Source organism: Rattus norvegicus, chromosome X (assembly GCF_021556685.1).
Source record: "Rattus norvegicus strain SHRSP/BbbUtx chromosome X, alternate assembly SHRSP_T2T, whole genome shotgun sequence".
NCBI lineage: Eukaryota > Metazoa > Chordata > Mammalia > Rodentia > Muridae > Rattus > Rattus norvegicus.
Window position 1 is genome coordinate 85596545 of NC_141554.1, and position 121896 is coordinate 85718440.

Consider the following 121896-nt stretch of genomic DNA (forward strand, 5'->3'; position numbering starts at 1 on the left):
CACCAGCTGCAAAACAAACATTTATTTATGAGCCTATGTGGGTCATTCTCATTCAAATTACCACAGCTAATATTTCATTTCTTTCATGACATAGGCTTATTGGGAACCACATTATATTTTCTCATCCCTGAAGAGGTCTTTTTATCCTTGATTTTGAGGAATTTTACTAAGGGATTTGGTAACCAAAATTAGGCCCATAGAAGCTGTCAAAAGGTTGAAATCAAATGTAGGTTTCACTTATTCCTTTCCCCAGGTTCTTCACAACCACACTTTCCTTATTCTTGTACACTATCCATTCTTTATAGTCATATCTGTGAGGCCAAACATGTCCTATCACCCTAGATATCCACAGTATTTTCTCTATTATCGTATAATATACTGGATTATTACTTCAACTGTGCTTATTATGTAACAGATATTAATACCATTATACATGGGACTTATTTTTTCATATATCACAGAGAGTTACTTCATGTAATTTTAAGCCTAACACTGCTAAAAATTGTATGTGCATTATCTCAATCATTATAGTAAGCATTTGTTAGATGTACTGTTTTGATGTTGTCAATAATCTAAAACTTAGGGTAATTAACTGATTTACACGAGTCTAGTATATGTTAGAATGAGGCTAGGGTTCAAGGCTAATTTTATTAATGGGAGAGTTCAAATAAAACTAAGAGTCTAGTCATCATTAAGCTTCTGCTGGTACCTAAAGATCCTGCTTTTTGGTTTGGGAAGTTAGTGAAGTCAGTAAAGAACCATGAGGAGCCCAATGCACATTAGATATACATACATTACTGATATTACTTTTTTCTTACTATCTTTATAATGTAAATAGGAACTCATATGAAACATATTTCTTGTGCTTTCAGGCACAGCTACACTATATTGTCAAAATCCAATATGTAGCCAATATTAGTATCTGCACTGTTAGGGTAACAAAGTTAAGATTCAGAGATATTAAATAACTTGACGTATGTTATACAGCTAAAAGTAAAAATAAAATAAAAATATCTAGTTACCTTAGTTATTTTTTTAATTACAGAACTATATAAGTGGTTTTGTTGTTTGTTTTACAAAATGAAAACATTTATGCAACTTCTTATATACATGGATGACATATGGATTCTTCTTATTATTTTGCTTATATGATGTTTCTATTTGATATCTTTATGGGTAAGATTAAAATACAATTTGGTGATAGACAAATAGTTTGAGAGTTTATTGGATATTGGGTTTACATAATTTGAAGATATTTTAGTTGTTACCTTCGTTTTTTTTTTCTTAGAAAAGCATTGAAATTGAGTTCTGTGCAACTGAATACAATTTAAAGGGATGCATATAGATGTACTCACACAAGGTTGCTTAGTGCAATTTATGCCACCTCATAAATACTGAATTATATTGTATCGGAGGGACTCAGACAGAACTGTTAGGGAAACACCATTAGGTGAAAAGCAGTTTTTTAGAGTGCTTAAAGGAAAGCTGCTATATCCAGTCTTTGCCACAAGGTGACAGTATTGTCCAGTTTAAGAAACAAAATCTATATGCTTTTATCTTACGTGGTTAAAGTTCGAGCTCTTGATTTATATATAGATTCTGAAAATCTCGAAATGTCTAATTGTAATCTTTTTTATTTATTAGCCTAGTTATTTATTTTTATATATTAGCCTAATAAATAGTATGTACAAATACATTATGATTAACAAAATGTTTCTCATACTTTACACATTAATTTTAAATCTTAATTTCTAAAAGATACATTTTATGTGTATGTTTCTCTGGCATACATCTGTGTGTCATGTGAGTGATGTATCCACAGATGTCAGAAGAGAGTGAGATCTCCTGGAACTTGCTGTGAGCCATCATATGTGTGCTGGTGATCAAACCTAGGTCTTCTGCAAGAATGACAAGTGCTCAAAAGAACCGATCCATCTCTCCAGCCTCCAAATTTAATTTTTATTAATCCTTTGAGAGTTTCATACATTTTATTTTGATTTAGATCCATAGTTCCCTTCTCTATCCACTTGTACTGGCTGGTTTTGTGTGTCAACTTGACACAAGCTGGAGTTATCACAGAGAAAGGCGCCTCAGTTGAGGAAGTGTCTCCATAAGACCCAGCTGTAAGGCATTTTCTCAACTAGTGATCAAGGTAGGAGGACCCAGCCCATTGTGGGTGGTGCCGTCCCTGGGCTGGTAGTCTTGGGTTCTATAAGAGAGCCAGCTGAGCAAGCCAGGGGAAGCAAGCCAGTAAGAAACATCCCTCCATGGCCTCTGCATCAGCTCCTGCTTCCTGAACTGCTTGAGTTCCAGTCCTGACTTCCTTTGGTGATGAACAGCAATGTGGATGTATAAGCTGACTAAACGCTTTCCTCCCCAACTTGCTTCTTGGTCATGATGTTTTGTGAAGCAGTAGAAACCCTGACTAAGATACCACTCAATTTGTATCTCATTTTTTTCACCTATCAATTTAATTAGTGATAGGAAGATATTTTTAGATATGGCCTTCTCCTGGAGTGGGTCCAATTACCAAGGGCAATGCTCTTTCTAAAAAAGAAAAGAGGGGGCTGGGGATTTAGCTCAGTGGTAGAGCGCTTACCTAGGAAGCGCAAGGCCCTGGGTTCGGTCCCCAGCTCCGAAAAAAAAAGAACCCCCCCCCCAAAAAAAAGAAAAGAAAAGAAAGTGTCAAAAAAGAGAGATAGAGAAAACCAATTAAGAGCTGCTATTAATTAACTACTATTAGCTTCTCAAATCAGTCTTCCTTGGTTGTGAATCCTGTGAAGTACAGTAGCAACTGGACAATAACTGGAGTTGGTTCATGAACCAGAGTCTAGAAAAGTGATTCCCCTAGAAAAAGAGAGCAGATAAAGAGAGCAAGTTGTACTGTTACCTGGGGTGCAAATGCAAGGCATTTTGTTCCTGAAAGGATTACTTAAGAATGAATTGACTAAAAATGAAAAATTGTTTAGAATATTGTCTAGACATAACTATTCTTTATATTTAAAAGACTATTCCTTTATTCCTTTCCTTTTGAATACATAGAATTTTAAGTTAAATTGGTGCCAAACTAACTACCTTTATCATTTAATAATATATTGTATTCTTAAAAATAGTCAGGAGATTAGAAGCAAATGTGTTCCTAGCACAAAACAAGTGCATGAGATTAAACTTATGGTTAAAAACTTCAATTTAGCTACTCTGCAAGGTGTACATATTTTAAAGGAGTGTATATCACTGGCAAGCATGCTCTGCCATTTCCCAAGGCCTCCTCCTCACTCAACTAACAACATACTTTGCTTTACAAAACCTTGTTAAATTCCATAAGACACCACTTGTCAATTGTCAGCCTTACTTCTTGAGTAAAAAGAATCCTCTTTAGAAAGTCCTTATTTATGCTTATGTCTTGAAGTGATGTTCCTGTTTTTAACTTGACAGTTTCAGAGTTTTAAGTCTTATATTAAGGTCTTTGCTCTATTTGGAGTCGATTGTTTCTACAAGCTGAGAGATAATGATTTTTGTTTCATTCATTTTCATGTACCTATCTGTTATTTCTAACATTATTAGAGAGGCTGCCTTTTGCCATTGAGTGTTTTTGACACTTTTGTGATTTTCAAAAGTCAAGTGACTGTAACTGCATGGATTTATAGCTGGATCTTTTATTCTGTTACAGTGACCTATATGCCTGTTTTGTGCTAGTATCATAATGTTTTTGTCAATATGCCTTCCTACTATAATGTGAGGCCTGGGATGGTGATACCTTCAAGTATTATTGTTTACTATTACTAAAATTAATAATTTGGATAGCTGAGGTTTTGTGTACTTCTACATATATTTTAAATATTTTTATATTTATGAGAAGAAACGTCCTGACATTTGATTGATATTGTATTGAATCTGTAGATTTTGTTAGCACAACTATTTTCCCAATATTGATTCTTCTAATCCATAAATGTTGAAAACATTTTCCGTTTTCCAGTTTTTTCTTCAATTTATTTCTTGACTATTTTCAAGTTTCAATTATATAATTCTTTTATTTCCATACTTAGGTATATTCCAAGGTATTTTACATTGTTGTTCTTCCTATGGGGTTGCAAAACCCCTCAGCTTCCTCAGTTCTTTCTCTAAATCCTCCATTGGGGACTCCATACTCAGCTCAATAGTTGTCTGTAATCATCCACCTCTGTATTTGTCATGCTCTGGCAGAGCCTCTCAGGAGACAGCTATATTAGGCACCTGTCTGCATGCACCTTTTGGCATCGACAATAGTGACTGGGTTTGATGACTGCATGTGTTATGGATTCCCATGTGTTGCAGTCTTTGGATGGCCTTTCCTTCACTCTCTGCTGCACATTTTGTCTCCATATTTCCTCCTGTGAGTATTTTGCTCCCATTTCTAACAAGGTCTGAAGCATCCACACTTTGGTCTTCCTGCACTGGGGGTCCAACCTTGGCAGGACCAAGGGCTTCCCTGGTGCCCCAACAAATCTATTCTCTGCTACATATGCAGTTGGAGTTCAGGGTCAGTCCATGTATAGTCTTTGGGTAGTGGTTTAGTCCCTGGAAGCCCTGGTTGGTTGGCATTGTTGTTCTTATGGGTTTGCAAGCTCCAACTCTTTCAATCCTTTCTCTGATTCCTTCAACGGGGGTCCTGTACTCAGTTCGGTGGTTTGCTGCCAGCATTGACCTCTGTATTGGACATGCTCTGGATGTGTCTCTCAGGAGAGACCTATATCCAGTCCCTTTCAGCATGAACTCTTTAGCTTCATAAATCTTATCTAGTTTTGGTGGATATATATATATATATATATATATATATATATATATATATATATATATATATATGTCACATGGGCCACATGTGGGTCAGGCCCTGAATGGCTGTTCCTTCAGTCGCTGCTCTAAACTTTGCTTCCATATCCCCTCCTATGGGTATTTATTTCCCCTTTTAAGAAGGAGTGGGAGGATCCGAATTTTGGTCATCCTTCTTCTTGATTTTCCTGTGATCTGTGGATTGCATCTTGGGTAATTCGAGCTTTTGGGCTTATATCCACTTATCAATGAGGGCATACCATGTGTGTTTTTCTGTGATTGGATTACTTCACTCAGGATGATATTTTCTAGTTCATTCCATTTGCCTATGAATTTCATGAAGTCATTTTTCATAGCTGAGTAGTACCATATTTTCTGTATCCATCTGGGTTCTTTCCAGCTTCTGGCTATTATAAATAAGGCTGCTATGAACATAGTGGAGCACGTGTCTTTGTTGTATGTTAGAACATCTTTTGGGTATATGTCCAAGAGAGGTATAGCTGGGTCCTCAGGTAGTGCAATGTCCAATATTCTGAGGAACTTCCAGACTGATTTCCAGAATGGTTGTACCAGTCTGCAATCCCAACAATGGAGGAGTGTTCCTCTTTCTCCACATTCTCACCAGCATCTGCTGTCACCTGAGTTTTTGTTCTTAGCCATTCTGACTGATGTGAGGTGGAATCTCAGGGCTGTTTTGACTTGCAGTTCCTTGATGACTAAGGATGTTGAACATTTCTTTAGGTGCTTTTCGGCCATTCTATATTCCTCAGCTGAGAATGTTTTGTTTAGCTCTGTACCCCATTTTTAATAAGGTTATTTGACTCTCTGGAGTCTAAATTCTTGAGTTCTTTGTATATTTTGGATATTAGCCCAAAAGTAGTTGTTTGATTGGTAAAGATCTTTTCTCAATCTGTTGTTTGCCATTTTGTGCTAATGACAGTGTATTTTGCCTTACAGAAGCTTTGAAGTTTTACGAGGTACCATTTGTTGATTCTTGATCTTAGAGCATAAGCCATTGGGGTTTTGTACAGGAAATTTTCCTCAGTGCCCGTGTTCGAGACTCTTCCCCATGTTTTCTTCTATTAGTTTGAGTGTATCTAGTTTGATGTGGAGGTCCTTGATCCACTTGGACTTAAGTTTTGTACAGGGTGATAAGAATGGATCGATCTGCATTCTTCTACATGCTGACCTCTAGTTGAACCAGCACCATTTGTTGAAAATGCTATCTTTTTTCCATTGGATGGTTTTAGCTCCTTTGTCAAAGATCAGGTGCCTATAGGTGTGTGGGTTCATTTCTGTGTCTTCAATTCTCTTCCACTGATCTACCTGCCTATCTCTGTACCAATACCATACAGATTTTATCACTATTACTCTGTAATATAGCTGGAGGTAAGGGATAATAATTCCCCCAGAAGTTCTTTTATTCTTGAGGATAGTTTTGGCTTTCTTGGGTTTTTTGTTATTCCAAATGAATTTGCAAATTGCTCCTTCTGACTCTATGAAGAATTGAGTTGGGATTTTGATGGGGATTGCATTGAATCTGTAGATTGCTTTTGGCACAATGGCTGTTTTTACTATATTAATCCTGCCAATTCATGACCATGGGAGATCTTTCCATCTTCTGAGATCTTCCTCAATTTCTTTCTTCATAGACTTGAAGTTCTAGTCATACAGATCTTTCACTTGCTTGGTCACAGAAAGATATTTTACATTATTTGTGACTATTGTGAAGGGTGTAATTTCCCTAATTTCTTTCTTAGCCGGTTTATCCTTTGAGTAGAGGAAGGCTACTGATTTTGTTTTGAGTTAATTTTATACCCCAGCACTCTGCTAAAGTTGTTTATCAGGTTTAGTAGTTCTCTGGTGGAACTTTTGCGATCACTTAAGTATACTATCATATTATCTGCAAATAGCGATATTTTGATTTCTTCCCTTCCAATTTGTATCCCTTTGACCTCCTTTTGTTGTCTGATTGGTCTGGCTAGGACTTTGAGTACTATATTGAATAAGTAGGGAGACAGTGGTCAGCCTTGTCTAGTCCCTGATTTTAGTGGTATTGTTTCAAGTTTCTCTCCATTTAGTCCTGATCTTTCCAGGACTTTTATCATGAAGGTGTGTTGAATTTTGTCAAATGCTTTCTCAGCATCTAATGAGATGATATGTGTGTTTTTTTCTCCTTGAATCTGTTTATATAGTGGATTATGTTGATGGATTTCCTGATATTGAACCATTTCGCCATTCCTTGAATGATGACTACTTGATCATGATGGATGATCTTTTTGATGTGTTCTTGCATCCTGTTTGTGAGAATTTTATTGTGTAGTTTTGCATGGTTAGTCATAGGGAAATTGGTCTAAAGTTTTCTTTTTGGGAGGGGTCTCGTGAGGTTTAGGTATAAGTGTACTTGTGGCTTCATAGAACCAATTGGGTAGTGTTCCCTCTGTTTCTATTTTGTGACATAGTTTGAAGAGTATTGGTATTAGGTCTTTTTTAAGAGGCTAATAGTATTCTGTACTAATCCCATCTGTTCCTGGGCATTCTTTGGTTGGGAAACATTTTATGACTGCTTCTATTTCTTTTGGAGTTATGGAACTGTTTAGATGGTTTATCTGATCCTGATTTACTTTGGTACCTGGTATCTGTCTAAAAAATTGTCCATTTCATCCAGATTTTCCAGTTTTTATATATAGTTTTTGTATTAGGATCTGATGATATTTTTAATTTCCTCAGATTCCTCTGTTATTATGCCTCCCTTTTCATTTCTGATTTTGTTAATTTGGATTCAGTGTCTGTGCCCTCTAGGAAGTCTGGCTAAGTGTTTATCGATCTTGTTGATTTTCTCAAAGATCCAACTCCTGCTTTTGTTAATTCTTTGTATAGCTCTTTTTATTTCTACGTGGTTGATTTCAGCCCTGAGTTTGGTTATTTCTTGCCATCTACTCCTTTTTGGTGTATTTGCTTCTTTTTTGTCTAGAGCTTTCAGGTGTGCTGTCAAGCTGCTAGTGTATACTCTTTCCGGTTTCTGTTTGGAGGAACGAAGTGCTATTGAGTTTTCCTCTTAGCACTGCTTTCATTGTGTCCCATAAGTTTTGGTATGCTATGCCTTGTTTTTCATTAAATCCAAAAAAGTCTTTAATTTCTTTCTTTAATTCTTTTTTAAACAAGTTATCCATGAGTGCATTGTTCAGCTTTCAAGTGTATGTGGGCTTTCTCTTGTGTTGTTGTTGTTGTTGTTGTTGTTGTTTTTTAATTGAAGACCAGCCTTAGTCTGTGGTGATCTGACAGGATTCATGGGATTATTTCTATCTTCTTGTATCTTGTGAGGCCTCTTTTATGGCCAATTATATGGTCAGTTTTGGAGAAAATACCATGAGGTGCTGAGAAGAAGGTATATTCTTTTGTTTTAGGATAAAATGTTATATGGATATCTGTTAAATCCATTTGATTCATAACTTCTGTTAATTTCATTGTATATGTGTTTATTTTCTGTTTCCATGATCTGTCCCTCGATGAGAGTGGGATGTTAAAGTCTCCCACTAGTATTATATGAGGTGCAATGTGTGCTTTGAGCTTTACTAAGGTTTCTTTTATGAATGTGGGTGCCCTTGCATTTGGAGCAGAGATATTCAGAATCGAGAGTTCATTGTGGTAGACTTTTCCTTTGATGAATATAAAGTTTCCTTCCTTATCTTTTTCAATAACTTTTGGTTGATTGTCTATTTTATTCAATATTATACTGGCCATTCCAGCTTGTTTTTTGGGATCATTTGATTGGAAATTTTTTTCCAGCCATTTACTCTGACGTCATGTCTGTCTTTTCACTGAGGTGCATTTCCTGTAGGCAGACAAATGCCAGGTCTTGTTTATGTATCTAGTCAGTTAATCTATGTCATTTTATTGGGGAATTGAATTCATTGATATTGAGAGATATTAAGGAATAGTGATTGTTGCTTCCTTTTATTTTTGCTGTTAGAGGTGGAATTATGTTTGTGTGTCTCTCTTCTTTTGGTTTCTTTGCAAGGAGATTACTTTCTTGCTATTTCTAGGGTGTACTTTTTCTCCTTGTGTTGGAGTTTTCCATCTATTATCCTTTGTAGGGCTGGATTTGTATGAAGATATTGTGTACATTTGGTTTTGTTATGGAATATCTTGGTATCTCAATTTATGTTAATTCAGAGTTTTGCTAGATATAGTAGCCTGGGCTGGCATTTGTGTTCTCTTAGGGTCTGTATGACATCTCCTCAGGATCTTCTGACTTTCATAGGCTCTGTTGAGAAGTGTGGTATAATTCTGATATGTTTGCTTTTTTGCTTTACTTGACTGTTTTCCCTTACTGCTTTTAATATTCTTTCTTTGTTTTGTGCATTTGGTGTTTTGATTATTATGTGATAGGAAGAGTTTCTTTTCTGGTCCAGTCTCTTTAGAGATCTGTAGGCTTTTGTGTGTTCATGGGCATCTCTTTCTTTAGGTTAGGGAAGTTTTTATCTATACTTTTGTTGAAGATATTTACTGGTCCTTTAAGTTGGGAATCTTCACTCTCTTCTATACCTATTTTCCTTAGGTTTGATTGTCTCATTGTGTCCTGGAATTACTGAATGTTTTTGGTAAGGACATTTTGAATTTCACATTTTCTTTGACTCTTGTCTCAATGGATTCTATGTTATCTTCTACCCCTAAGATTCTCTCTTCTATCGCTTGTATTCTCTTTGTGATGCTTGCATGTATGACTCCTGCTCTTTTTCCTAGGTCTTCTATCTCCAGGGTTGTCTCCCTTTGATTTCTTTATTGTTTCTATTTTCATTTTTAGATCCTGGATGGTCCTGTTCAATCACTTCACCTCTTTGGCTGTGTTTTCCTGTAATTCTTTAATAATATATATGGCTTTTCATATTATTTTTTCTTTTTCCTTTTCTTTTATTGAATATTTTTATTTACATTTCAAATGCTATTCCCTTTCCCGATTTCCCATCCATAAACTCCCAACCCCCCCTTCTTCTAAAAGGGTGTTCCCCCCCCAACCACTCCCCCTACCCACCTCCTTGCCCTGACATTCCCCTACACTGGGGAGTCAAGCCTGGGTGGGAGCAAGGACTTCTCCCCCTGTTGGTGCCAAACAAAGTCATTTTAAAAGGGATTTTTGTGTTTTTTCTTTAAGGGTTTCTACCTGTTTACCTGTGTTCTGTATTTCTTTAAGGGAGTTATTTACGTCCTTTCTAAAGTCCTCTATCATCATCATGAGATGCGATTTTCAATCAAAATCTTGCTTTTCTGTTGTGATGGGGTATCCAGGACTTTGTGTAGTGGGAGAACTGGGTTCTGATGATGCCAAGTAGCCCTGGTTTCTATTGCTTATATTCTTGTGCTTGGCTATCACCATCTGGTTATCTCTAGTGCTACCTACCCGTGCTGTCTCTGACTGGAACCTGTCCCTCCTGTGATCTTGCTTGTGTCAGAACTCCTCAGAGTCCAGCTATCTTTGTGATCCTATGATTCTGTGATCCCGTGATCCTGACACCCTGGGTATGTCAGAGCTCTTGGGAGTCAAGCTCCTCTGAGATCCTGAAATCCTCCTGTGAGCAAGCTCCTGAAATCCTGCTGTGTTAGAGCTCCCAGGAGTCAAGTTTTCTCATAGTGTTGCAGGAGTGGGCGGGGAGCCAGAGCCCTGGGTCTGCTTCAGGCACAGGTGCAAGCTGGAAGGAACCTATGCCTCTGACCGGTGGGCTTTGGGTTTCCCTGGTTCCTGTGGGGGTCCCAGTTAAGCTGGGAGTTAGGAAAGGATGTTCTGGCCTCAACTATGTTCTTGACTGTGTCGGAGGTTCAGTGCTCCTGGTTCTGTCTGATCCCCCAGAAGTCGAACTTCCTCTTTGATCCTGTGATCCTGTGATCCTGGGCATCTCAGAGCATTTCTGATCCTGGGCATGTAAGAGTGCCTAGGAGTCATGCTTCATCTTGGTGTTGTGTGACTGGGTGCAGAGCCAGTGCCCAGGGTCTCTTTAGGGCACCCGTTCAGACCATAAGGAACCCGTGGCCCTAGCTGGGTAGGGGTTTCTGTGTCCCTGGATCCAAGGGGTCCCAGTTACTCTGGGTGTTGGGGCAGTTGTTGTGGGCTCGTCATCTGTGATCTTTGGTGTGTTAGAGCAACTGGGAATCAGCTTTCTCTGGGTGTTGTGGGAGTGGGTGCAATGCCAGCGCCCTACATCTGATCAGGGTATTGGTCCAGACCGGCTGAGTTAGAATTTTTATCTTTATATTTTCCCTCTTTCCTGTACTGAGAGTAGTTCTGTGTTTGTCCTGCTTATCATGTTATTCTCAGTGCCTGACAAATGATAAGCATTCATTTCATGTTGGAAGGAAAAATGAATAAATGAAGGAAGGCAAGAGAACGGATGGGAGGTAATGTAATAGGAGGAGATGGAGTGGACAGAAGAGTGATAGAAAGAAAAGACAAGAAGAGAAAGAAGAAAAGAAAAGGGAAGAGAAGAAGGGGAAAGACAAATATTTCTAAAGTGAGTAGCACCATATGTAGAGCTCTTTGACTCCTACATATAAGCAGACATGCTCTAAGAACACAAAAACGGGAGAACCTGTAGAGATCATATCCAGAGGTTAGGCACAGCCCTCTCCCCAGTTGAGTGATGGGGCCACCTACCCATCTCAAAAATATTGTTGTTACTGTCTAAAGGAAATGCAGGGACAAAGCAGAGCAGAGACAGAAGGAAAGGCCATTCAGAGATTGCCCCACCTGGGGATCCAGCCCATATAAAGTGACCAAACCCAGACAATATTGCTGATGCCAAGAAGTGCATGCTGACAGGAGTTTGATATAGCTGTCTCCTGAGAGGCTCTGCCAGAGCCTGACAAATACAGATGTTGATGCTTGCAGCTAACCATCTGACTGAGCAGAGGACTGCAATGGAGGAGTTAGGGGAAGGACTGAAGAAGCTGAATGGGTTTGTGACCCCCTAGGAAGAACCACATTATCAATGAACCAGACTTCCCAGAGCTACCAGGTACTAAACCATCAACCAAAGTGTACACAAGGAGGGACCAATGGCTCCAGATGCATATGTAGGAGAGGATGGCCTTATCTGGCATCAATGGGAAGGGAAGGCCCCTGGTCCTGTGGAGGCTTGATACCCCAGCATAGGGGAATACTAGGGAGGTGAGACGGGAGTGGGTCGGTGGGTGGGGGAGCACCCTCATAGAAGCAGGGAGAGGGGTATAGGATAGGGGGTTTGCAGAGGGGAAACCAGGAAGTGGGATAACATTTGAAATAAATAAATGTAAATAAGTAAGTTAACATATATATGTATATATGCTTCTGAGTTTACTGTTGTAAATACTGATAACTACGATTTTGCAATTTTTTGATAGAAATTGACATTTTCAGAATTAATTTAAAAAATTATACACAATATATAAATCTTTACCTCTGCTTATCCAATTTTGAACTGTTTCACTATATTTCATTTCTTTCGGTTATAACAAAGTCACATTGAGCAGGTACTGAGACAATAAGCAGAGCAAATACAAACCAACCAATTAACAGTCCTCAATTCAAATTCAGGCACAGTCATTTAATAGATGAGTTTCCTCATTTTTACAGTGGCTAATGAGACCACCTTCCTGGAATTGTTGTAAAGAATGTGTTAAATGTCTGTCATGGTGACAAATGTCAAATGAATGCCAGTTTATTTCGCTTTGTTAGTTATGCAAACATGTACTATCCACCGAAACACTATATAGAAGATTTATGAATAGCCAAATTAAAGGAAACCCTCCCACTGCCTACAGAATAGAAAAGATCACCACTGTACCAGCTATCATGAATATGAGGGCAAAAATCCTACTTACTATATTTGAACTACAGTTTTATCAATTGTCTGAATCGAGTGAGACAGAACATACTCTCATGTAGATAGTTCTATGAATAAGGCTTATTGTTTACCGATGTACAGCAAGGTACAAAAGAAGTTTAAGATGTACTTGGTACAGGCTTTTGAAGGTCATGGGCACCCTATGGTGGGTGCTCTCTTCACTGTTCATGCCCCACTTATACAAAAACACCATAAGCTTTATACTTGAGGTTAATACAATTCATTTAGCAAAATTTTAAGAGATGTCCTGCTTCCAGTGAGAAAGTACAAAATCTGATTTATCCTGTACCATACTCTCCTATACCTGTAACTCTCATGCTGTTACCTTTCCTGGGAGTAGCAGGAACAAGGCACAGGCTCTTTGGGGGAGTTTTTCCTTATCTGAGAATATTGTTCCTACAATACTGTACAGTTTCTTTCTTAGAGCTACAGGCAGTAAGAACAGGAAGAGGCTGGGCAAAGCAAGGCTATGTGGAAAGTGTTTAGCTCGTGGCACACACTGCTTTCTCAACTGGTGATGTATGTACAAAATCAATATGGCAACTGTACTTAAGAGCCACCAGTGGAATGAGGAAGACAGATAAATCACACTTAGATTCTACCCAGTGCAAAGGTCTGTTAGATACAGTGGAGAACAATGAAATATGAAGAGAAAGTATAAGAGAACTCTTTTATTCGGTTTTGGTTTTGCTTTAATGTGTCAAAGTGGATATTCTCCTTAAGGAATAGCAAGTTGGCTAGGCAGAATATAAAAATGAAAGCAAAACAATAACAAAAAAACCCACTTCAATTTTACACACCAATGTGTGTGTGTGTGTGTGTGTGTGTGTGTGAGAGAGAGAGAGAGAGAGAGAGAGAGAGAGAGAAGGAATTGAGTGCTGTGTTTAGTGTACTCGTATCACCTCTGAACTCTGAACACACAAGAACATATCTCAAAGTCAATCTGTAGTAACGCCATGAGAATTTGCTTACCCAAGTAGTTCCAGTATCATAAAACTCACTGGAGAGATTTCAGATGGATAAGAATGTGTCTTTATACAAACACCAAACACATACATGAAAAAAAAATGATTGAGTGTGCAAGTGCTTTTAAACCCTTTTTGTTAGCAAATTATTTATTCTTTGGGATATATCAGTTATGAAATTTAAAATAGTAAAATTGTCTTCAACTATCCATTCAATTCATTCTCAAATTATTACCAATTTGAGATTCACTGTTAATAATATTTTGATTTCCAATTTACAAATGTGAACTATTTGTTGAAATACTTTGTAGCCGTGAGATGTAAAGGATTGATTTTCCAGTGATTTCTCTATCCCTTATAACTCCTTACATAAGATTAGGCACTTAATAACTTGACAAACATAGAAAAGAGCTTCCAATCAAAAACAATGACTTTATGAAATTCATAGGCAAATGGATGGAACTGGAAAATATCATCCTGAGTGAGGTAACCCAATCACAGAAAAACACACATGGTATGCACTCATTGATAAGTGGCTATTAGCCCAAATGCTTGAATTACCCTAGATGCACAGTACACGTGAAACTCAAGACGAATGATCAAAATGCGAATGCTTCACTCCTTTAAAAGGGGAACAAGAATACCCTTGGGAGGGAATAGGGAGGCAAAGTTTAAAACAGAGGCTGAAGGAACGCCCATTCAGAGCCTGCCCCACATGTGGCCCATGCATATACAGCCACCCAATTAGACAAGATGGATGAAGCAAAGAAGTGCAGATCGACAGGAGCCGGATGTAGATCGCTCCTGAGAGACACAGCCAGAATACAGCAAATACAGAGGCGAATGCCAGCAGCAAACCACTGAACTGAGAATAGGACCCCCGTTGAAGGAATCAGAGAAAGAACTGGAAAGAGCTTGAAGGGGCTCAAGACCCCATATGAACAACAATGCCAACCAACTAGAGCTTCCAGGGACTAAGCCACTCCCCAAAGACTATACATGGACTGACTCTGGGCTCCAACCTCATAAGTAGCAATGAATAGCCTAGTAAGAGCACCAGTGGAAGGGGAAGCACTTGGTCCTGCCAAGACTGAACCCCCAGTGAACATGATTGTTGTGGGGAGGGCGGTAATGGGGGGGAGGATGGGGAGGGGAACACCGGTAGAGAAGGGGAGGGGTTGGGGATGTTGGCCCGGAAACCGGGAAAGGGAATAACAATCGAAATGTAAATAAGAAATACTCAAGTTAATAAAGATTAAAAAAAAAAAAGAGCTTCCAGAGGAGGAAATACTGAACAGTGACCTTTATCTCTTTGATAACTAGTTCGCCTTCCTGTTTTAGTTAGGCCAATATATGTCATTGCAAAAACCTTATCATTTACTGCAATTAAAATGACTCAGTAATCAAAGGTCAACAGTATTTTGAATCATTAGATAACTGACCTGGGGAATACTTTTATTTATCCTGTCAACTTGCTCAAAATTTTCCATTATATAATTTCTAAGATTTATTTTGAAAAAAGAGAATAAAAATAAAATATAAAATTATATTTCTGTTTGTAAGTTGATGACTTGAATTTCTAGGCAATGTGTTGCTATTTAGTACAGAAATGGAGAGTTAAAATTCTTGAATTAGATTTCTAGATCTAACATACTTCAGATCAAATTAATTACTTATGTAATGTCTCTTGGCTGCCATCCTCCTCTCTCTTATACTTCTGTTTTCTTCTGTCTGTAAAATTGGGAACAGTATTTGGCTCCTGCAAAGATAATTTTCATAATCAAATAAGAATGTGTCTATTTAAAAGAGCTACACAAACATAGGCATTATTACACATAATATCAAATCTGAGAACCAAAAAATGCTGCTTAAGATTTTCTCTACAAATTTTACGGTTTCATTGTTTTTAACAGCTGAATAGTATTCCATTGTGTAAATTTACAACGTTTTTTTTACACATTCTTTGGTTGAGGGACATTTAGGTTGTTTCCAGTTTCTCGTTATTATGAATTTAACCACAATGAACATAGTTCAGCAAATGTCTTTATGGTAGGATGGGACATCCTTTGGGTTTATGCTCAAGAGTGGTATGGTGTAGTTGTGTCTTGAGGTATATAGATTCCTAATTTTCTGAGAAACTTCCATACTTATTTCCATACTGACTGTACAAGTTTATTCTCCTACCAACAATGAAGTATTCCCCTTGCTTCACATCCATATTAACATTTTATCTGTCCCGTGTGTTTTTATCTTAGCCATGCTGACCAGTGTAAGACAGAATGTCAAAGTCTGAAACTAGAAAAAAATAATCCTCAGTGAGGTAACCCAGACCGGGAAAGACAAGCATGGTTATGTTCTCACTTACAAGTGGGTATTAGCTATAAAGTAAAGGAAAATCCTACTATAACCCATAGACCCAGAGAGGCTAAGTAATGATCAGTGTTTAAGGGGGAACTTAAGAATTTCCCAAGGAAGCACAAATAGAATAGATTTTGAGAGTGGGCTGGGGGGCAGGTGGATTGGGAACAGGACGGATCAGGCTGGGGGAAAGGGAGGGAGAAATTATGGGGAGAGAGAGAGGAAGGGCTGGAATTGGGAGGCATTTGGGGGTCAAGGTAGAAACACAGTCCAGTGGAAACTCCATGGAATCTACAAGAGTAACCCCAGCAAAGACTTCTAATAATGAGGGATAGGGAGACTGAACTAGCCATCTTCTGTAACCAGATAACACCTCAAGTGGAGGGTTTGGGACATCAATCCAACCACAAAATCTTTGACCTAGAGTTTTCCTGCCTTCAGAGTATTCTTGGACTTGGGCCTAGTAAAATCATCAGAGACCAGAAAATTTTCATGCAGCAACTGATGGGAGCAGATGCCAAATCCCACAGCCAAACATAAGGCAGAAATTGGGGTGTCTTGCAGAGCAAGAGGAGGAAGGATCAGAAGAAACAGAGGGGTCAGGAATACCAGAAGAACATGGCCCATAAAATCAACTGATGGGGACTTGTAGAGATCAGGGATCATATATAGGTCTGACCTAAGTCCTCTGCATGTATATTATGGCTTGGTATTCTTGGTGTTCTTGTGAAACACTGAACAGTGGGAAGTGGCATATCCCCTGAGTTGGGAGACAATGAGTTCAATTCTTTTGCCTGCTTTTTTGAACTTTTTTTCTCCTACTGGGTTGTACTATCCAGCTATGATGTGATATGTGCCTGGTCTTACTAAAGCTTATTTTGCTTTGTTTGGTTGATGTCCCTGGGAGGCCTGCTCTTTTCTAAGGGGAGACGAAGCCAGAGTGATCTGGTAGAGAAGGGAGGTGGTAGTGGAGAGCCTAAAGAAAGAAGGGAGGGGAAATTGCAGTTGGGATGAAATATATGAGAAAAGAATAAAAATTAATCCTCTAATCCATAATTTGTCATCTAGGTGAAGATTTTGACTTCTTCAAACCTTATTCTATTCAAGTGTAACACCTTGTATGTTTGAAATTTTATCATCTAATGATTTTAATTTCTTCTGTACACTGATATCAAATAGCAAAAATTGTGATAAAATCTATATTTTTAATTAAAATTATTTTATACTTTGCCTTGTATACTACATAGTACTTGTCTGATTTTGTTATAGGAATAATTAATTTAAATTCCTTCTGTTTACTCTAATAAAAAACCTCTATGGTCATACCACTTTGAATGTGTGCCCTATTTCATCAATAGTAAATGATGACATGTCAAATGTTGCATGCAAATTTTCATATATGGAAAGTATAATTACTTTCTTTTCACTGCTCAAAGCTCAACAAAAATAAATCCCGGTTTAGGGAATGGTGGAAATAAACAAAAAGAATTTTTGCACAGGTGTTAGAATATTGCCTCTCTGTTCAGAATTAAAACATCAACACACACACACACACACACACACACACACACACACACATACACACACACACAAAGTGAAATTTCATTCATTTACAATAATAACATAAATACTCTACAAACATACAAAATATCCACACCTTTAAATTTTTTCAATAGAAAAACTCAAGGTAGGAGTCTTTAAAACACATTAAAACAAAAAGTGATATTTATGTGATTCATGAGAAAGAGAAGGTATGTATAAGTGGGTAATATAGAAATTTGGAGTCAATCCTAAGAAAGTAAAAAAAAAAAAAAAGACACGTTTGTTCAATTAGGCTTTCAGTAAAGAAAATATATCACTTGCCTCCTCTGTGTGATGTAGGTATTATATCAGGTTCTTTGGAGATGGACAAACAGATAAATCTCTGTTCTTGATGGTTTCAGTGTTGTTGAAGAGAAAGCCATGAGCTGAATTTAAAGTATGAAACTACAGTTATTCATTGTAGAGAATAGGATGTGTTGTAGGTAGTCAAAGTTGTTTATGAAAGCAAAGAGGATTCTGGAGGTTGGTTAAGTGGATCCAATGTCTAGAATGTTAGGGAAGAAATAGCAATCAATATAACCAAAGGCATAGGTAGAAACTGTGAAAAGACAATGTTCTTTGCTAAAAATTCTGACTTGAAGTGACTAAAACCATGAAAGGAATTTAAGCAAAACAATTTCATGATAACTTGTGTGCTTTAGATAGGTAAATGAAATAAAAAGAAAAACCTGCGTGATTACCAATAGCCAGTCAACGATGCAAATGTATGTAGTCCCAGATTCTCAAGTGGCTGAGGCAGGAGGATCACTTGAGCCCAAGAATTCAAGGCCTGCCTGGGAAACATAGCAAGACTCCAAGAACAAGGAAGAATTCTGTCTTCAAGTAAAGTGGTAGGCAAAAAGAAGAAAAAGGATGCATTCAATGATTTAGGAAGGATAGGTAAGTGAGGAGACTTGATGACTGGACATGATGACAATGTGGGTAGAAGGAAGTGGGGAAGTGCATTTTTACAGAGTAATTTGATGAAAATGTCATATAGGAGAAGGAACAGATATAGATGCAACATTATGGCTTTAAATTGTTACATCAAATTTGATGGTGTTAACATTTCCAATGGCAGATATCTGGGCTGAATACAGACAAGCTTTTAGAGAGGTGGTAGATGAGGGCAATGACAATGAGATACCCAACAGGGAGTTCCAGAAGTGGCATCAGAATGAAGAGATAGCACCGTTTCTGCACTAAATAGAAGAAGACCCATGGGAGGCAGGAAAATTGTTCATAGAAATATGGGCAAAGTAGAAAAGATTGCCTTTTTCATAGAAGACAAAGGAATTGAGCTTACAGAAGGGAATACTTTTTTTAGAATGCTGTAAACATTGAGTGAAGATAAAGATGTGGAATTACCCAATGGATTTAATAACTAGTAAGTCATACAGAACTTCGGTGAGCACTGTTTCAATTTCAGTGAAGTAAAGTGAATGGAATCACACTGCAGTAGGCCAAGTATTAAACCAGAAGTGAAATAGCTCAGAAATATCCCCCTTCCCAACCTAAAAATTATCAGGAGGTTTTTTAATATATTTTATTGAGAACACATATCCTCATTGCATATAATTTATAATGGTAGAAGTTATTAAAGGTGTTTCAGGAAAAAATGAAGAAGCACACACAAAGAGTGAATATTATTCTTTCAACTATCTGTAGATACTCCCTTATTCTCTACTCATCCTCTGTTGTTATATGGACTGTAGTTTGCTTATTGAAGGGTTAACGTCTGGCATCTACATGTAAACAAGTACACAATAGAATTTGCCTTTCTCACTCTGTGTTACCTGACTCAGGATGATTTTTTCTAGTTACATTCATTTATCTGCAACCCTCATTATTTAATTATTTAATGTTCAAGTAATATTCCACTGTATAAATATATCACATTTCTACTAATTTGTTGATGGATATCTAGGTTGTTTCCAATTTCTGTGTTTTGATGTCTTTCTCTCTGTTTTTTCATTAATTTGGTTAAGGCCTTCTCAATCTTACTGATTTTCTCAAATATCTATCTTTTTATTTCATTGATCTTTGTATTATTTTGTTGTTGTTTGTTTCTCTTTTATTGTTATCAGCCAGGAGTTTGATTATTTCTTGCCAGACACTCCTCATAGATATTTTTTCTTTTTGTTCAAGCACATTAAGGTGTGACATGTTAATATGAGATTTCTCTAATTTTTGAATATAGGCACTTAGTGCTATGAACTTGTCTCTTAGAACTGCCATCATGTATCCCATAGGTTTGAGGGTGTTGTGTGTTCATTTTCATTCAACTCTTAGGAAGGTTTAAATTTCTTTTCTAATTTTCATCCTGACCCAATTTTTATTCAGTAGTGATCCTTTAAGTTTCCATGAATTTGTAAGTTTTCAGTTGTTTCTGTTGTTGGTACTCAGCTTTAACTGGTGATGGTCAGCTAGAATGCAGGATCTTATCTCAATTTTTTTTTTATTTATTGAGACTAAATTTGTGGGTGATATGTGGCCAATTTTGGAGAAAGTTCTATGAGATGCTGACAAGGTAAATTCTTTTGTGTCTCTGTGAAATGTTCTATCAATATCTGTTAGGTGTATTTGGTTTATGTTATCAGCTAGCTCCAGAATTTCTCTGTTTAGTTTTTGTTTTTGACCTATCTATTGGTGAGAGTGGGGTACTGGTATTTCTCAATATCTATGTGTAAGGGTCAATATCTGAATTTAGCTATAATGAAGTTTCTTTTACAAAAGGGGGTGTCTTTGTGTGTGGTAGATAGGTTTAGAATTGAAATGTCATCATGATGATTTTTTTTTCTTTGATGAGTATGCAGTCTTCTCTGTCTCTTCTGATTAATTTTTATTTGATATCTAATTTTTCAGATATTAAGTTGTCACACTGCCTTGCATCTTCAGTCCATTTGTTTGGAATATCTTTTTCCACACTATTACCCTAAGATGATATCTATCTTTGATGTTAATGTGTATTTCCTCGATGCAGCAGAAGGATGGATCCTGTTTTTGTATCCAATCTTTCAGTCTGTGACTGTCGCTTGGGGAAATTGAAACCACTGATATTAAGAGTTATCTATGAGGGGTGTTTATTAATTCCTGTTAGTTTGTTGTTATGGTGTAGAGTCCCCCTCTTTTGATTTGATCACCTGAGATTACATAATCTTTATATTTTCTTGGGTGTGATTACCTCCTCAGATTGAAGTAGTCCTTGTAGAATTCTCTGTAAAGCTGGATTTGTAGCTAGATGCTGCTTAAATTGGATTTAGCATGCAATGTTTTACTTCTCCATTTATTGTGATTGAATGTTTTCCTGGGTGTTTGGGCTGGCATCTATGGTCTTTTGTAAGGTTTGCATAACATCCATCCAGGACCTTCCAGCCTTTTGATTGTTCATTGAGAAGTCAGGTATTATTCTATATGTGTCTGCCTATATGGGTTTGTTGGTCTTTCTCCTTCCATCTTTTAACATTCTTTCTTTGTTATGTATGTTTACTGTATTGATTATTATGTTTCTTTGGGAATTTTCTTTTCTAGTCCATTCTAATTGATGTTCTATGATAGGTTCCTCCTTCTTTAGGTTAGGGACATTCTGATTTCGTTGAAAATAATTTCTCTGCCTTTGACCTTGGTTTCTTCTCCTTCCATTCTCATTATTTGTAGATTTGGTCTTTCCATAGTGTCTCAGATTTCCTGGATGATTTATGGCTGGATAGTTTATGTTCAATATTTTCTTTGACATGGGTATATATTTCTTCTACTTTCTTCAATGCCTGAGATTGTCTCTTTTGTGTTTTGCACTCTGTTGGTGAGGTTTACCTCTGAGGTTTCTGTTTGACTTCCTACATTTTTCATTTCCAATTTTATCTCAGTTTGGGTTTTCTTTAGTGGTTTTGTTTTTCCTTTTGTTTCTTGAAAGATTTTATTTCATTCTACTGATTGTGTTTTCACAAATTTCATTAAGAGGTTTATTCATATCCTCTTTAAGGTCCCTTAATAGCTATTTTGAAGTCCTTATCTTGTGCTTCAGCTATATTGCATTTCTCAGGGAAATTGGGTTGTGGGCTGAAAGAGTTCATAGGGAGAAGAAAATTTTGATCTGCCACAAGGTTTGAGGGAGTCTCCAGGGAGTGGAGTTAGAGAGGGAGGACAGGTTGCTGCAAATGATCTGCTATAGGGTTGAGGATAATATTCATTGCTTTTTCTCTCTTTGGCTTATTTCGCTTAACATTATGTCCCCTGTGGATGTAAACAGCAGGATTCCATTTACTTTTTCTGGACAAAGACTATAATTTTATTTATACAGATGACAGTTCATCAGTTTATTAAGAAATAACTATATTTGTTTAGATTTCAGGCTGTTAGGAATGAAAAAGGGGTGAACACATCTCTAAAATATTCCGTTTCTACACATGGTATGCACTCATTGATAAGTGGCTATTAGCCCAAATGCTTGAATTACCCTAGATGCATAGAACAAATGAAACTCAAGACAGAATATCAAAATGTGAATGCTTCACTCCTTCTTTAAAAGGGGAACAAGAATACCCTTGGCAGGGAATAGAGAGGCAAAGATTAAAACAGAGACTGAAGGAACACCCATTCAGAGCCTGCCCCACATGTGGCCCATACATATACAGCCATCCAATTAGACAAGATAGATGAAGCAAAGAAGTGCAGGCTGACAGGAGCCGGATGTAGATCGCTCCTGAGAGACACAGCCAGAATACAGCAAACACAGAGGCGAATGCCAGCAGCAAACCACTGAACTGAGAATAGGACCCCCGTTGAAGGAATCAGAAAAAAACTGGAAGAGCTTAAAGGGGCTCGAGACCCCATATGAACAACAATGCCAAGCAACCAGAGCTTCCAGGGACTAAGCCACTACCCAAAGACTATACATGGACTGACCCTGGACTCTGACCTCATAGGTAGCAATGAATATCCTAGTAAGAGCACCAGTGGAAGGGGAAGCCCTGGGTCCTGCTAAGACTGAACCCCCAGTGAACTAGATTGCTGGGGGGAGGGCGGCAATGGGGGGAGGATGGGGAGGGGAACACCCATAAGGAAGGGGAGGGGGGAGGGGGATGTTTGCCCGGAAACCGGGAAAGGGAATAACACTCGAAATGTATACAAGAAATACTCAAGTTAATAAAAAAAAATATTCCGTTTCTTATTCTTTTTGTAAATTTGCCTAACAATAGAACTGTTGTACGATATGGGAGTTCTATCTTTTTTACTGTCTTTTATCGTGACTACTGTTTCATTTCTAAAAGATAAAGCCTTTTTCTATTTTGTCACTAAAATGTTTTGTCTTTTTAATGGTATTTTTGCAGGTAAGAAGGAATAGTATTTGATTATGGTTTTTATTTAAATTTCAAATTCAAAACTGTTTCAAATGTGTTAACTGAGCAGTCCTTGAGCTTCCACCAAGCCAGAAGCTAAGGGAGTCATCAAATAAAACTAAGAATATCAGGTTTTTCCACCTTGCTGTAACCTGCCTAACCCATGCTTCAATCAATTTAGAAAATTTAAAAATACATTAATTGGTCATTTGTGCTGCTTCTTTTGTGAAGTATCTATTCAGAAAAATTGTCAGTCAGATATTTTGTTGTTATTGTTGTTTTTTTAAATGTATGACTTTCACTTTTGTTACATTTATGTTTAATTTATGTATGCATGCATGTGTGTGTGTTTGTGTGTATATGACAGAGAAAGAGAAAGAGAGAGAGAGAGAGAGAGAGAGAGAGAGAGAGAGAGAGAGAGAGAGAGAGATATCAAGTATGTACCATGGTACTCATGCACAGGTTAGAGGACAACTTGTGGGAATTGGTTTATCTCCCTTCCAACATGTGGGCCACAGAAATGACCTTTACCCACTGAGAAATCTTATGGCCTCTAACTTCCATTTATAGTCTGGAAGTTAGTACCTTACCAGATGAATATTCTGCCAATATTTTTGCCATCATCTAGGCTATCTGTCCACAGCTAATAGTTTCCTTCATTATATAGGAACATTTAAGTTTGTCTATCTTCTATTTTGTTACCTGTGTTTTTGGATTTAATCCAAAGAAGTTATTGCCTATACTGTCAATGGAAGTTCCCAGGAAGAAACTTTGCTTTTTATCTTTCCGTAATGTTGATGGAGTGACTAATTCGTTGATCAAGCTTGTTGATCAAGCTTGAGGAAAGGCTGGGGTACTGCAGGCCCAGAGCCTAGTTACAATCTTGTGCTATCTTCAGTACTCTTGTTTGTCATTCTTATTTTCCCTTGTGTCTGACCTAATATCTTTGTAAGTATCAGGTAAAACTGTTTCAAATGTGTAAACTTAGTAGACCTTGAGCTTCCAATAGGCCAGAAGCTAAGAGTGTCATCAAGTAGAATGTAAGAATAACAGATTTTCCCACTTGGCTGTAACCTGCCTGACCCATGCTTCAATCAATGTATTTGAAATTTGTCTTTATTTATGACAACTTTTGTTCTGTTACTAGAAAAACTGTAAGAGATATATTTCATGTTGGAACATGAATTTTGAGGTAACCTGACTTTCTTTGGGTTTTACTTCTATGAACACACACCATGACCAAGGCAACTCTTATGAAAGACATTTAATTGGGGCTGGCTTACAGGTTCAGAGGTTCAGTCCATTGTCATCAAGGCAGGACACATGTTATTGTCTAGGTAGGCATAGCACTGGGGGATGTGAGAGTTCTATATCTTCATTCAAAGGTAGCCAGGAGCAGACCAACTTCCAGGCAGCTAGGAGGAGGGTCTCAAATCCCATGCCCACAGTGACAAACTTCCTCCAACAAGGCCACAGCTCCTAATAGTGCCACTCCCTGGGCCAAGCATATTCAAAACCACCACCTAACCTAAATGTGATCCTGGTACATGCTCACTCATATTTGGTCCCCGGAAAAACTATCTCCTTTGAAGTAAGAGTTGTGTTTTGGGGGGTTGGAAATATCCATGTTCTGAGTGACTTTGCATGTATTTTTCTAGTACTTTTAATTTTTATCATATAATTACTTTTCATAAATTCTGAAATTATATTACATTTTATTCCTTTTAGAAGGGTAATGTGAGCACATCTGTACATGTGAAGACCAGGGGACAATTTGCAGAACTCTATTCTTTCTTCCACCGTATGGTTCCAGGGAAAAACCTCATATCATCGGAACTTTACCCACTGAGCCATCTTTCTGGCACTTTGGTATATTTTGAATTGACAGATTTTGAACTGATAAAAGAAATAGGTTAATTTCATTCTTTCTCTTTCAGATATCATTTTCCTTACACCATTTATTATACATATTGTCCTTTCTGTAATGTATGTCATTTAAAACTTTGTTGGTTAGATATGAGCTAGTTATATGTATATACATTTATTTCTGGGTTCTCAATTCTATTCTATAGATCTATTATTTCATGAGTTAAGAATATTGAACCCAGGGTCTGGTACATGCTAGGCAAGCATGCTCTCACTGAGATATATTCTCACTTATGTGTTTGATTTTTGTGGCAGTCATGCTATTTTGATTACTATCATTTTGAAGACATATACTGTAACATTAGCAGGTATCTTGTTTTTCTTTGGAGTACTTTACTATTTTAGAATGTTTTGTATTGTGAAACATGTCTTAATATTTTGATGGAGAATATCAATTTTTTACTTTGGGAGGTACAACGATTAAAGCAATATTAATTCTTTAAATATAAATTATTGTCAATATTTGAAGAATGTTAATCCTTCTAACACATGAACCTAGTTCAAGTTATATAGATCTTCCACCTCAATATATTTTTACTTCTCTAATGGCCATATCACCATATTCACCCTTCCATAATTTACCACTTCCTTTTAAAAGAGCATTACCCTGTGCTAACTCTAGTGATTTATCCTCTTGAAAACTATCATCTGACTATGATTTACTTTGTGATAGCAATGTAGTGAAGAGAAAGTTTGATTGAAATACAATGAATACTTGTTTGAAAAAGTTATAGTGAAACCCATTATTTTGTATGAATAACATCATAGTAACAAAAAACAAAATGGGAGCAATATTAGAACTAGAATTCATTTGTTTTTCACACAATCTTATATAAAACTGTATTGCTGATATTTGGGGGGGTTCACAATAGTTTTGGCATCAGAATACAGGTGTTCTGAAATATTTGGTGTCACAGCCAATTTGACAACAAATGAGAAAGGAAAAGACTCATAATATTGTCATCATCAAACACATAGATTTGGGCAAGTCCACCATTACTGGCCATCTACTCTACAAGTGTGGAATCTACAAATGTTCCATCAAAAAGTTTGAAAAGGTAGTGACCACATTAGGAAAAGGCTTCTTCAAGTATTCTTTGGTCATGAACAGCTGAAAGCTGAATATGAATGTAGTATCACAATTGCTATCTATCTCCCTGTGAAAATGTAAGACCAGTAAATATTATGTGACTGTCACTGATGCTCCAGGACACAGAGACTTTAGCAAAGCATGGTTGCAGGCAAGTGTCAGGTTGGCTGTCCTATCCTGAGTGCTGTTGCAGACTTCTGAGCATTCTACAGTTGCTTACACACTAGATGTGAAAAAGCTAATTGTTGGTATCAACAAAGTAGGTTCCTCTGAGCCAATCTACACCCAGAGGGGATATGAGGAAATTGTTAAGAAAGTTAGCACCTACATTAAGAAAATTAGCTAAACCATCATCCAGAGTGTACACATGGACAGACCCATGCTCCAGCTGCATATGTAGCAGAGGATGGCCTTGTTGGGCACCAATGGGAGGAGAAGACCTTGGTCCTGCCAAGGCTAGACCCCCAAGTGTAGGGGAATGTCAGGGCAGGGAGGTAGAAAGGGGTGGGTGGATGGGTGGGGGAACACCCTCATAGAATAGGGTTTATGGATTGGAAACCAGGAAAGGGGATAACATTTGAAATGTAAATTTAAAAATATCCAATAAAAAGGAAAAGGACAAAATTTAAAAAAAAAAAAAAAGAAAATTGGCTACAATATTGAGACAGTAGCATTTGTGCCAATTTCTGGTTGGGATGATAAAAACATGCTAGAACAAAGTGCCAAAATATGCCTTGATTCAAGGGATGAAGAGTCACCTACAAGGATGGCAGTGTCAGTGGGACTACAATGTTGGAAAGTTTGAACTGTATCCGGCCAACTTATTCAGTGGGAAATATTTTATGACTGCCTCTCCAGTATGCCTGTAAAATTGGTGGTCTTGGTACTGTCCCTGTGGGCCAACTGAAAATTGTTCTCAAACCTGGCACAGGTTATCTTTGTTTCAGTCCATGTCACAACAAAAGAAAAGTCTGTTAAAATGCATTATGAGGCTTTGACTGAAACTGCCTGGTAACAATATGGGCTTTCTATGTAAAGAATGGGTCTGTCAAAGGTGTTAGATATGGCAATGCTGTTGGTGACAGAAAAAAAATAAGCCACCACTGAAAGTGTCATTGATCAGGTGAGTTTACTGAATGATCTAGACCAAATTATTGCTATAAATGTGCCTGTACTATATTGTCATACAACTCACATAGCTTGCAAATTTTCTGAACTTATTGGAAAGATCGATCATTGTTATAGTGAGAAGCTAGAATATGGGTCAAAATTCTGGAAATTCAGTGACATAACTATTGTTTACATGGTTGCATATAAGCCAGTATTGGTTGCAATCTTCTCTGACTACCCTGTGCTGTTCATAACATGAGGCAGATAGTTGTATCATCAAAGCTCTGGACAAGAAAGCTGCTGGAAAGACACCAAATTTGCCCAGAAAAACTCAGAAGCCCATATAATATTACATCTTACTTTTGTCACCCCAGTCTTAATCAGTGACATAAGGTCACAAAACTGTTTCAATTGGCCATTAAAATTTAATAATAAACAACTGGTTAATGGTAACAGCAAATCATAAAGCTTTCAGACGGGAATGAGACTGTTCTGTGGATAATTCTCTCTCTCTCTCTCTCTCTGTCTCTGTCTCTGTCTCTGTCTCTCTCTCTCTCTCTCTCTCTCTCTCTCTCGTGTGTGTGTGTGTGTGTGTGTGTGTGTGTGTGTGTATGTGTGTGAGCTTTATGTTATTAGTTTTTAAAATCAGTGCTTGACCCCAAATCTGTCACAGAATTTTGAGACCAATTAAAGTAAGTTTAATGAGATAACACTTTGTATGGCTTATTGTCAGTTTTTTTTTAATTTCAGAAAGCATAACTAAGATAAAAGAATGGAGTCTGAATCCTAGAAAAAATATGAATCTTTTAGTGTTTAAGAGAAAGTTTCAATGGGGGAGGGGCTATAAAGCATAGGTAATATTTACCTTGCACTGAATATTTGCCAGGTTCTAAATAATATATGTATAGCTATAAATATACATATTTATATAAACAGACACAGGTAAGAAATTTTATCATTACAATAATTCAACAAGGAAAATGGTATGTATAATCACTCCTATTTTATTGAATGGTAAATTGACATTTATTCCTAGTATCAAGGGAACCAAAACATGATACCAGAGCAGTATGGAGACAGAAGATTGGACAGGAAAGTGGGGTCTATACACTTTCCACTATCAGTCTTGCCTACTTTTGAGTAGGGATTCACTAAATACCCTGGTGATCATTTCACACTATGCTGAACATTGTTAAATCTCTAAAGAGAAAATGAAAGCTAAAGTTCCTTATTATAGTCTTGGCCTATTTTCATAAATCGTTTATGAAAGGTTTCATAAATATTTTAAAAAGACTTAAATGACCCATGCCCTCTTATGATTTATTTATTGATTTTCTTGTTAATATATAAATAAAATGAAAATTAAAACTATATTTATATCCTTAACCTTGTACAAAGATCAACTCAAAGTGCATCACAAGGCCTTAATAAAATACTCAAGACTGTGGAATAGTTAGAGGAATGACTTACTGGATAGGACTCTATTAGCACTGGAAATAATCCCAATAATTGATAAATGGGCTACATAAAATTAAAAGTCTTTTGTCCCTGCACAGCAAGGAAAAGAACAGAAGAAAGAAAAATCTAGTTAACACACACACACACACACACACACACACACACACACACACACATACATATATACATATATGACATAAGCTAAATAGAACCTTTTTAGATAAATTATAATTGGGGGTGGAGATATTAACACACCTAAATTTAAGTAATATTATATATCTATGGTAATAGAACAGCATAGTACCAATGAACAAACAAGCATGTAGATCAGTGGATCAGAATAAATGATTGAGATACTAACTTCTGTAGTTTGAGTCACATGAGTTTTGACTAAGTTGCTAAGAAAACCCCACACCTTAGTGAAAAAACATCTTATTCAATATATGCTATTGGGAAAAGTAGATATTGCTTCATTGAAAAAACAAACTAGATGGTTTTTCTCATAATAGCAGACCTGAAAATCTGTAGTTGTTAGAGGAAAAGTAGACAGCAAACTTCAAGAGACAGAAGTAGATTTAGACTTCCTGAATAAGAGACCTGCAGCTCAGAAGTAAGACCAACAATTGAAATTTGAAAGTGAAACACATCAGAGGAGATAGAAGTCATGAGATAGTTTATAGGATAAGATAAAATCTTTACCAATTAACTTATCTCTGGCAGAAGATTGCTATCTTGAATATAAAATAAAATAAAAAACTAAAACAGAAAAACCCATGGCACTCAGAAGAACAGGTGACTGAGCCTCCTGTCAGTGGAACTGCCCCACTCTGGATTCGACTTTCAAAGACAAATTCCAGCACTCCTTCTCAACCCACTGGCACTCGACCCTGCTCCCAATTCTAAAAGATTACAATTGCTCAAGTGCCAGCCACACCCATCAGAAACACAGGTTCAGCCACACCAGTCATAAGAACACAGGAACTTGATCAACCAAAGGGCAAGCTGGCTGTGAGAAGTCCAGACCCCAACCTGGATAGAGACTACTCTACTTGATCAGAGGTCATGCCAACCACCAGAAATCCAGGCCACAAAGACCAGAAGACCAAAGAAGGAACAGAAAACAAGGAACAAAAACGTATTCATCAAGAACAAATTTAGATATCAGCACCTAAACCTATAATCTTCCCAAACCAGAATGCCTAAATGTTAGTATAAGAATGTAATCCACAAACGAAACTCAAGACGGATGATCAAAATGTGAATGCTTCACTCCTTCTTTAAATGAGGAAAAAGAATACCCTTGGCAGGGAAGGGAGAGGCAAAGATTAAAACAGAGACTGAAGGAACACCCATTCAGAGCCTGCCCCACATGTGGCCCATACATATACAGCCACCCAATTAGACAAGATGGATGAAGCAAAGAAGTGCAGACCGACAGGAGCCGGATGTAGATCGCTCCTGAGAGACACAGCCAGAATACAGCAAATACAGAGGCGAATGCCAGCAGCAAACCACTGAACTGAGAATAGGACCCCTGTTGAAGGAATCAGAGAAAGAACTGGAAGAGCTTGAAGGGGCTCGAGACCCCATATGTACAACAATGCCAAGCAACCAGAGCTTCCAGGGACTAAGCCACTACCTAAAGACTATACATGGACTGACCCTGCACTCTGACCTCATAGGTAGCAATGAATGTCCTAGTAAGAGCACCAGTGGAAGGGGAAGCCCTGGGTCCTGCTAAGACTGAACCCCCAGTGAACTAGACTATGGGGGGGAGGGCGGCAATGGGGGGAGGGTTGGGAGGGGAACACCCATAAGGAAGGGGAGGGGGGAGGGGGATGTTTGCTGGGATACCGGGAAAGGGAATAACACTCGAAATGTATATAAGAAATACTCAAGTTAATAAAAAAAAAAGAGATAGAGGTACTGGAGGACTATGAGGAAACAGTGTCTTCTGTAGACAGTAGGAAGGCTGCACATACGGACATACAGCAGTCACAGCAGCATGGAAAGACTTAGGCAAGCCCAAGTGAGACCAAATCGTAGCTTGAAAAAAGCAGTTAAAGCTAATATCCCACCCCTAGTTATGGAACTATTGGCACTTGTTAATTACTTGGAGAGAGAATCCGTTTTACCTGAGAATGTAGGCCCTGGTAAATTGCCAGTGCTCCACTGGGACACCTTATATCCAAGAATATTACAGCCTTGCAAATTGGTATCAATGGAGCTTTTAAAAAACCAAGTTGTCCCTGATTTTAGTAGAATTGGTTTAAGTTTCTCTCCATTTAATTTGATGCTGGCTAACTTGCTGTATGTTGCCTGTATTATGTTTATGTATGTGCCTTGTAGCCCTGATCTCTCCAAGACTTTTAACATGAAGCAGTATTAAATTTTGTCAAAGGTCAAAAAAAAAAAAAAAAAGAATGTAATCCACAAAAGCCGGGACAATGTGGAATAACCAGAGTCTAGCTACCTATGACAACAAGACCTCAATGTTCCAATGCAGCAGAAACACAAGAAAACAACCTTAAAACAAACTTTACAAGAATGATTGATAATTTTTCCAATCTGTTGGTTACCATTTTGTCCTACAGTGTCCTTTGCCTTAAAGAAGCTTTGCAATTTTATAGGGTCCCATTTGTCTATCCTTGATCTTAGAGCATAAGCCATTGGTGTTCTGTTCAGGAAAATTTCCCCAGTGCCCATGTGTTCAAGGCACTTCCCCACTGTCTCATCTATTAGTTTGAGCGTATCTGGTTTTATGTGTAGGTCCTTGATCCACTTGGACTTGAGCTTTGTACAGAGCAATAAGAATGCATCAATTTGCATTCTTCTACATGCTGAACTCCAGTTGAACCAGCACCATTTGTTGAAAATTCTCTTTTTTCCACTGGATAGTTTTAGCTCCTTTGTCGAAGATCAAGTGATCATAGGTGTGTGGGTTCATTTCTGAGTCTTCAATTCTATTCCACTGATCTATCTGCCTGTCTCTGTACCAATACCATACAGTTTTTATCACTATTGCTCTGTAATACTGCTTGAGTTCAGGGATGGAAATTCCCCCAGAAGTTCTTTTATTGTTGAGAATAGTTTTCACTATCCTTTTATTTGTTATTCCAAATGAATTTGCAAATTGTTCTTTCTAACTCTATGAAGAATTGAGTTGGAATATGGATGGACATTGCATTGAATCTGTAGATTGCTTTCAGCAAGATAGCCATTTTTTATTATGTTAATCCTGATAATCCATGAGTATTGGAGATCTTTCTATCTTCTGAGATCTTCAATTTCTTTTTTCAGAGACTTGAGAGCTCTTGTCATATAGATCTTTCATTTGCTTGGTTACCAAGATATTTCATATTATTTGTGACTACTGTGAATGGTGTCTTTTCCATAATTTCATTCTCAGCCTGTTTATCCTTTGAGTAGAGGAAGGCTACTTATTTGTATGAGTTAATTTTATATACAGCTACTTTGTTGAAGTTGTTTTTCAGGTTTAGGAGTTCTCTGGTAAAATTTTTGGGGTCACTGAAGTATACTATCATATCTGAAAACAGTGATATTTTGACTTCTTCCATTCCAATTTGTATCTCTTTGATATCCTTTTGTTTTCTGATTGTTCTGGCTAGGACTTCATTACTACATTGAATAGGTAGAGAGAGAGAATGGGTAGCTTTGTCTACTCCCTGATTTTAGTGGAATTGCTTCAAGTTTCTCTCCATTTATTTTGATATTGTCTACTGGTTTGGTGCATATTACATTTATTATGTTTAAGTATGGGCCTTGAATTCCTGATCTTTGCATAGGTATGGGCCTTGAATTCCTGATCTTTGCAAGACTTTTAACATAAAGGGGTGCTGAATTTTGTCAAATGCTTTCTCAGCATCTAATGAGATGATCATCTAATATATACAAAGAACTCAAGAAGTTAGATTCCAGAGAACCAAATAATCCTATTTAAAATGGGGTACTGAACTAAAAAAGTTCTCAACTGAGGAATGCTGAATGGCTGAGAAGCACCGAAAGAAATATTCAACATCCTTAGTCATCATGGAAATGCAAATCAAAACAATCCAGAGATTCCAATTCACACCAGTCAGAATGGCTAAAATGAAAAACTCAGGTGAGAGCAGATACTGGTGAGGATGTGGAGAAAGAGGAACACTCTTCCATTGTTGGTGGGACTGCAAGCTGGTACAACTCTGGAAATCATTCTGGAGGTTCTTTAGAAAATTGGACATAGTGTTAACTGAGGACCCAGCTATACCACTCCCTGTTATATACCCCAAAGCTGTTCCAACATATCACAAGGACACATGTTCTACTACACTTGTAGCAGCCTTATTTATAATAGCCAGAAGCCCGAAAGAATCCAGATGCCCTTCAACAGAGAAATGGATACACCTATTAAAACAATGACTTCATGAAATTCTTAGGCAAATGGATATAACTAGAAAATATCATACTGAGTGATGTAACCCAGTCACAAAAGAAGACACATGATATGCCCTCACCGATAGATGGATATTAGCCCAAAAACTTGGAATACCCAAGATAGAATTCACAGACCATATGTAGCTCAAGATCAAATGTGAATGCATCAGTCCTTCTTAAAAGGCTGAACCAAATACTCAGGAGAAGAAATACAGTGACAAACAGTGGAGTAGAGACTGAAGGAAAGGCCCACCTAGGGATCCAGCCCATATTTATACAGCCACCAAACCCAGACACTATTGCTGATGCAAAGAAGCGCATACTGACAGGAGCCTGATATAGGTGTCTCCTGAGAGGCTTTGCCAGAGCATGACAAATACAGAGGCAAATGCTTGAAGTCAACCATTGAACTTAGGTTCTACACTGGAAGAGTTAGAGAAAGGATTGAAGAAGCTGAAGTGGTTTTCCACCCTATAACAAAAACAATACCAACCAAACAGAGCTCCCAGGGACTAAACCACCATCCAAAGAGTACACATGGACAGACCCATGGCTCAAGCTGCATATATAGCAGAGTATGGCCTTGTTGGGCACCACTGGGAGGAGAAACCCTTGGGCCTGACAAGGCTCCATTCTGCAGTGTACTGGAATGTCAGGGCGGAGAGGCCGGAGGAGTGAATAGGTGGATGGGGAATACCTTCATAGAAGCAGAGGGATGGGGAACAGCCTACCAAAAGCAATTTAAAGATTTAGTGCAATCCCCCACACAATTCTTATAGACTTGAAAGGAAAATTATCAACTTTATATGGAAAAACAAAACTCCCAAGATAGCTAAAATAATCCTGTACAATTAAGGAAGTGCTGGAGGCATCACCATCTCTGATTTCAAGCTTAGAAAAAGCAAAAAACAAAATCCATATGCATGTTATTGGCATAAAAACAGACACATCAATCTATGGAGTCAAGTTGAAGATCCCAACATAAATTTGTACAACTTTGGACTCCTGATTTATTTAAGAATAAACTAGAAATACACCTTGTAAAAAGACAGCATCTTCAACAAATGGTGCTGATGAAACTGGATTTCTACATGTAGAAGAATGCAAATAAATTCATACTTATCATCCAGCATAAAATTCAAGTCCAAGTGGATCAAAGACCTCAGCAGAAAAACAGATACACTGGATGTGATAGAAGAAAATATGGGGAATAACCTTGAACACATTGGCCCAGGAGATGACTTTCTGAACAGAACACCAATATTTCAGGCACTAAGGTCAACAGTAGTAAATGGACCTCATGAAACTGAAAAGGTTCTTTAATGCTAAGGACCTCATCAATTGGATAAATTGGCAGCCTACAGAAAGAAAAGATTTTCCCCAACTCTACATCCAATAGAGGACTAATATCAAAACTATATAAAGAACTTAAACTTAAGAAACTGGAGTAGAGACCTAAGCAGAATTATCAATAGAGGAAACTCAAATGGCTGAGAAACACTTAATGTTCTATATCCTTAGCCACCAGGGAAAGGCAAGTCAAAGCTACTTTAAGATTCCATCTCAGTAGCACAAGTGACAGTTCAGGCTGGTGAGGATGTAGAGCATGGGGAACACTACCCCATTACTGGTGGAATTGCATACTTTACAGCCACCATGAAAACCAGTATGATATTTCCTCACAAAATTGGGAATCTACCTACCTCCAAGCTCAACTATACCACTTTGGGTATATTCCTGAAGTACACTCCATCTTACCAAAAGGACACTTATTAAATTATGCTCATAGCAGCTATATTCATAATAGTTAGAAACTAGAAACTATGCAGATGTCCCTCAACTGAAGAGTGAATAAAGAAAACATGGTACATTTACACAGTTGAGTACTAATCATTTTTTTAAAATTATATCATGAAAATTGCAGGCAAATGGATGGAATTAGAAAAAAATCAGGCTGAGTGATGTAACCCAAATACAAAACAACAAATATGATATGTATTTACTTATAAGTAGATATTAGCCATTAAGTAAATGATGGCCAAGGTACAATCCATAGATCCAGAGATGTTCTGAAAAGAGGAGGGCTCTATCTAGCAAGGAAGCATGAATTTCCCAGTTAAAGAGAAATAGATTTTTCAGGTATACCAGGGTTGGGGACGGTTGTATGAGGGATCATTTTGGGAGATAGTATAGGGAGAAAGAATGCAGGGATAGATGGATGGAATTGTGGAGCCTCTGGGGGACTTCTGGAATCCTAGTGAAGTAGAAGCTTCCTATCTATGGGTATGACCCTAGTCAGAACCTAGTAATGGGTGGTATGGATTCTAAATTGGCCATTGCTTGCAGTCAGGCAAGGTTCCCAGTGGAGGTACTTGGTTGTATTTGGTTGAGTTGTTGGCTAAAGGGGTCCTGTGGAGATGATCTTCCAACAATTCAGGTTGCTGCTATAACATAAGACTGCTCTCTACAAACTGTTAGCGGAGCCCCATTCCCAAGGGCAAGATGCAAACAGCTCATTGAATGTGAAGGGATTGAGCTGATGCCTTCATGGAGCCTTCATCCCTACATTCTTGTCTCTGTGGTGTGAGAAGGCGCTTTGCAGTGCCTCAAGATAAGCAAATACCAATCCAGCCACAAAGCCTTTGATGATAATCTGCTGTGTCTGCAAGAAGTGCTACAGCAATGGTGGAACAGAATTTTTAAGTGGCCAAGTAAAGTCCTTTTTAATTTGAGGTCCCTTTACTAGATGGATCCCATGCCTGTCACTGCTTGAATGGTGAGGAACTAACAACTGGATAGCCAGAGATCTAGGGTAGAACCAAACATGACTGGTCAAAAAAATCAATGGAATGATTCCTAAAGACATTCCGTTATACTCATAGATGGCAGTCTTGTTAAATTGTCATCAAGGAGACATCCTCTGGCTACAGATTGGAGTGGGTGCAGAGACCCAGGTCATGAAGAAGAGGGAGTCTAATTTGAATGTCTCCATTGGGTCCCTTCCCTTAGAGACTGGTGATTCCTGTGGAAGAGGGAGGGGAAAGATTGTAAGAGTCAGAAGGGATGGAGGACACCAGGAAAACATGGCCCACTAAATCAACTAAGTTGGGAGCATATGAGCTCTCAGAGACTGAAGCCATAAGCATAGGGTCTGCATCAGGCTCTCTGCTTATATATATTGTAGCTGTTAGCTTGGTGGTATCATGGGACTAACTGTATGAGTAAGTATGTCTTTGACTTGTATGCCTGTTCTTGGGAATCTTTGCCTCCTCTTGGGTTGCCTTGTCCAGCCACAGTGTAAGGGCTTTTGCCTTGTCTGATTTTGTTTTTTCAAGTTCTGTTGTTGTTTCCTGGTGGCCTGCTCTTTTTCTGAAGGGATGTGGAGAGGGAATGGGCCCACTGTGGGAGCTTGGAGGAGTAGAGGGAGGAGAAACTGTTATCAGTATATATTGTATCAGAGAAGAATCTATTTTCAATAAATGTAAGAGGAGAAATGTAATTGCTATTATACTAATTAATTACATTATCAAAGTACTGAGGAGTTAATTTTCCAAATAAAATGCAGAACTTTGAATGGAGTGCGATTCATGGTGTACACTATTCTTTACTATATGGCATATTGCACCATTTAACAAGAATTATTTCGTTTAATAATTCAAGAAAAATAGACTTATAAAAACATTATTGGAATGCCAATATTGTGATGGGTTCAAGTGAAATGCTTATAAAACAATCTTGTCCTTGAAAAAATCATTAGAACACTAACAGTCACTTCCACAAATACTTCTGTGATGATTATTTTTAGTTATTTTCTGTGGGCTTGATTTTGATCTCTACTATAAAAATAGATTTCTTTCCATTTTTCTTGTCAGTCCTTCAGACACCACTATATTCTTCACATTCTCTTATCATTAATCATTTGAACATTTTTCATTGTCTCCTAGTCTCTTAGATTTCTTCATATTTCATCATCATTCTTCTACCTTAATCGCTTGCTTGCAGCTAAATGCCAGTAAGGTTTACTCCAAAGGATGCTACATCAAGAACTATCCTCGCATAATAAAAGTAATAAAGGAGAAATAAGAATTGTACTAGGAAAACAGATTTTTCTTAGCTGCACAACCCTGTGTGTCTTAGGGTTTCTACTGCTGCCCTGAAACACCATTCAAAGAAGCAAGTTGAGGAGAAAAGGGTTTATTTGGCTTACACTTCCACATTGCTCTTCACCAGTGAAGGAAATCAGGACGGGAACTCAGACAGGGCTGACACCAGGAGGCAGAGCTGATGCAGAGGCCATGGGGAGGTGCTGCTTATAGATTTCCAATGACTTGCTCAGTCTGTGTACTTTTAGAACCCAGGACCACATGTCCAAGGATGGCACCGCCCATAAAGGGATGGGCCCCCATTCATCAATCATTAATTAAGAAAATGCTTTACAGTAGTTGGGTCTTATGGTTCCCTCCTTTCAGATGATTCTAGTTATGTCAAGTTGACATAAGGCTGGCTATAGTGCTGTGTAAACACTAACCCACTCTCCTCAACCATTCTGTATAGTTTGCAGCAAAATCAAACAGACAAAAGATTTACTAAGATGAAGGTGAGTCCTGTCTAAGAACTCCTGCAGAGTCTTCAAGTTCTTTCTTTCAGTGCATCTGCATGTCTTTATTTTCTTCGGGGTTAGTTCCTCTTCTGAGATAACACTTACATAAATGAATTTGAGGCATATTGCTTTATTGTTAAACATTCCTGTCCATATTCCCATCAATGTTCTGTAGAGGATCTCATGCTAAGGATAAATACAAATATGAATAAAATCAAATCCCAAAGCACAATGATCTTGTAGTAATACATGAAAAGAAAGGAACTATACAAAGTTTAGAGTCAATATCAATTTGGAGGTTCCTCCGAAAATTGGAAGTACACCTACCTAAAGATCCAGAAATACCACTCTTGGGAATATACCGAAAAGATACCCCACCATGCCACAGGGGTACACGTTCCACCATGTTCATAGCAGTCTTATTTGTGGTAGCCAGAAGCTGGAAACAACCCAGATATCTCACAACAGAAAAATGGATCCAGAAAATGTGGTTCATTTACACAATTGAATACTACTAAGCTATTAAGAACAAGGATGTCCTGAGTTTTGCAGGCAAATGGATGGAACTAGAAATTATCATCTTGAGTGAGGTAACTCAGACCTAAAATTATATGCACGGTATGTTCTCACTAATAAGTGGATATTAGTCAATAAAAGTACAGAATACCCAAGATACAGTCCACAGAACTAAAGAGATCAACAAGCTGAAGGGCCCAAATGAGGACGCCTCAGTTCCACTTGGAAGAGAGAAGAAAGCAGCCAGAGCAGGGAGGGAGGGAGGATGGATAGGGGAGAAAAAGGGGATGGGATGGGGGGAGAGGGGAGCATGATCTGGTATTACCAACCAGGCAGCATACACCAGCTGATATGAGGTCTCCAACACATATACAGCAGAGGACTCCTGGGTATGGGTTCAGTCAGAGAAGACTTACTTAATCCTCAAGAGATTGGAGGCCCCAAGAAGTTTAGAGGTCTGGTGCAGTGGGTGGGGTGGGGGGACATCCTCGTGGAGACTGAATGTGGGAAGTGGGAGGTAGGTATGGGATGTGGAACAGTAGGAGGGTGGACCAGGAGGGAACTACAATCTGAAGTGTAAAAATACATAAACAATATATAAAATATCCAGGAAAAATAAAATTATTAAAGATATTAAAATATTAAATGAATAAATAAACAAATAAAAGAAAATAGGAACCATAAAAGATATGTATTTTAAAACCCTCAAAAAAACTCACAAAGCTTAGAGTAATAGGAGTACCATGCTAAAGATCTTCAGGGATTACAGAAATAGATGTGAGTTCACTTCTTCAGTGAAAGGTATTCAAGATTTTTATTGAAGAAAACACCAACATGATTGATGATACTTTCTGTTCCTTATATCAACTCACTAACTTATATTTGTAGAACAGTATACATGATAAATTAAATATACTTATTTTATGCTCACTACATATATATTGGGTGAATAATATGAAGTTTTACCATCATTGCTTTAAGTACTACCAAAAAAATAAAAGAGAAAGAAACAATGATATTAAGTGACTTCTCAAGAGCATACAAGAAGTTTAGGACAGGGTCAGAACTTGAGCCCAGCTGTGTGAGCTTTCGCACTCCTAATTCAATACAGGGATAAACATCAAATCATCAAAAATGGATCAGAAAACTAAACAGAAAGTTCTCTAGAGGTTAAATACAAATAGCTGAGAAACATTTTAATATATTTTTCAGTGCCCTTAGACTTTAGGAAAATTCAAATTAAAACTTTGAGATTTTTATCTCATCTTATTCAGAATGTCTAAGTTACAAAAAGTAATGACATAATAGAGATATGGGTGCAAGGGAAATGGTACAAGTTTAAACTGGAAATTGTGTGGAGGCCCCTCAAAATGCTAAAAATAGATCTACCATACAATCAAGTTATATCATTCCTGGGCATAGACTCAAAGGACTCCCATCCTCTAGAGCTATCTGCTCATCTATGTTCATTACCGTTCTACTCACAATATCCAGGAAATAAAAATAGCCTAGAAGTCCATTAACTGAATGAATAGCTATTGAAAATGTGGTTTTCAGAAAAATGAAATTCTCTGAGGGAGGTAACCCAGACCCAGAAAGGCAAACATAACATTTTTTCTCATCTGTAGATGTTATCTTTGAATCTGTGAATATGTACATTTCATTTGGGATACTCATAGAGGTCAGGAAATTAAGAAGTGGCAATAGAGAGAGAGTTTGGATGGAGGGAAGATAGAATGCACTGGTATAAAGGTTAAAAAGGGAATATATGATTAGAAATGGTTAAAGTGGATTGGGGAGCACAGAGTGGAGCAGAAGAGGGAGTATGAGGAGGCATAAATAACACAAAGAAGCTTTCAAAAAAGATGTATAGAAACTTCTTAATACATAGTATTTGTGTATGTGTGTGTGTGTGTGTGTGTGTCTGTGTGTGTTGAGTCAAATAAAAATACCCTATAAGGAGCATTAATAACTCTACTGCATACACCAGGGCTTATCAAGAAAAATCCCAGTGCCAGAAATTGTTTATTTCTTTAGGAGTTGTCCAGTGACAACACATAGACTCCCAAACATTACTCTCTATTGCCACTGCCCTTTGGCTACCCTCCAGAACTTGATTATAAACCCTTTTGCTGAAGGAACCATATACTCGATTCATAGAATATAACAAAGTCAAGCTGGCACATACCTGATACCTTCATCCCTACTGAGTAGTTTTCATAGTATTAAAATGGTGCTATGATAGCTACCGGAGGGGAAAAAAAAAGCAATCATCAGTCATACTCAGCTATAAACCATCTGAGCTATAATGATTGGCCATCATTTTTGGGCCGAAAACATCTGGCTAAACAGGAGTACCACTGTGGTTTTGCTAAATGGATATAGTATTAAACCAACTCCTTATGACTTATTATATACTTAGATCAATGCATCTCTAAATACCCATCTGAGAAGCTTCAATTTGTAGTAGATGGTGATTAACACAGTGACTCACAACTGGCCAAGGTGCAGAGATGAGAGATGACAATATGCCAAGCCTTAAATGGAATATATATATATATATATATATATATATATATATATATATATATATATATATATATATATATACCAACCCTCTCATCCAAAGTCTCATGGGTTTGGAAAATGTGAAGGAATGAATAGAAGAAATAGAGAAGAATGCCTACAAGAAAACATTATAATTTTGGGAAGGCAATGCAACTGTGCCTATGAATTCCCAATGATTGTAACAGTATGCACAAAACCTGTGTAGTGATAACTTAACTTCCTCCCTTCCAATTTGTATCCCTTTGATTTTTTTTGTTGTCTAATTGCACTGGCTAGTACTTTGAGTACTATATTGAATAAGTGAGAGTAGGCAGCCTTGTCTAGTTCCTGATTTTAGTGGGATGGCTTCAGGTTTCACTCCATTTAGTTTGATGTTGCTATTGGTTTGCTGTATATTGCTCTTCCTATGTTTAGGTATGGGCCTTGAATTCCTGATCTCTCCACTACTTTTAACATAAATGGGTGCTGTATTTTGTCAACAGCTTTTTCTGTATATAATGAGATGATCATATGTTTTTTTTTCCTTTGAGTTTGTTGAGAAAGTGGGGAAGAGCCTTGGATACTTGGGCACAGGGAAAAACTTCCTGAACAGAACAGAGATTGCCTATGCTTTAAAATCAAAAATCAACAAATGGGATCACAGAAAATTGAAATGCTTCTGTAAAGCAAAGGACACTATCAATAGAATAAAGCAGCAACCCACAGATTGGGAAAAGATCTTTACCTATCTACATCTGAAAGAAGGCTAATATCCAAAATATACAAAGAAATCAAGAGGGTAGATTCCAGAGAACCAAATAACCCTATTAAAAAGTGGAGTACAGAGCTAAATAGAAAGTTCTCAACTGAGGAATCTTGAATGGTTGAGAAACACTTAAAGAAATGTTCAACATCCTTAGTCATCAGGGAAACACAAATCTAAACAACACTGAAATTACACCTCACACCAGTTAGAATGGCTAAGATCAAAAACACAGGTGACAGCACATGTTGGCAAGTATGTGGAGAAAGAGGAACAATCCTCAATTGTGGTGGGACTACAAGCTAGTAAAAACACTTTAGAAGTCAGTCTGGTGGTTCCTGAGAAAATTGGAAATAGTGCTACCTGAAGACCCAGCTATACTGCTCCTGGGCATATACCCAAAAGATGCTCTATCATAGAACAAGGACACATACTCCCCTATGTTCATAGCAACTTTATTTATAATAGTCAGAAACTGGAAACAACCCAGATGTCCCTCAACAGAAGAATGGGTACAGAAAATATGGTACATTTACACAATGAAGTACTACACAGTGATTAAAAACAATGACCATGAATTTCTTAGGCAAATGGATGGAACTAGAAAATATGAGTGAAGTAACCCAGACACAAAACAGCATACATGGCATGTACTCACTAGTAAGTAGATATTAGCCAAAAAAGCTCACAATGCCCATGATACAACGTATAGATCATATGGAACATAAGAAGAAGGATGACCAGGGGTGGATGCTTCAGTCTTGCATTGAGGAGGGAACAGGACAATTGTGGGAGGTGGAAGGAAAGGGTGACAAGGGAGGGAGAAAGGAGGGGAGGAAATAAGGGTAGCAGTATCAGAAATTGGAGAAGTGAGAAAGGTACAGACAGTCATGAAATCAAACAAAAAAAGGTAGCAGTGGTGGGGGTGGTGGTGAGAAACTAGGGATAGCCACTGGAGGGTCCCATACACCAGATAAACATGAAGCTCTCTGGACCCTACAGGATTGATTTTAGCCATAATGCACAGAGAAGGGGGAAACCACCACCAGTGGATAAGCACAACCCCTGGGTGAGGAATGGGGCCACCCATCCATCTCAAATTTTTTTAACTCCAAAATGTTCATGTCCAAAGGAAGAACAGGGAAAAAAGTGGAACACAGATGGAAAAAGGGTCAACTGAGGACAGCCCCACCTAAGGATACAGACAACAAACCCAATACTGTTGCTGTGGTCAAGAGGTGCTGGCTGACAGGAACCTAGTGCGGTGGTTCCTTGGGAGGTCAGACCAGCAACTGACCAATGCAGATGTGTAAGCTTGGAGCCAAGCAACACAATAACCTGCTTGGGGAGCTGGCAGAAGAACAGGAGGAACAGAGGGGAATTGCAACCCCATTGGAAGAACAGCATAGACTGACCTGACCACCCAGTTTTCCCAGAGACTAGACCTCCAACCAAGGAGTGTACTTACAGGGATCCATGGCTCCAAATACATATGTAACAGAGGATGGACTTGCTTGACAGCAACATGAGGAGAGGTCCTTGGTCCCAGGGAGGTTTGATGCCTCAGAGTTGGGGGATGCTGGAGTGTATGGTAGAGTGTGGGTGGGTGGGGCACCCTGATACAGGCAAGGGGAGAGAGGAGGGCAGATGTGGGATGGGGGTAGGTGGAGGGGTAACCAGGAAGTAGGATATCATGGGATGGGGGGGCTGGTGGAGGAGGTAACCGGGGAGTGGGATATCATTTGAGATGTAAATGAATGGAATGGTCAATTAAAAAAAAATCCATAGGTTAGCAACAATTGTTTTTGGTGTGACACCATATATGAGATCTTGATGAAAAGACTCAATGATTAAAGGCACTTACTATTCAGCCTGATGAGTGAGTTTGATCCCCGAGATTACATGGGAGGAAAAAATTGCCTTTTTCAAGCTGTCTTCTGTCCTCCACAAGCATAGCATAGTATCATTCAGGAGTACATGTACGCAAGATTATACTCATACAAATAAGAAAATAAATGTTTAGAAAACTTATTAGACTATAGGATATTGACCTCTTCTTCCTAGAAGTTTTTTTAAAAGGCACCCATTGCACTGAAGTTGAGGACCCCTGTAGCTGAATTAGGGAAAGGCTGGAAGAAGCTGAGGAGGAGGGTGACCCCATAGAAAGACCAGCAGCCTCAGCTAACCTGGACCCTAGGTCTCTTAGACACTGAGCCACCAACCAGGCAGCATACACCAGCTGATATGAAGCCACCACCAAATACACAACAGAGGATTGCTGGGTGTGGGTTCAGTGGGAGAAGACCTGTCTAACCCTCTAGAGACTTGAGGCCCCAAGAAGTCAGGAGTCCTGGCAGGGGTCCACCCTCTTGGAGACATGGGGGTGGAGGGGAAATGGGATGAGGAAATGTGAGAGGGGCATACTGAGAAGGAGCAATGACTGGGCTGTAAAATATAAAAGCAATAATAAAAAAGCATTTTTGTTAGTCCATGCTATTGTCTACTTTTTAATTATATCAACTACAGTTCTTTTCTTCTACAAATTCCTGTTCAGAACACATAGCTAAAGCTAGTTTAATCTTCTTGGCACATAACTTTAATTCCAGTTGTTGGTGGGCAGAGACAAGCAGGTCTCTGTGAGCTTCTAACAAGCACCATTTGCACAGTGAGTTTCCAGCTAGGCAGAGTTACACAGTAGGACTCTCTCTCAAGAACAAACCAGCAAACAAACAACAAAAACATAGTTTAAACAACAGAAGTTTATTAGTAAATTTTACATGTTAAGGAGTCTGAAACTAGGCAATCTCAGGGTCAATCCAGCCACACAAACATATTTTTGTTCACCTTTTTATTCTGCAAAACCCAGGGTTTTAAGGTGGCCAGATACGTTTATAAAGTTCCGTCATTATAGCCACACCAAAATATAGGCAATGTGGAATAGAAGGGGCCAAAAGAGACAGCAGCCTTATCTTTACTGGGAGAAAATCTTCTGAGAATCCTTATCAAATTTGCTGTTTGTCTGTTATTTTTCTAGATTTTTCATATGACCCCTCTTAGCTGCAAAATGTTCTACAAGAGAAATAGCTGGAAATTCTTGTTTCTATGTAGCATGAAAGGTGTTTATTAGCTTACTGAGGAGAAATTTGTTGCTGTACATGTATCTACTATTGTGTGCTTACTATACAAAATTAAAAACAAATGATAGTGTCTTAAAATGATAGAGGAACCAGTTATTAACTGTATCTATATTGAATTGACTATGTGAGCTCTAAACTTTTCCTTCTCAAGACTTATACTAGAACTTTCGAAATGAATCATAATCAACATGTTCCTTACTAACTGGAAGTTTCAGGAAAGTGGATATTGATTTAATAGGGAAAATGTTCCTGAGGGAACTGCAAGAAGACTGCTTGTAGAAGGCCTCACTTATCTGTCACTAGACTATATAAGCAGAATTCTTGAATGACACCAATAATTTAAAAGTTCTGAGCCAAGGAGCACTGATATTTGTCTTAAAGTTCACTTGAAAATAGGTGTGGTGACATATCCTAACACTTAGTAAGGGTTGTTGAGTGGATCACCACTGAGTCTAAGGTCAAGTTGGACCATATAGTGTTGATCTCAAAATGAATGCAGTGGATATTGTAGAGGAAAGTCACATAACAGAAAAAGAATTCAATTCTGTATTTATAACATGTCTAATTTTACTATGTATATACAAGACCTTGGCTTTAACCATAATAGATCCAAGTAAATAAAATTGCTTATACTCAAAATGAGTATTTATATTTTATAATAGCATACCAATACCATAAAGTACACATTTAATTGCCATGGTTTATAAAATAAATAGCTTGCTCTTAAAATATTAAACAAAACTGTTCAGAATAAATTATATTGAATCAGGGTACACCAAATAAAGGATGCTTTTATTGGATATCATGTTTTTATTCATGGCAACAAAAAGTTTCAACCTGGAGCTCATAGTATCATTATTTTATTGGTAGCTGGAAAGCAGAGATTGAGAATAAAGTAAACAACAGATAAATTCCAAACAGGAAATAATACATAAAATATTCTCTAAAGCAATGGCTGAAGAAATAAATACTGCAATTATATCTGCCCATAAAATAAATCCTAAAATGCTTTCCAAATCAGAAACTATATTCCCTTTTGTAAGTATTGCCTGTGAACTTGGAAGCTGTGCCCCAACTATTTTAAACTGTGTTTGCTGACTGGGTATTACTTCCCCCTTCATTGCTTTATTTTCCCTTCCTCGCAGCTTTACTTATCTGCTTCTGCATCTATTCCTTTTTCTAATTTCTCTTTTTCTATTTGCGATGCCACACAGTTGTGTGTTCTGATCCTTGCTTAGCAGTCCCAGTGGCCATGAAGTCAGAGAACTCTTACTCTAAGCAGTGTCGAAAACTGTATTCATAGAAATACGTTCCAAGTAAAGATTCTTCTTTGGCAATGGAAAAACATTATTACACCAAGTAGAAAGATAAACAAATGGTTTTAGGAAATGGCACGGACTTGAGAATAAACACAAGCAGTATACAGTTCATAAACAAATCACTTGTGTTCTGAGAAGCAGGAACTGTGGGTACAGGCAATCAATACATCTACAATGAAAAGTTAATTAGCAGTTTACACAGGCTGGAAGGGAAAAGTTCAAAATCCATCTTCACATACGGCGTATATAAGCCACTCACAATCTTTCCTCACCAGCTGGCTTTCGGAACGACAGGAGACCTAAGTTCAGTTGCTAACGCTGCTTAGGGTTCGGCTTTACTCTCATAATGGCAGATTGCACATTTATGCTGACTCAAATTCTGTTCATCTCCTGGTTTTTGATGGCGCATTGCTCACAACGTAAGAAAATCTTGTTTTATTTCTATAGGTTGAAGACATAATGAATTAAGTGGGTTTCAGTGTCCAAACCTAAGGAATTAACCAGCATTCTAGGCAAGAGCTCTGTTGTTGAAGTTATGCAAATTTTGAAAGAATCTTCTTTATTTGAGTTGTTTACTTTCTGAAGGGTTTTTTTTTCTTCTGAAGATAACATGTTCATTTCTGATCTCTTAGGTAAAAATTCTCTTAGGTTAAAAAATTCTGTGGGAAAATAATTAAAAATTTTATTTTCAGGATGCTGGTAATTAGTTTGGACCACTTACACTTAATAATTTGTTTCTCAGAATGTCTTAACGTTGTAATTTATTTTTAAGAAAAATTTCAATCTGCAATATATTCAGTTATGTATTTCTCTGATATAATCAAATCACATGGATTACTTTAAAGTGGTGGCTAAATAAATAGATTAAGTAATCATGTCTGTCTATAAATTAAAGCCTTAAATTTTTACCAAGAAAAGAACTATATTTCTTTTTCTAAACATTGCCTGGTAAAAACAGAAGTGGTCAAAGTTTAGCTAAGCAACAATATTTGCCCCAGTAATTGTGGTGGGGATTTCTATAATGTGAAGTCAGAGGGAATATTTTGGCCAGTTGAAGTTGTTTTTCATATTAGAAAAGAAAAGCACGAATCAAACTTTCCAAGTATTCAATTGATTTTTTTTAAGTTTTGCTTACAAATGCTATCATATTTTGTGATATTCTGTTTTGTTCTTTTAGTAATATATTTAAATAATAAAATCATGAAAAATAGGCTGTACAAATGTTATTAGCCTCCTATTGAATTCTAAATTACACACATCTTCTATGCTAAAGAGATACCAGGATTCAGACATTTCTGAAATCTCACTCTATAAACTGTTTTTTTTTTTAAATCTGTGCTGGTGAAGGATAAAATGATTCACCATTTTCTGGGATTAAGATTTTTGTGCTTTATGCATCCTGTGATTTGTAACAAGCGCTTTTCACTTGCTTTTAGACTAGTGTTTTCCTCAGTTCTTATTGGGGTGTTACTGCAGCCATATCTTTGGCAGAAAAAGTGTCTATGGAAACTTTGGGGGGGAAAACGGTATGCATTGATGCTGAAGTACTTGTTGTGTTACTCTCTGTGGCTTACTAGTTGGGGATTATTATTATTATTATTATTATTATTATTATTACTATTGAAAATAGATTATTCTCTCATACAATATATCCCACTCACAGCTTCTCCTCCCGCCACTCCTCCCAGCTCCTACCCACCTCCCCTCTCTCTAGACTGAGTCACCTCCATTTCCCTTCAGAAAAGAGAAGGCCTCCTAAAAACAGCAACCAAACATGATAAAACAAGATACAATTAGATAAGGCAAAACCCTTATATCGAGGATGGACAAGACAGCTCAAAAGAAGGAAATGAATTCTGAGAGCAAGAAAAAGAGTCAGAGACACAGCCAATGGATTATTTAATCTACCTTCGTAAATCAGTGTCCTTTTCTTAAAAAAAATATTTCACTTGTTTACATTTCAAATGTTTCTGTTCCAGTTCTCCCTTCCATTAACCCTCCACTCCATGCCCCTTCCCTTTGCCTCTAAGAGAGTGCTCCCCCACCCACTCATCCACTCCTTCCTGAACCCAGTAGCATCTTCCTTCTCTGGGGCATCAAGCATTCACAGGACCAAGCACCTTCCCTCCCACTGATGCCTGATAAGGCAGTGCTCTGCTACATATATATGTAGTAGGAGCCATGGACTGGCCATGTATACTCTTTGTTTGGTGGTTTAGTCCCTGGAAGCTCTGAGGGCTCTGGTTAGTTGACACTGTTGTTTATCTTATGGAGTTGCAATCTCCTTAAGCTTCTTCAGTCCCCCTAACTCTCACATTGGGGTCCCCATGCTCTATCAGATGGTTGGCTGAGAGCATCCACATCTGTATTTGTCAGGTTCTGGAAAAGCCTTTCAGGGGACAGCCATGCAAGGCGTCTATCAGCAAGCACTTCTTGGCATCAGCAATTGTGTCTAGGTTTGGTGTCTGCAGATAGGATGGATCCCTAGGTAGGGTAGTCTTGGGTGGCCTTTCCTTCAGTTTCTGCACCATGTTTGTTCCTGCATTTTCTTTAAACAGGAAAAATTCTGGGTTGAAAATTTTGAGATGGGTGGTGGCCCCATCCCTCAACTGGGGAGGCCATGCCTATCCACTGGATATGGTCTCCTCAGGTTCTATCTTTCCGCTGTTGGGAATTTTGGCTAGTGTTATCCCCTTTGGGTCCTGGAAGCCTCTAACATCCCTAACATTCAGGACTTTCTAGTGGTTCCCCTAACTATTCCCTACTCCCCACTGCTACATATCTCTCTTTATTCTCCTGGTCCTCTGAACTTATGTCTTGTCTCTTTAAAGGGACGGGGATGCAGTTGTTTTTCTAGGAAAGCAAGAGTAAATTGAGGGTAGGCATGCCAGTTGTACACTGCCTCTACCATGAGAGCTGCTGGTTTTCTTTCTTATCCAGAAGATAATGCTCTAATTTGCTCTGAGAGAGCATTAGATGTCCTTTTATCCACAATGCTATGGATCTTCATAAAGTCATATTTTCAAAGTAAACAGAATAAAATAGTATGAGGAAATGATGTTTGGATAGTCCCCATGAAATCTGAAGCCTAATCCTTATCAGTATGATGTTTGGAAAATCTTAAAGTAGCAAAACTTATTTTCGTTTTTTATTTAAAAATTTTTTTCTTGAATGAAAAGATAATGTCATTCTTTGCACTCTTCATGTGTGTTCCTACCTTCTCCTTCACACATGAACACTTTTCTTAATGTTTAGAACTTTGCATGTGATATGTGTATATATATATATATATATTTGAAACATTATTTTCTGTTGTTAAGATGATTTTTGAATTTTACTGTTTATAGCCAACTGTGCATCTGTGGAAGACTTTAAAGATTGCCTAGGAAACACAACAGGTTTCTGCCCAAAGTCTATTGCTTGTGCATGCAAGGATGGCAAGCCTTTCTGCAAGTAAGTAGTAGTTTACTGTAAAAAAAGAAAACATTGTATATTGTAAGTAATTACATCTGTTTTTGTTTCTCTCTCTCTCTCTCTCTCTCTCTCTCTCTCTCTCTCTCTCTCTCTCTCTCCCTCTCTCTCCCTCTCTCTCTCTCTCTCTTGTATATGCAATGATGTAAAATAATAATGTAATAAGAAACAGCTCTTATGCACATAGGACAATGAATGTGTTTTTCTAAAGTATTATAAAAATTATACTGAAATTTAAAAAAATTAAAACAGATGGTTTCTTTTGACTTTATGAGATTAATAGCATTCACATTTGCTTTCTGCACATAGACGTTTTACACCTAGATTTTATATATATATATATTCATTAGTAAACTGTTTTATTACTCTCTCAAGCAAGAAAATTAGGTGTGCATCATTTTATTCAATAATGAATAATGATCTTTTATTTGTAAATCAAAATATGCTTTAGACATGCTATGACAGTCATTAAAACATTAAAAAATTTAAACAGATTTTCTATTTTCCTAACCCTAAAAATGAGAGTGATTGGAGGAAAACATACCATATAAATAAGAAAGCTTGCCTCGTTGACTAAAGAGAGTATAGCCAGCAAGGAGCCAACAATTAAAATGGACAATAGCATGACCATGTATAGGCTAGGGCTCTGAGGTTTGAAAAATTATACAGTTGGACAAATGCAGATAGACTATGCTCTAGACATTCTGAACAAATGTCCTTTCACTTCTATACATGTACTATTTTATCTTTCCTCTTTATAAGGGTTTATTCAATGAACCAATCACTGAATAGGAGTACTTACATAGTCCTACAAAAAACTGGACTCATACTAAAAACAATGAAAAGTGATTTTAAACAGTAAGGCATTGAAGCTAGCCTTGATGGCATGTATATGTTTTCTCAGCTTTTCTCGAGGTAGGGAACAGGAAGAACAGATTGCTGGTCAAATTGTTTTTTTCTGGTTTGGTGCTTATGTTTACCTTTCAGTAACCTGCAGAGTACCTTCCCATACCAAAGAGACTAGAAAGTAAGGAGGAAGGATCCATGTAGGCACCAGTTTGACTTCTCCATGTTCAATGACTTGTGTGGGTGTTGTCCTTGGCAATGGGAACCTATTGTCAATTTGCAGATAGCAACCAATTCTTTGGCTTAGCAACAGCCTGAGCAGTTTGGAGATTTCCATGTGACTCCCTTAGGCAACAGCTCAGCTGAATGCAACTCAGTCCCACCATTAGAAGCCTTGCCTGGCTATAAGAGATGGCCAGTTCAGACTAGTATACCCCATTACTAGGAATCTTTATTGGATAATTTTCATATTTTCCAGGAAATTTCTACAGCACTAGGCTTCCACACCACCTCCCAAAGACTCCTCCACATTCCAGCTGTCTCTTCCCTTACTCCTTCCCTCTATCTCATTTCCCCTCACCTGATCCCTAGCTCCCATTTCAACACTCACCCCTAGTCTATTCCCACTCCAAGGAGATCCATGTGTCTCCCCTAGAAGCCTCCTCTTTATCTAACCCCTCTAGGTCTATGGATTGTAGCTCTGTTAACATTTATATGATGGCTAATGTGCACTTAAAATTAATACATATTTATGTTTCTGTGTCTGGGTTACCTCATTCAGAGTGATTTTTTAATTCCATCTATTTGCCTGCAAATTTCATGATGTCATTTTTTTAAAGATTTATTTATTAACTTTATATACATATACTGTAGCTGTCCTCAGACACACCAGAAGAGGGTATCAGATCTCATTACAGGTGGTCATGTGCCACCATGTGGTTGCTGGGATTTGAACTCAGGACCTCTGGAAGAGCAGTCAGTGCTCTTAACCACTGAGCCACCTCTCCAGCCCCCTCATGATGTCATTTTTAACAGCAGAGTAGTACTCCACTGTGTAAATGCATTACATTTCTCTATCCACTCTTTGCATAAGGAATATCTAGGTTGTTTCTAGTTTTTTGCTGTTATGAATAAAACTGCATTGAATATGATGGAGTGAGTGTCTTTGTGATAGAGTGGAACATCCTTTGGGTATATGCCCAAGAGGTATAGCTAGATTTTGAGGTAGATAGATTTCCAAGTTTGCACTCCCACCAACAATGGAGGAGTGTTACTTGTGTTACTGATCTTAGCCATTCTGACATGTGTGATGGAATATCACAGTAGTTTTGATTTTGATTTGCATTAACCTGATACTAAGGATATTGAACACTTTTTGAAAGTGTTTAGCAGCCATTGGAGATTGTTCTATTGAGAATTCTCTGTTTAGGTCTCTACCCCATTTTTTATTTGGATTATTTGTTTATTTATATATATATGTGTGTGTATATATGTGATATATATTTGGTAATATATATTTAATTTATATATAGTTGAACATATATTTAATTTATAGATAGTTGAATATATATATATATATATATATGTTTGAAGTGTATACTCAGAAAAGACAGCAGTTGTGGTAATTAAAAACAATCAGTTTTTTCCCACCAAAAGCCATAGGAACAAAATCAGTGTCTTAGCATTTCCTGAATAGGAGAAATATTTGTTGATAAAAAAATCTCCCAGGGAGAGACACAATCTCCCTACACCCAAAGTCCTGATGTCAAACTAAGGTACAATTTCACCAAAGTTTACTGTGGAGAACCAATGAGTTTATTGGTCTTTCTTATGGGGCATAGATGAGGGGTTACTTACAGGAGTGTAGATGCTTTCCCTCAAGAGGATGTACTTGGAAAGCCTTTCCCAAGAGCAAAGAGAGCTTCCCTGTAGCCACATAGCTAGGGCTTCTCTCCCCTAGTTTTCCATGGCTTCTATACTGAAGCTCTTTATGGAGCCATCATTTATGTAGCCATAAACACTCAGGTGAGAGTCTTGTGACATTCTGTGAGAGGAAGGCAGCAGTTAACAATCCCTTGTAAGGGAATGTAATTGCTTGGATCAGAGGCAATATCTAATAACGTATTAAGATTCCACAGGCTATAGAGATAACAGCAAAATAGCACTATTTTAGCTATGTGTAGAACAGTAAATATTTAGTAGTAAGTTGTAAAGGCAAATGTATGCCATCCTGTGTACATTTAGGCAACCCTGTGGCATAATTCCAGTTAGATAACATATTGGCAGGGGTGGTAGAATATATGCTAGCCAACAAGATGGGGGCCTGTGAATGGTACCTAAAATTGAATATAAAATGTTGTATCAAGATTACGAGGGCAGTTATAGTATTCCATTATATTTTCTTTGATACACTCAGTGTGCAAACTTTGACAAGAACTCTGAAGTCCAACAAGATAAACAGAAAACATGAAGGCAGGGAATTCTTCACACTGTGGCAAAACTTCGGTGACCAATGCAAGAAATATAATGAACATAATGCTTTGTGTGTTATGAGCGGAAACATTTGCCCATTTGTCAACTCTGCTGTATAACACTTGCATATATAGCTTGGACTCAGGTTTTTGTATCAAAAGTCAAAACCCACAACTACCTATAAGGAGCAGGCATAGTGGTTACATGAAAATTTAACTTTGTTAGTAGTAATTCAAGGAATTAAGTTCAGCTGAACAAGATGAATTTAATCAATGGGAGCTATATATTTGTTTTCTTAATGATTTATTTTTATTATATAATCATTGGTGTTATACATATACATATATATATATATATATATATATATATATATATATATATATGATACTCTGTTACAGATAGTTGTGACATGCCATGTGGGTGCTGGGAATTAAACCTGAATCCTCTGGAATAAAAGTCAGTATTTATAACTGCTGAGTCATCTTTCCAACCCGATATTCGTGTTTTTTTTTAGACTTATTTTTTACTGTATGTATATGAATATTTTTGTTGCATGTATGTAAATCCAACATGTATGTAGAGCCTAGAAAAGCCAAAATATGAAGTTGGAACTGGAATGGCAGATGGATGTGAGCTGCCATTAGGTGCCAAGAACTGAACCCCAGTCGTCTTCAAGAAAAGCAAGTGTTCTTAACTGCTGTGTCACCTCTTCAGCTCCATATGTTTTCAGTTAAGAAGCCTGTTTGATTTTTTTATTCTAGATCTGCTTTCTGAAAATTACATAGTAGATAAAAGTGCCCCAGCACAATATTGGTTACTGTGCCCAACATAATAAATACCCAGTCCATTTACAAATAACCAGTGCCCCAGGCCCTTGCAGTACTAGCAGTTATGCTACCCTGGCCATACAACTCTGGCCATTACCTGTTCTGCTTTACAAATTTACTCTTAATATGGGTAGCATCAATAGTGATTTGTACTACAGTGTAAGTCCAGATATTTTGCTACCCATTGTTCAAACTTCTGTACAGCAAATACTTCCTGGTTTACAGGTCAACTCCTCTTAAACTTTTCAGACCATAGGTGCTATGGAAACCACTAGAGGCAGTGTGGGGGTGAAATAGTTTCACAGGAAACAGCTGCATCTTGGGAGTCGGTAACTATTGAAAATGACACAAAAGGCCTGTTATGGATATTGACTCCAACTTACAGGTTACATTATAGCATATTGGAAGTGATGAAATGAGGCATTTTCCCACCCATTGTATGAATTGGATGGTTCACACTGTGGCTAATAAAGTCTCAGTGGCTCTATTTGTAGTGGGCACTCTTACAAATTTCAGTTCTTAGAGGGTGCATCTAGTCTCAGTTCCTTTTCTCAGCTGTTACTAAAAAGCCAAGTGTACCTCTTGTTTTTACCCTTACTGCAAAGCCATACAGATGACCTCTAACTGTATTGGCACACCTGGCAATTCTCAAAGCTTGGTATTGCTTAGTGTTCTTGGCAAGAAAAATTTGAAGACCATATATAGCCTAGGAGCATTCAAACGCCTGTAAAATTCATAGCATCCTGGTATTTGAAAGGTTTATATATAATGTTACATGTTGCCTGAAATTAAACCGGTTATAACTAATGAAGCTACCATACCTAAGAATTGTGTAGATAGCCCAAGACCTTGAATCTTGAAGTAGATAACCTATTACTTTATATGTAAGTAAGTGAATGATCATTCATTAAGAATTAATGACAAACTATATAAATAATCCCTGAAAGGATATATATATATATATATATATATATATATATATATAGTGTGTGTGTGTACGTGTTTGTGTAAAGTTTATACTCTGTCATAATACATAATACATTTGTCATATATATAATATATATACATATATTTTGTGTGTGCTTATGTATGTAATGGAATCAGATGATATCACTTAGTAATATGCATTCTTTCTTCCCAAATGAAGGTAGCTCACTATTATGCATTTAATTCAAAGGAATGCTGAAAAAGCTAAGGGAGGGAATTATTTCCCCAGCACTGGAGAAATGTTAGGTACTGTAACAGAAATAAAAAACACTTAGTTCCCAGTAGTCAATCATTAGTCTCAACATTGCAGTCATCTTTCTCACTGGTAATTCAAGACTCTGGAAGATAATGTGGGCAATTTATTACACTCCACCGTACTCCATTTTATGGCCTCTCCTTCTGAGCTATCCACCGGAAAGCGTCTGCTCCCTGGTTGCTGGGGTTGCTATACTTTCTCTCACAATGCCAGAACTTGCTTTGCAATCCTTGTGTCTAAATTCCCCTACAGAAGTTTGTAATGCCCTCCTTTACAGATTACACATCCTAGTTCTCAAGGACTGAAGAGGTTTAATTACAATCATGTAAATCCTTTGCTTACTCCCTGCAGGCATTGATTTTAAGCAGCCATGGCCCCACTTTTAAGCATGTCAATTCAGGAAAAAACAGGCTCATCATACAGCAGTACTGGAATATGGAAGCCTGTCTTCCTCTATGGGGAACAATTTTTTGTAATTGTTATTTGGACCTAAATTAATTCCATAAAATTACCAAGTTTGCATTTAAGGCTGACAGAAGAAAATAAATCATAACACATCTACTTTCTTGTTATCTTAACTGGCCTTTACCCCTCTCCCCACTTCTATTCTTATTTGCTTCTTTTTCTTATCAAGTCTTGTGACAAGTCACACCCTCTCCTGGCCAGATTTGCTATTTCCGAGGCCCACAGTAGACATGCCCACACAATAAACACACTAGCCTAGTATCAGGGAAAAGAGAGAAGAAGAAAACAGATTACAAATTATCAAGGAGCATTTTGTAACATTTATTTTTCATTGTGGCTATAAAGAATGGCTTTATCACAGCCTTGAAAAACTTGAGTACAAATTGCCATTGAATGCTTAATTCTTGCAGAATATCCTCCCTTCTTCTATACTTTCCCACGGGAATTATCCTTGTACTGGAAGATCCTGCTCAGTTGGTCATGCCTCCCTCCTTCTCAAGATGACCCATTAAATAAGGGTAATATTTCCTTAGATATGACAGCAATTATGAACATGATGCCTAGGGATGGATGCACAATAATATTACTGTTTTCTCTGCTTCATTTCTTTTAAAGAAGTGCCATTTTCTTCCTTGTTTCAAAGACCCATCATCCAGTTATTCAGATTTTCATGGAGCTAAATGTTTAGTGTTTGTAGTATCTAACGTTTCTGGAGAGTATAGACTTGACCAGGTGTAGTTTTTTGATCATGAAGGCCTTTTACTATATTTTCATGTGTTATATCTTTTCTTTGTCTTTGTTTAGTTGGCATGGAGAAAAAGCAAAGTGTGTGTGTGTGTGTGTGTGTGTGTGTGTGTGTGTGTGTGTGTTTCACTTCAGTCTCATGTTCCTTCTCATTCTTCTCTTCTCATATATCCCAAGCCCCTGCATGCTATTCTGGTCATAAGAAAAGAGACAGCGCCCATTTTCTTTTCTCATACTTTCCCTCAACTAAAAAATATGGAATTTACATTTTGGCTACTTAATTCACTATTTTCTTGGTCATTTAAGAAACTGAGGGAGGGGAAATCCTTTATTTCAGTGTTTGGGAAAAAATCTAGCTATATATTCCAGATTAGCCTTGAGCTTGTGACCTGTTGTCTCTGCATCCAGAGTGCTGGGATTACAGGCATGTACTATCATGTTTTGAGATGGTCTACTTCAAATTATACTTCATTCTCTAATTTTCTTATTCTTTCATCTGTAGCCAGGGGGATGTTAAGAGCCAAATAAACTGCAAAGAAAAGGCCATTATCAGCCTACACAGTAGAAAACAAAACCAAATCATCATCATGACCACCACCACCACCACCACTAACAACAACAACAACAACAACAAAACATGCTCACCATCTATACATTAGCTAGAAGATTAGTGTCAAAAATTTATATGAACTGAAAGTCTCAATGCCAAAAATAAAACCAATCGGAATTAAAAGTAGAATATAGAACTGAACAAATTCACAGATGAAATGCAAACAGCTAAGAAACATTTTAAAAACTATTTGTCTTTGGAGTCTAGATTACCTCACCTAGGATAGTTTTTTCTAGCTCCATCCATTCTATCTGCAATATTTTTTCTTAACAGCAGAATAGTATTCAATTGCATAAATATAGCACATTTTCTTTTTCTATTCATTTGTTGATGGATGGCTAACCTTTTTCCAATTTCTAGCTACTATGAATAGAGCAGCAATAAACATGGATGAACAAGTCCCTCCAAGTATGCTGTAGAGTTTGTTGAGTATGTGCACATGAGTGGTCTTAATAAAGAATGATTTCTAGCCTTCTGAGAAATCACCACCCTCATTTGATAAGTACACGTTTCCATTCCCACTAGCAAGGAATAAGTGTCCTCCTTCCCTTTCCTCCTTGCCATCATGTACTGCTCTTCATTCTATTGTTCTTGGCTATTGTGACTGGGATAAGATGAAATCTCAAAGTAGTTTCAATTTGCATATTCTAGATAGTTGTGGATGCTGAATATTTCTTCAAGTATTTTTTTTCTTTTTTTTCTTTTTTTTCTAATAACTTGAGTATTTCTTATATACATTTTGAGTGTTATTCCCTTTCCCGGTTTCCAGGCAAACATCCCCTCCCCCCTCCCCTTCTTTATGGGTGTTCCCCTCCCCATCTTCCCTCCATTGCCGCCCTCCCCTCAACAATCTAGTTCACTGGGGGTTCAGTCTTAGCAGGACCAAGGGCTTCCCCTTCCACTGGTGCTCTTACTAGGATATTCATTGCTACATATGAGGTCAGAGTCCAGGGTCAGTCCATGAATAGTCTTTAGGTAGTGGCTTAGTCCCTGGAAGCTCTGGTTGCTTGGCATTGTTGTTCATATGGTGTCTCGAGCCCCTTCAAGCTCTTCCAGTTCTTTCTCTGATTCCTTCAATGGGGGTCCTATTCTCAGTTCAGTGGTTTGCTGCTGGCATTCGCCTCTGTGTTTGCTGTATTCTGGCTGTGTCTCTCAGGAGCGATCTACATCCGGCTCCTGTCGGTCTGCACTTCTTTGCTTCATCCATCTTGTCTAATTGGGTGGCTGTATATGTATGGGCCACATGTGGGGCAGGCTCTGAATGGGTGTTCCTTCTGTCTCTGTTTTAATCTTTGCCTCTCTCTTCCCTGCCAAGGGTATTCTTGTTCCCCTTTTAAAGAAGGAGTGAAGCATTCACATTTTGATCTTCCGTCTTGAGTTTCATTTGTTCTAGGCATCTAGGGTAATTCAAGCATTAGTGCTAATAGTCACTTATCAATGAGTGCATACCATGTGTGTTTTTCTGTGATTGGGTTACCTCACTCAGGATGATATTTTCCAGTTCCAGCCATTTGCCTACGAATTTCATAAAGTCATTGTTTTTGATAGCTGAGTAATATTCCATTGTGTAGATGTACCATATTTTCTGTATCCATTCCTCTATTGAAGGGAATCTGGGTTCTTTCCAGCTTCTGGCTATTATCTTGCTTCTTCTAGGGTATAGCTTGCCTCCTTATGTTGGGCTTTACCATTTATTATCCTTTGTAGTGCTGGATTTGTAGAAAGATATTGTGCAAATTTGGTTTTGTCATGGAATATCTTGGTTTCTCCATCTATGTTAATTGAGAGTTTCGCAGGATACAGTAACCTGGGCTGGCATTTGTGTTCTCTTAGGGTCTGTATGACATCTGTCCAGGATCTTCTGGCTTTCATAGTCTCTGGCGAAAATTCTGGTGTGATTCTGATAGGTCTGCCTTTATATGTTACTTGACCTTTTTCCCTAACTGCTTTTAATATTCTTTCTTTATTTTGTGCATTTTGGTGTTTTGACTATTATGTGACGGGAGGAGTTTCTTTTCTGGTCCAATCTATTTGGAGTTCTGTAGGCTTCTTGTATGCTTATGGCCATCTCTTTCTTTAGGTTAGGGAAGTTTTCTTCTATGATTTTGTTGAAGATATTTATTGGTCCTTTGAGCTGGAAGTCTTCACTCTCTTCTATACCTATTATCCTTAGGTTTGATCTTCTCATTGAGTCCTGGATTTCCTGTATGTTTTGGACCAGTAGCTTTTTCTGCTTTACATTATCTTTGACAGTTGAGTCAATGATTTCTATGGAATCTTCTGCTCCTGAGATTCTCTTTTCCATTTCTTGTATTCTGTTGGTGAAGCTCGTATCTACAGCTCCTTGTCTCTTCTTTTGGTTTTCTATATCCAGGGTTGTTTCCATGTGTTCTTTCTTGATTGCTTCTATTTCCATTTTTAATTCCTTCAACTGTTTGATTGTGTTTTCCTGGAATTCTTTCAGGGATTTTTGCGATTCCTCTCTGTAGGCTTCTACTTGTTCTCTAAGGGAGTTCTTCACATCTTTCTTGAAGTCCTCCAGCATCATGATCAAATATGATTTTGAAACTAGATCTTGCTTTTCTGGTGTGTTTTCCGTGTTTGCTTTGGTGGGAGAATTGGGCTCCGATGGTGCCATGTAGTCTTGGTTTCTGTTGCTTGGGTTCCTGCGCTTGCCTCTCGCCATCAGATTATCTCTATTGTTACTTTGTTCTGCTATTTCTGACAGTGGCTAGACTGTCCTATAAGCCTGTGTGTCAGGAGTGCTGTAGACCTGTTTTCCTGTTTTCTTTCAGCCAGTTATGGGGACAGAGTGTTCTGCTTTCGGGCGTGAAGTTTTTCCTATCTACAGGTCTTCAGCTGTTCCTGTGGGCCTGTGTCTGGAGTTCACCAGGCAGGTCACTTGCAGCAGAAAAGTTGGTCTTACCTGTGGTCCCGAGGCTCAAGTTTGCTCGTGGGTTGTTTTCCTCTGGTGTCAGAGATGTGTGCAGAGTGCAGTCTCTTCTGGTTTCCCAGGCGTGTCTGTCTCTCTGAAGGTTTAGCTCTCCCTCCCACGGGATTTGGGTGCAGAGAACTGTTTATCCAGTAGGTCCCTTCAGGTTATGGCGGTGTCTCAGGCGCAGTGGTCCTGCTGCTCCTTGGCCCTCCTCTACGGGAACCCAGAGGCCGTATACAGTTTCCTCTTGGGCCAGGTATGTGGGAAGGGGTGGGCAGTGTTGGTGGTCTCTTCCGCTCCGCAGCCTCAGGAGTGTCTACCCGACCAGGCGGTGAGGTCTCTCTCCCAAGGGGTTTGGGAGCAGAGAGCTGCTGCGGGCCGGGATCCGCGGGTTTGGGACTCCCGGTAAACAGCAGAAGTGCCCGGTCCTACAGAAATTTTGCCTCTGTGTGTCCTGAGTTCACCAGGCAGGTCTCTTGCAGCAGAAAAGTTGGTCTTACCTGTGGTCCTGAGGCTCAAGTTTGCTCATGGGGTGCTGCCTACGAGCTCTCCGCGGCCGCAGCAACCAGGAAGATCTGTGCCACCCTTTCCGGGAACTTCCGTGCACCAGGGTTCCAGATGGCGTTTGGTGTTTTCCTCTGGCGTCAGAGATGTCTCTTCAAGTATTTTTGAGCCAATTGTGTTTCATCTTTTGAGAGCCCACTTCATAGTGCTGTATCCCATTTTAAATTATTTGTGATATTCATTCTTAGGGTTTTGTTTTGTTGTTTATACACTTTGAATGATAACCAACTCTCATGTATATTTGGTAAGTGAGAGGTATACTGATCTGTGGGCAGAGAGATATTAATATATATGGTGGTTTAATGCTGTATACCATTTAGCAAATTAAAAATGGTAGATTCATGCTGGAGCCTATGAGCTCCCCAACCATGGGTTCTTGGCCAGATTTTAGTATTAGTCATGTGTCTTCAACTGGGGAGTGGGCCTTAAATACAACCAAACAAGGTACATTACCCCCATAATATCTGTGCCACTGTTGTACCCACTGGCATATTCTGCTATACCTGTCATTGCTGCAGTTAAAAACCAGGTAAAATTCTTGAAGACTTTTCCCCCATAGCAGCTTACACAGTACCTTCTGGTACTATGAAACCAAGCTAGTGAGGAAAAAGTTTCTAAATCAGCATCAACATGATTCGTCTATGTCCTGTGATGAAAGTATGTTGTTTATTCAATAATAAAGTCTTGCCAATAAGTTCTGGTTGGCGACAAAGTGTAATATGATAACCTGTTTTGGAGATTTCTGGGTCACCTCTAAGCAATAACCTGAGGGGAGGTATCCCACTCTTGGCACTGGACTTTTAACTTGGTAACCTTTGGCTTCTAGAAATAGCATAATTCTATGGGTAAGGATGACTTCAATTACTCTTTTATTTAAATTCTCTCACCTGTCTCTCTTATGTACATGTGTATAATAAATTTCTATATAGCATTATTATTATTATTATTATTATTATTATTATTATTATTATTATTATTACTGTGTCTCTCTATGTAGTTCTGGCTGGCATCCAACTAACTTTATAGACCAAGTTGGCCTCAAATTCACAGGCAGCAGCCTGCCTCTGCCTCTCAAGTGTTTAATTAAAGGCAGGTATCACCATGCCTGGCTTTTCATTTTTAATGTTAGTTATCCCTTCTTCTACCCTCTCCTCTGCCTTATTCTTCCATTCCTTTTTTTCACCTAAACTTCCATTCCACTTATTCCTTGTTCATAGTATCTGTGTTCCACTATTCCATTCTTTAAATGTCTTTCTTCCTCTTCTCTATTGTCTTTTCTAGTTTCCTAGATTCCACAAGTACTATAAGGGAAGCATACAAATCTAAAAATATTAATGATATCTGTGAAATACATCGACCTTTAAGTAGATCAGTGAAAACAAGAAACCAAGAAATGTAATGTAGAGATAAACAGTCAACTAGAAAAAATACACAAATAAAAACATGTTCTGGAAGGCAAGTGAAAATTCAATGAAGAGAGTGGTCAGCTATGTTAAATGCAGCAGAGAGGTTAAGTACAATTAGGTTGCCTTTAGCATTATGAGGCTAGGGATAAGAAATGAAATGTTATTTTGGAACAGAGTCAGAGACAGTTACTATTATAAAAATTTGAAATATTTCTTTGTATTTCTCACAGTAGTCAAGTAGAATGTGAAATTCTTTGTTTCTTATTGTAATTATGGAATAAAACCTTCATATAAACATTTATTTACTTGGCACATGAATCTCTGTACTTAACCCCATAGCACTTCTCAAATTTAAGCATTGTAGATAAATTACTAATTTTGCTTAATTTCTCTCTCTCTGTCTCTGTGTCTCTGTCCCTGTCTCTTTGTGTGTGTGTGTGTGTGTCTCTCTCTGCTATATTTTATGTAAATTGAGCATATGGATAATTTCATTTTATTCAGCAGTATATTGCAAGTATCTGGAATAATATTTAGCACACAGTCAATACATTTTTGAATGAGTGAAATATTATTGTAAGATAGATAGTCCATTTGTGATTTACTGCTAGGTAAAGAAATACATTCTCACCAAAGTCTTTTCCAAGGAAGAAATACAGGCAAGTGGATAAGATATATGAAAACTCTTCTTTGACCTGTTTAAATGGGTAAAAGTATATTACATACTAAAAGGCACATCCTATTAGTACATGATAATTATTTTGAAACTGGCAGATAATTTAAGGAATCACAGATAATTAGTGCTATGAAAGATCATAACTATCTAACTTTCTAGTCATTTCCTTCATGTCAACCATGACAGTAATATTTAATGTGTTTTTGGAACCACACAAAAAAGCAACAAGTAGCTTACCTTACTAACTGCCTTTACTGTACAACTGGGTAATCTCATATCAATCCTTTAGGAGACAGTGCCTCTAAAGACACGACCCCAGAAAACTTCTCCTATAGTCACTTCCAGGGGACACATGAAAAATCCCATTCTACTGACTTCACCAACATAGAAATTTCTATGTGGGTGTATGCCACTCCGGATTTGGTCTATGCACAAGAGATCCGTATTCACATTATTTGGCTGCATCCCAAGACTTATGAAACACACGGAGTTCACAAATGAGTCACTTCTTTAAAAAAATAAAAAGGAAACTCTGGAGTCCTGGGAAAGATGAGGGCACACATGTTTTTCTGGCAGCCTATTCTCTTCTCCTGTTTCTTCTTGCATTTCTTGTGGCATGGTAGATTTAGTCTGTTAACTTGTATTCTTTCCTTCAGAAGTTAGTGGGTGGGAGGGATAGGGCCTGCCCTCTAGAGAACTAGCAGCTTCTACTGTGTAGAACTCCATTTTTACAGAAGCCAGAAAGCTGGAGTAGTCAAAGTTGAACGGGGGCAGGAGCAGTGCACAAACTGAGGTAAGTTTTGAAAGCTCACTTAAGATAGCCTTTCTCCTCTCCCTGTTCCTTGTACTAATTAGTACATCTTCATTAGCTGATGGTTAGGAAATCCTGAAATCCCACAGCTTTGGTATGATTACTCAATGTGTCAAAACTTGTAAGGTTTAGAGCACTTGCTCAAGTGGAAAAATGGGATGATGTAAATCTCTGAAGAGATTAAGGAAAAGTCTCATGGTTGAGTAACAATGAAACATTGATTCACTCATATGAGATAACTTGTATTCCCCTATTGTGTGAAACATTTGTTTTATCCCTACCTAGATGTCCAAATTTCAGAGGCCAGTGGGGAGACTACTGGTACATGGGAGAGAAATGTGAACAACTCTGGAACACTCTGGACCTGATTTTAGTAGCAACATTGCCTGGAATAGCACTGGCTATAATCGTTGGTGTGGCAATCCAGGTTATCCATTACTGTAAAGGGAAGTCAAAGAAGCATGGAGATCATAACAGGTAAGAGATTTCTCAGTAATTCAGAGAAAAGTAGTGTGTTTTTTCTCACTTTTCTCACTCATGGGACCAGCAAATGAATCAAGAAATAATGAATGCCACTTACTGTGCATGTAATGTGTATATTTTCTTTCCTATCCATCAACACTGTAATTCAATGTCAAGTTAACATTGCCAAGGTACACATATTTGGTTTAGGATTTCAGTAGGGAAAAATATAAAAAGCCCTTCTTCAAATAAAAACCAAACCAACTGACAATATGTCCCATTTCAGTGCTTTTTCTCCCACTAGGACAGTGTTTGCATACACCACATATTCTTCTCTAGTGGTGTGGGAATAGAAGATCAGAGGTGGCTGTGTCCATCCATCCAACTTCCTTATACTAGCAGCACTATCCGAGACACAAAAAGATGAATCTGAAAGTCTTGTCTGCAGTGACATCTGTCTTATTTAACTAATTTCATACCCTTGGGCTCTAATTTTCTCATCTACAAAATAGAGATGTTTATAATCAGGCCTACTCACTTCAGAGATGGTGAGGATGATACTAAAAGCAGCAATCAGGTACAGACTATTTATTATGCATGGCGAGATGAGTTACAAATGTTTCACAGCTAGTAATTCATTTAATCCTCTCAACAACTCTATAAAGCATTGATGAGACTACTGAGGCATAGAAAGATCAAATAACTTGGCCAAGGCTGTGGTGTTGAATCTGGTTACTCGGCATAAATTTCATGCTGTGCTAACGGAATCCAATTTGCTAAAACAGTGTTAAAGTTGGTACGCCTTGCTGCATCACCTTTATTTCTTTATGTAAAACAAACTCTATCCTTTATGGTTTTCAATGATTCTGAACATTAGAAATATGAGGGTTAAATATCAGTGTATAATCTCATCAATTTTCTATCACTTAATTAAATTATCATCTACTTTACTTCATCATTCCTCCATGACAAGATAATGTTACTTCTCTTCCAAGCATTATGAGGATACATTGAAACATTAGTTTTAAATGGGAAGGGTGTGATACTGATTGCCTCATATTGATAAGAGCTGGCTTTCAAATTCCAACAAAATCAGCAGTTTGATCTGCCATGGGTACTTGTCTAAAGAAAAAGTAAGATTAATCTCACCAACCATTTTGTCATTTTCAAGTTTCAATCTCTATGCCTCTATTCCATATTTTTAAGGTTTCATGTGGTGTATGTGTATACATGTGTATTCATATGTTTATGTATGTGGTATATATAATAAATGTTAACAAACATAATTTTGTAAATAAAATTAACGTGAAGAATTTCATATTATCAGTTAATAAAAGCTGTAAATTCTTTGAGGCACTAACCAAGCATTATAATTATAAATAACACCTATGTAGGTCACTTTAAAACTATTCTCTGTAATCTTCCTATCCCGAAGTTCTTTGTTGGATTCATCATTGTTACCTATGTGTATGTATATCTGTGTGAGTGTGTATGTATACTATGTGAGTGTGAATGCCTACAGAAGCTACAAGAGTGAATCTGAGACTCTGACACTGACGTTATAGAGAGTAGTGACTGCCCAACATGGGTTCTGGGAACTGAACTTGGGTCCTTTTGAAAAGCAGCAAGTTCTCTAAACCAATGAGCACTTAACTCCAGGCTTCCTATTCCAAAGTTTATAATCAATGAACATATATGTCAATTCTCTTTCTTTTAATAACTCTGTGACTTTGAGGAAACTAAAGTTCACTGTTTCCTCATTTATAGAAAAAAGGAGTTTCTATATCTTATTTCTTCATCACTCTAAGACTTAAATGAAATAATTAATGGTATTTAGAAGGATAAACAAAACTAGATTTTTATCAAGATAGTGATAGTCTTCACAAGATTTGAGGTCATTCGTGTGTTTTCTATATAAATACTTAAGCAACTGTATTTTCTTTAACTTAATGTGATTTTTAATTTGAATTTCTTTTTATAGCTCTTTTATTATATGAACTGTGAATTGACAAGATAATTCTGAATCTACTCTGTGTGATTCTTTAAATTAGTGGAAAATGAAAAGATTATTAAGCCTGAGTAGGGTTAAAATCTCTTCTCCCACAAATTCCTAAATAGGTAGTCCAAAAAGTCTCCATAAATTGTCTAGGCCTTAGGTTTCTTATCTGTGAATTGAATTTAAAATACTCAACTAGCAAGTTCTCTGTATATTCAAATGGTGCAGTGAAATTCTTTGGGCAATATCCTGCTTTCTAAAATTTACTTACAATTGCATAATAGAAAAGATGGATTAATAATTCCATAGGAAAATAGATATAAATATGTACATATTAATATATGCGATAAATTGGTAATTGTTGAGTCAATGTCGGAGATATATGGATATTTCTAATTGCTAAAAATTTATTTGACTTTACAATATGCTTGAAGGTTTTTACAACAAATGTTGTATAAAATCAGATGAAGTAAAGTACCTTGATCATAAAATAGTTTTGATAGATTGCAGCTTTTATCAATTCTTTTTCTTGAGTATAGTCTTAAAATGGAAGCATTTGATGTGTATTCTTAACAAAATATTATTAAGACATTGGTTTATAACCAGTTATGCAAATGCTTTGTCTTAACTGGATTGCATTTTTTTTTTTATGTGCCAGAGTGGAGAGGAGTATGTCAGAACTTCGACCTCAGCATAATTCTGCATATGGTTTTGGTACTGATAGAAATCTTCCTCAACCTAATCAAGGAGAGGTAAACACTGAAACTTATTTGTTAAATAAACGTCGTTTACAGAAGATATCAAAAAGAGAAATGCCATAGAGAGTGTAAGCGGAGTTTTCCAATGTTAAAAGTAAATATCAGGAGTTGGGGATTTGGCTCAGCGGTAGAGCGCTTGCCTAGCAACCGCAAGGCCCTGGGTTCGGTCCCCAGTTCCGAAAAAAAGAAAAAGAAAAAAAAAGTAAATATCAAAAATGAAATTGCACCAGTATGGGATAGTTGGTTCTAGGCTATCTATCAAATATCAGTAGAGTGCAGGCCAGGCCTGCAGCAGTGACACTGGAGATGTTCTCTTTCTCTTCTATATATCATTCCCTTCCAGGCAAAATCAAGTTAAAACATATTTCAAAAGCAAGCTTGGAAAAAAACTAAAACACATAACAAAAAAAGTTGCAAGAAGGGGACAACAAAGATATGAGCAAAAGGCCAAGAATTTGGGCTAGATATTAAAATCAGTGTGTTTTAGGAACTGCTCCGAATAAAAAGTAAAAGTGACCTTGCTGTCGCATTAGACCACAAATAAAAGAGTGTCAAAAATATTGTTCTTCAGACAATTCACAAAGTGTCACAAAATAATCTCTTTGTTAGCTTTTATTTATCATTAAATATGCTAATAGCGACGTTTGTATTCTAAAGAAGTACAAACCGTATTGGAATTAGATAGCGCCAAGCTAAGTATAGTTCTATATATGTGTCTCAGCATAGTTCTATATATGTGTCTCAGCATAGTTCTATATATGTGTCTCAGCATAGTTCTATATATGTGTCTCAGTATAGTTCTATATATGTGTCTCAGTATAGTTCTATATATGTGTCTCAGTATAGTTCTATATATGTGTCTCAGTATAGTTCTATATATGTGTGTCAGTATAGTTCTATATGTGTCTCAGTATAGTTCTACATATGTGTCTCAGCATAGTTCTATATATGTGTCTCAGCATAGTTCTACATATGTGTCTCAGTATAGTTCTATATATGTGTCTCAGTATAGTTCTATATATGTGTCTCAGTATAGTTCTATATATGTGTCTCAGCATAGTTCTATATATGTGTCTCAGTATAGTTCTATATATGTGTCTCAGCATAGTTCTATATATGTGTCTCAGTATAGTTCTATATATGTGTCTCAGTATAGTTCTATATATGTGTCTCAGCATAGTTCTATATATGTGTCTCAGCATAGTTCTATATATGTGTCTCAGTATAGTTCTATATATGTGTCTCAGCATAGTTCTATATATGTGTCTCAGTATAGTTCTATATATGTGTCTCAGTATAGTTCTACATATGTGTCTCAGCATAGTTCTATATATGTGTCTCAGCATAGTTCTATATATGTGTCTCAGTATAGTTCTATATATGTGTCTCAGTATAGTTCTATATATGTGTCTGATCGGGTACCATCTTAATATCAAGGCCAGTTAAACATTGAAACACTGAAAGGTTAACCTAAACATTTGTAGAATGAAGGATTTGTGGTGAGTTATTTTCTACTTAAAATCAAATAAATTAAATATTTGAACTTTAAAATAGCAGCATTAAAGATCTGGTCCAAAGTATTTTTCAGAAAAGAAGATTAAAGTGCTCTGGGCGAACATGCTAATGTAAATATTGTTCATATCTCCAAAATGGTATTCCCTAAAATTGTCAAATGGCTTTGGCTGGCTGATTTTTCCGTTGAAATGAGAATTCTTTTGTAGGAAGAAACTATGAATAAGAGAAGCTAACGTGTAATAACACGCCTTTCCATTTTAATAATTTACGTGTTTGTAGCCTCCATAGTGACGTCTGTCACCTATGTAGTTTCCAAATCTGAGTTGAGTTCATTTTCTCTACTTTCCTCTTATCTGTTAAAAAAAGTGCTATGTACACTCTGAGTATGGCTAAAACTGATGAGGAGAAACACAGGAAACGCTTATCAGCTAGGCAGTATTCATCATATACAATTCTCCTTTCCTCCCTCTCAATCTCCCTGTGGATACATGACTGCTATTGTTACTATGTTTATCGAAATATTTATATTCAAGTGTTGTGAATAGTTCCTTGCCTGGGAAGCCTCAACATCCTCACACAATGTCTGTCCCAATCTAGCACAGTCTTCTCTTTGATATTCTTTGCCAGTTAGGAGGTTTTAAAAAATAGAAATTGACTACATCAGTTAGCTACTTAGTAAAGAACTGGGATACATTCAAAGACTTAAGCTGTTCAGAAAGTTGTTTAGATACATTATACTCTGTACATTTAAAATATTGCCTTCAATAAATAATGACTTCTCATATGCTAAATATCAAATTGTTTCCACTGAATTAAATATAGTTTTCCATTGTTATTTTCTTTATTCTCCTAGCTGACACAATATAAACACAAAATTCTTGAATTGTCCATATAAATGTTTAGTGTTCTGACTTACTTCAATTTAAGAGAGTAGTGGTAAGATTTTGTATTTGTTAGCTCTTCCTTCCTTTTCCTTCCTTTTTATTTTATTTTTTTCCATCTTTATTAAATCGGGTATTTCTTACTTACATTTCAAATGTTATTCCCCTTTTCCGGTTTCCAGGCCAACATCCCTCTAACCCCTCCCCCTCCCCTTCTGTATGGGTGTTCCCCTCCACATCCTCCCCCCATTACTGCCCTCCCCCCAAGAATCCCGTCCACTGGGTGTTCAGTCTTGGCAGGACCAAGGGCTTCCCCTTCCAATGGTGCTCTTACTAGGCTATTCATTGCTACCTATGAGGTTAGAGTCCAGGGTCAGTCCATGTATAGTCTTTAGGTAGTGGCTTAGTCCCTGGAAGCTCTGGTTGGTTGGCATTGTTGTTCATATGGGGGTCTCAAGCCCCTTCAAGCTCTTCCAGTCCTTTCTCTGACTCCTTCAATGGTGGTCCTGTTCTCAGTTCAGTGGTTTAATGATGGCGTTTGCCTGTGTATTTGCTGTATTCTGGCTGTGTCTCTCAGGAGAGATCTACATCTGGTTCTTGTCAGCCTGCACTTCTTTGCTTCATCCATCTTATCTAGTTTGGTGGCTGTATATGTATGGGCCACATGTGGGGCAGGCACTTATCATGTGTGTTTTTCTGTGATTGGGTTACCTCACTCAGGATGATATTTTCCAGTTCCCTCCATTTGCCTATGAATTTCATAAAGTCATAGTTTTTGATAGCTGATTAGTATTTCATTGTGTAGATGTACCACATTTTCTGTATCCATTCCTCTGTTGAAGGGCATCTGGGTTCTTTCCAGCTTCTGGCTATTATAAATAAGGCTGCTATGAACATAGTGGAGGATGTGTCTTTGTTATATGTTGGGGCGTCTTTTGGGGATATGCCCAAGAGAGGTATCGCTGGGTCCTCAGGTAGTGCAATGTCCAACTTTCTGAGGAACCTCCAGACTGATTTCCAGAATGGTTGTACCAGTCTGCAATCCCACCAAAAATGGAGGACTGTTCCTCTTTCTCCACATCCTCGCCAGCATCTGCTGTCGCCAGAGTTTTTGATCTTAGCCATTCTGACTGGTGTGAGGTGGAATCTCAGGGTTGTTTTGATTTGCATTTCCCTTATGACTAAAGATGTTGAACATTTCTTTAGGTGCTTCTCAGCCATTCGGCATTCCTCAGCTGTGAATTCTTTGTTTAGCTCTGAACCCCATTTTTTCTCCATTTTTATTAACTTGGGTATTTCTTATTTACATTTCAATTGTTATTCCCTTTCCCCATCTTTAACAGGGTTATTTGTCTCCCTGCAGTTTAACTTCTTGAGTTCTTTGTATATTTTGGATATAAGGCCTCTATCTGTTGTAGGATTGGTAAAGATCTTTTCCCAATCTGTTGGTTGCCGTTTTGTCCTAACAACAATGTCCTTTGCCTTACAGAAGCTTTGCAGTTTTATGATATCCCATATGTCGATTCTTGATCTTAGAGCATAAGCCATTGGTGTTTTGTTCAGGAAATTTTCTCCAGTGCCCATGTGTTCGAGATTCTTCCCCACTTTTTCTTCTATTAGTTTGAGTGTATCTGGTTTGATGTGGAGGTCCTTGATCCACTTGGACTTAAGCTTTATACAGGGTGATAAGAATGGATTGACCTGCATTCTTTTACATCCTGACTTCTAGTTGAACCAGCACCATTTGCTGAAAATGCTATCTTTTTTCCATTGGATGGTTTTGGCTCCTTTGTCAAAAATCAAGTGACCATAGGTTTGTGGGTTCATTTCTGGGTATTCAATTCTATTCCACTGGTCTATCTGCCTGTATCTGTACCAATACCATGCAGTTTTTTATCACTATTGCTCTGTAATACTGCTTGAATTCAGGGATAGTGATTCCCCTGGAAGTCCTTTTATTGTTGAGGATAGTTTTAGCTATCCTGGGTTTTTTGTTATTCCAGATAAATGTGCAAATTGTTCTGTCTAACTCTATGAAGAATTGGATTGGAATTTTGATGGGGATTGCATTGAATCTGTTTTTGGTAAAATAGTCATTTTTACTCTATTAATCCTGCCAATCCATGTGCACGGGAGATCTTTCTATCTTCTGAGATCTTCATCAATTTCTTTCTTCAGAGGCTTGAAGTTTTTATCATACAGATCTTTCACTTGTTGTAAGTTCTTCTTTACCCAACTGTACCCACATCCTTACATTTAGCATAAAGTGGCTTTCAAAGTTCTTATAATCTGAGCATGAGCATATAATTAGAAAGCCCAACATATTCTAAACCTGTGACAGCAAAGTGTGTATATGCTGTATAATTTATTCCTGCAGGAATTCACCACTGTGTTTGTTGGTTATTTGGGGGTCTTATTCAGATCATAAGTAACTTGAAAAGATTGCCTTTTAAAATAAGCTTACTTGCTGGAGTTCTTGCCATGGAATAAATATACTTGAATCATTTCCATCCATGAAATTCATTTTGCAGTAACTATACTGGGGCATGTTGTACTTGCTTTAGAAAATGAATGTGTTTTGATGATCATAGAGTAAATAGTGATATAACTGGATGGCTAAAGCATAAAATAGCAACATTTAAAGAGAAATGGTCTCCTGAAAACCTTAAAGAGAATAATACAATTTTTAGAACTTGGTAGTAATACTCACAAGACATACTCTGTTGCCAACTTTGTTGTTAGCAAATTGAGTACATTCAAATTAAGAGGTGATAAAATAAATTCAGGAAATCATTTATCCTAGATAATTGTGGTGGTTTGAAAGAAAATGGCCCTCATAGGCTCCTAGGGAGTGGCATTATTAGGTGTGGTCTTGTTGAAGTAGGTGTAGCATTGTTAGAGGATTTGTGTCACTAAGGGTGAGCTTTGAGATCTCAGATGCTCAAGCAAGTCCCAATTTGGCATTCTCTTTTCCTGCTGCCTGCTGATCTCGATGCAGAACTCCCAGTTCTTTCTCCTGTACTATGCCTGCCTGCACATCACCATGCTAAACCTCTGAAACTGAAAGCCAGCCACAATTAAATGTTTTCCTTTATAATAGTTGCCATAGTCATGGTGTTTCTTTACAGCAATAAAATTGTAAGACAGAAATATATCTAAATATCTAACAAAGTAAAATACTCCTTATATACATTATACTATTATCTTGACTTTCTCCTTAGAGGTCAATATTATTTCAGATAGGTAAATAATTCCCCTCTCTTATAAAAGGTTCTGTGAAAATTTTGATAAACTCAAGATTATTGCTGCATTTTCAATATGTGATATCTTTGCATATATTTGACACCAAGTTGGTAATTAGCTCCCTCTTTATTAATATATAATAACTAAACCTTTATCTTGTGTAACTTACCTAATTCATGAAATTCTAAAGAAAGTTTATTATGTAAATCATCAAGAAAAATAGTCTCTTTGCCATTATATCTTTCTCTCTTCCTTGAGCCAGGGGTCTCACTTTGTAGCCTTGATTTGCCTCAAATTTAAGGCAGTCCTCCTGTGTTTGGATAATAGGTCTGAGCCACCATGTCTGGCTAAGATTACTTTTTTGCCCATAGTTCAACACTCCAAAAAGGCATTCTAGAAACACCAAAGAATATCATTCATTGAAAAGAGAGTATGATTCTTCATCTCTTCACTTTGTGTTGTTTGATCAATTGAGAAACTGAAAAAAACATAATGGAATTGTTTAAAGCATCAAAACCAATCTCATGCACTGGTAAAAGGAAAACTGTCTTGTAGTCTTTTTGGCAAATTTCTTTTTCTGATTAATTTATTTATTCACTTTATATCCCAATTGCAGCACCCCCTCCTGCTGTCCCCAACACTCCTGCTCTTTGCTTCTCCTCTGAGAATGGGGAGCCACCCTCTTGGTATTACCCCACCCTGGCACATCAAGTCACAGCAGAACCAGCACATCCTCTCCCACGGAGGCCATACACATGTAGTCTTAGCAGAAAACATTAATCAGCTAGATTGGGTGTTATGCTTATTTCCATTTTCATTTAAAACTCTATCTTGTTTGGTGCAAAAATGGTGGGTGCTTTGTGCCTTGAAACAAAATTGAGAATTTCCACATTAAAGGATTAATCCAAGAACTCAGCAGGTAAGGTGGATAAAGACACTTGCACCAGCCTATGGAGAAATGAGAGAATCAACCTCTAACAAGTAGTCTTCTAACTTTCGCAGACTCCTATGACACGATCCTTCACACAAGTATACAAGTACATTTACTTAAAAATCAGGATCTGAATTTATCTGTTCCCTTGTTGTAATCACAAGAGAAAAGATAGAACATCACTTAAAGGCATGTTAGTGGTCTAGTTAGAAATAAACATTTCCTTGTTGATTTCATTTTTGAATCTCATAAGATTAAATCCATGATGAATAATAAAGTTTGCCTGTAAACATTTTATACTACATTATTACAACACATTATTTGCTCCCAATTTTCAATAATGTTACTGAAATATGGTTAATAAATGTAAAATTTTTATCTGAAACAACATTTGAATTTTTTCATGTTTCAAATATGTCCCCTTCCAGTGATTCTGTACAATGAATAAGTAAAAGTTTTCCCCTCGGGGAGGGGGTGGGTTACACATGTAAGAGTGTAAGTACCCCGAAATTGACTAAAAATCAATAGTGATTTCTTCAGGAACTTTTACCATGGTTAAAGATTCTGGAGTCAAAGGGGTTATCAGAAAATACATTACTATTCATTTAGGATCATGATAAAATTTGTTTTACACGAATTGATAATAAAAGTTTAAAAATTAAATGTGAATTTAGGCCACACATGAGAGCTAAGTATTTTTTCCAGTTGCTATTTAAAAGTCTGAGTTTGCCACTGAGAGTCTGTCTCTTAAGACAATTCCTCACAATATTTTTTTTTGCTAAATCAACAAGCAACCCTACCAAGGCATTTTTTTCCCTAATACTTTAATAATGTTTCAGAACTCAAATTGATCTCATGAGTGTGCTTGGCCAAGATGGCCTTTTTTTTCTACCTTAGGTCCCATTGGAAGGAATGTGAAGTTTAGGAAATAGGGGTTAACTACTTTGATAGAAAATAAAAACAATTTCCTCCGTATTATACATCTTCCTTTAAATTTAACCAGCATGTGTTGACCATTTCAGGCTCTATTAACAGTAGATTATTGATATGAGCACACCTTCCTAGATGTGGTTCCCTTGACTGAGTATATGAGGTTTACACTATACCCTGAAATTATCTTTTCTTGATCACAGGGAATTTTCTCTTAAGAGGACTTTCCTGCTGCTTTATCTTCCCCCTTACTCTAACCTTAACTGCCATTATAGAATTGGGGCAATGGTTTGATATGGCTTCTTTCGGCTGGGCGGGTCACTGAGGACAGCTATGAGGGTATCTCTCCAGTGGGCCTATCTGAAAGACCATAAAAGCACACAATATATTCATTCATCTTTTATCACCTCCTTTCTAGTATTTAACATTTATTTTGCCATGAGTTAATAATGGAAAAAATTCCATCTTGAATTGGTAACACACAATTGTATTTTGGATAAATTAAAATTTTACCTTCAAGGCTCGTTTTGGCTATTATTTTTATTTTTTTTATCATACAGTAATATCTCCCAGTTTTATTTTGTTATGTTGTGAACACCTTTTAGAATTCTATCCAGCATTTCTCTCTTTTTTATTTCAACAATATTGGATATTTTTATTTACATTTCAAATGTTATCCCATTTTCCGGCTGCCTATCCATAAACCCCCTATCCCAACCCCCACCCCTTCTTCTATGACGGTGTTCCCCCTCCCATTCACCCACCCCTTCCCTCCTCCCTGCCCTGACATTCCCCTACACTGGGGGGTCCAGCCTTGGCAGGACCAAGGGCTCAGAATTTCTTTTAATGTTTTCATTTTTCCCCTATTTCTCTGTCTCTTTATCAACCTGGCTTATGTTTGTAATGTGAATTCAATATTCAAGTAACAATTGTGCTAACCAACTACTTATCTTGCCTCGATCATAGTAACAATGCTTATCGCAGCTTCAGGGGTGAGTCTGGATCACCTGACACAGCACACAGCAATTAGTAATTTATGAACCCCTCCCCCAACCACATGTCCCCTCTCTCCTCAAATGCCTGAGGTTCCCACCAGGTGTTGCTCTAGGTTGCCTGCACTGACTCATGTAGTTAATGTCAGGGTGCAGTTTTACAGGTAAACCTAGAGTCTGTGTTTCATGGAAAAACATGGTAATATATAAAAATATGAGCTACAGAATTAGAACTTAACAAGTTTTAAAAAGTTAAAGTTTCTGATTCTTGGACTATTCAGTTTTAAATTGACATTAAAATATGTTTTGGGTATGAAATTGCAAAGGGAAAAATGGATTGGTGCCTATAGTGTAGTTATTAATTTGCAAATGGCATCTGTTACTATTTACATTGAGCAAGTAAAATTATTACATAACACTTGTTTACCAGGAGAAAAGTAGTTTGTTGCCTCCCCTTTCCATTCCACAAGGCTATGAATACATACAGCATAATAGAAGAGGTCTGAGGAGCAGTTTTGTGCTGGCCATATGTCCTTTGAACTAAAATGCAATGCACGGACAACGGGAGAATAGAAAGGATGGGATAATAATTTATCTGTCAAAACTTTCTGCCTCTATCTTGGAAATTATTATAGAATAAGCATGAGCTGTGGACCTAATTCTAGAAAGTCTGTAATGAGATAAAGGACAGTGATAGTATACTTGTCAAGGCGTACATTTTTTTCCAAAATCACAGTTTAATTAGTATCATATTATAACTGCTAATTGCCGAAGCAAATTTGTTATCTCTCTGACATAAGCATGAATATATGAAACTAAATCTCTGCGGCTATCCTTGTTGGAGTCCTCAACATGGCATGAATCTATACCAAAAACAACTACAACTTCCTGCACAATGGCAAGGTGGCTCTCTGCGTGCCTAGCACATAACATGTCATTCTGACTGCTGAAAACATAATTACCTTTCAGACGTTGATGGAATATGATTGATAACCAACTGGACTTCAATCCAATACAGCCTCTCTCAGATTCAAAGGAAAGGGTTAATGTTTGGTATTATTTTCTATGGAATTAAAATGGTAGATATTTCCCCTCTAGATCTGAATTACAACGGACACAGGAATAGAAGGCAGTAATTGGCTGGGGAAGTCCTATCTTCTATGACCCAAGCTAGACTAAAATTAATTGATAATTGGCAACAGCCTTTGAGAAAACATGATGGCACTATATAAAGGAGCCATGTGACTAATCTAGTAAAACCCAGTATCCTTTTTGTCTTTAGCCTTTGATCACTAACAATCTAAAATGGAATCAGCCTAAATTTTGATCATGTATATATTAATATATAATGTATATATTAATAAAGCTGGAAATATGAGATACAAACACTGACATTAACACTTGTAAAAGAACCTTCCAAATATGCTTCAATTTGAATATGATATTATTCTATTCCACTGAGATATGAGTGTTGTTTCTGAGTGATTATTGACTAATATTAATTAAACTTTTTGACAAGTTAACTTTTTGAATCTACCTGATTAATATAATGACCTAATCATTATATCTTACCCCTAAAACTTTTGTTTCAACTGGTCATAAATAGCCTCAAAAATTAAAATAAAAAAGTGCATTTTCTTTTATTATATTATAAACCAATTTTATGCTCTTTTAATTTTTTCTAAAATTTTTATTCGCAATAGATTCTCCTCTCAGACAGTATGTTCTGACCACAGTTTTCTCTTCCTACATGCCTCTGCCTCCCAGATCCTCCCCTCCTCCCCTCTCCCAGAGATCCACTCTTCCCAGTTTCCTCTTCTCTAAAAGACCAGGCCTCCAAAAGACATAGCCACTAAGTTTACCAGTAGATGGCAGTGATTAACCTTTACATATCTATCTTTTCTCTAGTTTGAGGAAAGGCCTATGTGAAACCTTGTTTTCATTTGACAATGGTATTTATAGAAAGTGCTTGTGATAACTTGAAATTTAAATTTTATAAATATTCTTCTAAAGTAATTTTAGCAAAGGTGAGATGGTTCACTGGGTAAAAGCATTGGATGCCACACCTGACTACTTGACTTTGATGTCTGGAACCCACACAGAAGGAGGGAATTGACTACTACAATTTTCCCTCTGACCTCCAATGTGCTTCATGGCATACACACTGCTCATCACCCTTTCCACAAATACTCATGCATGTGCGCACACACACACACACACACACACACACACACACACACACACACACGCACTCATGCATGCACGTTCACACACAGAGTAATTTAATAAATAAAGTGCTTCTAATGCATTAAACTCTTTTTTAATCAGTAAATTAATATTCTCATAATCATAATTTTCTAAAATTCATAAAGCTTTCTCAGACTATTTTATTACTAAATAATGAAGTCACAGGTAATAAATTTTTTGGCTTAGTGTGAGGAAATCAGGCTAACAGGAGGCGTGTTGTAGAAGATTCAGAAATTTATTTTGAGGATTGGCGTAGGACACTGCAATATGTACACGCTGTTTCTCTTAATAAAACCAGTATGATCGTACTGAACCAGAGGCTGTGGGGTTGTGGGGCAGTGACCTTGAGCACTTTAAGGCTCCATTTCAAAAGTTTTTGACTACATATTATAAACAATTTGCATTTTTGAGGCAGAAAAACAAAAACAAAAAAACAAAACATACAAAAATCTAAACTTTACCGAACATGTGGTTTAAATATTTTAAAAATGTTAAAGGCTGCAAAGGAAGGAATTTGAATTTTGTGTGTATGCATGTGCATATTCGTGTATATATACTAGTACAGGTATGTATACAAGTGTGTACTTGCAGGTGTGTATGCAGGTGTGTATTCCTTTGAGTGTTTGTGTGTGTGTGTGTTTGTGTGTGTGTGTTTGTGTGTGTGTGTGTATGTGTGTGTGTCTTTGTGACTGTAGAGGACAGAAGACAATATATGAGTCATCCCTTTTGCATCATATACCTTGCTTTTAAGAGATAAGTTCTCTCATTTGCCAGCAATTCAACAAGTAGGCTATCATAGGTGACTAGTAAACTTCAGGGATCAGCTTGCTTTTGCATTCCCAGACTAGGGGGATCTGTGTGTCACCAATTCAGGCTTTGCTTCAATTGTAGTTTGGGGATCAAATTCTGGTTTTTTACTTTGTCTGCTGTCTTAGGGTTTTACTGCTGTGAACAGACATCATGACCAAGGCAACTCATAAAGTACAACATATATTTGGGGCTGGCTTACAGGTTCAGAGATTCAGTCCATTATCATCAAGGCAGGAGCATGGCAGCATCCAGGCAGGCATGGTGCAGGAGGAGCTGAGAGTTCTGCATTTTCATCTGAAGGCTGCTAGCTGAATACTGACTTCCAGGCAGCTAGGGTAGGGGTCTTGATCCCATGCCCACAGTGACTCACCTACTTCAACAAGGCCACACTCAGTACCACTTCCTCGGCCAAGCATATTCAAACCATGACATCTGCCAAACACATTACTGACAGAACAATCTCCTGAGATCAGGAATGTAGTTTTTAATTGATTTTATTTGTGTGAGTGTTTTGCCTGTAATTGTGTATTTGCATCACATGTATGGCTGGTAACTGTAGAAGTAAAAATTCCCTGGATCTGGAGTTAGGGGTAGTTGTGAGCCACCATGTGGGTGTTAGGAACTAACCCTGGGTCCTCTGCAAAGGTGGCCAGTTCTCCTGGCCACGGAGCAGTCTCTCCAGCTCCCAGGCTTCTAACATTTAAAGCTCATGAACTGAAATTCTAGTCTCACATTCAAAAAACTTTTCTGTTGATCCTTTCTTTCAAATTACCAAAACTTTAATTTTAAAGATTGTATTATTCATGTATACATGAACATACACATACTGAATTTAATAAATAGGTTAAACTATTTCAGTTTCAATAAAAGAAATATGGGTTTAAGGTTTCTGAGCCTAATTATTTGGAGGATACACCAACAATATATTATTATCATTATTTTAATAAAAATTATATTGGTTTACATCAAGTATTCTAAAACAACAAGAAAAACTAGGAAAACAGATGATGAAAGATTACAACTACCTTTTTAAAAAGGAAACATAAATTATAGGAATAAAATCACCAACAAATTAGCCACATCATTTTTAGGTCCAATGTTGCATGAAATAATAAAAAAAAGCACTACCTCACGCAAAGAGGGAGGAATTAGCTAGAATTGATAGTGTAGCCATAATCTCATTTGTTAGAAATCCTTATAATTGTTACTAAGTTGAAGTTACAATTTTTCACATTTGGTACAGAATTTGTTTTGATGCAGAATCAGGGTTTTCATTGGTATAAATTTCCTCTATTCTAATGCAAATTTTAAAAGTACAAGGTTTGGACCCAGTCCTTCTTTTTTTTTTTTTTTTTTTTTGTTCTTTTTTTTCGGAGCTGGGGACCGAACCCAGGTCCTTGCGCTTCCTAGGTAAGCGCTCTACCACTGAGCTAAATCCCCAGCCCTTGGATCCAGTCCTTCTATAACTGCCATTACAAAGTGATGTGAGATGATTAAGCATATGAATTAAAAGACAGATAACAAATTCCTGGCTCTGAGTTTACTGTTAGGGCGTTTTCAAGATATTTTAATTAGAAACAGTTGAGAAATGGACAACAGTCTAGATTACTTTACATAGATAGATGGTTTTCAAAATGTAAGAAATCCACAAAATGTGACATTTAATGTTATTTATTCTTTTGTTGTTGAGACATATCTGCTCATAGAAGCTCCCCTTTTATGGATTTCAAATTAAATGATACTTTTCCTTTTGTTCTTGGTTTATTTCACTTAGTATAAGGTTCCACTGTTTTGTCCAGGTTTTCCAAAATCATATAATTTTATTTTAAGGCTGTATAATACTCCAGTGTGTATAATTTTAAAACTTTTAAAAAAGATATATTTATATTATGTAATGTTCTGGTTACATATATAACTGTATGCCAGAAAAGTGCGCCAAATCTCATTATGGGTGGTTGTGAGCCACCTTGTGGTTGCTGGGAATTGAACTTAGAACCTCTGGAAGAGCAATCAGTGCTCTCAATTGCTGAGCCATCTCTAAATGTTTGCATTGGGAGAAAAGGCAATATTGTTGGGAGTGGAGCATAAATTAGTGCTACAACTATGGAAAAGACCGTACAGGTTCTCAAAAATTTAAAACCATCACCTCCTTGTAAATAGTTAAAATAATTGAATTGTTATTATGAAGAAATATATGTGCCCCCAGCTTTATTTCAGCATTATTCATGGTAGTGTATAAATGGTCCTTCTAAGTACCTAGTTTGCCTCTAGATTTTGCTTAACAACATCAGAGGAAATGTTCTGTATAATAGTGTACACGACATATGATTGAAGGTATAAATAGGATATTTCATGTAAAAGAGAGCCTATATTACTTTTGCATAGATTCAAAAGGCTGAATCAGAACTTATATAAAGGCAAACATCACCTTAATCTAATGGATTAAATTGCTAACAACTGGAAGAGCAACAGATTGTTTCAGTGAGTGCCAGGCAGTATTCACAACCAAATTCTTAAATATTCCCAACAAAGGAAAAAATGACAAAGAGGAAATCTTCAGGTGAAGCTGCAGATTAAATGACAGCTAACATTCCATGACTGTCAGTCAGCTCTTAAGAATCTGTATACTTTTTCTGCATGCCATACTTTAAATTTGATTTAACTCTACGTGCAAAGGATCAAAAGGGTTTTGTGAGTATGCCTGCATGTGTGTTGTTTTAAAACTAGTTCTCTAAGAATTTTATACAACATAATTAGATCATATTCACTGCCCCAGCTGTTCCCATATCCACCTACATTTTTGTATCATTTTTCATAAAACCCTTTAAGTTCAATTCATGCTGCCTATATATTCTTGGATATATGGCCTTCCAACAGAAAATGGTTAACTTATTAGGCTTGTGGATTTCAAAACATCCTTTCTGAATTCTGTGTTCTAAGTATGTTAAATGCCAATTCATTTTCTAATGAATAACATTTAGTTTAATAAAAATTATCTACTGTGTCCTACTTATTCAACCAAGCTTAACTGATCTCAGTGAAGATCATCCTTGACTTAAAAGTTCATTCCAAGGAAGGACATCATCAAATGGTAGCCAGGAAGAAATTAGGTACTTCTTTGACAGATAATCTCTCTACTCCTATGGTGACATAAATTTAAATAGGTTTTGTTGTGGAAATTTGACATGTATTTTCAAAGTTCTAACTAATATTTTACTATCAAAGCTGTTCTTCAATGCAGTTTTACACAAGTATAGAATGCATACCGACCAATCTCATACCCCTTCCTTTTTCAAATCCATACTACCACTGTGTCACTCTTCTACTCCATACATCTTTTTCTCTCTCTCTTGTTCATCATTTTATTTTTTATCTATGTAACATACAGAGTTAAATAAGGATATCTGTGTGATTATGTGTTTGGCACTATCCTTTGAAACCTGCTAGGCTCAGCAGTGGGTATACAACCCTAGACCCCCACCCTAGAATTCCCTAGGGAATAATTCAAAAGTAAAGGGTAGGGACCTAGAAGTCTCTCCTCTTTCCTTGACTAATTGTTGCTAGCCAAATCTTATAAAAGCCTAGTGTATGTAGGTAAACACAGATGGGAGGCAATGATTGCAATGGTCTTGTCAAGTACAGATAATTACATTTTGCAGCCCTTTATATTATAGCTCTTAAATACTTCCTGTCCCTCCCTCTGCAGTGTTACATGAAACAGAGAAGGTGATGCAAATACTTTGTTTTGAATTGAGTCAAGGAACAGAACATTTACTTGTTTTCAGTATCTTGGACTGCCGTGAGCCTCTTCATTGCCACTGTTTATTGTAGGGAAAGGTTTTTCTGATTGATGCTGGGAGCAGCTTTTGTTTTTGAGCATGAACAGAGATACTTAGGAAGGCAGGTTGATGCCATGTCAATTTACTTATACTAGAGTAATGTTCTCCACCAGGGCCTGTGGCCTGTTAGCAGGGCCTAAACTGTTATCAACATTTACAGCAGAACATATAAGGGCCCCTTACTTGAGAGGGCCTCAAATCCAATCAGAGAGCTGTTAGTTAACTCCAGTGAAGTTGCTATTGTGCTGGTGGGCCTATAATGCCTAGCAGAGTGGCCTTCTGCTTCTGCTTCTCCTGATTTGGATATTTCCTATGACCAAGGTAGAGTATTATTCTAGTTATGTTTCTAATAACCATAACCAAAAGGAACATGGTAAAGAAAGTGTTTATTTGGATTACATGTCTGGACCACAGACCTTCACTGAAGGAAACCAAGACAGAACTCAGGTACTACAAGAAAGAGGTCATAAGTGAAGCAGAGATCGTGGAAGAATGTCGCTTACTAGCTTGCTTCTCCAACTCACACTCAGCCAGCTTTCTTAGGCAACCCAAGGCCAATAGGTCAATCTGAGGAAGCCATTTTCTCAATTGAGTGTCTCTCTTCCAAGATAATCATGGCTTGGGTCAAGGTGATAAAAACAAAACAAAACAAAACAAAACAAAGCAAAACAAACAAAAACCTAAGCAGGACAGATGTCTTCAAAAATACTATCTTATCCTCTAGTTCTGGCATGCAAGCCAAAGAATTGATAAGAGCCTGCATTGTTTAAAGGCTTCTGGGGCCTCTTTGACCAAGCCCAGTGGTAGATTGTCATCCTTGGAACTGGGGAAAATATTTAGTATCTCAAGTTTCTAGGATCAGTGCCATTAAACAATGAAAGGAGTTTTTAATATATTTTCATTTAGGATAGAAGGTAACAGGTTTCCATAGAGATTTTTAATCTCTTTACCCTGGTTACTTCCCCCTATATGCCAAACACTTACCTCGCAATCCCTGAACTCACTCTCTGTTTAATCATTCCCACCCAAAGTAAGTACTTTGATGCATGCCCCCATATTGGCTTCTATAGGTATGGCATGGCTATAGAGCTAGATCCATATATGAATGAGGATGTGGTGTTTGTCCTTCAGGATGATGTCATTCAGAATATTTTCCAGGTACATCCATTTCACAGCAGATGCCATGTTTCATTTTTACTTACAGCCAAATAGAATTCCATTACATAATATGTCCCATCAATCAGTTGATGAACTCTTAGGCTGTATCTGCTTTTAACATGCTGTATATAGAGCAGGTATGAACAGAGATGTGTAGGTATCTCTGTAGTATAATAGAACGTGATCTGTGTACATGCCTAGAAGCTAAGAAAGAAGGCAATTTTGATTTTAGTTGTTGAGAAACTTCCAGGCTGATTTCCTAAGTAGCTTCACTAGTTACATTCCCACTGAGACTGCATGAGGTCCTTTCCCCATATTCATACCAGTGTTTGTTGTTGCTAGTATTCTTTTGTGTTTCTCTTGCTTTTTTCTTTGATACTTTTATTTACATCTCAAATGTTATTCCCTTTCCTGGTTTGTATCCATAAGCTCCCTATCTCATCCCCCTCCCCTTTTGTCTATAAGGGTGTAGCCACTCCCTAACCATGCTCCCTTCCTGCCTCCCTGCCCTGACATTCCCCTACACTGGGGGGTCCACCCTTGGCAGGACCAAGGGATTCTCCTCCCATTGGTGCCCAACAAGGCCATCCTCTGCTACATATGCAGCTGGAGCTATGGGTCTGTCCATGTGTACTCTTTGGGTAATTGTTTAGTCCATGGGAGCTCTGGTTGGTTGGCATTGTTGTTCTTATGGGATTGAAAGCTCCTTCAGCTCTTCCAATCCTTTCTCTAACTCCTCCACTGGGGACAAGTTCTCAGCTCAATGGTTTGCTGCTAGCAATCACCTCTGTATTTGTCACTCTCAGGCTGAGTCTCTCAGGAGACAGCTATATCAGGCTCCTGTCAGCATGCACTTCTTGGCTTCATCAATATTGTCTAGTTTTGGTGGCTGTATAAAAATTGGATGGATCCCCAGTTGGGGCAGACTCAGAATGGCCTTTCCTTCATTCTCTGTTCCAAACTTTGTCACCATATCTCTTCCTATGAATATTTTTGTTCCCCCTTTCAAGAAGAACTGAAGCATCTGCACTTTGGTTGTCCTTTTTTAGAACTTCATGTGGTCTGTGGATTGCATCTTGGGTAACTCGAGCTTTTGGGCTAATATCCTCTTATCAGTGAGTGCATACCATGTATATTTTTTAATGATTGGGTTACCTCACTGAGGATATTTTCTAGTTCCATCCATTTGTGTATGAATTTCATGAAGTTATTGTTTTTGATAGCTGAGTAGTGCTCCAATGTGTAGATGTACCACATTTTCTGTATCCATTCCTCTGTTGAAGGGCATCTGAGTTCTTTCCAACTTCTGGCTATTATCAATAAGGCTGCTATGAATGTAGGGATCATGTGTCTTTGTTGTATGTTGGAGCATCATTTGGATGCTCAGGAGTGGCATAGCTGGGTCCTCAGGGTAGTAAAATGTCCAGTTTTCTGGGGAACCTCCAGACTGATTTCCAGAGTGTTGGTACCAGTTTGTAATCCTACCAACAATGGAAGAGCGTTCCTCTTTCTCCACATCTTTACCAGCATCTGTTGTTACCTGAGTTGTGGGATTTAGCCATTCTGACTGGTGTGAGGTAGAATATCAGGGTTGCTTTGATTTGCATTTCCCTGATGACTAATGATGGTGAACATTTCTTTAGGTATTTCTCAGCCATTTGATATTCCTCAGCTGAGAATTCTTTGTTTATCTCTGTACCCCATTTTTAATAGAGTTATTTGGCTCTTTGGAGTCTAACTCCTTCAGTTCTTTGTATATATTGGATATTAGCCCTCTATCAGATGTAGGATTGGTAAAGATCTTTTCCCAATCTGTTGGATGCTGCTTTGTCCTAATGACAGTGTCCTTTGCCTTATAGAAGCTTTCTTGAGACTCCATTTGTAGATTCTTGATCTTAGAGTATAAGTCATTGGTCTTTTGTTCAGGAAAAATTTCCCCCAATGTCCGTGTGTTTGGGGCTCTTCCTCACTTTTTCTTCTATTAGTTTGAGTGTATCTGGTTTTATGTGTAGGTCCTTTATCCCCTTGGACTTAAGCCTTGTACAGGGTGATGAGAATGGATTGATTTACATTCTTCTACATGCTGACCTCCAGTTGAACCAGCACAGTTTGTTGAAAATGCTATCTTTTATCCACTGGACAGTTTTAGCTCCTTTGTCAAAGATCAAGAGTCCATAGATGTGTGGGTTCATTTCTAGATCTTCAATTCTATTCCATTGATCTACCTGCCTGTCTCTATCATACAGCTTTTATCACTAATCTATAATACAGCTTGAGGTCAGGGATGGAGATTCCTCCAGAAGTTATTTTATTGTTGAGAAGAGTTTTCACAATCCTCAACTTTTTGTTATTCCAAATGAATTTGCAAATTGCTCTTTCTACTTGTATGATGAAAAAAGTTGGAATTTTGATGGACATTCCATTGAATCTGTAGATTACTTTTGGTAAGTTGGCCATTTTTACTACATTAATCCTGCTTATTCATGAGCATGGGAAGTATTTCCATCTTCTGAGATCTTCTTCAATTTTTTTTTCTTCAGAGACTTGAAGTTCTTGTCATACAGATCTTTCACTTGCTTGGCTATAGTCACACTGAGGGATTTTATGTTATTTGTGACTATTGTGAAGGGTGTCATTTCCCTAATTTCTTTCTCAGCCTGTTTATCCTTTGAGTAGAGGAAGACTACTGATTTGTTTGAGTTAATTTTATACCCAGCCACTTTGCTGAAGTTGTTTATCAGGCTTGGTAGTTCTCTGGTGGAACTTTTGGGGTCACTGAAGTATACTGTCATATCATCTTCAAATAGTGATATTTTGACTTCTTCCTTTCCAATTTGTATCCCTTTGGACTCCTTTTGTTGTCTGATTGCTCTGGCTAGGACTTCCAATAATATATTGAATAAGTAGGGAGAGAGTGGCAGCCTTGTCTAGTCCCTGATTTTAGTAGGATTGCTTCAAGTTTTTCTTCATTTAATTTAATATTAGATATTGGTTTGCTGTATATAGCTTTTTACTATGTTTAGGTATGGGTCTTGAGTTCCTGATCTTTCCAAACTTTTAACATGAAGGGATGTCGAATTTTGTCAAATGTTTTCTCATCATCTAATGAGATGATTGTGTAGATTTTGTCTTTGAGTTTGTTTATATAGTGGATTACCTTGATGGATTTCTGTATTTTGAGCCATCCCTGCATCCCTGGGATGAAGCCTACTTGATCGTTTTTAGGATTGTGAGTTCATCTTGGTGGATTTTTCCTTTGGTGAATATGAAGTGTCCTTCCTTATCTTTTTTGATAACTTCTGATTGAAAGTCGATTTTATTCGGTATTAGAATAGCTACTCAAGTTTGTTTCTTCTGACCATTTTCTTAAATTGTTTTCCAAACTTTTATTCTGAGATAGTGTCTGTCTTTGTCACTGAAGTGTGTTTCCTGTATGCAGCAAAATGGTGGGTCCTCTTTATGTATCCAGTCTGCTAGTCTATGTCTTTTTGTTGGGGAATTCATCCATTGATGTTAAGAGATATTAAGAAATAGTGATATTTGTTTCCTCTTATTTTTGTTTTTAGAGGTGAAATTATGTTTGTGTGTCTCTCTTGTTATTGTTTTGTTGCAAGATTTCTTTCTTGCTTTTTCTAGGATGTCGTGTCCCTCCTTGTGTTGGAGTTTTCCATCTATTATCCTTTGTAGTGCTGGATTTGTAGAAAGACATTATATAGATTTGCTTTTGTCATGGAATATCTTGGTTTCTCCGTCTGCTAATTGAGAGTTTTGCTGGATACAGTAACCTGAGCTGGCATTTGTGTTCTCTTAGGGTCTGTATAACATCTGTCCAGGATCTTCTGGCTTTCATAGTCTCTGGTGAGAAGTCTGGTGTAATTCTGATAGGTCTGCCTTTATATGTTACTTGACCTTTTATCCTTACTGCTTTTAATGTTCTTTCTTTGTTTTGTGCATTTGGTGTTTTGACTATTATGTTACGGGAGGAATTTCTTTTCTTGTCCGATCTATTTGGAGTTCTGTAGGCTTCTTGTATGTTTATGGGCATCTCTTTCTTTAGGTTAGGGAAGTTTTCTTCTATGATTTTGCTGAAAATATTTACTGGCTCTTTAATGTGGGAGTCTTCACTCTCTTCTATACCTATTATCCTTAGGTTTGCTCTTCTCATTGTGTCCCAGATTTCCTGAATGTTTTGGGTTTGGAACTTTTTGTGTTTTACATTATCTTTGACAGTTGTGTCAGTGTTTTCTATGGTATCTTCTGCTCTTGAGAGTCTCTCTTCTGTCTCCTGTATCCTGTTGGTGATGCTTGCATTGATGTTTCCTGGTCTCTTTCCTAGCTTTTCTATATCCAGGGTTGTCTCCCTTTGTGATTTCTTTATTGTTTCTATTTCTGTTTTTAAATCCTGGGTAGTTTTGTTCAATTTCTTAGCCTGTTTGCTTGTGTTTTCCTGTAATTCTTTAAGGGACTTTTGTGTTTTCTCTTTAAGTACTTCTACTTGTTTACCTGTGTTGTCCTTATTTCTTTAAATAGGTTGTTTATGTCCTTCTTAAAGTCCTCTATCATCATCATGAGATGTGATTTCTAATCCTAATCTTGCTTTTGTGGTGTGTTTGGATATCCAGTATTTACTTTGGTGGGAGAACTGGACTCTAAAGATGCCATTTAGTCTTCGTTTCTGTTGTTTAAGTGCTTGCCTCTCACCTTCAGGTTCTCTTTGGTGTTAATTTGCCTTGCTGTCTCTGACAGTGGCTTGGCCCTCCTGTAATCCTGTGTGTCAGCACTCCTGTAGACCTGTTTTCTTTCAGCTTGATCTGGAAACAGAGAGCTGTTCCTGGGTTTGTGTTTCTTGAGGCCTCCAGGTTGTTCACTTTGCAAAGAAGTGTTGGTCTTACCTCTGCTTTCAGGTTTGTAGGTGCTACTGGCGATTGGCTTTCAGGTCTGGGCACAGGCAGAAAGTGGAAGGGTCCTGTCTCTGATTGTTCCTAGATTCTGGTGCCCAGAGTACACAGAGGGCACTAGGTGGGTTACTTGTGGACCTTTGAATGTGAGCAGAAGTAGTTGTCTCCTCTGAGCTCTCAGGATTTTCTCTACTACTGAGAGTGCAGCTCTCTCCCCCATAGGATTTTCATTACTGGTGTTCTTGTGAGTGTCATTTTGACTTGGGTGACGTAAACTATTAAAGTATTTTTCATCACTGTTCTCCAGATAACTAAGGATGCAGAGCACTTTAAGTGCTGCCTGGCCCTCTGCATTCGTTTCTCTTGAGATATACTTATTTCTGTAGCTCACTTTTAATTGGCGTGTTTGCTTTCTTGGAGTTGTTTTCTCTATGCTAGGCACAAAATCTCTTTCATATGTAGCTTGCAAAGATTTTCATCCATTCTGTGTGCTGCCACTTCATGTGATTGATAGTTACTTTTACCATAGCTTATTAATAATTTCATGAATTTCTATTTGTCAATTGCTTTTTTATTTCTTATGTTACTAGAGTCATATTCATAAAACCACTATCTATATTTACATCCTCAGTATTATAGAATGATTCTGGCAAATATATATTTATATTATATATTATATATTTATATACAAATATATTATATATTTATATTATATATAAATATATATTTATATTATATATTTATATTTATATATTCTAATATATAACATATGTATTATATATTAGAAGACTCACATATTATTCCACACATCTTCAGCTACTTAATTTTTGACACAGATAGCAAAAATACACATTGCATAAAGGACAGCATCTTCTACCAAAGGTGCTGGGAAACCTGGGTATCAATGGACAGAAGAAGGACGCTAGATCCCTCTCACACATTGAAGACATGTATATAATACTTCTCTCCTCATCTAAATAAATTTAAAATATTGGAACTACCTTACTAAAAACATCCAGAAGGCCTTAGTTGATTTAATTATTTATAGTTTTTAAATACTTTTAATTTATAGAAATCATGATTGCTTTGCTCTTGTTGATCACATTTTATTTGATGCTATTCTATATACCATGGGCAAATATAAATGATTGTTCTATGGATCTCCAGGTTTTAGTAGTAATTATATCAAAATGTGCTTTTAACCACAAAGCCATCTCTATAAGAACAATAGTAGCTATGAGGACTTAACAGATATATAGAATAAGTAGGGACTATTTTTCTTTCACTTTAAATAATTTTATTTATTTGTCCTACTCATTGAGAGAACCTGAATTTGATTCCCAGCACACAAAGAGTATCTCTTTACCATCTGTTACTCGAGTTCTAGGGCATTTACCATCCTCTTCTGACCTATGTGGGCACCATGTCTCCATATAGGCAAAGTAAAACATTTGCATATGTGCAAGTAAAACATTCATGCAAAGTAAATAAACAATATATCTTCAAATATTATTTATTATTATTGTGTGATATATATATGTACACGTGTTCATTTCACAGTGCATGTGTGGAGGTAAGAAAGCAAATTCCGGGTGTTGTTTCCCTCCTTCCCCCAAAGATCACAGAAATGGAACTCATCTTCTTAGGCTCATACAGCAAGCACTCTTACTGCTGAGCCATATCTCAGCCCTCATTCTAATTTTTATTTCCATTAATTTTAATACATGTAACTAGTCATATGATGCTAGTGACTACTATATTGGCCAAAACAAATATGGGCTATTCTGTGTGTTAAAAACTTTTCTCAATAGCTTTGGTCAATTTTGAGAAAAATTCTTTTTGCATGGTTTTATGTACTTGTTTTTTTTTTTTTTAATTGGGTCCTTTTTTGGTTTCGTTTTGTTTTGTTTTGAGAGAGAGCTTCAAGTTGGGTGGCTAGGGAGGGGGAGAGGATCTGGAGAGACTTGGGGTAGGGGGATAACATGATTAAAATGTATTTGAATTTGCAAGTTGTTTTGAAATAATAAATACAGAATAAACATATGATCTCTTAAAGCAAGACCTTGTTTTAAAAAGTCTAAATGTTAAAAAAAATTGGAAACCACTAATCTCTCATCTCCTTTATTGTAAAATGAAAACAAATTAACCCCAAATCTCAATTATCCATTGTTCATCTTACAAAAGAGTAATATGATCCAGTAAAAGCTGACTGGAACATTTTAGCATAGTTTATCATTCATTATCTCCTTGGAAGTAAAAATTTACATTCCTTGCATATAAAATATATCATACATAAAAGAGTATTTAGCCACAAAATACAAACAAACATGTCAAATAACACCAAGTAGATATCGTTAAATAGCTTTCTTGCTTTTTGTATTTTTCATAAAATAAATATATTTTCCAACTGCTGTAAAATTGAAGATATTTATAAATGTGAAGCCTAGTGTGGGGAAATATGAGGACTTAAAGCAATTAGGAAGAGGTGTGTACAACTGTATTGTATGGTGATATGGTAAACTATGAAAGGAAATGCCTAGATAAAAGTCATTGTTTAGGCTGGGGATTTAGCTCAGTGGTAGAGCGCTTACCTAGGAAGCGCAAGGCCCTGGATTCAGTCCCCAGCTCCGGAAAAAAAAGAACCAAAAAAAAAGTCATTGTTTATATGTTAACTAGGGCCTATGCAAAGGAAAGAATTTTTAAAGCTGTTTCACATTTTCAAAACTGCAAATGCCATTGCAACGTTTGTAAAACTATAATTTCTATTAGTATTATGTGCATTGTAGATAGTGTGATTGCTGATAAAGGGAAGAATTATCTAGTAAATGATGCATTATCACTTTTTACTTCTAGTTTTTGTAGTCATTAATGACAATGTATTATCTACATCAGTGTGTGGCTGCCTACTGGCCACAGTATTCTTGAATTTTTATATTGGCTATGATGGTTGTGTTCCTTAAAGGTTCATCATATGCTAAAGCATTTTATAAAGGAATATAGTGCAATCAAAACATTTAAGAAATAAGACCTAGTAGGTAAAGGTCATTGGGGACATTATCTTGAAGTGTTATTAGCACCCTACATAGTTCTTTTTGTGATTCTCGGATCTTGATAAATCAGGTTTTTTCTCTATCATTCACTCACACTACGAGAGCTGCATAGCCACAGGCTTACAGGAAAAAAAGAAAAATAAATCATAAACAGAAAGCTCTGAAATGTAAAGAAATATAAACCTTCCTTTTTTTAGATGATTACCTCAGGTGTTTTATTACAATATTATAATGATAGCACATCCATTTACAGAATGAAATTTTATCACACAATTAACTCACATAGTAATTAAACTCAGTCATTAAACTGGGAAAATATATCAATTTTTCGTGTTCCAATACTAAACAAGGAAAACTTTTAAATCCTCCTAGTTTTATTGAAATATTCTATCATTGAATGTATTTTACAATTTTGTTATATTTTGAGATTATAATATTAACATCATTATCCCTTCTTTTTCTCTCCATAATCTCTTCTATGTATCCCATTTCACCATCATTTAGATTTCTGGCATCTTTTTCTTGAATTATCGCATAAACATTCATATACATATATACACATTCTTGAATACACATAATACAATATATTTAGATTATATAGTGTTTTTTTTTTTTTTTTTGCATTCGTATTTTTTCAGGGCTGACCATTTGGTTCTGGACAACCTATCGTTGGATTCATAAGCCTACTTTTTCAGAAATGTTGGTGTAAAGGAGGCAAAGCAAGATTTCTGTAACACAAGTTTATGATGCTGCTTGCTAAGATTTGAAATTCAGTTTGTTCATATCACACTGATGTGGAGGATACTGGACATTGGATCCAGACAACTGTCAGCTATAGAACATGATCAGAGAAGCTAGGTGTAGGATTTTATAAGTAAACAGACAAAAAACATCTTGTGTCTTCTTTAATAATTTCTTTGTGAGTTGTAGATAATTTCTATACTTAATTTATTACAAAAATGAAAGGATTGATTGCCAATCCCATTTTTAGCTATGTAATAGTCTAAAAATTTAGGTAATGGGGCTAGAGGGATGATTCAGTGGTTAAGAGATCTTACTGTTCCAGAGAACATATGCCCTATTCTTAGTACCTACATGCAGCCCACAAATAACTATAACTCCAGCTCCAGGGTAATTGATATATTATCTTTGGCCTCCATGGGCATCATATACACAGGTGATACACATACACATATAATTACTTTTAAAAATTAATTTTTTATTTATACTCAGGCATAACCTCTTATGAAGTTATAGTAAGTAATTATAATGGCAAGTTGTAGATTTTACACATTAGTTTTATATTAATAAAATATTTTAAATAGTTTATTCTAGAATATGCTTAAAACAAAACTTTATTGCACTTATTGCATATACTTTTGTTATGATAAGGATGAAATAGATTAGGCTACAAGATACACAAAGTTAGATACACAAAAAAGTTTCATGAACTCTTTGTTTCAATCACAAAATTCTCTTTTAATAAACCATTTTTATCTAGGTGAAGCTGTCCTGAAATTAACAAAACAATTTTAATTGCAACTTTACCAAGGTGAATAAAAATGCTCAGGAGTAAATTTCACGAAAGCAAAAAGTACTGAAAGTTAGCAAGACCTTAATAAATTATATCATGGATTAGAAACCTCAGTGATGGTCTCTTCGGTTTTTCTGTTGTTGTGAAGAGATACCATGACCACAGCAACTCTTCTAAAGGAAAATGTTCAATTGGGGCTGACTTGCAATTCAGAGGTTTAGTTCATTATTGTCATGCCAGGAAGCATGGGAACATCTGGACAGACATGGTGCTAGAGAAGTATCTGAGAGTTCTAGTTCTGCAGGCACCAGGAAAGGAACTGGCTTGAGATGTGAGACTTCAAAACCCACTCCCTAGTCACTTATCTCCTCCAATAAAGTCATACCAACTTCATCAAGGCCACATCTCTCAATAGTGCCACTCCCTATGGATCTATGTGACCATTTTTATTCAAACCACCACAGATGTTAAGTTTATAAACAGTCTTCAAATGCATATGCATATTAAATGCAAGGTGCATCAAAATTCAAATTGTTTTACACAAAGATAAATTTTGACCCTAAAAAGTATATTTCAAGGGACCAGTAATAGCCAAAACAATTTTGTAAAAGAGGAAATCGGAGAGCTAATTAAGTGTAGCGGAGTTCCTTTTCTCACTCTCCCAGCTAACATGTATTTCTATTTTGTATATAAAAGTCATTCTAGTGGAGTGAGATGGTATCTCCTTACAGTTTTGACTTGCTAATATTTTATCACATTTATTTGATTTTTTTGGTAACTCAAATCTCTTCTTTTGAAAAGATCATATTCATATAACTTCCTGTTTTTAAATTTAATTGTATATTTTGTTGTGGTGTTTGTTGTTAAATTGAGTTGTATATGTTATATTAGTTGATTTCTAAAACTTATTTTGATTTTAGAGTATAGTATAATAAAACCTCCCATATATTCTTATTCTCTTTCAAATTCATGACATCTTTTACCTCAATTGTTACATGCAGATAAATTTTTCCTAAAATAAAAGGCTCATCATATGTAATATTATTTGTATGTATATTTTCAGGACTGATCATTTGGCATTGGATAACCAGTTGGTGTGTTCTTCTCTTCTTCCATTTTAAGCATTCCTTGGTTGCCTGCAGTTCTTTGGTAGGCCTGAGGCCTTGTGGGCTCTCCTCTGTTAGCTTGGCACATCTATTGTTGTGCCTGTTCAGTTTATGTTTAGGCAATCATATGTGGTGGGCTTTTATGGATCTAGTTTCTGATATTTGTAGCACACACAGTCTGATAGTAAACTTCCTCATCTGCTGGTTCTTAAAATCTTTCCTCCTCTTCTTTCACAATATTTTTTGAAACTTAGGTATAGGAATGGTCTTTTAGATAAATCAGTTGGGATTAGTCTCCACAATTCTTCAGTTTGATTGGTGTGGTTTTCTGTAATGGTCTCTATCTAGAGCAAAGAGAAACTTCTTTGGTGAGAAGTAAAGACTATACTTATATGTGTGTACAAGGAAAAGTGAATATATGAATAAAATGTGTGATATAGATTTAAATACCTATTTTTCTCAGTCTCTATCTATCTATCTATCTATCTATCTATCTATCTATCTATCTAATTGTTGATGTTCAAGGTTATGCTAGATGATTGATTAAAGAAGAGAGAGCCACTGCAAGATGAATTTAGGCTTCAGCCTCTGAAAGACTGAGCACTGACAGCTTGCTAGAAGCTCTTTTAATTGTTAAATTAAAAGGCACCTTTATCAAATCAATTTCCACATACTAAAACTTCTTATCTGATCCAGGGGATATCTTGAAAGGCCCATCACCTAAGCAATTCTCAGCCATACAAGACTTCCTGGTTTCACAGGCCTATCTCAGAACTAAGTTATGCAAAGGCTGAGAATCCTTCAGATGAACAACCCCATAAAATGTCAGATAACTGTCACTGAAAAAGCTCTAAAGCTTTGGTGCCATTACTCTGGATTCTTGTCAGATACAATAGCTCTGCTAAAATCTGCTACATATTATATATTACATATGCAATATTACATATTATAAATCATATATGTTTAAATGTATATAAAATAAAGAAATGGTATTTATTTAGCTATGTAGAAAAACAAAATTAGGTCATTTGCATGAGAATTGAAGGATGTGAAAATCATCATACTAAGCTAAATAAATCACATCCAAGAAGATTAGCAAAATGTGGGATGGAGTATATAAGAGGATCGCTGGAAGACAATCTGTCCAAAGTACATGATATAACATAGCAGAAATCTCATTATGCATGCCTAAGGTTTTATACAACAAATGCACATTTATACAACTTGAGACTCAGTTGCCTCTAAATGCTCAGAGGTAATTCTTGGCACTCCATTCTGATTCAGTCCTCTGTGTGTTTGCTCTTGTACAAGTGCTAATGATATGATTACAATGGCTCCACGTTCCACAGAAAGGAAGTGGTAGTCTCAAGGCAACCTGAGGGAGGCAGTTCTAGCCTTCCACCATGTGAATTCTGTTGACTAAACTCTGGTCATCAGGCTTGGCGGCAAGAGCTCTTACCAGTCCCACCATCTTGCCAGATACTATGTTATATTCAAAAACCAAGCAGTGTTGTGCTTCCAGTTTTGTTCGTCTTGCTTAAAATTGCTTAAGCAACTTGAGGTTATTTAGGGGTCCTGTAGAAGTTCAGAATTAAAAGATTTTAAAAAATTACATATGGGGCTGGGGATTTAGCTCAGTGGTAGAGCACTTACCTAGGAAGCGCAAGGCCCTGGGTTCGGTCCCCAGCTCCGAAAAAAAGAACCAAAAAAAAATTACATATTAGGAATATTAATGGTCTACAAAAAGAAGTTGTGGCAATAATGAAAGTATTGAGTTGCAGGTTTCAAAGCACAATGTTATAAAAATAGTTCATGATTATCTATTATATGTATTTTGAATGCCTAGAAAAGAAGACCTCAACAATTTCAGACAAAAATTCATTATAAAGAATGAAAGCCCTACTGCTCCTGATTTTATTAGTATATCTCACATATGAGCATTGCCCATTACATGCTAGATCTCATAAATGTGTTCAGTAAAAATGACAATTTTGAATATTGAAGGATTTATATTTCTGAATACCAATCTTGTGGTTGGGATGATGAAATATTGGCATAATGGTAGGCATAGAAACCGATACAATAAAATTGCTAATTTTAAAACAAACCTTCACATTTACAAACAATAGGTATTTACAAAGATGCCAATGAAATTTAGTATGAGAAATAGACTCAAAACTCCCAATGAAACATTATTTGTCCATATAAAAATAACAGAGATTTATTTTTATTTACCTGTATTCTCATCTGTATGTACTTGTACTTGTACAGATAATTATCTGTGAGTGTATGCATATATGTATATGGATAGCCACAGAGGGCAGAAGAGCATACTAGGTGTTCTAGAACTGGACTTACAGGCAGTTAACCATCTCACTTGTGGATGATGGGAATCAAACTTGGTTCTTCAGGAAGAGCATCAAGTCTGCATATGCAAAAATAAACTAGACATCTGTCTTATATCATATACAAATTAACATAGAATTGGTAAACAATCTAAACATCAGAGCTAAAAACAAATTTCAGCAGATTACAGTTACACATTTTCTTGGATTAGGTAAATAATCCAATTAAAATTGACAGTCTCAGAATGAATTTTTTAGTACATAGTATGTACAAATGACCAAAAAATGCATGAAAAGTTGCTAATCCGCAATAGTATCCGGGGAATAAGAACTGGAACCATAATGAGAAACTATGCTGTGCACCTTAGGGTAGATAAAATGAAAGAGAAAAGAACAAGTTCTAGTGAGGACCGTTTTAAATTGGACTTTTCTTGCGCTGCTATTTGGAATGTACATTAGCACAGCTGCCTTAGAGAAACAGCTTGGCACTTGTTCCAAGAGTTAACCACAATGTTACCATAGGATCTGCAATTCTACTTCTAAGCATAGAACAAGGAGAATTGGAGGCAGTCCAATAATATTTTATTCAGGAATGTTTATAGCAAACTCAAGATAGAGAAACTAAGGAACCAAAACATCCATCAGTCAGTGACACAAAATGCGACATATTCTGCCAATGAAATAACATATGCTATTAAAAATATGAATTGTAATATATGGTATAACATGGATGACACTTGAAAACTTTGCAGTATGTGAAAATGCCAGTAAGTCTTAAGAAGATTTCATATTTTATAATTTCGCTCATATAAAATTTCCAGAGGTTTCACAGTCAAAAAATAGATCGATAGTTTTCTAGGGGAGGACTATGGAGTAAGATTTGAGAATAAATGATGGGCGAATGCTCATGAGTACAGAGCTTTGTTTTGGAGACGAAAATGTTCTACAATTTTACTCACAACTACACCATGCTATCACTATAATACTGAAAACAAGGTTTACTTTAAATGGATGTATTCTATACTATATTAACAACATCCTAATAAAACCGATTTTAGAAAAGTGATTGCAAATGTCCAAGAAACTTTTACTTTTATATTCATGCTCCATCCCTTTTATAATATTTATTCATTTTTATGTTATGAATGTTTGCCAGTGTGCAGTATCTATGCTACACGTGGATGCATTTCCTACTGAGACCAGAAGAGGGCGCGGGATCGCATGGAATGAAGTTACAGTTTGTTTTGAGCCACTTCCTGGGTGTTTGAATCTGAACCCAGGTCTTTTGGAAGAGTAGCCAGTGCTCTTAACCGCTGAGTCATCTATCCAGTAGCTCTCTATTTGATTTTTCCCCCTCCCCTTCCTTATGGGTGTTCCCCTCCCCATCCTCCCCCCATTGCCGCCCTCCCCCCAACAGTCTAGTTCACTGGGGGTTCTCTATTTGATTTTTAAGGCATTTTATTCACATTCTCTTAATTTATCTGCTCACTGTGCTTTAGAAATATGATATACTTTTTTTCCCTGTGAGATAATTTCCATACAGACTACAAGTTCTGTGACTTGTTTGTCTCAGTGTTTGTAGCATTAAAATATAGAATGTTCGTAGAGAAAAGTATAGTGTGGATAATTGGGAAAGTTATAACATTACATTAAAAACAGTCTTTGAAACAATCTCAATGAAAAGATACACCTCACCAGGCACTGGGCTATTTCACAAATCTTAATTCTCACAACAGAAACTTCTGTAGCTGATACAATTATTCATATTTTTTTTGTTGTTTTTTCTTTTTTTACTTTTTTTTTTTGGTTCTTTTTTTCCGGAGCTGGGGACCGAACCCAGGGCCTTGCGCTTCCTGGGTAAGCGCTCTACCACTGAGCTAAATCCCCAGCCTCAATTATTCATATTTTGAAATAAGTAATAAAATAAATACACAAGACTCAAATAAATACATGATACTCATATGATTAATATAGAACTTGCACTTAAATCTTGGGAAATACGTAACTTCCTAAAGAATAAACCATTGATGTGATGATAAATAGACTCATCCTTGCAAGTTTTGTGGTCTTTCATCATCATGGATCTGAAAAACAACTATTTTAAAATAATGGGTGATATTTGTAAAAGAATTATATTTTTATAGAAAAATTTTTATCATTTTAGATTTTTTTAAAACAATTTTACATTTATTTACATTAAAATCCTTGCATAAGGCTGAGATTACTTTAGGTAATATATTTAACAATTTTTTTTGTATTTTATATTACTTCTATTTTTACAGTCCAGTCATTACCTGTCCCCCCACCAGTCCCCCGTCCCACAGTTCCTTGTCTCGTTCCTCCTTTTCTCCAAGAGAATGTTCCCTGACCCACACACATAACCCAGTCTCCCCACTCCCTGGGGCCTCCAGTCTTTTGAGGGTTAAGTGCATCTTCTCTGACTGAACCCAGACCCGGGAGTCCTCTGCTGTATATGTGTCAAGGGCCTGATATCAGTTGCTGTAATATGCCTGGTTGGTGGCTTAGTGTCTGAGAGATCTCTGGGGTCCAGATTAGTTGAGACTGCTGGTCCTCCTACAGGGCTGCCCTCCTCCTCAGCTTCCTCCAGCTTTTCCCTAATTCAGCCAAGGGTCCCCTGCTATGATTATTGAAAACAGTTACATGAAATTTGTGTTGTCTCTTTTAAAAACCCATGATACATAGTCTCATTACTAGGTGTTATGCCGTGGAAGAAATTGTAACATGAATAAGATGAGACATTTAATTAACACAACAGTTATAAGGTATGCACTTTTGGCACATTCATTCACTGTATCTACTCTACAGTACCCTCAGGGTGTTGTTAATGGTAGCACAGAAAGCAAACAGAGGTGACTGTGTTTTAATGGACCTTACAATGGATTCACATAGCATATATTTAAGTGGCAGGTGTATGAATGAATACACTTACGTGAGTGTAATTTAGATCTGAGAGAGAGAGAAAAAGTTTTGATCAATGACTGAAATACTTGATTTTATTATATTTCTAAATTGTGGTCGGTCAGGGAGAATTTCAACATAACAAAGACAAGTGTAAATTAGCAAGAATGATCTTATGAGATCCTGCTACTATTTTGTTGGTTTTATAAGACACATTTCTAATATTTTATTGTGTGTGTATACCTGATATATTTTAGGTTTTTCTCCCACAATATATTTTAGCCACTTTTATATATGCTTTATGGATTTTTTCAGTAGTGAAAGGGAACTTTAATCTAAGTTTCACAAGCCAATTGGCATATATTCAAAAATAGGGGAAAGGTTAAAATTGATCTCACAATTGATCCAAAAAACATCAAAGGAGACCTAAGGTTATTATTTGGAAGGAGGGGAGGCTATTGCTATGAAGTACAAGCAGGAAATAATTACATTCTGGCTTTTGGATTAATCCTGTCCTGGATGATTTAAAACTACTTCTCCTTTTCTTCTATTTCCTTACCTTATTTATTCTCTGGGTAGATGAACACTATTTACTAGATTTTATACACTCAGTGATTAATTATTGTCAGTCCTGAAGAAGCAAGTGTAACAGAAACATGGATATGCCAAATGATCAGGTAAAAATAATCAAATTTTATTTGGAATACTTTCTTTTGATTGGTTTCTTCTTTTTCGTAAAAATACTAATAGTAATAGAAACATTTGAGTAAAAATTTTGTTCCCGATTAACCTTCTTTTTATGGAAATGTTATTCCTATACACAATGGGATTTTATTAAGGTGTAAATAAAAGTGAAATTATGAAGTCTGCAGGTAAATCGATGGATCTAGATAGGAAACATTATACTGAGTGAGGTAAACCAGGCTCCAAAAGACAAATTTCACATTTCCATTCATATTTGAAGCCTAACAATATTTATGCTTGTTTATTTAACTTGGAGTACCTATGGATGACAGAAAAGTAAGGGAGAAGAAAGATCATAAGAGAGTGGAGATAGCACAACATACATGACATGAAGGAGAAAAGAGGAATAATGGGGAAGGGAGTTTAAATGGGGTGAGGTATGGGAGAGTAAGAAAGAGGAAGAATGGGAAGTAGAATAATTAATAACAAGGATGTTTGAAAAAGTCACCAGCAGCCATACTATATTAATGATGTACATTTACGTAACAGTCTGATTGGAGTTACCCTACATTGGGGATAGTGCTCCTCCCAGAACCTATAGATTGTCAAATAAAAAGCCTTATGTAGGGCTGGAAGAAATGATTCAGTCGCTATGAGTACTTAATGCTATTGTAGAGGACCTGGGTTCAGTTACTAGTACCCACATCGAGTGGATTACTACAAATCTCCTAGCTCTAGGAGGTGGACACATTCTTCTGGTCTATGCAGGTAACTTACAAAAGTGTGGGTACACACACACACAAACACACACACACAGACATACACACACATACACACACACACAGACATACAGTCACACACACAGACACACACACAGACACAGATTCAGGCACACATACAGATAAAAATATATTTTAAGAAAGTTCAATGTCAAATAAGAGTTGTTGGTCAGGAATATCCCACACCTACCCCCTCCTTCAAAATATGCAGGTTATAGAATGGCAGGTTGTAGAACCTGGAGGTCTGACCCTACTACTAAGACATCACGTGCTTTGATCACAGGATATAGAGAATTCAAGTTGTTACTGAGTAGGAAGCTTCTTTCCTGCCAGCTATATATCATAGTACCAGAGGGTGCTTTGCAAGCTGATAGAGCAAAGAAATCAACAGTCATACTAGATGTTAAATCTGAGAGTTAGACTAATAACTGGTGTGCCTAGAAATGCCTATGGTTAAGAGTAGCATGAATATTATGGGATTAGCCAACCATTTTCTTGATTGAATTTAAGGAGGACATATATGACCACTAACATAAATCTGGCCAAACATGGCTGGGGAGTTCATAGACCCTAAAGGTGTACCTACTATTATTTTCTTAAATGGACATAGCATTAAAATGCTCTCTAAATTTGTATCTCTATAATAATAGATTAGTTGAACTAGCAGACCTCATCAGAGAAGTTTCTTTGTGCAGTGTATGGCAGTTAAAGAAGTTAATGCTGAAAATTGCAACTTTTTCAAGTACACAAACCAAGTATCTATGGACTGCTCAGCTATAAATAAAACAGTTCCATCAAACTCACTTTCTCCAAAGTTCAAATATCATCATGGAAAAGAGAACAGAAAGAATCTAAGAAACAGAGAAATAGAGAGAAACAAGGTCTTTTGGACATGGCAGGACCATTACACTCATGGATTCATAGTAGCAGTGATTGCCTGTACAAGATCAGCACAAGATCAAGCCAGCAATCTTTTCAGAGTAGAGGAGGAAGAGCTCATGAATCCCCACTACTAGCTGAGGCAATACTGACAATTGATGGTTTGGGGGAAGAAAAATCAGTTTCATCTAAATCTGTGGTACCTGGTGGGTCAACCCTGCTCCAGTATGTGACTCAATATACCTCAGTACATGGGCAGTATAAATTGTGCCTAGCTAGGTTACTGAATATAATAAAATAGGTATAAACTTAAGAGGGATTAAGATAGATCTAGGAGTTATTATTAGTAGGAGTAAAAATATGAAACTATATTGTATGCATTATGAAGTTCTCAAAGAATCAATAAAATAGTTTAACACAGAGGTATCAGGGGGCAATCAGAATGGCACAGAAGTAAAATTAATAGACTAGTTTTAACTGAAATGCCAGTACACCTATTTTATTCTCAGACATTCCTTCTTTGTGCATCTTATAATCTCAGGTAAATATTTTAAAAAGCTATTAAGATACTTGATCACAACATAAGGATTTCAGAGCCTATGAGGGAAGAATCAATGTTATTATGTTTGGTCCTTAGCATAAAACATATAGTAAATGATATTAGATACCCTCTTAATTTATCCAAGAAGATTCTCATACATATGACTAGAACTGTTCTTTATACATAGTTTAAAAAGATCCAAGTTTAAGTTTTATGCTCATTGATCAATCTAGAAGGAAGGGGACACATATGAAACAAGTCAATAAGGCAATTTCAGATTTTGATAAAAATTTATAATTAAAACAGAATGCTGTCTCTGGGTGTATGTGAGGTAGAGGGGAGCTGGAGCACAAAATCCACTCCCAAGTGCAGGTGCTTATCTGGCATCAATGGGAGAGGAGGCCCTTTGTCCTGTGGAGGCTCAATGCCCCAGTGTAGGGGGATTCTAGAGCTATGAGGCAGGAATGGCTGAGTGGGTAGAGGAGCATCCTCTATAGAGGCAAAGGGGAGGGGAAGAGAGGAGAAGGGCTGGTGTGTTTGTGGAGGGGAAACTGGGAAGGGAGATATCATTTGAAATGTAAATGAATAAAATGATTAATAGAAAAACAAAACAAACCAAAAAGGATGCTGGATGATGACTTGGAAATTGGCAATATTAATTGTTTCCAAAATTAGGGTTAACTCAATGAAGAGACATTTGAATCAAATGCTTAGTAAAAACTTTATACATCAAAAATATCAGAGAAAAAGCTTATTGAGTGGAAAGAAAAGTAGCTATGGAAAAGGTGGGGTGTCATGTTCAAGAAATTTAGTGTGGCTGAAAGGTTGATGACGTAGAGGAAACATGTTGGATTTATAGGATTTTGGCAGCAATTCAGCTGCTTTGCCTATTCAGTTGACAAGACACACCGGAAGATGTTCTCCATGGGTGTAACGTGGAATGTTGCACAAATATTGGCTTTAGGGAAACACATTTGAATCAAGAAAAGAGAGTGGAATCTGACAGAAGTTCAAGATAGAGATAATGATGTCTTAGACTAGGTTGATATCAGCAGGAAATAAAGGACAAATAGATCAACAAAACTTGCTAATAGATTGAAAATGGAATCTAAAGGAAAAAAGAAAATGTGACAATGAGGAATGTTTTGAGGAACTAATGAAATGAGAGTCACTGGAGGAGGAACAGTTTGTTCAGAGGGATCAAAAGTTTCAGTTTTGACATATTTGGTTGGAGAAGGCTATGAGACTTACAAATGGAAGTGATGAATAGGTAGTTGGGTATGTGAATTTTAATCTCAAGGGACACATATAGGCTGGAGATATTTGTCAGTTATGGTGATGCATGTGCTATTTATTGTCACACTACTGAACTTAATCTTGAACTGTAGTACAGTAACAAAGGAAGAGAGTGCTTGTTAACAAGCCCCTAGGTTCTACAATATTTAAAGGTCTGTTAGTAAAGAAGCTGTATTAACAAAATAAATTGTGATAAGTCACACTAATAGGAGAAAAGTCATGATAATGTGATGTCTTGATAGCAAAGGGATGAAAATAAATTTCAAGAGATAGTAAATTACCCACTGTATTAAACTGTTCTGCAAAAGCGTGTAAAATGAGGGCTTTGCATTTGACAATATGAAAGTGGTTCATAACATTAACAAGCATAGTTTTAGCCAAGTTGCAAAGGCAGAAGCAAAGCAGACATGGATGCAAAAGTGGAAGAATGGTGCAATAATTGTGACAATGATGATAAACAGCCTTTAAAGTTACACAGAAATAGGAAGCAGAAATATGAAGCAGTAATGTAGGAGTTAAGAGAGTTCCTGTCTCATAGGTATCTTTGTATTAGTAAGTATGATGCAATGGACAGTAAGTTGCTACTGTAAGAATGTGCATAACTGGGCACTAATCCTTAGTGAGGCAAGAAAACTCGAAGTCTTGAGACTACCTGGAAGGAGTGGGTCCTTGATATGAGTTTACACCTTTTATTCATGTTAGAGTGTTATGGACATTGATATTTTGACAAGTTTAGTAGTCAGGAAAGAAGCAGTCTTCTCTCTCTTTTACAATTCAACAAGCAGGGCATTTTTCTTTTTCTGTATACAGACATTTTAATTAGAATATAATTATATCACTTCCCCCTGTAGACTTTGATTTTTCAAAACCTACTTTAATAAAGGGTTTGCAAATGCTTCAAACTCCCTTCTAGCCCACCGTCCAAAGGTAGGGGAGAAAGAAGGTAAATAGGAAAGAAGGATAAGGACCTGTTTAGAAGGAGTTCTTTGGGGCGATTCCAATCTCTGTCAGTATACCAGCAGTCCAGTTCAGTAGTGTCAGGATACTAAACACGAAACAGCAACTGTGCCACAATCTAGCAGAAGCCTCTGCCAAATCAGCGCGAGCCAGCGGGGCAATCAGGACCAGCCAGAATGCCAGGAGTTTTCTGCCATGCTTCTCTCAATGAAGTAAAGATCAGTGAGGTTGGGGTGCCCGGCAAATAATGCACGTGCCCTGTCACTTTCCCGTGGGTCCTATTTATACTCTCTCCAAACATCATGTGCCCTCTCATGAGTCTTGCCTCAGCAAGAAATCACTGAGTCTGAATCACATAATACAATTATAAATTTCCTCTTCATCCCACTTTCCATTTCCTAACATCCCTCCTAAATCCCTCCAAGTCCTTCCATGTCCCCCTCACTCCCAAATTACTATTGTACACACACACACACACACACACACACACACACACACACACACACACACACACACACACAGAGAGAGAGAGAGAGAGAGAGAGAGAGAGAGAAACACACACACATACAAATACAAATACACGCATAAGTATATAAAGACAAGATGGTGAGTTGATTTGTTGTTGTTGTTTGTGTATATACCAGGTTTCAGGGATCACAACTTTTGTTGGACAATTAGGGGGCTCATCCCTGGGATAGATTAACTCTCCTCTCAGTTGCCTATAGTTTCTGGTCCTGGTATTTGACTCCATGAGCTTTTCCTCCCCCCACATTAGCATGTCCCACTGATGTCGCCATTCTTCAAATCCTATTTGTACAGCTGTTTCTATGACAGAGTATTTTCATGGTAATCTAGTTCCTAAGATCTTTCTAGCCCTTTTCTTAGAATTCCCTTAAACTACAGATACAGGAGCTGTTGTATAGATGTATCCATTGGGACTGGGCCCCGGCAACCCACAAAATCAAGCTCTATATTGTCTCCAGTTAAGCTCTTCTGTGATGGTCTCCATTTTCTGGGAAGATAAGCTTCTTTTATAAGGGATCATCTGTATATAAAAGGACAAGATTCAGAATGTAGGCAGGAATTAATATGGGTCTAGCAAAGTGGCAGATCTCTTTTTTTAATTTTTATTTTTCTTGGATATTTTATGTATTTACATTTCAAATATTATCTCCTTCCCCTGCTCTCCCATACGTCCTCCCCCTGCTTCTATGAGGATGCGCCCATTCCCATCCATCCACTCCAACCTCAGTGCCCTGGCATGGACTTTATTAGCCCTAGGTTAGGTTTCTAAGAGCAGACATGGTTTCCCTTCTGTTGGATGGACCTTAAAATTTAAATAAACAACTGTTACTTCCTGCACCTTTATGGGTGTCTGGCCATGCTGGTGATTGTTGTGGCCGACAGATATCACAGGTAGCTGGGAAGAACTATTAATTGTTTCTTTCCTTTAGCAGCTTGACTAGTATTTTCTGGTACCATGAAAGCTAAACCATAGGAACAGGCTTTCAGGTTAGCTCCAGATCAAATAACCTGGGTCTTGTGTTCTAACTGTAAAGTATCTTCAGCAACTGGAGCTTACCTTTAACCTGTCAGAGACAGCCTCGGGTGACAGTCATTGTCAATATTGTTTGATGAGTCACTTGGACTACCTTTAACTACTGTTTTTAAATTTTCTCATGCCTAGTACTGAAGTTTCTGCCAGTTTACGGTTAATTACGGCGACACTGTCAGGTCTAATGGCATAACAGTACACATACACTTATATGTACATTTTTTGGTAACTATAACATAATAAGATTACTTGAAGCTGTTTCCAAAAAAAGTGCTATTTTTTTTCTCTTCTCCCTCCCTCCCCTTCTGTATTGGCCTTCTTTACCCTTCCCATTTGAAGTCTATTTCCTCATCTTTCCTTTCTACTTTCTGTCAGCTCCCTTCTGCTATTCCCTTCATGGTTCCCTTACACATTCCCTGCTCCATGCTGTGTACTCGACATCTGGAGACGTAGAACTAGGAAAAGCAAGTGAAAGAATATGTGCTGTTTGTCTTCCTGGGTCTGGGTTACCTCACTCATTATAATCTTTAAAAAGTGAGGTTATTAGCTGACAATAGGGGCGATAATGGGGGATGGATGAGGAGGGGAATACCCATATAGAAAGGGAGGTGGAGTGGTCAGGGGGCTGATGGACAGGGAACTGGGAAAGGGAATAACATTTGAGATTTAAATAAGAAATACCAAATTTAATAAAAATGGAAGAAAAAAAAGATCATGGAGAAGGATCTGGAAGCTTGAGGAGATTATAAGAACATAAGACAGTTGTAGTACAGGCTGAATAGTGCTTTGGTGTCTCTGAAGTTTGTTTTTTTTTTTTAATCATGAATTTTAGAAGATTAATTCCCTCTGAGAAATCCAGATTTTCTTCTCCATCATGCACTGTTCTTCTGGTTTCAGGTATTATTTTCATAGAGATGGCCTGCATGATATAAAAGTTGGGAAAACTTCATTGACACTCAGGAAGAGAAAGAACAGAATGCTTCCTTGTCTGTGACTTTCCAAAGAGGCTCTTAGGCTGTTCTAGCCATATTAGATGTACCTCCACATACTGATGCATAGAACTATTTGGTTATTCTTCATATTATTATAAATTTCACTTTAAAATTTTTCTTTTGTATTTATGAAAGAAACACAAATGATGTTTATGCCCTTTCATTATTTATTTAAATGTTTAATCTGGTAGCTCCTGTACCCTTGTACCCCCCCCCAAAGGATTCCTCCATGTGGCTTTCTCTTTGTTATTTAAAATCGATGAGGTAGGCCACAAATTGCTTCATGGTGTATTGGACAAATGTGCCCTCTACTCTCTGCATCAACATGAATGTAAAACAATGAATCCCTATCATTGAATATAATATCTCAAATTTTTATGAAATATTATATAAAAGAAATGTTTTTCATAGAGAAAAGAAAACCCACATGCATCATGATCATTCATGGCATCTAATAATTTCTATGTCAAAGTAAGTAGATGTAGAGTTTTAGAGACTTTCTGAAGCTTCCCATTGCCAAATTAGTTCTATAAAATGGCTATTTTAAGTTATCCTCAATTTTGAAATGGCTGTCTGACTAAATGGCCACAAAACAGTATTGTACCTGTACTCATAGTTAGTTAAAGTACCTAAAAAAATAGGTTCTGTGTAGACTTAGATATACTATATACATGCTTCATATCTATACTAAAATGTGAATTTCTTGCTTTGAAACCATACTGTACAAGTCAGTCCTTGTAAATGCATTTGAGGTATTTTGATCTTTGAGTGCAAAGTCTTAATTGATTTGCATGGAATTTTCTTTTTTTTCTTAAAAATGCACAATAGTATACTGTAGGTGTCTGATACTGTGGTTCTGTATTCAACCTAAATTTTCTCTCCCAGATTTATTTTGTCATAGAACTGTTGTATCTGTGAAGTTTTTCTACATTATGTCAGTTGAAAGATGAGTTTAAATCTAATCTTTGGTTAAAAGTGTTAATGCTCAGATTGTGTCTGAAATATAACTCCCAGTTATACATGTTCAAAATGCCATTCTATATCATTACATAGGTGACAGATAAATGATAGTTGACAGATAGCTCAAAGTTCCTAATTAGTTTTGCTTACTTTTTTTCATATGTCATTTTGTAGGAAGTGATTTAGCACTGTCATGATACTTAAAATGTAGCATGGAGATGCAATGTGAGTTATTATACACTATCTTTCACATTTCTTTAGAGTCAAAACTAACCAATTTTGCTCCCTCCTAAAAAAAATCGCTGTGCAGAATCCACGGAGTTTATTCCACCGGGAAGCCTTTCCTGGAACTTCATTTGCTCCATCATCACAATTATCCAGAACAAATTCCAAGTAAGCCATCTTATCCTATAAAAGGGAAGTGCAAAGTACAAACACTGAAGAGGAAAGACAACACTATCTTACCTGAAAATAATTGCTTTAGAGAGTTCAACTTTCTTTATTTGGATTTTTTTGTTGTTGTTTTGTTTGTTTGGTTTTTGAATAGGAGGCAAATTTGCAGAGGGAAACAGACATAGTTCATGATATCACTGTTTTCAACTGTAAATATCTATATAATGGTATTTCTGACAGCATAAAATATAGCTCTTTAGCATATTTCCTGAGGAAAAAATCAGAGGTGACCAAAATTAAACTGTAGAACATTAAATGCTGTGCATCCCCATTCATCTAAGCATCACAACTTAGGCATTCTGACAAAAAACATAGTGACTCTTCCCTATCAAGGCTTTAGATTTTGTAATATAATTAAAAGAAAAATTGTTTTAGTACTTTCTGTCTTATGAATATACCATTATTTCATTATGCTTCTTGTTTTGATCTAATGACTAGTGCATGACTTCATTTGTTTCATATAGAATATAGACATAATAATCTATAACATAATACTTTAACATTTATACTTTATGTATATATTAACAATATATGCATATTTGTATTTTGAAGTATTTAAATTTTTATTCTTAAAATAGCTTAATTGCTCAAGAATGCAAAGAAGGCAATCTTTACGACTATTCAGATCTTAACTGGAATGGCTCTCCAGGACCAAGTAATCCTGCAGTAAACTACGAAAACAATCGTTCACCATCCATGTACATGAAGCCAAGCTTTGTATGTAGAAAAACTTTCAATTTATATTTATGGTTATAATCTTTATAATGCTAGTACAGATAATATAGTGAATATTAGAATTCAGTATGCTATAAATGACATAATAAAATTAGTGCAAATAAAAGCTTAAAAGTTTATATAAATTTCTATATCTACTATTTCAGTTTGTATAATGGGATTAGGAAATGAGAATCAAAGATATAGAATACATAACATAGAATAGGCATTAATGTATATATAAGCACATGTAACATGTTTTTGTATTCACTTATATACAATAATTTATATGTAAAATATTTTAATTTAAATTAAATTAGAAAGGAGATTTGAAATCACTGAAAACTGATTAAATGCTAGGAGATTTATTCAGATATGTATTAACATTCATCTTGTAGAGTAACACAAAACTACTCATTTTTCTTAAATACATATTATCCAGCAATGTTTGCCTCTTTTAGTGAATAGATTCTGAGTTGTACAGTATCAAAGACAGTTTAGAGGAATTCTAGTACAAGTATTTAGTGGTTATTTAAAAATAGCTAAAATTATTTACTAAAAGTAATACTTTATTTGTTTAAACAATTATGGACTTATTATGGTGATTAAACATTTTAATGAAATAATATATAATATATGTTTAATTTTCTAATTCAATATCATATCTAAGCAAGCTTAAACATTTTATCAAATGTCATGTAATTGCTTTGATATTTCTAATTTCCTTGCAGGATTTTTCCACAACTGGGGTCCCAAGAGCAGCGTATCCTCCAAAAGAAACTAAATATTCAATTTATGAAGGATCAGAAACTCCTTACAAAATTGGTCGTGCAAACATGAGATCCAACTACTAATTTCCTCACGGAAAAAAATAAATGTGTGTAAGCCTACATACACCAATCATGTTATATACCAAAAAACTACAAATATGATTTCCATGGTCCAATACTTTGTTTTTCTTATAATTATGATAATTGTTTTCTTTAGGTTTTGGATTTTTTTCTTTGCTAGCCCCTCTTGATGACTGTAATGCAAAACTTTTATTTCTTCTATCCAATTCCATTAACTCATCAGATGAAGATATTCATTATCTCCAAAATTTGACACAATATCTGTGTATTTATTGATTGGATTCTTTAGTATGTTTAGTGAAATGAAATAAAAAATAAGTTTCAAACAAACTGTTTATAAAAATAATAATAAAAGAAACCGGTGAGTAAAGGCACCTACTGGCAATCCAGATGACCTGAGTTCAAACCCCAAGATTCATGGGGTAGAGAAAAAGGTGAGGAGTAAGGAAGAGTTAATCCAAATAAAAGTGTATAAAAATGTCTTGTGAAAACTATGACCTTGTTGAGGGTGGGGGGAAATCCTGGAGTACTGGATGATGCTGCTCCAAAAACCATGAGAATTTTTTAAGCAAAAATTCCAGTGGTGGCTATAAAATATCACCCTATGAGCTGTTTGTCAGGGAGACTTTAGAGTCCCCCAACCCATGCAGGCTTTTAACATTCCTCTTGGTTACCCACCAGAAACTAGTTGATAAGTACCTGTTGCTGAAGACACCACACACCTTTGTTTCTTAATATAAGAAAACAAACTAGAAATGAGTTAGAGGCTTCTTTCATGTTGCATAGTTGTCATAGTGTTGAAAAGTGTTATGTAAGCTACTGGAGAAGTGAGAGTATCAATGGTCTTATTCAACCATGAACTACACAAATTACACAAGAGAAAATACAATCTTTTTTTTCCTTATTAGAATGTAAACTTTACTTTTTATTTTTTATTTTTTATTTTTTTATTTTTTATTAACTTGAGTATTTCTTATATACATTTCGAGTGTTATTCCCTTTCCCGGTTTCCAGGCAAACATCCCCCCTCCCCTTCCTTATGGGTGTTCCCTTCCCCATCCTCCCCCCATTGCCGCCCTCCCCACAACAATCTAGTTCACTGGGGGTTCAGTCTTAGCAGGACCCAGGGCTTCCCCTTCCACTGGTGCTCTTACTAGGATATTCATTGCTACCTATGAGGTCAGAGTCCAGGGTCAGTCCATGTATAGTCTTTAGGTAGTGGCTTAGTCCCTGGAAGCTCTGGTTGCTTGGCATTGTTGTACATATGGGGTCTCGAGCCCCTTCAAGCTCTTCCAGTTCTTTCTCTGATTCCTTCAACGGGGGTCCTATTCTCAGTTTAGTGGTTTGCTGCTGGCATTCGCCTCTGTATTTGCTGTATTCTGGCTGTGTCTCTCAGGAGCGATCTACATCCGGCTCCTGTCGGCCTGCACTTCTTTGCTTCATCCATCTTGTCTAATTGGGTGGCTGTATATGTATGGGCCACATGTGGGGCAGGCTCTGAATGGGTGTTCCTTCAGTCTCTGTTTTAATCTTTGCCTCTCTCTTCCCTGCCAAGGGTATTCTTGTTCCCCTTTTAAAGAAGGAGTGAAGCATTCACATTTTGATCATCCATCTTGAGTTTCATTTGTTCTAGGCATCTAGGGTAATTCAAGCGTTTGGGCTAATAGCCACTTATCAATGAGTACATACCATGTGTGTTTTTCTGTGATTGGATTACCTCACTCAGGATGATATTTTCCAGTTCCAACCATTTGCCTACGAATTTCATAAAGTCATTGTTTTTGATAGCTGAGTAATATTCCATTGTGTAGATGTCTCACATTTTCTGTATCCATTCCTCTGTTGAAGGGCATCTGGGTTCTTTCCAGCTTCTGGCTATTATAAATGAGGCTGCGATGAACATAGTGGAGCACGTGTCTTTTTTATATGTTGGGGCATCTTTTGGGTATATGCCCAAGAGAGGTATAGCTGGATCCTCAGGCAGTTCAATGTCCACTTTTCTGAGGAACCTCCAGACTCATTTCCAGAATGGTTGTACCAGTCTGCAATCCCACCAACAATGGAGCTTATGTTTGTGTGCTTTTCTTCTCTTTGTTTTGTTGCCAAGACGATTAGTTTCTTGCTTTTTCTAGGGTGTAGCTTGCCTCCTTATGTTGGGATTTACCATTTATTATCCTTTGTAGTGCTGGATTTGTAGAAAGATATTGTGTAAATTTGGTTTTGTCATGGAATATCTTGGTTTCTTTGCCTCTCTTGGGCATATATCCAAAAGACGCCCCAACATATAACAAAGACACATGCTCCACTATGTTCATAGCAGCCTTGTTTATAATAGCCAGAATCTGGAAAGAACCCAGATGCCCTTCAACAGAGAATGTGGTACAAAATGCGAATGCTTCACTCTTTCTTTCCTTGGCAGGGAATAGAGAGGCAAAGATTAAAACAGACACAGAAGGAACACCCATTCAGAGCCTGCCCCACATGTGGCCCATACATATACAGCCACCAAACTAGATAAGATGGATGAAGCAAAGAGGTGCAGGCTGACAGGATCCGGATGTAAATCTCTCCTGAGAGACACAGCCAGAATACAGCAAATACATAGGCGAATGCCAGCAGCAAACCACTGAACTGAGAATGGGACCCCCGTTGAAGGAATCAGAGAAAGGACTGGAAGAGCTTGAAGGGGCTCGAGACCCCATATGAACAACAATGCCAAGCAACCAGAGCTTCCAGGGACTAAGCCACTACCCAAAGACTATACATGGCCTGACCCTGGGCTCCGACCTCATAGGTAGCAATGAATAGCCTAGTAAAAGCACCAGTGGAAAGGGAAGCCCTTGGTCCTGCTAAGACTGAACCCCCAGTGAAAGTGATTGTTGTGGGGAGGGCGGTAATGGGGGGAGGATGGGGAGGGGAACACCCCTATAGAAGGGGAGGGGGAGGGGTTAGAGGGATGTTGGCCCGGAAACCGGGAAGGGGAGTAACAACTGAAATGTAAATAAGTACTCAAGTTAATAAAGATATTAAATGAGTAATTTATAGTGATATGATGAACCTTTTAGTGAAACAGTAGCATTAAATAACCATTTGAAGTATAAAATTTTAGTATAAATTAATTTGTACAAATCAATTGTCAAATGGGTTCTAAAGTGATTATTACAAAAGAAGGACCCCAAAATCTGTCTTCCTTTTTCCCATATTTCCTTTCTTCCCCAGTAATTCTCTCAAAAATACCCTCTCAAGGAAACCCACATGTGATTCTCTAGATGATTTTAAAATCAGTCAGTTATATTGATGTTGATTAAACATTAAAACTCTTGACAGCAAACATATCGTTTTTAATTTATTGAAATCATTTTATTTTTATTTGTACTTTCTCATATAATACATCTCAACAGTGACCTCCCCTCACTTCCTGCCTCTCAGCTCCTCCCTCATATACCTCCTATTTCTCCCAGATCCACATTCTCCCGCTTTGCTTCAGAAAAGATCAGACCCCCAATGATATCAACCAAACTTAGTATAACAAGAAGTTTCCACTCCTTGTCACCCTAGTCTATAACAATTTCAAGACTGTTTAAAATTTAGGAAGTCATTCTCATATAAGTAAGATTATGCAGATTAAGTTATGCCTACATATAACAACATATAATGAAAAAGAGGCCATGAATTGAGAAGAGAGCAAAGAGGGGTATATGGGAGAATTCAAAGGAATGAACTGAAGAGGGAAATGATGTAATTATACTATAACTTCAAAAAAGGAAATAGTTCTCAAAAACATACGTGTCTAATCTGACACTCAATGTAATTTTAACTGTGAGCTCCCAAAAAAAGTTATATACTTCTAATCCATAATTACACAAACCAATCATTGCCATTTCAAAAGAAAAAAAAAGGATTCAGTCTATGTCATAGTGAGAAATAATTTTTATCTGTGTGCCACTGACTGCAATGATGAGTTTAGTTTGCTTTTCTGACAATGTCAAACACAATTGCAAGTCTTTATAACATTTGTTCCTCCAGAATATAGGAAACAAACAAGGCCTTTCTCTTTCTGTGTCCTCCCTCCTCCCTTATCTTTCTCTTTCGGTGTCCTTTCTCTCTGCGCTATCTCTCTCTTCCTCCCTTTTTCCCTCTCTGCCACCTCCCACTACCCAGGTTCCAGCTGGCCTCTTCCCTTTCTCTCTCCTCTCTATCTTTGTCCCTTTTCTTTCTCTGCCTCCATTTCCCTTCTTATGCTCCAAATAAACTTCATTTTATATTTAAAAAAACATACAAAATATGTCAAAGACAACCATACAATAATAGAATAAATACTCTAAGAATACAAACCAAGAGAGAATTCTTCAGTGCAACAGGTGGAATGTAAGATTCTACACAAGTTGTGTAAGGTATTTACCAATGAACCATAATGAAGTAGTTCACTTTACATTACTTTTTGAATGAGAATCCTATAGCCATGTTTATTTAAAGTTTGGATACAATAGTCATTTTGCAGTATTGGTAAATAACATTAACTTTTTTATCTTTATTAACTTGAGTATTTCTTATTTACATTTTGATTGTTATTCCCTTTCCCAGTTTCCCGGCCAACATCCCCCTAACCCCTCCTCCTCCCCTATAACATTAACTTTTATACAAAATTATTCATGCTGATCTCTGAGGGATTTTTTTATAAATTTGGAGGAATTATCCCCATTTATCGATTGTTATGCTTTTATTTAAATAGGTATTTTGAATTGTTAAGATATTTGCTTTTCTATCATTTGTTTGAGACACCTCATCCACGTGATTTGTGGTACTTATAATCTAGAAAATTTGGAGGATTTGGTACGTACCTCCAAGTTTTTTTATTACACTAGGAGATAGATTCTATAAGTAAGGCAATAAAGAAAATATAAGAGATGTCAGATGAGGCTAAGAAATTCAGAAAAACAGTCATAAGGTCAGTAAAGAAGGTGATACCAACTTCTCAGTTTACTTCTCTGAAAAATTAATGTGTTAACTTTCCAGTTTCATTACAAATAAGATGCTTCTTGCATCATCCAAATCCTGAATGGATAACCCAAGAAAAGGAATCTATGTAATTAATAGGGTAGTCAAGATGAGATAAGGCATGCAAAGTACTTAAAACAGCTCAGAAAAGAGTTAGTATCCAATAAGACATATGTGCAAGATTCTAATATAAAAATGAGGCTAAAGTGAAATGCTGTGGACAGTCATCTAAATGTAGCTTATATCTAGAGCAATTGGCATTTAGGAATCCATGCTTCTAGACCAGGAATCAAGATCTACAAAAGAAAAATAAGGTCACAAAAGGTTGCTTTCAAAATGTCTAGTAGACCAGAGTACAACAAGAGACAAACTGGATATCGGACCAACGATGCTTTGGGGAAGAAATTTCTTACATTTTTAGTGCCTGGAGTTTAAACTAGAAACTTAGAATACTTTCCCACATATTGGAAGGCTTGACTCTATAATAAAAAAAATGACTTGAAAATAATGAATTAAGTGGCTATGTATAGTAATACTATTAATTCCAATACTCTGGAGGCAGAGGCAGCTAGATCCCTGAGTTTGATGCTAGCTTGGTGGGCATAAGGATTTCCAGGAAATTCAGGGCTACATAAAGAGACCCAGAATCAAAATAACGATAAAACAAAACAATCAAACAAAATCAAGAAAATGGCTTAAGGGACCAAGATAGTTCTAGATAATGATGATCATCAGAGCAAATTTTTTGTCAAGGAATAAAGATGAATTTGGAAGAAAAACTATTACATAAATATTATGTTCTGGGTGATACAAGGCGTACAAAATGACCAGGTATTATTTCAAAGAAGAAAATAAGTTTTAAAAGCCCAACTGAGGATATTTCAATCACACTTAGAAAGGGGAAGGGGGAAATAATCACAGGAGGCAGAGTGAGGGAGGAACCTGAGTGGGAGGGGGAGGGGAAAAGGGGAATGAGATCAGGTATGGGGGGGCAGGAGAGAAGCCCAGAGGGCCAAGGGAATGAATGGGAATAAGCAACATTGGAGGGTGGGAGGTCATGGTGGGGGACTCTGGAAAGTACCAGAGACCTGGAGGTGAAAGACTCTAAGGACTCAATGAGAGTGACCTTAGTCAAAAAGCCCAACATTGGGGGAGTTGGAAGTTGAATAGTCCACTTTAAGTAGATAGACAAGGCCTCAAGCAGAGGGACAGGGTTACTAACCCACAGTCAAAACTTCTGACCCAGAACTGCTCCTGTCTAAAAGAACTGCAGGGACAAAATGGAGAAGAGACTGAAGAAAATGTGGTCCAATGGCTGGCCCAACTTGGGATCCATCTCATGGGAGGACACTAAGGCCTAACACTATTAGTGATATGCTTACAGACAGGAGCCTGTCATGGCTGCCCTCCAAGAGGCTCAATCAGCAGCTTTCTGAGACAGAAGCAGATATGTATACACAACCACTGGACTGAATTTGGGTATCCCCCAAGATTGAATTAGGGGATAGACTGAAGAAGTTGAAAGGGAGAGTGACTCCATAGGAATACCAGCAGTCTCAACTAACCTAGACCAGAGGTCTGCCTGGTCTGACTTCAGTGGGAGAAGGTAAGCTTAATACTCAGGAGACTTGAGGCTGCAGTGAAAGAAGAGGCCTGGTAGGGGAAGCAAGGGGGAGGAGGAATGGAATGAGTAACTGTGGGAGGGGAATCTGGGAAGAGGCAATGACTGAAATGAAAACAAATAAAATAGTAAAAAATAAAAAGAAAACTGTTTTCATTTATACATGTATATAATGCTTTCTGATTACTTTATCCCCATTTGCTCAATTTTCTTCCCCCTTACTGTAGGACTTTGGTACAGAATTCCTTACAAATCTTTTTCTGCCAGTAGATTTTTTCCTTTGATGAGTATGAAGTGTCTTTCCATATCTCTTCTGACTAATTTTGGTCCAGATTATGTGCTCTCAAATAGCTATACTTGCTTGTTTCTTAGATCCGTTTGGATGGAACACCTTTTATCATTCTTTATCTTAAGGTGCATCTATTCTTAATATCGAACTGTATTTCTGAAGGGTAGCAGAAGGATGAATCCTGTTTTCTAACCCAAAGGTTTATTTCTTGAGAGTAACAAATTGATGAATCCTATCCCAGTGAACGGGAGGAGTAATATGTGGTTTGGGTTGAGGATCCATTCTGGATCGAGTATGGTGAATTGTCTGGTGTCATAGTAAGGATTTCTATTGCTGTGATAAAACATTATGACCAGAAGCAACTTGGAGGGGGAACAACTTGATTACACTTCTAGGTAATAATCTGTCACAAGGAGACATCAGGACAGAAAGTCAAGGAAGGAAGGAACCTGGAGGCAGGAGCTGATACAAAAACCCTGGGGGAGTTCAGATCCGCTGGCTTTTCCCCATGACTTTAGTAGCCTTTTTGTTAGAGAACTCAGGAACACCAGCCCAGTGATAGCACTATCTACAGTGGGCTGAGCCTGCTATCAGACAGGCAGAGAAAGCACCCAAATGACCTTGAACCTCAGCTGACTTCCAACAAAAAGGAAAAAGAAGCCTTCCTCCATGAATTCCCAAAATCTTACAAACTGTATATCCCTCCCTTCTACTTCCTGTGCATCTCTCTATCTGTCCTCCTCACTAATTCTTATTATCTGTGGTTTTTCCTATGTTTACTCCCTGTGAAGTGATGGCTTGCTCTGCCTCCTGACATATGGTTGTTTTTATTTAATCCTGTTAAAAAATAACAGAAAGTTCTTGGACTAAAGGGGTGTGCTAGGGCTGAGGCACACCACAACTACCACAATTTTGAGGTTCATAGTGTGACCAAATATTCTAATATCCTGCAACAATTCTGTGTGTATGTGTGTGTGTGTGTGTGTTTGTGTGGGTTTGTGTGTTAGGTGAAAGGGGTAAGTGCAGAGTAAAAGAGAAGGAATGGACTTTATTTTCAATATGTACCAATCCAATTTGCCCAGAAAAATTTGTTGGAGATGCTATCCTTTCTTTAGTGTATGATGCTGGCCTCTCTGTTAAAAATCAGGTGACTATTCCCCAGAAGTTCTTATATTGTTGAGAATAGTTTTGATATCCTGGGTTTCTTTTTGTTATTTCAAATGAATTTTCAAACTGCAAATTTTAACTCTATGTATAATGAGTTATAATTTTGATGGGAATTGCATTGAATCTGTAGATTGCTTTCAGCAAGATGGCCATTTTTACTATATTAATCCTGCCAATCTATGAACATGGGAGATCTTTCCATCTTCTGAGATCTTTTTCTATAACTTTCTTCAGAGACTTGAAGGCCCCCCCACCCCTGGAGCTGAGGACCGAACCCAGGGCCTTGCCCTTGGTAGGCAAGCACTCTACCACTGAGCTAAATCCCCAACCCTGAAGTTCTTGTCATACAGATCTTTCACTTGCTTGATTAGAGTCACACGAAATCATTTTATACTATTTGTGACTATTATAAAGGGTTTCATATCCCTAAATTGTTTCTCATTCTGTTTTTCCTTTGAATAGAGGAAGGCTACTGTTTTGTTTGAGTTAATTTTTTATCCAGTCACTTTGCTGAAATTGTTTATCAGCTGTAGGAGCTCTCGGGTAGAATTTGGGGGTCAATTAAGTATACTATTATATCATCTACAAATAGTGATATTTTGACTTCTTCCTTTCCAATTGGTATCCCCTTGACCTCCTTTTATTGTCTAATTGTTCTGGCTAGGAGTTCAAGAACTATATTGAAAAGGTAGTCTTGTCTAGTCCCTGCTTTTAGTGGTATTGCTTCAAGTTTCTCTCCACTTAGTTTTTTATTGGTTTGCTGTAAATTGCTCTTACTATGTTAGGTATGGGCCTTGAATTTCTGTTTTTTCCAAGACTTTTATCATAAAGGGGTGTTGAATTTTATCAAATGGTTTTTCAGCATCTAGTGAGATGATCATGTGGTCTTTTTCTTTGATTTTGTTTATATAGTGGATTACATTGATGTATTTCTATATATTGAACCATCCTGCATCTCTGGGATGGAGCCTACTTGATTACAGTGAATGACATATTTTAAGCTATGATGTGTTCTTGAATTCAGTTTGTGAGAATTTTATTGAGTATTTTTGCATGGATATAATAGCTCCTCTCTAAAAGAAATACAGGGACAAAGAACAGAGCAGAACTGAAAGAAAGGCCATCCAAAGACTGTCCCACCTGGGGATGCATCCCATATGCAGCCACCAAACCCAGTCACTATTGCTGATGCCAAGAAGTGCTTGCTGACAGGAGCATGATAGGGATGTCTCCTAAGAGGGTCTGTCAGAGCTTTACCAATACAGATGAGGATGCTTGCAGCTAACCATTAGACTGAGCATGGGGACACCAATGGAGGAGTTAGAGGAAGGACTGAAGGAGTTGAAGGGGTTTGCAACCTCATAGGAAGAGCAACAGTATCAATCCCCCCAAGAACTTCCATGGACTAAACCACCAACCAAAGAGTACACATGGGGGAACCCATGGTTCCAGCTGCATATGTAGCAGAGGGTGACATTTTTGGTGATCGTAGGAGAAGCCCTTGGTCCTGTGAAGTCTCCATACCCCAGCATTTGGGAATGCCAGGTAGGAGGTGAGGGTGGTAAGGTAGGAGTGGGTTAGTCAGAAGGGGAGCATCCTCATAGAAGCAAGGGGAAGAGGAATGGGAGAGGGGAGTACTGGGAAAGGGGATAACATTTGAAATGTAAATACGTAAAATATCCAATTAAAAAGAAAAAAATCAGGTGGTCATAGAAGTGTGTCTTTAAGTGAAGGTCGTCAATCCCATTCTATTGATTGGTGGTGTTAGCTGTCAGGCATCTTTCTAGCCAGGTCCTGAGGGACAACAAGATACTTCATCATTTGCTTCCCAGAAGTAACACATTGTCTCTTCTGTTGCATGTCCTGTGCATGGACATAAAGGGTTGTGTGTCTCCTTCCCCCATATCTTCTTCCCTTCCCCCTCACTCCTGAAGCAGCCTCTGTCCCTCTCCCTTTTAATAAACCTCCCACATGAGACCTGTTGCACAGTGTGAATGTTTTCAGAACCTACTGCTTAGTGAGAAGACTGAGTTAGATTGTCTCCATTATAGGCTACAAGATGCCAAGTTCAGGAGACTAGGCCTAAGTTTCTGTTTCCCAGAGCTGAACAAACCCGTTCTAGGAAAAGCCATAGTCTTAAGGTAGCCAATCAGCAGCTCTCCCGCCATCTGGCCTGAGCCTGATGGGGTTCAGGAATCACCACACAAACCAGATGAACACTGATCTCAGTTAAGCAGGAATAGTTTATTGACTACAACCTAAAACTGGTCAAACCAGAGACACAGCTTGGAATTATATGAACTATAACAAAGGATAACTTTTCTGTCACATCTCTGTGTCTATGACTGGCAAGACATGTTACAGCAACAATATGAAATAGCTGCAGGGATGGGACAAAATGATTACAGCTAATGGGGGTGGGGGTATCAGACCGTAACTAAGAATAGTTAGTCAGCAATGATTCTGGAAATTCCCCAGGCCCCCAGCCACGATATGGAAATCCCTTAGAATCATAGCCAATCCCAGAGACACCTAGAGATAGAGCAAACCAATCAAGATAAAGGTTACTGCCCCCTCTCTCGAATTCCCATAATCAGCTTTAAATTGAGAGCTCACCTCCAGGGACACAATTTTGATGAATGAGCCCACTGCATGGTGGTAATTTCTGCAGAACAAACTTTCTTTGCCTTTGCATAGTATTTGTATATGAGGTCTTATTTCAGCAACTCATGGACACTAACATTTGAAGGTATGTCTGACATCGATATGAATACCTGTGACTCAAGAGTAGAACAATTTTAGGGGAGCAATTGGCTCTTCACCAATCGGTGAGTTGAGGCACCTCTGTGTGTTCTGTGTCTTTGTGATTTTTGTCCCTTGTCTTGTCTTGCTCGGAGTCTGCTCTGTTCAGTATTTGTGGGAGGGTCATTTTTCTTCTTTTCTGTTTCTTTGGGAGGCACAACCTAGAGGCCACTGGAGGCAGGGTAGATGTGACAGATTCCCTTCTGCTGAGGGAGTTCTAAGGACGCTTCTGAAACCCATGTGTTGGAGGTGAAAAGCTCCCATTTGTATAATTAGCACCAGATTTTTATAGTGGCCTGCAGGATGGATGTAGTTGGTGGAGCCTGAGTGCCAGAGAGCCTTCCCAGTGGCAGTGGGAGTCAGAGAACTCCAGCTAAGTACAGGTTTTCATGAAGGCTATGAGGTTGTTCCTCACAAGCAAAACCTTAGAGAGGATACACAGCCATCAGTATCATTCGAGTTCTTTTTCGTATTCCTGTAGGTTTATTCTGTGTTTATGTGCTTGTGATTTATTTGTTCTCTCCTATTACCTTTGAAAGACACCATGGGGCAGACAGAAAGTTCCACTCTGCTGGACCTAGTTCAATTGTACTTAAATGATTTCAAATGCATGACAGAGAATCTAAGTTTAACTACACAGTCAGGTAAATTAACCATCTTTTGCAGTAACAAATAGCCAGCAGGTCCATCACCTCTTTTGTTTTGTTTTGTTATGTTTTGTTTTGGTTTGGTTTGGTTTGGTTTTTGTGCCTCTCTCCTCTATCTTTAACTCCTGTACTATAGGACACCTGGGTTCGGAGGAAAATGGACAATAGTTCACCTGCTGATTGTTCACCCCTTGTCTTAGTTTTAACTCATTTCAAGGATTTTTAGAGGGAAAAAAGTAGCTGAATTGGGACAACAAAAACTGATAAACTGGTGCTGCCCTTGGAGCACTGCCTCCTGCCTGGATCAAGCTGGCAGCAATCCAAGGATTCTGTGCAGGCTGTTCATGAAGGGTACAGAAGCTTCTCAGCTTCTCCAATAAGAAAGCTGCATGGATAATTCTGCTACAAAACATCTATGCCTATGAGAACTGGATTCAACAAGTAGCAAGGTGCTCCTCCCTTAAAATTATAGCTAAAACAAATACAAATTATTTCTTTTTTAAATGTATAAATGTATGTGGCCACTGCATACTTATTTCTGACCAGTCTTGAATATATAAAGTCACACTATGTTTTGCATGTCTCGATTATAAAATATTGATTTATAATTTATGATATACAGTTAATCATCTATAATATTGGAAATGGAATATTGACTTAAAACAACTCAAGGTTAAAGCCATTCTGTACAAAAACTCAAGGCATGAGCCAAACTATACCTCTCTTGGACAGGTTCTCTTGAGATATTTTTAAATTGGAACAATATTTTTTTTATCTTTATTAACTTGAGTATTTCTTATTTACATTTCGATTGTTAATCCCTTTCCCGGTTTCCGGGCCAACATCCCCCTAACCCCTCCCCCTCCCCTTCTATAGGGGTGTTCCCCTCCCCATCCTCCCGCCATTACCGCCCTCCCCCCAACAATCACATTCACTGGGAGTTCAGTCTTGGCAGGACCAAGGGCTTCCCCGTCCACTGGTGCTCTTACTAGGCTATTCATTGCTACCTACGCAGTTGGAGCCCTGGGTCAGTCCATGTATAGTCTTTGGGTAGTGGCTTAGTCCCTGGAAGCTCTGGTTGCCTGGCATTGTTGTACATATGGGGTCTCGAGCCAAATTGGGATAATATTGTTATGCAACTTCTGCCCTGGAAATCAGACTTATAAAAGACAGGTTTTAAAAATGTCTTTTTGGTTTCTGA

At 37.2% G+C, this 121896-nt stretch overlaps 1 protein-coding gene and 1 pseudogene across 1 annotated transcript; both read left to right on the forward strand.

Moving 5' to 3' along the window:
- The first annotated feature begins 25787 nt into the window (after positions 1-25787).
- Eef1a1-ps18 (eukaryotic translation elongation factor 1 alpha 1, pseudogene 18) lies at positions 25788-27402 on the forward strand (annotated as a pseudogene).
- An 18704-nt stretch (positions 27403-46106) lies between these two features.
- 2010106E10Rikl (RIKEN cDNA 2010106E10 gene like) lies at positions 46107-109545 on the forward strand. Its single transcript, NM_001395116.1, has 7 exons — positions 46107-46248; positions 49177-49282; positions 63182-63373; positions 66013-66106; positions 107464-107546; positions 108185-108323; positions 109052-109545. Exons 1-7 carry the CDS (start codon positions 46176-46178, stop codon positions 109172-109174), a joined length of 810 nt encoding a protein of 269 aa, NP_001382045.1. The 5' UTR covers positions 46107-46175; the 3' UTR covers positions 109175-109545.
- Positions 109546-121896: the final 12351 nt, after the last annotated feature.

Excerpts from the sequence above, each read along its gene's own strand:
- 2010106E10Rikl (NM_001395116.1), top strand. The coding sequence starts at position 46,176 with ATGGCAGATTGCACATTTATGCTGACTCAAATTCTGTTCATCTCCTGG. Across the intron at positions 49,283-63,181 it reads GATGGCAAGCCTTTCTGCAA|ATGTCCAAATTTCAGAGGCC; the intron begins GTAAGTAGTAGT and ends ATCCCTACCTAG. Across the intron at positions 107,547-108,184 it reads TTATCCAGAACAAATTCCAA|CTTAATTGCTCAAGAATGCA; the intron begins GTAAGCCATCTT and ends TTCTTAAAATAG.